At 32.9% G+C, this 144,179-nt stretch overlaps 8 protein-coding genes and 2 pseudogenes across 8 annotated transcripts; 6 read left to right on the top strand and 4 right to left on the bottom strand.

Annotated features, from left to right (window-relative positions):
- The first annotated feature begins 7,720 nt into the window (after window positions 1-7,720).
- On the top strand, window positions 7,721-9,690 carry LOC25482936 (uncharacterized). The gene is made up of 3 exons (XM_013611550.3): window positions 7,721-8,487; window positions 8,581-8,773; window positions 8,864-9,690. The coding sequence occupies exons 1-3, from the start codon at window positions 8,131-8,133 to the stop codon at window positions 9,385-9,387; spliced, it is 1,074 nt and encodes a 357-aa protein (XP_013467004.1). The 5' UTR covers window positions 7,721-8,130; the 3' UTR covers window positions 9,388-9,690.
- Window positions 9,691-40,647: 30,957 nt separating this feature from the next.
- On the top strand, window positions 40,648-46,535 carry LOC25482934 (armadillo repeat-containing protein LFR). The gene is made up of 8 exons (XM_013611548.3): window positions 40,648-40,873; window positions 42,211-42,380; window positions 43,074-43,216; window positions 43,326-43,582; window positions 44,886-44,991; window positions 45,076-45,214; window positions 45,682-45,809; window positions 45,966-46,535. Exons 1-8 carry the CDS (start codon window positions 40,690-40,692, stop codon window positions 46,219-46,221), a joined length of 1,383 nt encoding a protein of 460 aa, XP_013467002.1. The 5' UTR covers window positions 40,648-40,689; the 3' UTR covers window positions 46,222-46,535.
- Window positions 46,536-56,866: 10,331 nt separating this feature from the next.
- On the bottom strand, window positions 56,867-60,580 carry LOC25482932 (3-ketoacyl-CoA synthase 11). The gene is made up of 2 exons (XM_013611546.3): window positions 59,619-60,580; window positions 56,867-57,889 (listed from the first exon to the last, which is right to left on the bottom strand). The coding sequence occupies exons 1-2, from the start codon at window positions 60,396-60,398 to the stop codon at window positions 57,104-57,106; spliced, it is 1,566 nt and encodes a 521-aa protein (XP_013467000.1). The 5' UTR covers window positions 60,399-60,580; the 3' UTR covers window positions 56,867-57,103.
- Window positions 60,581-78,987: 18,407 nt separating this feature from the next.
- On the top strand, window positions 78,988-81,767 carry LOC25482929 (cullin-3A). Its single transcript, XM_039833094.1, has 2 exons — window positions 78,988-79,286; window positions 79,677-81,767. Exons 1-2 carry the CDS (start codon window positions 79,111-79,113, stop codon window positions 81,718-81,720), a joined length of 2,220 nt encoding a protein of 739 aa, XP_039689028.1. The 5' UTR covers window positions 78,988-79,110; the 3' UTR covers window positions 81,721-81,767.
- An 830-nt stretch (window positions 81,768-82,597) lies between these two features.
- Window positions 82,598-87,739, bottom strand: LOC25482928 (uncharacterized; annotated as a pseudogene).
- Window positions 87,740-87,915: 176 nt separating this feature from the next.
- Window positions 87,916-91,668, top strand: LOC120580095 (cullin-3A). Its single transcript, XM_039833069.1, has 3 exons — window positions 87,916-88,126; window positions 88,789-89,180; window positions 89,819-91,668. Exons 1-3 carry the CDS (start codon window positions 87,948-87,950, stop codon window positions 91,459-91,461), a joined length of 2,214 nt encoding a protein of 737 aa, XP_039689003.1. The 5' UTR covers window positions 87,916-87,947; the 3' UTR covers window positions 91,462-91,668.
- Window positions 91,669-93,509: 1,841 nt separating this feature from the next.
- On the bottom strand, window positions 93,510-104,482 carry LOC25482922 (uncharacterized; annotated as a pseudogene).
- On the top strand, window positions 98,730-101,634 carry LOC25482923 (cullin-3A). The gene is made up of 2 exons (XM_039834468.1): window positions 98,730-99,024; window positions 99,452-101,634. The coding sequence occupies exons 1-2, from the start codon at window positions 98,846-98,848 to the stop codon at window positions 101,493-101,495; spliced, it is 2,223 nt and encodes a 740-aa protein (XP_039690402.1). The 5' UTR covers window positions 98,730-98,845; the 3' UTR covers window positions 101,496-101,634.
- Window positions 104,483-105,446: 964 nt separating the features above from the next.
- On the bottom strand, window positions 105,447-107,405 carry LOC25482921 (uncharacterized). The gene is made up of 2 exons (XM_013611535.3): window positions 107,202-107,405; window positions 105,447-105,694 (listed from the first exon to the last, which is right to left on the bottom strand). Exons 1-2 carry the CDS (start codon window positions 107,331-107,333, stop codon window positions 105,593-105,595), a joined length of 234 nt encoding a protein of 77 aa, XP_013466989.1. The 5' UTR covers window positions 107,334-107,405; the 3' UTR covers window positions 105,447-105,592.
- A 15,767-nt stretch (window positions 107,406-123,172) lies between these two features.
- Window positions 123,173-127,747, top strand: LOC25482920 (CBL-interacting serine/threonine-protein kinase 7). The gene is made up of 2 exons (XM_039834465.1): window positions 123,173-124,471; window positions 127,658-127,747. Exons 1-2 carry the CDS (start codon window positions 123,223-123,225, stop codon window positions 127,708-127,710), a joined length of 1,302 nt encoding a protein of 433 aa, XP_039690399.1. The 5' UTR covers window positions 123,173-123,222; the 3' UTR covers window positions 127,711-127,747.
- Window positions 127,748-144,179: the final 16,432 nt, after the last annotated feature.

Genomic DNA, 144,179 nt, shown 5'->3' with positions numbered 1-144,179 from the left:
AAATACAAATTAGGTTTCCATGGAATTACATCAGATTCATCTAGATCTCAACCACAAAGAGGTTGATTACGCATATCTAAAGTACAAGATAACTAATGCAAATGTAAAGATTCATACGTGTATTGGATAACTTACTATGAGTTTTGATGGTCTCCCACCAGATCTGCAAAGCTTTAGCTCCATAATATGTCTTTTCTCTCTAAAATCGTGAACCCTAATTCAGAAAACGAGTTTGCCTTATATAGGCACTGTGTAAATAATCGGCCACCAAAATCTCAATAAATGAATATATCTGCTCCCCGCTCCTGCTAAATCGGCGCCCGAAAAATGTTGAACCAAAAATGGTTCTCAACAGCTCGAAATCGGCGCCCAAATGCTTGCAATCGACGCCCGATTGTTACTTCATGTAATTCATGAATACTGTCCTTTTTAGCTTCCAGCTCCCATGGTTTCAATGAATTTCACATAAAAATACATTAAAAAAAAAAAAAAGACTAATAAAATAGTAATGACATAGTGCCATCATTCCTCTAATTATCGAGTTGAACGACAATCGATGTGGATAAGATAACTTACTTCGTGAGTATGATTTGGTGCACTTACCGACTCAGAAACCATTAGTAGGTAAGAGGGAAAAAAAGTACATTAGTTAATAGTGTATCTCAAAGCACCATATAAAAATCTCACAATTGTGAGGACTAGATTAACCCACATTAGATGAATCACGATACTTTTTGGGTTTGGTATTGCTAACTATACTTTTACTTTCAGTATACACAAATCACACTATACATGCACTTGATTAAGTTTATTTAAGAATACTAATTATCATAAATGTGTTGATTTAAAAGTTTGCACTTGAGGAAGGTTTTTAATAAGTGCATGATAAATTTTTAAAAGGTAACAATTTAAACCCCCTTTCTTGCGACCGCTATTTTCACATATTTTAGCTTCCTTCTTGTTCGCAAAGGGTAAAGTGAGACTTCGAGTTTTAAGTTATCAGGACAATGTGCGACTCCGACTATTTTGTTGTTTGGACGATGTTGTGTTGCTTCGAGCCTTCATCACATTTGAACATTGGCCAAAGCATTCTCCATAAGGCGGAATTCCTTGGGTTCACGTTCCTCCTCTTGGGTAAATTCTTATGTATGGAGTTCGTCTGTTATTGTTGTTAAGGACATGTATTCAAGTTTCTCCATTGTTTCTAAATGCATCACAATCATGATGGCTAGAGATACTCATGGCATTCAATTATATAGTCTTTTTAGCATCATTTAAGAGTTATTTTCTAGTTTTTCTAGAAAGTTATAATTTTTTTAGTTGAGTTTATGTAAATAATTTAATGGATGAGTATGGGAAAATAATTTGTAGCCCAAGGCATTGAACTATGTCAAATCACCCAAAAAAATAAAATTATGCGATCGTGTTATGCTTTTTACAAGATTAATGAAGGGATTTTTTTTGGTATAGTCATCACAAATGTTTCACTTAGGAGTAATGGGATAAGAGATTGTTGTAGTATGACTCAAAATTTGATGGAAGAAGAATATTGTTGCTAAAAATATAAAAGATTTGTTTCAAATATATTTTGTGCTGAAAATATATTTATGGACAATAAATATATTTTTGTATCGTATGAAGAACGATTTGATGCAAATATATTTTGAAAGCGAATATTATATTTTTGATGCAAATATTCTTTCACTGAAGGAGAAAAAAAAAATGTATCTTCAGTGTGGTATTCGTTCCTAATTTATGAGTTATATGTTTACTATAAATATAGACCTTGTATCAGAGCAAACTTTGAGAGAGAGAGAGAGAGATAGAGAGGGCTGAAACAAGGGTTTAGAAAGGCAACAACAAAACTAGGGTTTGTATAGAGTTTGTCTCTTTGAAACAAACACTAGGTTTTGAGGGTTGATTCACCTTGGGAAACACTATTAGGATTGAGTCTCTTGGTTACGGGAAGAGGTTGGGACTTTGGGTAGAATTAGGTGGGAGATTTATTCTTGTAACCCATTGATTTCTCTTTTGTAACGTTACTCATCATATAGTGAATCGGAGGGCTGCTCTCTCCCCCAGACTAGGTCAATTTGGACCGAACTGGGTCAACAAATTCTTTTGTGTTCTTCTCTTCTTTGTGTTCTTCTCGCCGTTGTTTTCTACTTTTGGCTTGTATTTAATTGTTCCATACACTTTGTTTTGGTTGCTTGATTATCTCTTGCTCCACACATCAAGTTGTTATTGGTGTGATTTTCATCGAAATCGCAACAGAGATGAAGAATTAAAGAAAGATCATCTACTGCCTTGTGTGATATGCGTGCTAGGGGTTGTGCATTGCGCATCCATGAAGAATGATCCTATGCACATCTACTGGAAGATGTAAGATGCATGCAGTGAGCTATGTGTTGCGCAACTAGGTAAGAAAAGTAAGGTGTTCAATCACTGCCTCATGCGCAATGCGTACAAGAGTGTGGACGTTGTGCATAAACTATTCTTGAAAAATTGGAAAATACTCGCCTATAAAATAAGAGGCCCTTCCTCTTTTGAAAAACACGCTCTTGCGAGGTGAAGAAGGCGGAATTGCGATTTAGGAAGGCTATCAGCGATCATAGGTATCCCAAAGGTGAGGAATCGGCCAAGTTGATAATTTCTTAGGTTAGGTCATGTAGATGACCCTCTTTGTAACTACTTTAACCATGTAGTATGTTGAGCTGCCTTTGAATATAATTAAATTGTTTTGCTTTATTTGATTATGATTTATTCTTAATGCTTTTTATGTGTTTCTGAATATCCATAAACCGGTCTAGTTTCCTCGACTACTAGTAGTAACCTTAGCTTTAGGACTTGACCTAGTTATAATCATTCAATATGTAATTACTTTAGACATATTCTGTTATTGCATTTGTGACAATAGTCTGACGCTTGTTCAAACCTTCAAAGGTTACATACTCATATAATACATTATAGGATTGTAACCAGAGAAGAGTGTTAATCACCAAGACATTAACCTAACTCTTTTGTTCAAACGTTGTGAAATCAATAGGCAATTGTAGACACTAGACCCAGTTACCAAGAAGTAAAAGAGAGGAAAATCCAACCTAACCTATCGATGTTTTATCTCTTTTTTCTTGTTTAAGTAAATAATTGTCAAGTGCAACTCCCCAAGTTACATTAACCTAATCACTCTTATAGTAGTTTAGTCAAAATTTCACAATCTTTGTGAAGATGAACTTATAAATATAACTACTTGAACAAAAGATCAGTATTGCTAAATTTATCCATCATAAACTACCAGAAATTTTCCTATGGAATATGAATTTTGGTTCTTTCCATAATGTGGAATCTTGAGGCCTAGGTATAAGTTTTATTGAGGTTCCGCGATTGGCACCAATGTTCGTGTATCAACAAGTGAGAAGTACCTCTTGAGTAAGAGGTGTAACCGTGTGTTGCATATCGGTGATCTAATCATAAACTCTAATTACATGAGTGTGGCACCAATATTTATAGTGAAGTATGACTGTATGAGCCCAAAGGATAACAAGATCATGTCGTTTAGCTATGTACCACTATAAGTTCGAACTCAAAATTTCACATAAAATAATATCCTTGCCATCAAACTATTACGTACGTTGTAACAAAACTTTTTGAACCGACGTCGTTAACTTAATTTTAGTTTTCCTGAAACTTGATTTTTTTTATAATTGACAAAATAAATTTATATAATTAATTATTATTAATTTTATTATATTTGTCTCAAAATATAAATCTTATTTAATTAGTTTAAAAACAATGTCCAATTAACTTAATAACAATGTATCTTTTTTAACACGGTGCTTCCATGAAAATTTTGAATAATAATGACAAAAAAATAGTGAATTAATTAAAATATTTTTATTAAAAATTAATGTATACATTTAAAAGTTATTTTAAAAAAATATATATATTTAAATACACATTTTGTTATTATTTAAATTAACATAAAATTTAGAAACTAATAATAAAGAAAAACACTAGCAAAAGTTACTTTAACATTCTCTTTTCACCAAAACAATGTATGCATTAATTCTCTTTTCACCAAATAAAAAAGAAAATTTCTTTTTTGACATGGAATACTTCTTATTGACACAAGTAATTTACCAAAAAGCCTCCAGCGATAGTTAACTACCGTTGGGGAAACCGCCAGCAGTTAACTGCCGTTGCATTCTGTATGTTAAGAATGCAGAAAACTTCCAGTAAGTTAACACAAGTAAGTTACAAGTTCAAAAGAACACAAACCGAACTTCAACCCAACTTCACCCCACCTTCAATTGCAAGGATTTGAGCCAAATTTGTTCAAGTAATTAACAAGTAAGTTATTTTATTTTTATTTACATGCATTGTAGTTTGTTTAGGGTGTTATTTTCATAATTTTAGCAAAATGTTAGTATTTAGGTTAGGTTTAAAAATTGCAAATTATGTTAGAATTTGATGTTATAATGTTTGGTTTTTGCTGGCATTGTTGTTTAGAGTAGGTTTAAGTACAATGTAGTAGAATTTGATATTGAATTAACACTAATTGTGCTAGTATTTTAAAATGCACTTAAGGTGTTTGATGAAATGCCTAAGTGAGAAAATATTGCTTTTTTGTGTAATTTTTTTGCAAATATGTTCAATTTTATAATGTATGTATGTTATAATGATTATAAGTTTGCATTTTTGCCAAGTTTGATTAGTTTGGTCATAATGATGTAATAACCATATTTTGAGCATAATGATATAATGACGTCAGGTTTTCTACTTATGGTGATCACAGAGAAATACGCCCTTTTTAGTTTATTGTCACTTACTCGGGATGGCTGATGTGCGGGAAGGAGAGGGTGTACCGTCATTTACCTGAGCGGGTAAAGGGCAGCTTTTCTATGTACAGGATGTTCCCAGACATCCGTCATCTGTCGCTCAGGTGCCTACGCATTTGCTGACCACCGTGTTGCAGAACGCTCAGGTGTGGTTCTTCACTGCTTGGGGAGATGTGTGTGAGAGAGACCATGGCATCGTGCGCCTGGCTACATGACTTGGTATGCCAAAGTCTCTCACCCTCGTATTCTCCTACCTTATGAAGGATCTCCTCCCAGGCCGGCGAACATGGAGCAGATCATAGAGGAGGAGCATTCCAGGGAGATGTCTGACACACTGACGATCATCCGGGATGTGGTGCATATAGCTGATGATATTGTGGTCAGGCAAGCCGAGATGACTAAATAGGAGATTGTCCAGGAGGTGATACGGATAGCCGGTATTGGTCGTCCTGCCCTTACGTATCAGATTGCCAGGCGGCGCAGAGGGCCGAGGCATGCTAGGCAGTAAGGTTGATTATGATTAGGCTTTTTTTTATGTACTATTTTACTGTGATGATCGTGATGTATAATTATGACATGTTCCGTACATTTTTTTATTTCTATGACATTTTCGGACATACCTTTTATATTATTTCTTGCATTTTAAATATAATGTTCCTGTTAATTTTATCGTGTTCTTGTTAAATATTTGATGAGTGACTGGAAGCCAAACATGTTGATCAAGTGCTACCTTTTAGTTGGTTTGGAGGCACTGAAAGCTGAAAAATGAGCTACTGCCTGGAAAAATCTCCAAACATGTAGCGGTAGTTAACAACCGCTGGATTTAGCGGCAGTTAACCACCGTTGAACCTAGCGGCAGTTAACTGTCGGCGGTTTGCAGAACGGTAGTTAACTACCGTTGGGGGCGTTTAAGTAATTTACTTGTGTCACTTGGAACTTTTCAATGCCAAAAAAGAAATTTTCAATAAAAAAAAAGTGTTCTGAACCGGTCAGAGACCCAGACCCAATTGCTTAGGCCCAATAACAAACAAAACACTTCAATGTAGAATCTCTCTCACTTCTAAACCTTCATTTTTGACCTCTACTGACTTAAATGTCGAAGTGTCTGCAGATACACACTCCCCTGCCGTTCCAATAATCAACTGACACATTTCCACCACCTTCAACCACCGCATTAAAGAAGCACCAGCAGTCACCTTCTGACCAGGTACGATCAGAAAGTATGATAGTAAAAGAGTGTTGCTAACACTCTTCAATAATATATATTATTTCACTTTTTTATTGTTATTTTTTTTTATACATATAAAGAAAACTAATAAATGTACTCCCTCTGTCCTAGTTTAACTAACTAAGTCAGATGACTATTTCACACATATTAAGAAAAACCTACACTCTTTCCGGTCACTATTATAAGCAAGTGTCAACTTTTTAGATTCATTTAATAAATGATGTATTTGGTCAATAATATAGACTAAATACATCATTTAATGAATGAACCTACAAAGTTGATAAAGTTGATTTTTTCTTATAACAGTGACCGGATGGAGTAAATGATGAAAGTATTATTAAATATAATATATTGAATGGGAAGTGATGAAAGTATTATTAATTATAGTTATAATTGAAAAAAAAAAGTAATTAATATTGTATTGAAAAGTGAAATAGGTCAATATTCTTAGAACAATATTTTTTTATAAATGACTCAGTTATTATAGGACGGGAATAGTATTACATTTCTTAAAATTATGTCTCTTCCCAAATTTTTTTATAAAAAAGATATAGCATTTACCTATGATACCATTAATTTTATTCCCCCTTTTTCTTTTATAAAGAAAATTGCATTCCCCCTTTTTCTTTCTGCTTAATGTTATACTTCATCCATAGGAATATATACTACCTCCGTCCCTTATTATAGGATCCTTTTGAAAAAATAATGGGAATATATTTGTATTAAATATGTTTGTAATTACTATTGTTTTTACAATATTATCCTTTAAGAGAGAGGATTGGTTTATGTTTTCAACATGTTATTTATTGCTGATTGAAGAAAAAGATGTATAATAAATAGGGACATGTATGTAAAGAAATAATTAATGTAGTTGAAAATAGCAAATGAGTCTTATAAAAAGTGACAAAAAATTCTCAAAAGGGTCTTATAATTACGGAGATAGTATGTACATAGGAAAATAATACTCAATCCGGTCTTATTTACAAGAGAAAGTTGACTTTTTAGATACATTGAATAATGTATGTACCTAGTCAATAACCTAAACCAAATATATAAATTATTTAATGTATCTAAAAAAGAAATTGTCTCTTTTAAATAAGATCGGATGAAGTACATGTATTTGATTTACAATTTAGGCTAAATACATGTACCTGTTTCTTATATTTTCCTACAAATGGAATAGAAAAAATTGTAATATTTGTATTAAAAATTAACAATTAATACTAGTACTTTTTTTTTATACACAATTAATTCAACTTTAAAAATAACAAAAGAAATTAGAAAAAATGTCAATATTTAAAAAAGAAATTGAGGAAGTATATTGAAAAGCCATATTATCTATCATCCAATCAATAAAGCTCTCTGTCGTTACACAGTGTGAATGGTTTTGTATATTCCATAATCCACCCATAGTTTTCATTCAAACAACCACTACTATCCAAAAACAACAAGGGTCCCATTGTAATTTCAACCCTCAAATAAACAATCATTCACGACACGCGTCACAGTACAAAACTCACCCTCCATCACAGCATGGGTAACTTTATCAAAACCAAACAGTCCAAATAATGAACGCCACGTAATGATCGACGTGGCACAAAAATCCAAATCAGCAACCATTACAAGTTATAAAACCCAAACTCAACCACTCACCTAATCCAAAACTCTCTTGTACGAAAAAAAACACAAACACTAAACCAAAACATTAAAAAAAAACTTTTTTTTTTTGTAAGAAAAGAAAAAACCTTGCCGGAGATATGAATTTTCCGGCGATATTTACTTCACCGGAAATTAACAATGCTCGTCTCTCCGATCACCGTCGTCATGTCTTCCACGAAACTCCTTTTCTTCTAACCATAACTTTCTTAGCCTAGAAGAGAAAAAAAATTAACTCTAGTATATATATAAACATAGATATATAATTTTCTTTTTTCTTTTTCTCTTTTTTGCTTTTGTGAAGAACATGCATAACTTGTGACTATGAGTTATTGACTTTGTTGACTAGCTTGTAATTTTGACTCTTCAATTTAAAGCTAGCATTTTTCTTGTTTGAGAAGAAGATTAATGGCTCCGTTGAAGATCCAACCGATTGACATAGATTCAGAGAAAGCCACTACGGAACTGGTTCGAAATGAACCAGTTTCGAAGTGGAGGTTGAAGAGGTTTTTCGCTTTCGAGAAACCTTTTCCGAAGAACAATACCACTAAAGATGGTGCTGGTGGAGTTGCTGAGTTGGAACCAAGCTCTGTTTGCTTGGCGAAAATGGTTCAAAGTTTCATGGAAGAACAACCGCAACCGCAACTTCAACCACCGTCTCGTAACCGCTGTAACTGCTTCAACGCTAACAGCTCCGACGAAGATGATTTCGATTTCAACGGCTATACACATGAATCAGTCACCGATTCAACTGACTCACTCAAGGTAAAAAAACTTGAACCAAAATCGAAATTCAATTTTATAATTTCAATCTTGATTATAGTTTTTTATCTTGATTTTGGATTTTTGTTTTTGTAGAATTTGATTCCTTGTGTAAGTGTTGAAGAACGGAATTTACTATCCGATGCAACAAAAATTGTTGAGAAGAATAGCAAAATTTACAAAAGGAAAGAAGATTTGATTAAGATCGTTGCTGAAAAGCTTCAATCTCTTGGTTACGATTCATCCATTTGCAAATCAAAATGGGAGAAAACAAATTCATGTCCTGCTGGTAATTAATTCATCTCTCTCTAATTAGATTCAAAATTCAAAATTGAGTTAACTCAACTCGTTTTCTGAATCGTTTTTTGTTTTGTTTTAGGTGATTATCAATTCATTGATGCGATTGTGGAAGGTGAAACGTTGATTATTGATATCGATTTTCGATCGGAATTTGAAATCGCGAGATCTACAAGTCAGTATAAGACGATTCTTCAATCGCTTCCGTATATTTTCGTCGGCAAAAAGGACCGGTTGAAGCAGATCGTCACCGTCGTGTCGGAGGCGGCGAAGCAGAGTTTGAAGAAGAAAGGAATGCATGTTCCGCCGTGGAGGAAGCGTGATTACATGTTAGCGAAGTGGATCTCTCCGTCGGCAGCTAGGTCAAAGCAAGTCTCCGATGCGGCGGCGGTGGAAACAGTTTCATCGGTGGTGGATAATGAGTCTGGTGAATTGGAGCTGATTTTTGGTGAGATTGGTGAGAAAGAGTCGCCGGAGGAGGTAGTTACGGCGGAGACAGCGATGGCGAGTCCTGCGTGGCAGTTACCGGCGGTGAAACCGAAGAGTGGTGAAAGAGGAATGAAGGTTGTGACTGGATTAGCCTCTTTGCTGAAGGAGAAACCATAGAATAAAATTTTGTTTAATTTTTTTTTCTTTTTTCTTTTTTGATCGTGGATTAAAAAAATTATAAAAATTAAAGAGAAATTTCGGATAAGGCTTTTTATTTTTTTATTTTTGAAATATTTTTGGTTTTTATGTCCTTGTTTTTTTGTTTACAAGGAAAAATCTCTGTAAGAAGCAACTTTTTCTTTTCTTTTTTTTCCTTTTCTTTTGGCTTTTTGGACACAGTGTAAGAAAGTACTATATTCTCTGTAATAAAATAAATTAGTTTTAGTGTTATCATAATGATTAGTACCATCTATAGTTTAATTTGAACCAAACTAGTGTGATATGTGTGATTGGATTCCTTATGGATATGGTCAACAATGATCTGATTTCTGGGTTTAAACTTTAAACTTGTTTATTTGTAAGAGATGTTTGTGTGTTTATTTTTTAAATTGGATATCTTTTACGTGTAACTGTAAAATTAGTCGTTTAAATCAAATGAACTGTATCCGAAAGTTTCTTGTTATTCTTATATTTCCATATTTTAAATTTGAACTTAAGAACTCATCTGAATGCATTTGGATACCAAAGTTGTATGAATTATACCTAATTTTAAGAATTTGCTCTAATGATAAAAGGCCTGCCTTAAATTTGAAAGTTCTAAGTTCAAGACTCGCTAATAGTCCTGAAATTGTAAAGGTTTGAGTTCGAGTCTCACAAATAACTTTTGAATATGAAAGTTTTAAGTTTGAGCCTCGTTAATAGTCCTTGAATCTGAAAGATTTGAGTTCGAGTCTCGCAAATAGTCCTTGAATCGAAAAGTTTTGAGTTCAAGCCTTGTAAATAGTCCATGAATATGAAAGATCTGAGTTTGAGTCTCGCTAATATCCTAGAGTTAAATTTCTTGAATTACTTATGAAATGGAATAAAATAATGTGTGAAGTTTAGAAAACACGGAAAAACACCTGAGGTTGCATGCATGGGTTAAGAGATTCTCTTGCTTCGATTTCCCAAATGTCAGTAGTACTATCTGCTACTGCTATGATCACATTGATGAGGATTTTCCATTTTTTTTCTATAATAATTAATGATCTTGATTTGAACAACAATTACTCTTTTCTTAATTTATTCATGTTAGCAGTGGTAGTGGGTTTACAATTTTAGAGAAAAAGTGCAGAGAGAGTTATACTTCCCACCTTACAAATTTAATTAATCTTCGGCATTGAGGAGTTACTACAACTTACAATGCTTTGGTCGCTCCAAGGGAGACAATGGAGGATGAAACTTTCCTTTCTTAAATTTTTTTCTCATCTTTTAATGAACCTTGGATTAATTCTTTAAGTTAGTCACTTTTTAAATTTCTACTATATTATTCCAAATTTATTTATATTTTCAACATTTTTTTTAAGGATTTGTAGTGTATGTTACTTCCTCCTTCCGGTCCTATTTTTAAGAAGAAAAAAATTATATTCATTGAATAATTAATGTACTTGGTATAGAATATAGATCAAATACATCATTTATATAATGAATTAAAAAAGTCAAATGTTTCTTATAAATATAATCGGAGCGAGTAACTACTCCATCCGTTCTAATTTATAAGAAAAAACATTAATTCACACTTATTAAGAAAACTAACACTTAGTGATTTGAAGTATAATTTTTTGTGTTCTCCTTGAAATAAGTTTCATGGAAATATGTAAAAATAATTCTCATTGGTTAAAAATTATGGAGAAAAAAAAAAGAGAACAAATTGAATGCAATTTGCATTTAATTTTACATTGAAAAAGATGATTTGTTTGAAAAAACATAATAATGGCATAAAAATTGGTCTTTTTTGCTTATATTTTGAGACAAAGAATATGAGATTTTTTTGCTTATATTTTAAGACGGAGGGAGTAGTTTTTTATCTTATCTCAAAATCTAACTTAAAGAAAAATGGTACTCAAACATATTTACATGCTCAACAATTTGAAAATCTGAATAATATGAGACAAATACTTCTTTCGATCATATTTATAAGAGACACTTGATTTTTTAGATTGATTGAATAATTGATGTATTTGATCTTGAATATGGATCAGATACATCAATTATTCAATAAATCTAAAAATTCAACTGTTTTTTATTAACAAGACTGGAGGGATTAGAAATTTAAAAAGTGACTTACAAACAAAATTAAAATCATCTTCAAGAGTACTCACTCCGTTTTTAAATATAAACAAAATTGACTTTTTAGGTTCATTCATTTAATGATGTATGTGATCCATATTATAAACCACATACATAATTAAATAAGTTAATCTAAAAACTCAATTTTGCTTATATTTAAAGACGGATGGAGTAATCGTATCGATAAGTTTAGGATAAGATTATTTTTGTAAAATATTTTGGGAATTTATTTTGGTATGGTGAGGTCTAATCAAAATGTATTGTAAATGAAGATGTGGAGGAAAGAATAGGCTCGTGGTATCTCGACTTTCGTGAACATTGGGGAACTCGTGAAGAAACCAATTGAAAAAGAAAAAGATGAGATGGGGACAATAAATCATTATTGGTGTCATAATAAATACATTTCTTTTCATTTATTAAAAAAATAATACATTTCTTTATTCTTATTTTTGTCTTAAAACCTTTTTAACTGCTGCAAAAGTAAAAGGAAAAAAGTGAAAAAGCGAAAATCTCCTCTACCGTCCCCGCTTTTCTCACCAAACGAAGTCCAAAATAAGAACTCTGACAGCATATGCTTAATTTTATTTTAATATATTTATTTATTCATTTAAACTTTTTTGGATTATTATATTATTGAAACTTACTTAAAAAAATTAACGATGTTAAATTTCACCCGTCATTTAACAAAGATTAATCATCGAATAATTTACCTTGTTAACAAGATAAGACCTATTATGCGACTAATTTTATTCATAACAAAAATAAAAAATAAAATACATAACAACTTTTTCAAGGGGTTCAAATTTTTACCAATCTTAACTCTCTCTCTCCCTCTCCCTCTCCCTCTCCCCTATGTGTGTTTGAATTAATTTGTTGAATTCGGAACCTAGATCAGATTTGAAACCCCTTCAAACTGTGATCAGTAATACACCTAGAAAAGTTTGAAAAAAGCTAACACAATTCAACCCATTTATTGTGTTTTTCTCACCTTAATGCAATGTTTTAGTCTTAGAATTTCCTATATGCTTTGATATGTTGTGTTAATATATTATCTTTTTGACCAACAATATATTAGTTCAAGTGGTAAGAGACTTGGCGCTCTTAAACACGAGGTCAGAAGTTCGATTTCTGACTCATGCGTTTAGAAAGATTCAGTTTGAAGAGTAGAACCTACCGTGTGTACCCCACGTGTTTCCAGACGTAGATTAGTCTTCGCTAAACGACGATGAAAATTCGTATCAATATCATGGTAAAAAAAAACATATATCATCTTTTCAACCTCTTAAAAATACATTATTTTAATACTCTTTACATTTAAGAGTAGTAAACACTCAAGACCAATTCTTAAGATAATAAAGGGATTGATTACTTTTTTTTTTTTTTTTTTTACAATTCTTGTAATTTATCTTTCGAAGAATAATTTTGTAAAATGATGTTACTCCATCCTTAAATATAGGCAAAAGTTAGTCCAAAGAATCGGTGTATTTATTCCAAAATGTATTAATTTTGTTAACTAATTTTTACTTATATTTAAGACCATATCAAATTCATCAATCAAATCTAATGAAAGTTGATGAATCATAATTTATCTTTCCCGTGTAAAGTATAATTTATGTTTCGCCTACAAAGTTAATCAGAAATGTTTACATCCAAAACAATCAAATTAAAATTAAAAAATACAGAAAATTTGTTATTCAATTATGTTATAACTTATAAGTCATCCAAATAGAATTTTATGTTTTTAAGTAAGATGATTTATTTTATCTTATTTTTTCATCATAGTTGATCTAATCCACAACACACATACCTCTAAAATTATCTATATTTCTTGATTCGTTTTCTAACAATAATTAATAAAAATTTGAGTATATGTGAAAATCACTTATTCACTCATTTATGATTTATCTATCCATATTCATTTTACTTTTTATTTTATTGAAGACATAAAATGAGATATATTAACACTGGTGGTGTGTGCTCCTCAATATAAGGTGTACCGAAGAGACCACCTCAATAAACAATCTGTCATACAAAATATATACAAGAAAGACAGGTCAGTCGATATCCAAACAAGTCAAGGGGTCCGACCACCATCTCTGCAAACCATAATCAAACTTTACATTATTAGCCTTTAACCATCATAATGAGTGGAATTTTACTTTATCTAGAAGCTGTAATATAAGAGTTTCGACGTTTTTAAATATTCTGTTGTTACGTTCACTCCATAGTAGTCAAACACCAAGAATCCACAATAATTGAAGAAAAGAATGGCGAACCTTCCAGTCATTTTACTTTCTTTACTTTAACTTTGATAAATGATATTTGTACAACCACTTTTTAACAATCCAAATAGAATAAATCACTATATCAAGAAAACTTTTGGAAAATGGTTAGTGTGATTGGTTAGATAATTGACTAGAGGGGTCAGGTTCTAACCAGATTTTACTTAGGAAGGTAACGTGACAGACACAAAATCACGAATAGCTATTTCTGTTAATTTGGCTTTTCCTTTTTTTGACATATAATTTGGCTCTTCCTCTCTACCCAATTTTGTGCTTTGTAATTCTACATACATTGATTTGCATAGTGGGAATTTGATAAAATTGTATAAAAAAGGTGAAATGAAGAGTGTAAAGAAAGTTCCTTGAAATAGATAACATTAGTACATTACTTTGACTTGATTTAAAGTTCTGATTGTATATTTTTTTAAAGGGAAATGCTAACGGATATTCCGAGGTACTGGTTAAGGATATGAAAAAGAAAATTATATAGTAGTTAATATATTGAAATTGTGTAATTAATTTATAATAAAGTCAAAAAAATAATTTATGATAATAATTCCCTATTATTGTATGCTTAACAGTGCCCTGGAAACACCGGTTAGCAGAACCCTTTTTTAAATTGATTCTTTAAGTGTATAAAACATGAATACACTTGTCTTTTTTTCTCTTCATACATCTATGTCGTTACCTTTTTCATAGACAAAAGATTAATTTGACACTTTTTAATCATTAGTTTTAGAGAAATGAAGCTATAAATTAGAAATTAACCCTTCAAAAAATAGAAATTAAAAAGTAGTCTTAATTGGTCATCCGGTTCTTTAAATTAACTATTTCTTTTAAAAATATCTCTATAAAAAGTTTCAGTCTAATCCCTTATGCATTCTATTGTTATCTGTTTTGATCATTTCTTAGATGGTCAACTTTATATCTTATTAATTTTTTAATTTTAACACTTTAATTTTTTTTAAAGATTGTTGAATCGTACAAGTCAATTATATTTTATTATGAATCACCAACAACTATTTTTTTTTCCTTTCTTAATCTTCTTCTTTCGCCTCCTTCCTCTTCTTCACCATCTTCATACACATTTTTTCCCATTTTAAAAAACAGAGTTCAATAGAAAAACTTGTTATAATAACAAGTATTCTAAGGTACATGTTAATAAATTAAAGATATATATTCTTCTTGAAAGTTGTGTTTAAAACAACAATTATATCTTTACAATAATTAAATATACAGTTTAAAAAAATAAATTTTTATATTTAATTTTTTAACATGTATTTTTATGACATTCGTTAACAAGGAAAAAAAATTTAAGAGTAAATTTGTCAACAAAATACATTTCCAATCTCTCATAGTATAAAGCAAAAATTTTTCATGTAAAATGACTAAAGTTTAAAGTGATAAAATAAAAAATTATTTAATTTTAATAAATTCACAATTTGTTTTAGGGTCTTGTTAATAACCTGTAACATTTATGTTGATTTATTAATTAATAATTAATACCGTTCACTTTCTATTTCAAAGTAAATGATCATTTTGTAGGAATTGGATCCATTTTAACTAGTTTATACTTTTTCTATACATAAATTTGAAGTTTGTTATCATAATTTCGAATACTTTGTTTTTTCCTTGATTTTATTTTATTGACGAATATTAACTTGTGCCATCAAGGATACATGTTAAAAAATTTATTATAGAAATATATGCATTAAAAATCGTGCATTTAACTTTTTAAAAATTAAAATATTATATTTTCTATTACAGAATTACTCTTTTTTATATTTTAACATATACCTTAAATACACAAGTCAGCCTGATCAATTTTATTTCATGACTTGCTTTTTCTTGGTAGATTTATGACAACATTATGTGTAATTTGTAACAAACATAAACAATTCACAATCATTGCAGTGGGACCCACTGTAATCCATTATGTGGTGCAACGTACACTATACTACTATACTGGGAAATAAGCATTTTAAAACTATTTATTTTGTAACTCATTTATAAAGTATAATGTGTGTTGGGCCCGTCACAAAGCTCTTCTGTCAGAGTATGGACCCCTCATACTCTTAAATAAATTCAAAATTTATTGATTGAAAATAAAGTATTTTCTTTGTTAATAAAATTAAATCAAGGGTCATGTTAACTTGTTCTTTATGGCACATGTTAAACAATATAAAAAAAAAAACATTTTTTAAAATTTTGTGAATTCAACTATTGAAAAGTAAAAAAGTTAAAATCAAATACATTAATTATAATAAAATATTTTTATTTTGAATCATTAACTTATGCCTTGAAGGCACAAGTTAACATTTCCCTTAAAATAAGGGTTTATCGTATATGTAAATATTGTATATGTTAAAAAACTAAAAATAACAATAATAATTTATTTAACATAAACATGATGATTGTGGTTTCGAATAATTAATTTACTTTTTAATTTTTAATTTTTTTATAGAATTATTTATGTATTTATTTTATAAGTGTGGGTATAAAAAAACGGAAATGCTAACTATTATCCTGATGGCACTAGTTAAGAAGTTTAAAAAGGAAGTTTTATCTTAGAAATGATGCACTCAAGATATTGAAAGTTTAAAAAATAACATTTTTTACATAAAATTTATAAATTATTTCTATTTTTAACCATTATCTCGAAGACATTAGTTAGCAAGAAAAAAAAAAATTACTCACGGTCATTATGAAGTGTGCATCCCTTTTACTCCTTTTGGAGTGTGGCACAAATTTTGAGGAATGAACCTCAGAATGAGAGAGAAAGAGTTTCAGAAAAAAATGAAAACAAAGTGTGGAGGCTTTATCCAATAGTGATTGGACATGTCTCCTTTGTTACGACGAGTCAGTCAGAACTCTAACAAAGAGTGACTATTTATTCGTAGAAAATGCTAGCAAATGCTTTTGAAAAAAAGAGTAATTTTTGCGTAAAATTATTGCTTTGAAGCAAAATATAATAAAATAAGTGTAACAGAAATGAGAATATTGTGTTGCATGTACGATAAGATTAAGTGAGATAGAATTAAAAATGACAATATTAAAGAGAGAGTTAGAGGATCATCTATAATAAAAAAGATGGTGGAAAATATATTTAAGTTGTGGAGGCATGTAGAGAATAGAGGTATAAATTATGTCGTAAAGTAGATTATATGAATGATAGTTAAATCACTAAAGATAAGGAAGGTCTACTAAACTATTAGGAAAAATGTAGAGATTAATGAGATTGATTTAAGTATGATTCAAGTAGCCGATCTTGAGATAACTTAGTTTTTTTTTTTTTTTTTGAGCTTTGTGTTAGTGTTGTACAAACTAAAGGGAATTTGAAAATGAAAGCAAAATAATAATTTTATGAAATTATTCTTATAAAGTGTTGATTAGTTCATTATTATTATTACTATAAATGTAAAATAGAAGATGATAATTTAAGAATGATACTACACACAATATTGGTTAGAAGATACAATAAAAAAGATTTTATTAAGTAATAGTCCTTATAAATATCTAAAAAATTTGTTTTTAGTTTCTACAAAAAAAATTGCATTTTTAATCATGTAACGCTCTTCTCTAGCATTTTAAGAGACAAAAAACTTGACGCAAATTTTTACGTAAACTAAAAAATGTTATTTTTTGTAGGATTAAAATCAAATTTTGAGATATTTATAGGGACTATTTACTTAATTAACCTATTAAAAAGAGTAATTAATAACGAACATGGATTAGTCCAAGTTGTAAGGGATTTTGGCCCCTTAAACATGTGGTTAGGGGTTCGTTTCTTGACTTATGTGTATGAAAAAATCTAGTTAGGATAGAAGAACTCAACTTGTATGTCCATTAGTTCCTCGACAAAGATTAGTCATTTCTTAGAAGCGGTGGAAACTTCATACCAATATCATCGTAAGCCAAAAGAAAAGATTAACTAATATCTTTTTTACTAAGATAATTAATAGTTGGGAAATGTTAATTTCTGCCCTTAAGACACAAGTTAATGATTCAAATATAGAAATAATTTATTAGAATGTGTGCATTGCATTTAATATTTAACTTTTTAATAAATTGAATGCACAAAATTATAAAAAAATATTTCTTCTCTTGAGTTTCTTAACATGACAAGTTATCATTACCCTTAATATTTTGCTAAAAGCTGAATATAATCCTAATTAATTTTAGATCATTTATCAATAAAAAATTTACGTACTAAAAACCATTATAAATTATCATACAAATGCTTACATACTTATTATTTTTTTTTATTTTTTTTACAATCAAACGTGCTTCATTTAAATGTGAAAATAACGAGAGTACAATCAAATTGACTATGATTTATAACCATTCAATAGAACCGAATTTGCTATAGCACCTACACACTCCATAGTCCAATTACCCCATAAGATTGGACAATTTATATTACCCATTACTCCCTCCGTTTCAAAATATAAGCATTTTTAGGTTCATTCAATTAATGATGTATGTGGTTTATAATATAGATCACATACATCATTAAATGAATGAACCTAAAAAGTAAAATTTATTTATATTTTGAAACGGAGGGAGTACCAACTTCAAATCAACTTAATTGTTCGCCTTCTTAAAGTCAACTTTAAATTTGCGCGCCTCATCAATCACCTCACTTGCTATAAGGATCCCATCACATATCTCTCTCCATTTAATAAAAATAGATTGGGCGTAAGAAACTATACTCCCGATGACCTTCCTTAGTCTATTAGCTAACAACATTGACATCGCTATACAAACACTAAACAAGAGAAATGGCATACCAATATCATGGTAAATAAAAAAAATATGGATTGTTTGATATCTCTTACTATTTAAGGAAAAACATACCACGAGTCATTACTTAATTTTTTCTAAGAAGTCATTATTTAATTATTATTATTATTATTGAAAAACATCATTGAAATATGTCAATGTCATGGGTGAGAAAAAAAATACCACTAGTCATTACTTTTTTTTTTTTAAGGAACCACTAGTCATTACTTAATTATTATTATTGAAAAACATCATTGAAATATGTCAATGTCATGGTAAGTAAAATTTTTTTTACTGCGAATTTAACTCTATTGATAACAATATGGCATTATATATGTAGTGGTCAAAGTTCGAACGTCGAACAGTTCTCTTATTTATTTTAAGAGGTGAATTTTTAGTCACTAGACTACTTGATAATTTTATTTTATTTTTGCTAATAAGACAAAAAATTGATTTGTAAATAGACAACGAATTTTTAATAGCCCAACAGCTTGCTTTTAAATTTGGTTTACGGGTTAATGTGGCAATGAGTTTCGAACATGATATAATAATATAGAAGACTCTTTCTCTTATATTAGAAAAAAAAAAATAAAAAAAAAATAGAAGACTCTGTCAAGGTGGAATCTTTGGTTTATCTTTGGATTGCTTCAATAATGATTTCTCCAAAGTATAAAGCAAAAGAAAAGGAAAGAACTAACTTCAAATTCTAAGAGTAAACTGTTGGTTCTTGGAATTTGGTTTATATTTACCTCAATTCCATATATACATTTTTTTAGTTTTTCCAATTCCATAAAATTATAACTAGTAAAATATAAACATATGTCACTTATAAATACTTTTTAGGTCATTTTTTTTTTTCTTAAAAAAAAAGGTCATATTTTTTCGTCCTAGTGTCACATTTGTACATAAAAAACATTTCGAAAATGAGTGAAGCTTTCAATTTTTTAATATGGTCACCATGTTTATATTTTGAAAATGAGTGAAACTCACAAGGACAGAACCAATTGATAGAGGTTGGGTTGTCTGGCATAAGCAAGTCCCGTTAAAGGTTACTTTGTTTGCTTGGCGTCTTCTACGTTACCAACTTTCAACCAAGGACAATCTTGTGTGGCGTCAGATACTTCTAAATGTTGACAATGTGTGTGTAGGAGGATGTGGTTCATTGAAGGATGCAGGCCACCTATTCCTAGGTTGTGCATTCTTTACAGGCACGTGGACATTGGTCATTCAGTGACTGCGTCTTTCCTTCGTTGCTCAAGCTACAATCCACGATCATCTTCTTCAATTTAGTCACCTGGCAGGGTTCCCGAGATCATCACATTCTTTCTTCAAAATAATCTGGCTAGCTTGTGTCTAGGTTATTTGAAAGGAGAGGAACAACCGGGGTTTTAATCAGAAGGCACTGGACTTACACTCTATTTCATACAAAGTTAAGCTGCTTTCTTTCCTCTAGTTAAAGGCTAATTTGATTACTTTTGCTTTTGACTACCACGACTGGTGGAGACACCCCTTATCTTGTATGTGTGTCTGATTGTATTCTTCGGTTGTTATTATTTGTTTTTGTTTCATCGTGCACTTAATTGAGGCACAATTGACTTGACTCTAATAATGTTTTAGTGTTTCTCTTTGCACATTTTGTGCGAGATGAAACACTCGTTTGATTTCTAATATATATTCCATTTTGACTTGTTAAAAAATATGGTCAATTAGTAAAAGGGTTTTCTCTTTTCCCTTTCTCTCTTTTGTGAGCCGTCACCAAAACCATAGTTTATTCTCCTTCATCCACCAAGAGGTTTGACCCAAAATCACCCATCTCACTCGTTTTTCTCTTTCCCTTTTATTGAAATAAGTGATTTTCACATCTATTTTGTTTTTTATTTTGTGATTTCGTCGTTTTCGTGCGACGTTGGTTTGTTCGTCGTCTTTGTGCGATGTTGTTTTTTTTTTCTTCTTGTTTCTCTCAGGTATTTGATCGGTTCAGATTGTGAGATCAGCTTCGATCCAGTGCAGATCCAATCAATGACTTTGGCGTCATCCACGTTGCAGATCTGGAGACATGATTATTCCAGAGATTTAAATATAGTCATATGTGTAGGCATTTGTACCTTGCCGTTTTATGCTATTAACATGGATGTTGTGAGTCTGTTCACAGATTCATCCTTTTTGTTTTTAGCGAATTTGCATTATATCGATGTACTCTATCAATTTGAATGAATGAATATCTTTTATTTTGTCAAAAAAATAAATGGTCAATTACATTTTTTTTTAACTAATACTATATGCATTACTATCACGTTAATATTCTATTTTGTATTTATAATAAAGAGTTTGAGGTTATGAGTTCAAATCCAAACAAAAGAGTAAATATTAATCAAACAACTAAACGCTAACATTTGTCTTTAAAAAAATACTTTGTATTTATAATAATGGTGAATAAATCAAAACTTGAATTACATCCCTTAAAAAAATCAACACTTGATATATAAATATGTAAAATTAATTATTTTTTTTAGGGAAAATATGTAAAATTATTATTCACTCTTTCATTAATAATATTTTTTAAAAATTTATGTAATTGGGACCTTAGTAGTAACAGATTCAACGTACTTACTACTCTAAACAATCATTTCCATGAGAGAAATAATAGGAGCAATATCTTTCTAGCACTCTCTCTAAACAATCAACTTTTTTATTTGATGAAAGTCGTGTCGATCTCATCACTTTATATGAGATCTATTTACAATGTGTAATATTTACGTACGTACTACTCTAAAAGAATAAGTGTTAGGGACAGTGTTAAAAAAAGAGCGTCTATAACACTCTTCTTTCCATTATAAGTATATGTATATCAAGGGCACAAGATGTGTTGTTCAAGGTTCATCAACGAAAACCAAATTTTGGAGTTATCGTGCCACTTGCTAGTTGCCCAAACTAAACTACAAGACATGTTCCTATTATTAAGACTTGTAACAAGAGAATTCGTCTAATTCTTTTACATTAATTTAGCATATTATTTTAAAAATAAATTATTCTTCATTTATTGCGTCAAGCAAACACATTAGTATTATTTATAAACAAACCACGCAGTACGATCTAATCTTATAAAATAAAATTGAGTTGATTAATATGTCAATAGGTTGCTTTCATCAAGATAGCACAGCTTAATTGTTGGTCACGCAGTACTCATTTATGTATATATTGTTACGATCTTTTTAAGATCCAGGTTCCAAACTTGATGACCACTCATCTTGGTATTTTATACATATATTAATGTTAGTGACAAAATGTTGTTATCCTGTGAGGATTATTTTTGGGCTATAATATATAGTTCTTAGTACGAATTTATTATAAATTAATGATGGAAAATAGTTTAATTTTCATCACTCTTATATATGCAAATCAACACATTGTTGACTATTCCCATGATTTTGTTTTGGTACAAAGTTTTCCAAAGAATTAGGATAAACCACTAATTTATAATACGGAAATTCTACAATGTACCAAGCTTATAGGAGTGCTTAAACCACAAAGTAATAAGTTTTTTTTAATGGCAATATATATATATATATATAAAGATACGAAAAGATAGTACAAATACACAAGTAGAGCAGTCAAACGACGCTTCAACAAACCACCACCAAGGAGGACACCCTAAACCCCACACACGAGGCCAAAGGCGCACCCAAAAACCACCCTAAAGGAACAAAAAACAACAACATAAAAATAAAAAAAAGCACAAAAAAACCGAGAGCCAAAAGCGGTAGCAAATCCAACAAACAACTGCAGGCAACAAAAAGACAACGAGCATAGCCTGAAAGCCACACCAGGAAGGAAGGGGAAAGATATGACCCCACCCAACACCAGGAAAACCAACCACCACAAAACCCTACCGATTCCAACACAGGACAGACTGCACCTCCCACTCATAGAGAGAACATGAACTAGCAGGACACTTAGCTAGGAATCACTTACAAGCTAAAAGTTTCACTCTGTCCACCACTGGCTCCTCTCGGAGTAAGTCACTAGCAAAGATAAGGTCGTTTCGGGACGCCCAAATGGTCCATAACAACATGACAAACAAGAAGCAAACCTAACATAACTCTCTTCCCCCTAAACCCGTAAAGGATTGAAAAGGTTGGGCTAGCCCTAAGGGCATCACAAACTCCCAACCCAACCACCTAGACACCTGATACCACACTGGAAAGAAGGAAGGACAGGAAAGGAACAAGTGCACCGCAGACTCATATGACACATCGCAGAAAACAAACCCAGTCCACCCATAGGAAGCGGCACACCGCACCTAAGAAGGTTGCTCCGCGTAGGGATCCTATCAAGAAGAAGCTGCCTTGAAAAAGCAATAACTTTAGATTGTGCCCAAGACTTCCAAACCCTGGAAACCGCCTGCAAAATCTCGCCTTCGAGGGTACCCATAGCCGGCAGACCATTAATAAGGGTCGAGTAGGAAGACTTCGCTAAATACCGACCATCAGGACTGTTGGTCCAAGACCACACATCCTCCCTCACAACCCTCGAAAGCCTAGTTGCGACTATAAGAAGGTCAAAAAGCAAGTCCGATTCCAAACGAACAAAGCTCTCCTCCAGCTAAGGTCCCAAACCCAGCCCCCCCCCCCCCCCCCCCCCCCCCTCTAATGACCTAACTCCCCACTTTCCCGTCCGCCTAGAGAGAGAGAGGTGATAAAGCTGCATAAACCTAACTCTAAGGATAGTCATCCCACACCACAGATCATGCCTAAAGTGGGTAGAGAGACCATCCCCAATCACCCTCGCCACACCGTTTGAAAATCAGTCCTTGGTCACCTCCTTATCACCACCCAAAAGAGAAATATTGGACCGCCATGAGCACACACCACGAAGACCTGAAAGCCTGCCACCAAGATGGGGGGAGGATGACAAACCCCGTAATGGGCGGTAAGGATATCACACCATAATCCCCTAAAAGGTATCGCCACAACCACTTTACCAAATGCGCAAGATTCACCTAACAGAGGTCCCTCACACCAGCCCCCTCACGCTTAGGCTTGCAAACAACCGCCCAAGAGACCTGGGGATACTCCAACTCCACTTGACCCTTCCCAAACGGAACTCCTTCTGGAAGCGAATAATCTTCTTCCATACCTTAACATGCATCTTCATGACATACATGTAAAAAAATAGGGATAACATTAAGGACGAAGTTCAAGAGGATGAATCTACCACCAAGACTAACATACTTGTTCCCTCAAGAGCCCAGCCTACTGGCAAGCAGCTGAATGACTGGTTTCCAGGTCCTCTCAAGGCGGGGGTTAGCACCTATTGGTAACCCGAGGTATGTAAAAAGGACACTACCGACTCTACAGTAAAGGAAACACTCAACCAAACCAAGGAACTCGTCCCCCACATTCACCCCCATCACAGAACTCTTTGAAAAATTAACCTGAAGCCCCCGAAGCAAACTCGAAATACCGAAGAATGGTTTTAAGAGACCATAAGTTTGCCATAGAAGCTTTCCCCAAGAATAAGGTATCATCCGCATACTGAAGATGAGAGATCGAGAGACCCGAGTTCCTCACCCTAAAACCATGATACAAGCCACGAGCTTCGGCCGACCGGACCAAACCACTCATGCCCTCAACAACCAACGAAAAAAAGGAACGGAGCTAGCAGATCCCCTTACTTCAGACCTCTCTATATGTTGACCTTCTCCGTCGTACACAAATTAAGAAGCACATACATGTACCACAATAGACACAAGCAAGAATCCACCTACACCACCTACCACTAAAACATACTCTTTTCACCATATACTCAAGAAAGCTCCAACTGACGAACTCACAGGCCTTTTCAAAGTCCACTTTAAAGATGAGGTATTCCTTCCTCGCCTTCCTCACAGATTAATAATCTCGTTAAGCGCAACCACTCCATCCACAAGTTGACGACCCTTAATAAAATCAGATTGGTTCGAGGAGATAAGCTTATCCATAACAGGGGCAAGCCTACCCGCCAAAAGGGAGCACAAAAGGGAGATGGGACGAAAATCGCCTAAGCTAGAATGGGAATGCACTTTCGGGATAAGCGTAATGAAATAAGAGGAGAAGCAACGCGAAAGAGTCGATGAGTGATAAAATTTGTTGAACATCATGCTGACTTCCCCGTTCAAAAGGTGCCAAAATCTCTTATAGAAGGCGAAGTTAAAACCATCCGGGCCAGGGCATTGTGACCCGTCCGAGGCTAACACCACCCCTCTAATCTCCTCATCCCAAAACGAGGCAGTCAAACCAGCCGTTTCCACCTCCGAGATATTAGTCAACGACACACCATCTACGGTAGGGCGATTGTAACGCCCACTTTCGTTTAATCGTTTATTAAATCGAGTTTAGGCAATTATATTATAATTATATAGTATATGCATGATTTTGATATGTTTTGATGAATTTTGATGATTTGATCGATGACGTGTTAAGTTATGAGTTTTGGAGGATTTGATAAGATTAGAGAATTTATTTTATTGTTAAATAAAATAAAGATTTGAAAAGTATTTAGTTGAGGGCTGTTTTGATATTTTAGATAGTTTTGGGGGAGAAAGTGAGATAAGATAAGTTATTAAAAAGAGATATAAATAGGAGAGGACCTAATATTTTAGAAACTCATTGTACGTGAAAACTTTTGGAAAAGGGAGAAAAAGCCAAGTCTAGAGGAACCAAGGTAGAGTGCTGCGATTTTCTTCATAACCAGGTAAGGGTGAGACTAATAATTCAATAATGTTAATTACTGTAATTCTGATGATTAGTTGACCAAGTTAGGATTGATTTAGAGAAGTTTTGGAATTAGGTCAAAGCCCTAAAAATTGATGATCAAACGGTAAAACTTGTTTAGATTGATGTAAGAACCGTCCTTTAACCTTAGAATATGTTTAGGATGAATTCTGGAATCAAAATTAGGCTTTGAACCATGTTGTGTGATGGATTTTTGAGAAAAACCCTAGTCTGCCCGTGCTTCTGTTCATCGCTCGCCACGGCGAGTGATGATCCTCGCCTCGCGAGTGATGAACTTCATCGCTCGCCACGCGAGCCCCTTTCCTTCGCCTCGCGAGTTGTTTGGTTCAACTCGCCATGGCGAGCAACCTTCCTCGCCTCGCGAGCTTAGGCAGAGTGCATGTCATATTTCGTGTTTCGACCTTTTTAGTTGAATCTTGTATGCCTTTGAGTACCTGAACTTACCTAGTATTGATTAGGAATGAATGTAGGATCAGAGGGAACCCAGAACAAGCTTAGTTTGTGAGTTGAGTGGTGCTCGCCATGGCGAGTAAGTACTCTCGCCTCGCGAGTACAACCAGGATGAACTTGATTATGTGTTTGTGCGATCTGTGTCGCACTTTTTGGTCCAGAGTGAACCCCTAATTGGTAATGAAACCTTATGATAACGTTTAATGCAGTCTGTAAAACTATTGAGTTAAGTTGATATTATTTGAGCATGATTAAGGTATTATGCAAAATGTAAGATATAATTGAAATGATTATGATTCTAGTAAATTGTTGTTGATATATTGATATCTCCTTGCTGTTATGCGACTTGACTATGCTGCTGCTGTTATTTAACTGAGTATGCAATGTTTATATATGAATATAATGAAAATGATGACGTTTTGCATCAAGTTATTGAATGCACATGATTACGATGATTATGATGTTTTGTTCATATGTGTCCATGCATAGCATATCATTGAGCTTAGTCCTCACCACGAAAATTAGGAGCTTTGTCCTCCGCACGTTTTATAGGAGCTTTGTCCTCCGCACGATTAAAGTATATTAATACTTATGATGACGATTGGTACCACATGCATATAAGGAGTCTAGGAGCATTGTCACATTGTCATGATTAAGATGCCTTGTTGATAATGAATGGATATGTGATTATGTGATAAGTGTTATTTGATTATGTTATGTTGTTTATAATGATTGGATATATGATTACGTGATAACTGTTTAGCATTTATGCAAAGTTAATAATGGAATGATTGATGTTAATTATGATTCGCAATTACATTGATTAATGTTATTTTATTATGAAATCTCACCCCTTCTGCTTGAAAATGTTGCCCTTCGTATGGATAACTTGCAGGTGATCGTGCTTAGTGTGCAGTTGCTTCGTGAGTTGGCCTTGCCTTCACTGTGTCGTCTAGGTCGCTCTGATACGTAACGGGATGGGGTTTTATGCCATAACATGCTTCATTCTTTTACGTGAACTGCTTATGTTTTGATAAACTCTTTTGAGATACTTATTGGGCCTGCGTGCCGAAAACGTTTATGATTTATGTTTATAATTTTCCGCTGCTATGTTAAAGATATTTGTGAAGGTTAAATCATTATTTAACTGTTTTGGATTACGTTTCTATGTGATATCCTGTTTATGGTTTTTACTCTGATAATTGTTTAAGAAATTTGTATATTGGGAAAACGGGGTGTTACAGCGATCCACCTCAAATTCGGAAAAGTGACTCTCAAAGAAGTCCACCACCTTAGCATAGATCTCGTGGACACTATCAAGCCATCTGTCGCCCACTCTAAGAGCAAGGATAGAATTCCTCCGCCTCCTTATCTTGATACTAGCATGAAAGAAACCAAAATTAACATCCCCCTCACGGAGCCACCTCGTTCTAGATTGTTGGAAGATCTTGGACTCTCTAGCTCTCAAGAGATCCCACAAATCATGGAACTCTTTAAAGCCAGCTTCTGCCTCAGTAGGCAACAATGCTACAGTTTCCTTCTTAAAATCAATAAGCTTAAGAGCATCCACATGAGCCTCAATTCAATCTTCGAACCTACCAAAGACCTGAGCGTGCCACCCTTGAAGGTCGTATTTAAGGGTATTAAGCTTGGCTGAGAGCCTAACAACCATCCACTCTGCCGGTTTAGAACGACACCAACTGAGATTAACCACCTCCGCAATCTAACAGTGAGCTAACCAGAAATTATTGAACCTAAAAGGCTCATGACCCCAACTCTGATCCGAGTACCTCAACACCACATGGCAGTGATCAAACGTCTCTAGAGAGGGCCCACTGCGTCGCCTTACCCCAAAGATTACCCTAACCATTAGAGAGAAGAAAGTGATCCAGCCTGCTCATAGCTCCCCCATTAGGTTGGCATCAGGTAAAATGCCTACCGAGAAAAGGGAAACCAAACAATCTCATTCTATCAATGAAGGCAGAGAAAAGACGAATTTCACTACCCATCAAATTATCACTACCAAAGGGGGTGCCCCTTCTCTCCGACTCATGAAGGATCGAATTGAAATCCCCCGCCACACACCAAATCTCCCCCCGCATCGAGCTTTTAAGCTCAAGCAGCTTCTCCCACATCACCCTCTTCTCCGCAATGCAGCACTTGAAATAAACGTTCACAAGGAAACAACAATGCCTTAGAACCCCCCCACTAGATGCACACCCCAACAAAACCCGAACCCGAGAAGGAAAAAGCCACTTTCCCTTTGGCACAACACCAGATAGACAGAATCCCCCCACTATTACCAACTGCCGGAGTAAAGCTCCAGTTCAAAAAAGCATTACCCTAAAGGTAGTGACAAAGAGCTTCCGACACAGTACCCAATTTGGTCTTTTGGAGCAACACACAATCCAGATGATTAGAAGATATGAACTCTCTAACCTCTCTCTTCTTGATCCTACCCCCTAGTCCTCTAATATTAAAGGAACCAATAATCATAGAACACTCCTAACATCACCCACGGCGGCCTTAGCCGCACCATCTCTAACCTCAAGAGCCATTAACTTAGACTCCTCTAAAACATCATCAACCCTAAAGGAAACCCCCATAACCTTACCCGAACTAAGAAAATGTTTGACAATACAGTTGTTAGACGCCCCAAAAGGGGTCCAAGGTAGAACTACCTCTGCGGCTACCAAAAGAGGAACAAGCGGAGACGATATACCCACAAGCTGAGTGGTATGGCAAGTGCCCTGGGATTTCCCTACCCCCACCAGAACGGGCATTGGGTCCACAAATTAATAAGTGTATGTTTGTTTCAATAGAGTCATAAAGTGATTTAATTTGATAAATTGATTTTGTAAACTCATTTTAATTAAAAGTGAGTTAAATCTGAAGTGATTTATATTTAAATACATTCATGTAATAGTGAGTTGAACCATAAATTTCAATGGAAAAATCATGTTGAGCCAAAAGGTATAAATTCTAGCTTTCACGTTAAAATCAGTTGTATAGTCAAAATCAATTCTCTTTTAAAGATTTCCAAACATAACAATGCCCAATCTTGATCAAATAACATCTAAAGTACAGAAAATGGATTCTTCTCTTACAATCGAATTTTCTCCATATGAAAGAGTCGGAAATTGAACTTCTAAACACTTCCAAGTTTCTTATTGCTTGGAACAATCTATTGTTGATTAGTTCAAATTCTTTATTTGTATAATTTTTTATTTATTTCTATCTACATTTTGTTTAAGTGACTGTTTTGTTCTAAATTGTCTCTTTTTTGAAGGATATTCTAAATTGTCTTATAATTTTACTATATATTTATTTACGTTAATTACTTTTAGGTAAATTGTGTCGTATAGCCGCTCTTTGGTCGGGGAAGTATCAAATCTATACTTTTATTTTTGAGAGGAGTATCAATCTATACTTGGTCCCCAAGTTTTTATATTCTAAAAAATTGGCAAAAAACAAAAAAATTTATATTCTAAAAGGGAAAGTAGAAATACAAAGCTATCATCTAGTTCTTAAATCTTGTCAAATATTTAAAATAAGTTCAATAATCAACGTTTGGTGACCCTATCAATGTCTAATAAGTACTTCCCTGTAAAAAGTTTAATACTACTATATTACTACTATATATTATTCCAGGAATAATATTATTAGTCATTGATTATGATTAAGGAGTATTATAATTTTTCATCAAAAATAATAATATTATTAGACATTGGTTGTGGTGGTGAATAATTTATGATAGGTCCACTCTTGTGGTGTTAAGACCACAAGATGCAAATCCATTTTACTAATGAATGTTACTGGTTAGCCATAACTGGTTCATTGAGTCATATGTGACAAAATTGATGACAAATTGGAGAAAGAGACTTTTTCCTTGAATTGAATATTCAATATACAAAGGACGATCAAATTAATGTTATTCCACCCCACCTCAAACGTAAATCAATGGCAACATCTTATATTATTATTATTATTATTATTATTATTATTATTATTATTAATTTATTAATTAGTATGAGAAATATTATTTTAATTTCTCTATCTTTTGTATAGATTGTTCTTCCATCATATGTGAAGCCAAAATACCATTCGAAATGGCAAAATAAAATAAAAATAAAAACAGTTTTATGCGGAAAACCACCATTGACAAAAACACCAAACCAATGAGATGCAATTTTGGTAAAATGTTGCTTTCTAAAAATGAGATAAATTAAAAGAAAGTAAAATGTTGTTTTCATTTAAATAAATTATTTATAATTACTGATTAGACGAAATTGGACACTGAATTTTCACATATTACTTAGGTGACTTAATGTTACCCCTATCAAGAAATTCAATGCTATAAGTTTATCTTTTCTACTATTGGGTTATCAGCTATATATTGTTATGTGTAGTGTGGGGAAACAATACAATCAACATCAATAAAAAAAAAATAGGCATAAAATTCATTAATTTAATGAATATAGGACAGCTTGCATCACTTATTTAGGAAAATATTCAATATCACAGGAATCAGAAAAATGCAGAAATTTTTGGAAGAGAAATTAAATTAGCCTTAGGATTATGATCATGCATCCAAGAGGTTCTGCTTTTGCATATAATGCTTGCCTTCAATGTTCTGCTGCTACAGCTAATGGAATCCTAGAAACCAGTGGTATCATATGATCTTAATAATATACATATACATCTTGTAAATGTAAATATCGAATCCTATTTATAGATTTTTTTTATCTTTAGAATTTCAATTGTATTAGTTTTTTCCCTAGAAAAATGTATTAATTATTTCAATATTAACATTCCCTTAGTCATTTTATATTTTTTTTTTGCAGTAAATGATAAATAACACTCTCACTATCTCATAATAAATGTCACACATTTAAAAAAAAAAATCCAAAAAAGTGTCACTTTCAATTTTTAATTTAGTTTTTTTTTTTCTTTTTCGATTGTACCATCTAATTAATACCATGTCCCTATCTTAAATTATTATTTTCTACTCTGTGGTTACGTAAATGAAAATAGATCGGTTAATAAAATATAATTTAGCAAAATCAAAATTATGATTCATTAATTTATCGTATATTTTTAATCTTTGTAAAATCATCAAATATAATAGTTTTCTTTGAAATAAAATATAATAATTATTGTCCGACAAAAGAGAGGGGGTATAATGAGAACAAGAAAACTTCACTACCAAAAAAAAAGAATTACTTATCTATCTTTTTAACAGTAAACTCTTTTTTTGAGAGGTTTTAAGAGTAAATTTGTTGAGTAGACAAAAGAGTAAATTTGTAAAACAATATAAATTTTTAAATTATTTAATGTCACACGATTTTTCTTAATTATTTATCGTGATTTAATCTATTAAATGCATTTGGATCTCATCCGTTTATACATTCAACAATGTAGGAATCTGAGCAATGTGAGACTAGAAACAAACTACAAGTTACAATTTCAAAATCAACTTCAACACCTATCCTCAAGTCTAGCGTGGTGTGGGTCTAAGTCCAATTCTCACATTGTAATCCTTAACTTAACTCTGATACCATGTTAAAATGTTAAATGAACTTATATCTCATCCCAAACATATTTATGCATTCAATAGTCCAAGAACCTGAAAAATATAAGACTAAAACAACTTCAAAATCAGCTTAACATAATCAACAATGTTTTATATATTTTATAGACAAATGTAGTAATAAAAAGGTCTTAGAAAATAAAGGGTTTTCACTTTTTTAATAGATTCCTTTACATATATTTTGTACAAAAGCCTCTGTATGTGTGCTATAGTGCTAGTGCTTCCCTTGTAATTGTCTCACTGCTTTTAAACATGTTTGCCATAATGAAATAAGCATTATCTTGATGTTATCATTTTCATAGTTAGGGACCATTTTCCTTTTTTGAATTCCATTAAGAATCTATTTTCTGCTACTGAGAATATGCCAAAGAAGGAGTCATGTCAGATTGACACTGCAGACTAGAATTACTCTCCAGCTTCTATTATGTTATGTTGTTAATTGCCTTTTCAGGCACACTGGCAGTGCCCAGTGCTACTGGGATTTCATTGTTTACAAAGGTTAAGTGTAATTTTAATTAAACCATGTATTATTTTTAATATTAATAATCCTCTTTTGGTTAAGCTTCTAATTTGTCACAGTTAGACTTATAATGAATATATTATTTTATTTTTTCTATTAACATTATGCAACCCTTGAATGATAAAATGACAAAAGATGAATGAATAATCCGAGAAAAAGAATCTGAGTTCAATTCTTGAAATTGTCTATTTTAAAGGACCGTTCAATTCAGTATATAAAAAAAAACGATTATCTCGTTGTCGATTTGAGGAGCGAACCCAAATAACTTAAATTGATGATATCTTAGAACACATATAGGAGTTTAAATACCCTAACTAAAGTGGGTTAGAAAAAAAATAAGTGTATCACAATTTTATCTCCAAAATTGTGCTGCTTTGTTAGTCTAATCTCTAAAATTAACTCTTTTTAGTAAAATTAGTCTCTAGATTCTCAAATTAGCTAGCCTACAATTTTTTTTTGAAGGAATTAGTTAGCCAACATACAACCATTTTTAAATTTAGGCCTTCAAATAAAATTGAAGTTCACATTTCATTTTAAAATATCATTAAAGACAAAATTGACAATATTCTATCATTTTAAAGACTAATTTGGTAATTTTTCCTCTTAAAGACTAATTTGGTAATTTAGTCTATAAAAGTAACAATAAAGAAGAAAAAATGTATGTACCAAAAAAAGAAGAAAAAATGTCAAGTGGAAAATCTAGTCTCTCTAAACTCTAATAAGGAAAGCTTAGGATAGGAAAATTGACTATGGTGTATGACCTTAAAACCAATTAATTGACTAATAGTACATAAAATTATATCTTTTGAGATGAACTATGGTTGATGATCTGCTTCTTTTATATTCTTAAAAAGGTATTGGTTAAGTTATCTCTATCAGATAACGCTATGTCATTTGAGTTGGTTGAGCCAATTATTCAACATTAAACTGACACATTGATGTAAAGTTCTAGATAGGTTGAATTTCCTTAGAAAGACCACTAATTAATTGGTAGACAACAAATTTCAAACTTGACAATCAACATTATTATTTTATTTATTTATTTACTTGATTGAAAATGATATAACCAAATATGTGTGGGTAAATCTCCTCCACACTTTCATATAGTAAAATAAATTAATTATTTTGGGAGTATATGTGGAGCTTGTAATTTAAATTAATTATTTTATCCTTCCATATATGTGTGGGTAAATCTCCTCCACACTTTCATATAGTAAAATAAAAAAATTAAGCCAAACAATCGTTTTATTTCCTAGCACAATTTAATTTATTTTTTTTGCAGGGTAGCACTATTTAATTATTATAAAATATTAGAATAGTGGGTTGTAGAACAGAGAAACTTAATTATAATAACACTATTTACATAAGTGTTAGACAAAAGTTTAATTATAGTAGTATGATTTTTATATTAACATCTAATTATATTTTAGTTTAGCTTTTTAATAATTGTTTTAAAGGGTTTTAAGCCTAAAAACATTAATTTGGTTATAAATATATAACATAATAAATTATAGACATCTTCAGAGTTTAATTGGTTATTGAAAAGACCTCAAATACTTTTGAGGTTCAAATCTAGATCTCGACAAAATTGATTTTCTTTTTTGTTTTCTATAAGTATTTTGGTAAAAAAAATAAATAAAAGGTCTAATTAAATTTTTTGTTTTAGCCCTCTTAATTTGTTGAGTCGGTTCTATTTTAGCTTCAACTTTTTATTCTTTAAAAAAAAAACTTCAACTTTTTATCAAAAGAAGATTATCATTTTTGGAATACCCCTACCATTGCATTTAAAAATCTAAAAACAGATATAGATGACAACAAAGGACTTCACATCCCCCTTTATAATAGGTAAAGCTCATTATCATGAATTATTAGCAACACAAATATAGTGATATGTATGAAATAACATTGAAAATATGTAACAACTGATATGTCACAAGACAAGGAGGGTCAAGGAAAGTGCCTTTTGCAAAAACAGCAATCAACATTACATGCTTGGAAAAGCACAAGTTATACTAGTATAACTAGAGGGCCCATAATACAACCTAGTTGATAAGGGTGCATTATATTTCATGATTAACAACATAGCAAGATTGCATGAATGACAATGTATTTAGCAATATAAAGATTAAGAAATTAACAAATAATGACTGGCCCATTCATTGCAAAAAATATCATCCATTTTTTTCCATCATTATTTCCCCAAATTAGTAGCTGTCAGGACGGTTCTCCTAAGAAAGTGATGGAAAGCAACTAGAAATTTCCATTATGTACATCTTTAACACCTCCTAGACCATTAGATAGGTATTAATGTATACTCAAAATGATTGACCAATTTGAAAAAATCACAATGCTACTGTAATTTTGTTGAGATTTAAAAGTGTAACTTTTGTAAAAATTATAATTGTACATCTTGATTCTGCCTTTTCCACCACCAATACAAAGATGCAGTAGGTCTGATAGACAAGGGTAAGTGAAATATTGGTGTTGCGGTGAGAGATAATGAAGGTGTTGTTGTTGCTGTTAGTTGCTTGCAAGTCTTTTCATTATTAGGTTTAGAGATTGCAAAAGCCTTAGTTATGTGGTAGGGTTTTGAATTTGCGAAAGACATATCTTTTTTGAGTCTCATTGCAGAATTTGATGTTTCTAATGTGGTCTTTGCGTTAAACGCTCATCAACAAACTTCCACCTATGTTGGTTCTGAAGATTGTATTAGTTTTAATGTTTATTTCCGTAGTTTAATTTTTTTTGCATGTTTTGCTTAATCCAACCAAGTTGCTCGTTATTTAGCTAAATAAATTCTTCATAATTCAAATTACATATGGATTGAAAAGACTTTGCCTTATATTTTTACAATCTTGACATTTGATTTATTGTTAAATTTTCCTTAATGAAATTGTCTTTTAACGTATAGAAAAAAACCACCTATACAAAGATCCACTTAAAGTACATATGAATTCATGGCAGGTGGTGACTATGAGTTTGGCGAAATCATTGTGTATACTTACCATACTTTTGAAATATAATTTATAGGTTCAACAAATTCACACTTGTAATTTTGTTAAACTCACCGTAATTTAAAATATACACTTTTTTTTAGACGAATTTAAAACATACATATAGGATACTTATTTTCTTCCTCATGAAGTCTAGAATTCTAGTTACTTAGAAAATGCATTAACAAGGTTAAAAACCTTAGGACCCACCATTTGAAATTTGGAGAAATAACTATGATGATGATGAATTGCAACTTAATGACCATATAAGAAGAAACTTAATGTTTCCTTCAAAAAAAAAAAAAAGGAAGAAACTTAATGTGGTCCTTTGAACTCATAGAACTCTACCTTACACCCTTACCCTACATGCCTAGTTGGCTAGCTATTTTGTCACTTGTGAGTAACTATAGACAATGGTGTCCAAAACAATATATCAATGTCTCCTTTAACCTCAATCATTTACCAGAGAATATTTCAGAATGCATAGTCCAAAACAATTCAAATAAAATAATACTTATACATATCAAATTACCAACCCTTTAATCAGAGGTACTAGAATAAAATTAGTAAAGAAACCTCATTAAACAAAGTTTATCATATAAAAATACAAATGGTAGCAACTAGGTAGTAAAATAATTAAAGGAAATTGTGTTAAAGTTTATCCTATAAAACCGATCATACCTTAAAACATTACCAAATCCCTTTATATAAATAATTTATTGTACGTTTCAACTTCTAAGTAGGTCCTCTATGATCAAGTTCCTGAGCAAAAAACTTAAATTATCTAGTTGGGGATTCTTTGAATTTTTTGAACCACAAGTTTGTTGGTTTGGCTTTGTAACCATAAGTTAGTTGTAAATGCCAATTTTCCCCTTCTTCTAACTAACTTCAACAAAACCACTCACTAGAGCTAACACCATTGTATTTATTTTAAGGAAAATGCTAAAAATATATACTAAGGACATTGGTTAAAGGTATAAAAATAGAAATAATAAATTGAAAAGTGGTGAAAAATATTGAATTCAATTTTTATTTTTTTTAAATTTAAAAATTATAGTTTTTAATGCGAAACTATTACTTTTAGTTTATTTAATAAATGCCGACCCTAATTTTAATTACTCATTATAATCCATTAGTAAATTTTATTTTTTGAGGGGGGACCAGTTGTAGATTGTTTACTTGTATTATAATTTTAAACATGAAATTTAATTTTTGCATTCTTCTTGATTGGTGAAGTTTTTCATGACTTGGTTGTCCAAACTTTTGACAAATAATGAAAACATCCAAGACACACACATATTACAAAAAAGGATGTATTAAAATTAAATGACTTGGTTTACTTTCATCTTATTGATAACTTTTTTTTTTTTTAATATTTATATGACATATATGAATTCCTTTTTATTTTGATTGAACATACCAAATTAAATGATTTTGAAGGTGGGTAGTTCTCAAAAAAGCATACTCATAGACAAGCAGGTCCACATCCATATGATTCAACTTCAATTGGAAAAATTATGATATCTTTTCAATTATAATTAAACAGTTGAAGCAACATAAGGTCCCTCATGATCCCACTTCATTATTAGGCTGGTAGGATTATCCATAAAAAAAAAAAAACTAGTCTGGTGGGATTAATGTCCTTGGTTCAATCATCTAGACTTGAATTTTCTTAATTTAAAGAAGAGGATGAGAGATTGGGGGTTGAATATATTTTCTCAAGTTGAGCCCAAAATGTTTTTTTAGGCCAAAAGTGAATTTTTGAGACCATTTTGCAAAAATAATACTTAAATGTACGAACTATTTTTATATATACATGTTAAACTAAACCTTTAAGTTAATTTTCTTTAGAAAATGAAAACATAAGGGTAAGAACAAGTATGTTGCTTTGTCAAAAAAATAAAATAAAACAAGCATGTTGTTATGAATAGTATTAGTTGATTTTTTATTTAATCATTGGTCCATTAGTCATTCCAGTATTATCCATTGGAATCAAAGCTTTATAAATTGGAATCATTCATGTATCCTATATAGATACATAGTTCTTAAACAATTTCAGAAGAATTCAATAGTCATGTATCCTGGAGGATTTTACAAATAACTGATTTATAGCTACATTATATAGTTCTTGAATAAATTAAAAAAAATTATATATTTTTTCTTCTATGAATTTTGGAAGAATTCTCACCCATACTAAAAGGGTATCGCAAGGTTATATTACAAATATGTATTGTAGTGAAGAACTTTTAAAAAAAATAAAAAATCAAGATATCGCCCAATACCACAATGTTATTGGTTTTAGATTTGAATTTGATTTAATTTTTTTTTTTTTAAGAAGTTAAAATGAATTATATTACCACCTCAAAAGAGTCATTCCTAGCACAAGACGTACTATGAAAAGAACAAGAGTGTCCAAAACAATATTTACAACAGTCTCCTGTACAGAGCAAAAGATAAAACAGAAAAGAAACTCTTAGCCTATGCCCAGTATGGTAAACGGACTAAGCTACCACCCATGGTAATTGAGGGGAAGAGAAATATACTTCGCCTTCAACCACGTAAAAGCAAGCGATTTAATCTTGTCGACCACCTGATTAACCGAACATTATTTGACATTAAATAACCTATATGGTTTCTTTCCTTCCATATTTCCCATGCTACAACAAACCAAATAACCTAATTCAAAGTTTTATTTCATATGTAAAATCCATTAATAAGCTTAAATCATGTTTTCAAACAAATTTGGTTTTATCACAAGTGAATTCACAAGGATTAGTTCGCATGTTTGTTTGGTTGTTGTCGGTTTTTTCCTTGTCTTACAAAGTAACAAGACAAAACAAAAAAGAAAAGTAAAGAAAAAATTAAGTTTCAAGCTTATCTCTCAGGATGAGATCCTCCATGCCAAACATGAACAATTCCAATGAGCAGAGTACCTTGAATGCGATCCCTTTTTAGATATTAAATTTGCACACATATTTTTATTCTCTAAGAACATGCCTCATTGTAGTGTTACCATTTCAATGTAAATCATCTCTAAAATATGAATGATGTGAGTAGCATAAGGGTACAAAGTATGATCACAACCAACAACGAACAACTCAACTGCTTCCAAACAGTCACTATCACAAATAATATAATTATACCCTTTACTGTGACAAAAATCAAGACTCATATGTATAACACCCAACTCTACCAACAACAGATCACCTCAAACTTCATAGTAAGAAAATCATGAAATCCAATCTTTGTCGTGGTTACGAACAATACCACCAACACCTAAGAACCCAAAGCCTTGTAGAAAACTACCATCAACATTGAGTTTGAGAGTATCTTCCCAAGGGGAGCTCCAATGAGCCAAGAGATGCGATGAGTGTGTATACATTCTGAGATTTGGATAGTTAGAATTGCATTCATCATGTAAAAAGAAGGTATTCCGCACCAACTCATGAATATTCCAAAGTTGATCATAAAAAAATAAAACTATTTCTCCAACACCAAGCATACCATAATCCTATGACAAACAAAACAGAGGAGACACCGCATGTCCTCTCATAAAGTGAAAGCTTGACATCGATTTGTGAGAAAAATTCTGGTAATGCCCCATATTTAATCGGAGTCAAAACTCTTTAGAATGTGAGAAATAACGTAAACAATGAAGAACATCTTCCACGGGTGAAGAGCAATGAGCGCATCTAGAGAAGCTATCATGTTGCAATGATGTCGACATGCATTGATAGAAAAATCATTGTGAATACGAACTATAAGGCGCTAGAGCCAATTCATGTTAAAAAAATGTTAGAATTAACATTCCAATTTTAATTTAATTGAAGAAGCCAATAATACCATTTTCATTATCATTTGTGAGAGTTGTATGAGTTAGGTAACTAACACAACGTTCAATCTAGGACATGGTCTGATGGATGAGGAAGGTTGGGTGATGATGAAGAAGTCTAGTACAAACGACGTTTCTTGATATGTGATAAAGGTGAATCAGGCGGTAACCCCCTAAATAGGGCTGAAAATGAGTCGAGTCGAATCTGTCTGAGCTCAACTCGACTCGATAAGAATTGGTTCGGCTCGAAACTCGGTTCGAGTTCGAAACGAACCATTTTTCTAGCTCGAGTTCGGCTCGTTTAAAGTTCACGAACCACTCGGTTCGACTCGTTAGGTTCACCTCATTTGCTCAAATTGCATATTTCAAAACCTTTTTTTTGGAAAAAAGATTTTTTTGTCAAAAACTCATGTCTTTGACCTAAAAATACAAAACCTTTTAAGGAACAAAAAATATAATGCAAAATCTTTAGAAAGGTAGCAATACTTTATATACACTACCTGTAGCATATATATACTACCAGTATTGGTTTTATATGTTGTATTTGTAATGCACCGCTTGTATATATATACTTCTCCTCTCTAATCTTTTGCAAAACTCCCCGATGTGGGACAATTTTTATGCACAACTTTGTTTTAAAGCCTTGTGAAAGCGTTAACTTTTTTTCCCTCTTTCTAGTATTACAATTATCGTTGATTTTTATTAAATTAGCAATTAGTAATATTTTATATGAAAAAAGTGCATAATTATTAGAAGAAGTTTGTACGAAATCCTATATTATATAAAAAATTGTGTATGTATATATGTCGAGCTGGTTGATGAACCAAACGAGTCGAATCATACTAAGTTCAAATTCAACTCATTTATTTAACGAGCTTAATTTTCAACTCAAGTTCGACTCATTTGGTTCATGAACCAAGTCCAATGAACCAATTATCGAATCGAGTATCAAACTATTTTTGAGTTGGTTCGGTTCATTGTCAGCCCTACCCCTAAACAATAGCGAGTGGGGGTTACGACTCGATGGGTTCCGGGGTCAAGAATCGAACATGTTATTTTGGGTTTTTGATGGGTATGCGAGCAATCAAAAGAATCTAAAGAGCAATTTCATTTCAAAAGCACTTTTTTTTTGGTAGCACAAAACCGTTCAAAAAATATCTTGGGCCTAATCCATATCGAACATTTCTCTTTAGCCCCCCCTCACATCCCTTTAGGCCCCCTAAAATTATGAAATTGCCCTTAATAACGCGTTATGTAGATAACTATCAGATGTTCATTTTAAAATTTCCATTTTATACCTCCGGTAGATAACCACCGGATGTTCATTTTAAAAAATTTCATTTTATACCTCCGGTAGATAACTACTTGATGTTCATTTTAAGAACCAGAGCGAAGCGGTGGTTCGGTTTAATCAGGGTGAAATGGTGAAGGAAGTGAGCCGGTGGAGAGATGCGAGAAGATGAGAGAGAAAGTTTGGATGATATCCGTTTGTTATGTAAAACAAAAGGTTAAATGGGTACTAATTTGGTAGTTATTCACCAGAGGTAGAAAATGAAATTTTTTAAAATGAACTTCCGTTAGTTATCGTACAAAATGGAACTTTTTTAAAATGAACATCCGATATTTATCTACTGGTGGTGCAAAATAGATTTTTTTATTTTAAAAATGAACCTCCAGTAGTTATTTACCAGATGTAAAAAATGGATTTTTTTTTAAAAATAAATATCCGGTAGTTATCTACAGAACGTGTTATTGAGGGCAATTTCCTAATTCTAGGGGGCTTAAAGAGATATGAAGGGGGGCCTAAAAAACATATCAAGGTGTAATGGGCCACTAATCCAAAACTAAAGACCCAAACAAATCTCAATCAAAATCCCAAACTGAAAAATCAAATTCAAATCCCTAATCCCTAAATTCCTAAAACGAAAAATGCAGAAGAGAGATCAAGGCAAGGCCGGTGGCGCCACCGGCGGAGGGTCAGCAACTCCGGCAAAGAGAGGTCGGCCTTTTGGCAGCGGAAACAACAGTGCAGCTGCCGCAGCAGCTGCGGCGGATACAGCTGCTCCGTCGACTCTTCTCGGTCCTTCTCTTCACGTTCATAGTGCCTTTGCCGGTTAGTTTACAGCTTCTTCTCCTTCCATTGTTTTAGGTTTTCGAAATTGTTTAGTGTTTGTTTTTGTTCTTAGTTTTTCTGTTGAACAATAGTTTCTTTTTGAAATTAGTTAAATAACACACATTACCACAAAAAAGAAACTAATTTTTCGTTGCTGAAACTTACTTAAACATAAAGGAATAATGTCATCGAAAATTTTAATAGCTGTTGGTTGTAATCGAATCATACCGTGTCTTTGTGACTAGCTATGAAGTATATACACGACACTGAAATGAACACATGGACACTGGTGAAAATTGAGTAAATGAGCATAAATGAATTAATTGAATGCAATCACATGCGTCAATATCGTTCGTATCGGTGCCAGAGACCAAAACACGCCTTCCATCGGAAGTATCAGTGCTACAGAGGTGAGTACTAACAGGCTTGAGAGTTAATCTTGGAGGCTATGAAATGAATATGGAAAGATAAAAAAGAGGGATTGATTGTGGCAAGATAGTAATCAGTTGATTTCTTGAGGGTTGAAAATGTTTTTTTCTATTTTGTTAAAAAACTTTCATCTTTTGCTTTTAGCGACTAAAAGCATGTAATTTTGTAATCTGTAGAATGTAGACTGAAAAGTGGATACAAGGAAACTAGGAACAAAATTCAAGATGATTACAGGTTTAAAACATATTTAACCCATTGCTTGATAGAACTTAATTTTAAGTTGCAAAAGGCTCGAGGCAATGTTGTTAAATAGGGGCTATAGCACTATTGCATAGCGGAGTTTGTACAAATCAATTATGTTCCGTGATATGCTATTTAGTGCATAATATTGTGAAACAGTGGCTATAGCGGCACTATAGCAATGTTGCATAGCAGAATTTAAACAAACCACTATTTTCTGCGATCCATAATTGACAAAGCTGGCTTGAGGTGTATTAGTATTATGGATGTAACATCATAGAACAAAGCATATGGGGTGTCTTTTGACTAGTGTGTGCTATTTGTGTATTTTTTTTTTTATATGGATAAAATTGATTTACAATTAGTCTCATGCGGCTTATTGTTTTACAAGAACTCATTAATGCTTTGTTTGGATTGTCTTCTAGATTGTAGCAGTTCCCTACCTGAAAAGTATTTAGTTTCTAACTCAAAAAAATCTTTATAAGCTTAGAGTTAGTACTCATAGAGACACTAAAGAGAGAGCTTAAAAATTTGGGACGCTTAAGTTGATTTTAACTCATGAGATGAGATTAATTAGAATACTTATGGTTGTTGCAAATATAACTAATTTTAAAGTTTTCATTCTTTCTTTCTAGAAGTGTTCTGAATTGACTTTTTTTTTTTTGTAGATCAAAACAATAAAAGAATTGTTTTGGCACTTCAAAGTGGTCTGAAGAGTGAGCTGACATGGGCGTTGAATACTCTTACACTACTATCCTTTAAAGAAAAGGATGAGATGCGCAAGGATGCAACTCCCCTAGCAAAAATCCCTGGTTTGCTTGATGCACTTCTTCAAGTTGTATGTGCTACCAATCTTGTTTTACTCTACTGCTTCGATTTCTCTTTGTTGAGATATTTGAATTTAAAATATTGTGTGATGGATATTATGCATATAGATATTTTTGTTGTAATAAAATAGGATAAAGTTAGGTTAGATTAAAGATTAGTTTTAGCTATCTTTGGTTGTGCATTTTAGTATAAATAAACATAAAATATATTTATAGTCAATCTCAAGCAATTCAAATAAATTCTTTCTGTACTTTCAAGTTGGTATCAGAGCTCACATCATGTGGGCCTGATATAAACGAAACCCAAGCCTTAAAGTCCCAAATTACAAACCCTATCCATGAGCCGTCTTGTTGATCAACCACATTCAAGGTGTGGCGTTTGGTACTAGGTTCATAGACCGCCAATCTGCTATAGGTCAGAGTCTTGCCACCATTGAAGCACCTATTTGGCATGTTTTGCATGCGAGTAGTCTTGGAGCCAATCCGGTTTGTGTAGTTTTTCCTTATTCATACTGGTGGTCAATCGAAGCACCCATGGCTGTTTAGGAATTCACGATGTTTTGCTGGTTTTGTTTTCTTATTATATGACACTTTCTTATTCTAACAATGTGTAAAAATTTCAAAGATTTGTTGAAGTACTTTCTGCATTTATTGTGAAAATTGTTACCATCTTTAATACCCTGTCATGTTATTAACTGACACAGATAGATGACTGGCGTGACATAGCACTCCCAAAGGAACTAGTCAGGACAACGAGGGTCAGATCATTAGGTGTAAATTCTGTTGCAACTGGATTTGGAAATGAGTATCAGGCATTGGGTTCTACTGGTACACTCCAGCGTCCTAGGTGAACATGCTCTCAAATGTTGTCTTTTATTTTTGAGTTTCCAAATTTCGAAAATGGGAAAGCCGGTAGAGGGAATGATTCACATTTTAAGATATTGCTTTTAATGCAGCCTAGGATCTGGCACTGCTAGTACAGAATCAGCACAGCAGAATGGCACCGCAAAACCTCGATTTTCAGAGTTGCGGTTTGATGAAGACGGTCTCTTTAATTTAGACGACGAAGGGAGGGCAGAAAAACAGCAATGTGCTGTTGCTGCTTCAAATATCATTAGGAACTTCTCTTTCATGCCAGATAATGAAGTTATAATGGCCCAAAATCGTCATTGTATGGAAACAGCCTTCCAATGCATTGAAGATCATATAGTAGGTGAGAACTTTTGTTGGTCAAATCTAACATTTTTCGTAGTATTGCACAAATGATTGATGGTTATATATTATTATGGTAACAATACCTACATGGTATACATTATAATCTGTTATGCTTTGCAGTCTCCAACGAACTCAATTTGGTTTTGGTCCCCTACCATTGAGTATTGTTTTCTGTTTTAGTACTTACTTTTTTTACTTAATTGAGTTTTTGTCCATGTCATTGAGTTAGTACTTTTATTCTTTTCTTATTTAGGAATCTCCATAGTTTTTATTCATCAGAAGTAAATAGTCTCTATATTCCATGGAGGATTGGTCCCTAGTGTTTAACATGTTAATGTTAATACCTTAATAGTATGAAACTGCATATTCCAAACAAACTTAGAGGGGCCAAAACCTAAATGAGGGACAGTTATTGGAGCAAATTTTCTCTTGAACCATCCTTTCTTTTATATCCAAAATTATTTTGAAAATTCTTAAACCTTAATCTGGACATGGTCGAATGAATTTGGGTTTGATTTTGATGGCAAAGTTAACAAATTCAATATGTTATGGTTTTATATCTGTCATGCTACTGCATGTTTGCATGGAATTTGCTATATATTGCCTGAGGTAATTATGATATTGTTTAATTGCGTAGTTTTTTTGTTTTGTTATGAAGAGCAACTAAACTGAATATTTATTATGGGAGACATAACGCTTCGCTTCAGTCTGTACTACTAAAAACAATGGACGTTTAGTATGAGTCCTCTAGTTCTTTTATGAACTTCAGAAGTATTTGTTTGATTAAATTCTTGAAGTTTAATTCCTTTATAAATTAAATTACAAATGATATTATTTGGAATAGATAATAAATAATTATTAGTTGGAGGTGGCTTGTATATGGTTAACAATCATGTATGCATCCCATTTTATATAACTGGTTATGGCTTTAAATTTGGAAAATAACTAGAATAATTATAACTATAGTTGTAGTTATCATTTATATTTGGTGCATTTATTGGTTGGAGAAAATCGTAAGTACCAATATCTTGCCTGTGGATTTGGCTCCTTTAAAGTGAGTTTTTAGTACAGTGAGAAAATCAACGTTGATATTTTAATCACCCACGATTTGTTATGCATGTCCATATAATATCAACTATTGACCAAAATGTCTAATTTCTGGAAGTTGTCTTAAACTATCAATATATCTTATTGAAGTGTGATGTATTTTCTCTCTCCACATTATCATCCAATTATGTGTGCAACATTACTGAAAGTTTCTATTGTGTCTGATTATAAACTGTCTGTCATAATATTGATAGAGGATGAAGAACTTGTCACAAATGCTATAGAGACAATTGTTAACCTGGCTCCATTACTGGATCTTCGAATATTTAGCTCGTCCAAGCCTTCATTTATTAAAATAACGTAAGTGAGTAATCTACCTTCATTGTTCTTCTTGCATCCTATTATAATTCTCTGACTGATTGATAAATGTTGTATTACTTGCAGAGAGAAACGTGCAGTTCAGGCCATCATTGGGATATTGAATTCACCTGTCAAAGCCTGGCATTGTGCTGCTGCTGAATTACTTGGGCGTTTGATCATTAATCCTGACAATGAACCTTTCCTGCTGCCATTTTTTCCAAAGGTAAACTTTTTATGCATGTTTTACCCTGTTAATTGGTTGTTTAAGCATCTTCTGTCTTTGCAAATATGCCTCCTTTTGTTTGTAGTTGCTATATTTTGTCTGTTTTTAGTCCGTGAATCATGTAATTTTGCTTTTGGTTCTTGTTCTTTTATTTCCTATAATATTTATTTATGTTTAAATTTGTCCTTGTAATATTTGGACCATTTTGATTTCACTGAAATATCAACACATATGGACAAAATATGGTTCACATAATACAAGGACTAATTACAATTTTGAACAGTTATTAAAGTGACTAAAACTTAACAAGGGCCGAAAAGGAGAAATTGTACATTTTGAAGGGGACAAATAACATTTTTTATAGGGAGTAAAGGCAAAAAGTGGTATATTCATATGAACGAAAAAAATGTTCCAAGTCTAATTTATTTTATGCTGTAAAAATAATCATCCTCAATTGATTACTGCAGATATACAAACATTTAATCGACCTTATCAGCTTACCAGCAACCGATGCACAGGCAGCTGCTATAGGTGCACTCTATAACCTTGCTGAAGTTAATATGGACTGCAGGTTGGGTATTGCCAGCGAGCGATGGTAATCTACTTATTTTGTTTGTTTATTTTTCTTCAAAATATTTTTTATTTTGAGATATTTTATGGCTTTGTGAAAAGATAAATCATGATAGGATAATTTTCTTTAAATTTCGCAAAGAAATAGTAATTCTAACTGATTAGAATTTCTCAAATTCAGGGCAATAGATCGGTTGCTCAAGGTGATAAAGGCGCCCCATCCTGTTCCTGAAGTTTGTCGGAAAGCTGCCATGATATTGGAGAGTCTTGTTTCTGAGCCGCAAAACAGAACTTTGTTGCTAGTCTACGAGAATGCTTTTGCAGAGATACTTTTCACAGATAGCAAATATTCTGATACGTTTGCGAGGATATTGTATGAACTATCATCTCGACCAGGTCACAAAGTGGCAACAGCTCGAGGCATCTGGGGTATGTAACTCCTAACCATGTAATTGTTGATCTTTGAGGCAGCTTCAATTAGTGATCAGTGATATATATAGCTCTAGCTTTTGTAACTTGGATAGCTCTTGGATTACTGGTTCATTTGATGTATCAAAATGTATGTATACTTAGTATTCAAGACTCGTGCAATGCACAGAGAGAAACTTGTCGGAAGAATCTACTTTAGTTACGGTTTATAATTTGTTGGCTTAAGTTATTGAGCAGCAACGACGTACCATAAAATTAGTGTAATCAAGTTGTATGCAGACAAACTTTTTAAGATGATGAGAAGATTAGTAGCTTAACATTACATGTGCGGATAGAAAGTTAAGGTGTCGTTGCATCTTCTGAAGGGGGAATACCCAATGTGTTGAATGAGGGTTGTTCATTTTTTCTTTGACTGTTTCTTTTTCCACTCTAGATTTTTCATGCGTCCTATTTTTTTCTGTCAAAATTTCCCTTTGTTCGAATTATGTAATCTAAACCAAGTTTAAGGAACTTTTGAATTATATAATCTGAAATTTTTTATTACCCAGATTTTTAGAACGTGTATTAAGATTGCATAATTGAAAATGACAAAAGAATAAAATAAATGTAAATATATAGAAAAGTAAAGATACAAACATGATACAAATTCTCATTTTATTTTATTAATATTGAAGCTTATTACACAATTGTTAAACACCTGATGCTACTTTATTAAACCCCTAGTGCTAAACATGTGGTGGAAGAAGATGGACGGAGAGCGGGAAGGAGAAGAAGATGGAGGGGGAAGGAGGATGGGGATAAAGTTTGTTGACAAATGAGACTTTGATTGTCAACCTAGACAAATCAACCTTACACCCAAGCATATTGAGCAAATTTGTAGAGTGGCACCACCACCTTTGACCGTTCATACAATCTCTGAAATATTAGAGTAACCTTTTTGTATGAAAGACTAACAGTGGAAGCACATTGTAGAAGAAAAGAGAAGAAAAGAATGTGAGATGATGAAATGAGAAATTGTGAAGATTTGATGGGTATTTGTGAAAAACGTGGTAAATAGGGGGAATTTGTGTCACATGAATGCATAGAGTGTAACATACCACTAAATAGGGTAAAACAATGTGGTAAATTGGTATGACTAATAAAACAATGTGTAAAAAAACATGTTTAATGAGTTATTTTTGTTGAACAAGAAACCGTCTAAACTTTGAAATATTTTTGATTATAAATCCCTTCATCTTCTTACCTTCTTCACCTGACTATTGCAGTTTTTTTTTTTTTTTGGAATTTGATTTTTCCAGATTTTAAAGCTACTTAATCATCAAAATGTGATTCTAAACGTGAATCATGACAGAACTTAAGCTCAAATGAAAAACATTAAGAATTTTTAAAAGAAGGATAATTAGATCTCTCCCATTGTGATGGTGAAACAACCTCGCCTGACTGTGATGATGAATGTTCAAATTGGTCTCTCTTGTATCAATAACCCTTTTAATGCTCTAATTTAATCGATGAGTTTTTTTCCTATCTATTTCAATTGTTCCTTTTTCTTAGACCCCAAATCAATTGTAAAAGAAGGGTAGTTGGTTGGAATCTTTCTTCCCTGGATTATCTCTAGAATTATTTGCGTTAAGTGTTTATGTATAAAAAAAACTCTACTGCGAGTCATGAACTGGACGAAAGGGAATAATGGAGAACTAGAAAAGAGAAGGAGCTAATGATACAGAAATGAGAGACCAAATAAGCACAAACTTCATCTCAACCATTAATATTAATCCAAGGGTTATGATTTAACCCTCTCATCTCTCACTGTAAAAGCCCTCTCACTTGATATGTCCTATACATACATACATACATACATATATATATATATATATATATATATATATATAAAGTTTCAAGACTATGTTAAAGTTCATACATTAGAGGGCGAAGGAAAATTCAGAATTTAAAATCCGAACCTATTAAGTACAAGATTTTTTCATGATCCACATTGCACCAACAATTTTTGTGGTCACAACACACAAAAAACTTATATAAATTAGTGTGCTTGTTTTCATATAATGTAAACCACACCAAATCACCATGGCCACTTCAATTATTGATCTGAACACAAAACTGGTTGCAATTTACTGCAACGGAGGAAAACCCCATCTATTCAGGGTTCGAAATGATGTCACTTTCTCCGGGTTGAAGAATTAGCTAGATCAAATCAACCGTCAATTCAACCACAGAGATACAAGGAGGGTGGATGATGTTGAGTATCGACATCCATCAATCAGCTCAATCAGAGTAGTGCAGTTTAGTCAGATGAAGCTCATGAACGACAATGACGTGAGAACCATGTTTTCGATATTTGGCCAATGCAGTACTAAATGTCCGATTGAGTTGAACACTTCATTTGTAAGAACTTTCAATGATATTCATAAAAGTTTGATCTGAACCAAGAACTACAAATAAAGGCCCAAGAACTACAAAGAAATCATGGCATTAATGGAGGAACTAGACGAAGAAGTTAGGTTGGCTGATCTGTGATCTGTTATGTTTTGTTTTATCATGTATTTTTCGTTGCTGAATTAAGTCTTTTAATGTATTTGAGATGATTATATTTATTGTAAGTCGTTGAAATTAAATTTCATGTGTTAAAACTCGTACATTGCATGGTGAAAGCCCAGTTCGTAGTATATAATATGAACCTGTCAAGTACATGATTTTTCTTGCAGTGCACATTGTATCGACAATTTATGTGGTCCACGATGCATAACAACTTCTATAAGTAGACATTTTTTTTTTTGAAGGAGCTTATATAAGTAGACATGTTTGGTTCATTTGCTGTAAAATACAGCAAAAAACTATGAAAAATTATCCGAAAAATATGAACACCAAGAGATTGTTATGAGTTAGATCTTGTTGTCTTGACAATAGAAATATGTCAGTTGGCAAGACAACATTATCTAACTAAAAAAAACCTTTTGAAACACCTTCCCTTTCATCATTATTATGCGGATTTGAATACGAAGAGGCTGTTATGAACTTGATCTAGTTGCCTTCCCGATAGAAATATGTCGGTTGGAAGGTCAGCTGGATCAAGTTCAAAAACACATCTTGGAACAACTTTCCTTTCATCATCACTTATCTTATAATGTTGTTTTATGCAATCGAATTGTGTTGATTACTTTTTTCCTGTGTTGAATACCGTGAAAACCTTCAAAAACACAATTTGGGACAATATAATATAATCCGAAATGGTACTGAGAATTTTGACATATATAATCTGAACCATCTCAGACTGTGGATGTTGGCGTTACACCAAAGGTTTGGACGATTTTTGGTGTGTTTAATGTTGTTTTTGGTCGGTTTAGACATGGCAAACGTGTCCTTTGATTGTAGTTACAATCTATTATAGGTTTATGGATATAAATAGCCTTCAATGCTTAAACATATTCATTCCTTCTTCACTTTTTATTCATTCTTACATTTTATTTCTCATTTATTAGTTAGAGGTATTATATGATATCATGGTCACTGTTAATCGCTCATATGATCCATGAAATTGCTTAGCAGTTATTTGTGGGGATCATAAGATAGTCACGAGACATTTGATATCAATCACAATACATTTTCTTTACAAAAATTTGGATTTCAAAATCCGAAAAAACTTACAATTTGGCTCGGATTTCATAATCCGAATAAAGGGTATTTTCATAAAAAAAATAGGGTGCGCGAGAATCTCATGGAGTGGGAAAAATAATAGTCTTTTTCTTTTAGAAGTAATGAAATTTCATTTGGCTTTTTGTGCTTCACATCGTTGCTTTCTGTTTCTGACATCATTGAGCTTGTTTGAATTATCTAACACTTGTGAGTCTGTTTTATGAGAACAACTTATAACATGTCCATAAGCTGTTTAAGTTTTTTTCTCAAGCTCTTTAAGATAGCTTGTGAAAAGGTGATCTCAATCTCCATTGATGAATAGAAAAGCTTGAAAATATGCATAAAAGCTTAGAGAAGAAGCATGATAAGAAGAGAAATTTTATTTCACCAATCTAACGATTATAATATGATATGCTAGCTATATATAGAGTTTGTCCTGCTACTCTACAATGTACTAGATACAGTTACACATATAACTAACTATTTAACAAATTAATTATTAGTTAGTTATATCACTATTACATTGCTTGTTAAACCAATTATAAGAAAAGGCATGTATCTTGAAGCATGTCTAGAATGTATTTCCATTGACATAGGGATATACCAATTTTATTTCTTTCCACTGCAAAACCTTAGAAATATTTGAGTTTTCCCAAATCTTTTATGCTGAACTTGTTATTTAATAGGGTCTTAATGTATTGTATTTCACTAGTTTCTGTCTCCCCTAAGACCATATTATTCACATAAACTAGAACAACAGTCAAGCCATTGCTATTTTTCTTAGTAAACAGAGAGTAATCATATTTGGATTGAGTGTATCCTGAAGCAAGCAATGTTTCATTGACCTTTGCAGCTTGCATACTAAGTTAGGATGAGGTAACTCAAGACCAGAATGAGGCTTCATATATACTTCTTCATTAAGGTCACGATAAAGGAAAGCTGTGTTGACATCAAGTTGAAATAATAGCCAGTTTTTGGAAGCTAATATGGCCATGAGCATTCTAATAGTAGTCATTTTAACTACTGGATTGAATATATCCATGTAATATATACTTTCATATTGTGTGAATCTCTTTGCTACTAATCTTTTTTCTTAGCCATAGTGGAAAATTTTAAAATATAGGGTTTGAGTGTAGAAGAGAGTTGATGGTAAGATAAACAAGAAGAAAGAGGATACTTTCTTGTCTCAGAAGATAATTCTAGTGCAGTGTGAGAAGAACTATGATTACTAGTGATAGTATTGCAGATATTACGGAGCTCCACAAATTCTAGATAGAAAACTTCTTTTAAGTTCAAATCAAACAAAATATGATCTTTAACACCAGTTTTGAATCCTAGAAAAATACATTTTCTAGACCTAGAATCTAATTTCTTCCTATTATTTTGAAGAGTGGAAACAAAGCAAAGAGAACCAAAGACCTTTAGAGATTGAATATCAGGTGAGCAATTGTTTAAAATTTGAAAAGTATATTTTTGTTTTAGAAAAGGTGTTGGTAGTTTATTAATGATTTGAAATGCATGAGTTGAATTCAAACAATAGAATTCACCTTAAAGTAGTTGAATTCCCTCAAAACATTCCCCCATCCAAACACACTCTTAGGATCTACCGAATTGCTGAGCCAAGACAGGATCATGGTGTTGCAACGATCTCAAGCTACAGAGTCATGATCGTCATAAGAAGGTCGTGGTAAGCACCATTGATAAAATGAAGTTTGTGCTTGGAACATAATGACACTGTCATGGATCTTGACCAAGAATGATAATTGAAACCATTCAACAAGGGAGTAACAAGAATAACACCGGGATTTTCACTGTCTCTCAAAACACTATGTATATTTAAGGGTGGAAAGATTAAGTGCAAGTATACACGGTCCAAGTTATAGCATAAAAAGATATCGATCCCACATAGACTGATGAGCTATAACTTCTTATAGCTTTCCAGCAGAAAACTTGTTTGCAAGAAAATAAAATAAATCATTTGTCATAACAATATAATAAAGATAAAAGCTTGGGTAAAAATTTGGAAAGACTTAAAAATTCTTAAAGGTAAAATCATGGTTTAAACAAAGAATCAACTGTGACAGAGCTTTGCTACGATCTACATAGCTATAGCTTTTTATGGCTTCCTGGCAACCTGGTGGCCACTAGGAGGTGTTTCACCCATCCTTCATGTTAAGCACATGAAGATGTCTTCTCAGAGTACAATCACATAATCTTAACACACACATTGCTAGGTTAGGTCAGCAACATTTTCCACCGAAGTAGTACATGTTGAGCCTTTTTCCTATGACAAGAGTCCTAGTTAGATCTCAACACTTCCAGATTCTTCCAAGATCTAGTACTTGTACAAAACAGTCTCTCTTGTTCCCGTCACCTTTCAGTACACAGGGACGTAACTCATATCAAACAAACATTTTCCATTCCCATACTCTTTCGGTTTAAAGGAACTATAAAATGAAAAGTAAAAGAGATCAAGTTTCACTTTCAATGATTTTTAGTTAAAACAGTTTGTTTGAAAGGAGCACGAAGCTATAGCTTTATAAACCTTAAGCAAAGAATATCATAACCTCATCATGTCTAAACCTCAAGAAGGGGTTTAACTCAAGATGAACTCAACCACAAAGATGTATGTGAAATGCAACATAAATGAAAACATGAAAAACTAAATTGATAGATAAAATATAGTTAATAGAAGATTACAATCCACAAAGGAAGGAGGTGAGCTTAAATCATCACCTAAATAATCCTAGCTCTAAATAATTGAGAACTAGCTCTCATGCTCATCTATAGAGAAGATGAGATGGAGTGAGAACTCTAGTGCTGCTAACCATAGCTGAACTTGGCCACTCAATTCAAGTGTACAATTTTTGACCCTTGGTACTAACATGTGGTTGTCCTTTTATAGTTCAAGGCCAACCATTAAGCAAAGATAAACGGGACCGTATGATCAGTTCGTAAATAGTACGACCCGGATGACGATCTAGTATGCTACATCTTCCTATATCTTGAGATATACAACTTCAATTCCAATTTGTTGCGCCCGAGATCTCCAGTGCCATTCTTCACCCTGTTCCATCAATCATCCAAAACAAGCATTACTAGTTCAAAATGATCAAATAACACTAAAAATTAATTAAAACCATAAATTCCTAAATAGTCACTGATTAGATGTTTTAGGTCATGCATTCACTCAATTTCTTGTTCATTATGGGGGATAAGTGTAACATGATAACCTACAAATTTGTTGGTTATTAATTTTCATATGGGGTGCATGAAATAGGCACTCAAAATAACTGTCCGGTAACCTTTGTTCTTAGGAGAAGGTGGAAATTGTTGACCGCCATTAACGCTTTCTGAATAACTTGCTTCGGACATAATGAAGAACAAATGAGAGAAAAATGGACAGAAAGAAATAAAGAATGCAAAGAATTAAGGAGAAAGAAAGGAGAGACAGAAAGATAATCAAAGTGCTTTTAGAGAGAAAGCAGCAAAAAAAAAAAAGGAGAATAAAGCAAAATTGAGAAAGAACGAGGAAGAGAGAAGAAACTGAAATTTGTTGAGAGTGGTGAGAAATCAAAGAACGCAAGCAAAACGATGGAGCCCAATGGCAGAAATCAAGATCAATATGCCACTGATACCATGTAAAAAGGTGATCTCAATCTTTATTAATGAATAGAAAAGCTTGCAAATATGCATAAGAGCTAAGAGAAGAAGCATGATAAGAAGAGAAATTTTATTTCACTAATCTAACTATTACAATGTGATATGCGAGCTATATATATAGAGTTTGTTCTGCTACTCTATAATGAACTAAATACGGTGACACATATAACACTACTAGAAAAAGAAAAATCAGCGAGAGAAATTAGTGACGGAAAAAATGAAATTCCTCACAAATTCCTTGATCGCAAAATTTAGTGACGGAATTAGATAGGGATTTCACGTTTTCCCTCACTAAATTTCCCTCACTAATTTTTGATTTTTTAGTAGTGTAACTAACTATCTAACAAACTAACTGTTAGTTAGTTATATCACTATTACATTACTTGTTAAACAAGCAAGCTATTATGCATTCTTATTTTCACTATTAACATATCTTAAAAAAAAAAAAAGCTTATAATCATAGCTTCTTTAAAAATTACTTGACTTTATTTTTGCTATAAAATATATTTTAAGGTATTAATTAAGGAGTAATAAAATATATTTGCGTTAATAGTATTTTTGCTGCTAAGAAAGAAGGAAATGATAATAGAGAGAGATGATTAAATCTTTTGCTAAGTTTGAAAGAAAAAGATGAGGGGAAGAATGAGAACAAAACCCTAAACTATTTTTTTACGATAATCCTATGGTTTATAGGAAAAAAGGATCACGGTAATCCGGAGTTCGGTTGTGAGGTAAGAATAGTCTGACCTAGAATTGTTCCATCTGAAAATCAAACTCGATGAATCCCGAATTGTGAAGCTCATTAACCACTTGAACTCAATTATTTGGTTAAACCTAAACTATTTTTGATTTATTATCTTTTTGTAAAATGCAAATTCAGAACATAAAATGTGCCACATCATTATAAAATGTTGATTATGATTGCCGCATCATATTTCAATGGATAAATGCCTCCATGGAGTGGAGGAATATGAAATTGTAAGAAGAGATTTTTTTTTTGCAGGATTAAAATCATGTTAGACACATTACAAGAATCAAATACACTATAACCTACATAATAACGAAAAAAATTTGATTCAAATATTAGGTATTATTTTCAGTAAATTCATTAAAAAACAAACAAACTGTATTCCATTAAGTGAGTCAGATATGAATCAAACGACCCCATAGTATTATATAAAAAACCATGTTTTTCTCTGCTTCATTATCTCTTGATCCTTTTTGATAGTTCCTCTAATAGTTTTTTTTAGGTCTCTCCCTGCATCAAGTGATTTGATTTCCTTACTACAACATCCATATGTCATCTCTCAGTTATATATCCAAACCACCTTAGTCTAGTTTATACCATCTTTTCTACTTTATTTACTACAACTTTCTCTGTCATTTTTATTCTATCCCATCTAATCTTACCACACATCCACCATAACATCCTTATCTCTGCTACTCTTAAACTTATTTTCGTATTGGTTCTATAATTTTTAATCGGTGTTATGATATTCATTTGCCAAACCGTTTTTGTCTAATTCGGTCCATTCTTTTCCTACCGATCTTGATCTTATTTTGTCGTTTTATACTTGATGGATTACTTTTTTTTTGTTCTTTACTTGTCCGTGGCAACAAACTGTTACAGATCAACCTTCCATTTATTGCCATTACAAAGTGGTTTGTGGTTGGGAGAAAATGGTGCTGAAGGAATGGGGTAGGGCACTAGAGAGGGTGGGGGCAAACTGCAAAGGGTTGGACATTTAGAGAGGGTGAGGTGGAAATAGGGGAGGTGCGCACCAGTAGATAATTACTGTAGTGGTGGATGTTACATTATCACCTACCTACAAGAATTATGGCATCAGTTAACCTTTCTAAATTATTTATATATGGCTAGGGTTGATCATTTGAATATACTGCCCCTTCTAGTACATTCTATTTAAGCTTATAATTTTAAAATTCTGTTTTATTTAACATTAAAAGTCCTTGCAAACCCCTACCCCATCAAGTCTACTCTTACCCTAAAAAATTACCACCATTCATTATGGTAGTGAAGTTACACCTCCAATTGAGATGGTCCAATCTAATCATAGCTAGTAACAGAATTCATTAATGAAAATGAAAATTTAGGGCCCGCTTATTACATACTCCCTTCAGTCACATTTATAAGTTTTTTTTTTTTTTTTAGATTCATTCAATACTTAATGTGTTTGGTTAATATATAGACCAAATACGTATTCAATGAACCTAAAAAATACTTTTTTGCTTATAAATGTGACTGGAGGGAGTATGTTTTTATTTATTTTCATTTCCATTTCAAATAATAAATATAATAGAGTGTAGATCCAATATTCTCCTCATAATATTCTTTTACAATTTTTGAGAACAAATCTAGCATTTCCCTAAAAAAAAAAAAAACAAAAATCTAGCATTTTCAGAAATTAAGATATTGTCAAAACACTATATTCATTGCTTATTAAAATGCACTCTCCCTAGTTTGTATTTCATCACCTATATCACAATATACTCCTTCCTTACAATCCTTTTGTTCCAAATTATAAATCGCTTTGACCATTTTTTACGTACTAAAAAATGTAATTAATTTTGTATAAAAAAGAAAAATTATGAGTTGTTTGACAAAATTATCCTTAATAAATTAAATGATATGAGAAATATATACATTAAAGAATTAAAAGAAGATAGAGTATTAAATATTTAAAAGGTATAATAGAAAAAATAAAATTAATATTTCATTAATACTGTAAAGTGATTTATAATTTGGAACAATATTTTTTTTTAAATTGACTTATTATTTAGGACAAAAGGAGTAGTTTACTACATAAGTTTTCAATCTCCTTTTTAGTAATCTAAAATGAACATACTTTTTAGTAAATAAATACTGAAAATGTTTTGAGAAAGTAAGCACGATCTTGTCTATATTATTGTTCCATTTCTCTTCATTCAACCCAAAGTTGGCAAATGGTGGTTTGGATTTTCCAAACATAAATGAAATTGGGTTTTGCTTTTTTCTTTTTGACGTAAACCAACCTAATTGATATCATTAATTAATAAATATTTAATACAAGCGGGGTAAATCTAAAAAATATGGTGACTACACCAAGAAGCAATCCTAGAAAGGTATGAACAACCATGTTCGTTTGTCGTTAAATAAACTTCACTTCAAAACTAGAATGTAAAGGCAACTAAGAAATAATAAATGAAACTATGACATTAAATTGAGAGATTTGCTTCCAATATACGTGTTTTTAAATTTTTGAAAAAAGCTTACACACAAACATAATTATGACAAATAGTTATTTTATAATCTCAAACAAACTGTCCATAAACTTGACAAGCAACTTTGAAAATTAATTGCCATACATAATGAACTAGTCAATTGATACAAACAAAAACAAATGACCAACATGGACAATAATTGTGTGCACACTTATACCAAAAACAAATTACAAATTGGCATAGTTATTTTCTTCTATTCTTACAACATCTCCTAAGAAATATCAACAATACCATAAACAACTTTCATCCATTAAAACACCCTCCTTAATATACATAAAAAAAACATGAAAATATTGATATTTAAGAACCAATAACTTTTGACACTTTAGGCACATGAACAGGAAACTCATGAATCTCATCAATCCAAGGATTCTTCTCCTTTGCAGGATTAATAGTCTTCAATGCTTTCCAAACAGCACTATTACACTTAAAACCAGAACCAAATGCAATTTGCCAAGTTCTATCACCTTTTTTAATCCTCCCTTTAGCTTCAGTATAAGCCAATTCATACCACAATGAACTACTAGAAGTGTTACCAAATCTATTCAGTGTCATCCTTGATGGTTCCATATGCCAATCACTTAAATCAAGATTTTTCTCCAACTCATCCAAAACAGCTCTTCCACCAGCATGAATACAAAAATGCTCAAAAGCTAATTTAAAATCAGGAATGTATGGTTTTATTTTCATCTTGAAGATTTTTCGCGCAACCAATGTCCCGAAAAATAAGAGCTGTTCCGACATAGGTAGGACTAATGGTCCTAATGTTGTGATGTTTGTTTTGAGTGCTTCTCCGGCAACAGCCATTAGGTCTTTTGAGAGTGATACACCGACTTGCTTTGTGTCGTCTTCTTCTTGAAAGACGCAGCCGTAGGATTTGTTGTCTGCACCTTTGTGCGTTCGGACGGTGTGGACTAGTTGGTATTTTGATCGGAGGCGGTCGCGTGGCTTGTTGGAGAGGAGAACTGCTGCTCCTCCCATTCTAAAGAGACAATTTGGCACTAGCATTGATCTGTCGTTGCCGAAATACCAGTTTAGTGTTATGTTCTCCATGCTCACTACTAAGGCATATGAGTTTGGATGTACCTATATTACATTGTTTATCATGGTTAGAGATTGAACTTTGATGTATGTGTGTGTGTTTATATATATATATATATAAGAATCAGTTGTCATGTAAATATACAATAGTATAAACTGAAAAACCTATGATCCAATTGTTATTGTGGAATATGATTATGGAGAAGTATATGATTATATTATATATAAAATAAAATGGATATGTTGACAAGATTTAAGGTTGTATATATTTTGTTTTTAAAGAATTTAAGGTTGCATAGTTATTACTTATAATTGGGTGATTATTGAATTTTTTAATTTAAACTAACTTGTTTCCCAAGCTAGTTGGATAACCTTAACTCATAATATTTTATAAACAAAAGAAAAAAGAAAAAGAAAAAAAAAGCTAGTTGGATAACCTGTGCAAATCAATGTTTTAAAATCTAAACTTATCATGGTTTAACTACTTTAAAAATATCTGCTCGAACCGATATAAAACTGTTGTCAAACGGTTCAAATAATCAAACAGTAGATGATGACACTTCACGGTTCAACCAGTTGAATCATCCAATTTAGTTTTGAAAACATTGATAACGATTGATTGCCTACGGTCATGAATTTATGCAGTTGAAAGTCTCCATCATTTAATAAAGATTATATGACTTGCATATCATCGAAGTTTAAATTTGTGCCGTCTGATTTTCATCAAACGGCTGTAATTGGTTGACTACGTGAATGCGTGATTTATGTGACTACATGTCAACATAAAAAAGGGTCCATAACAAACCAAGTTGCTTGGGCTCCAATGGCAAGGAGCTCCTTCCAAGGACGTACCTAGGGAATATCGGGTTCGATTCCCAGGGGGAGCAACGCTTGGCCAATGAGCATGCCTCTACGCACGAATCATATTAGTCGCTCACCTTTGGTGGGTTGGAAACCGGTTCGAAAGCAAAAAAAAATAAAAAAGGGTCCATAACTACGGGAAACTTGGATGCATGGAACTTTGTAGGGTATTAATTAGGTTGGCTGAGCCACCAAAAACTTCCAACAACCTTTACAACCTGTACGTTTGAATTGGATCAGATGTCACAATCTCTTATAACTTTTAAGCAGTATGCAATAAAAGACCCTATAAAAATGGGGCTCCATTCTCCTTAGGCGGCGTGGCATAAATAAATTATATCCACGAATGGAAGATACCTAAATAATATTTTTTTTGAGGAAAAGATACCTAAATATTAACATGCACGTAGTACCTTTGAACACATGTACTAAAGTAATTGCATATAATAAGCATGTGAAATATGGTTTCTATATGTCTGCATGATAGAGTTAGGGATTCTTATTATTTGTAGAGTGGAGACTTGAAAACAATTAGTCTTGGAACATATTATAAACCAAGAAGAAATGAACTTGAATTCTTGTAGTATGTGATAGGTTTAGTCCAATCGCAATCGTAGTCGTTGATTGGGATTGGATAAAACCTAGTTATGGTTATTTAGAGGATTCAAGTCAAAGAATCTTTTGCGGTTTGAATTAGGTTTAGTCCAATCACAACAGTTCGTTGAGATTGGATTAAACTAAGTATATGTAATATAGAAGATTCATATAAAAGAATCTACTGCGGTTTGAAACATGTTTAGTCCAATCACACACGGTCAGTGCGATTGGATTGAACTGGGTTAAACTATGCATGTAAAAGATGAAATGATATATAATTTTGGATTATGGAAATTAGAGAGATATAATATACTACCTGTAGGAGCTGTTTGGCAAGGTCAATAGAGATAAGACCAGCACTACAACCCATACCACCAAGATTATAACTCAAGATATTTCCTCTCAACTTATAATGATTCACAATCATGGCAGAAAGAGATGGTGTTGGATTAAACAAACTACAATTCACAACCAAAATCCCAATATCCTTAGCCTTCACACCAGTTTTTTGAAGAACCTCATCAATAGCACCAAACATAACCTCTTCAGCTTCTTTCCTTGCTTCAGCCATACATGGATTAGGTGGGACCCTCATTATTGCTGGTGGCAAATATGTCTTTTGCCCTAAACCTGACCTCTCAAGTATCTTCTTTTGAAAAGAAAGAGTTTCTTCTGTAAATGCTTTTGTTAAAATTGATCTTTCTACAAAAATCTCTCTTGTGACTTGCAAATCTTTTTGTGGTTTGTAGCATGCAAAATCAACCAAGTATATGCCTCTTGGACGAGACATGAAATAAAGGGTTGCAAGAAATACTACTAGACTTGTACATATAAGCATTGACACAAAGTTGAATTTGAGATTTTCATATATTTGGATTAAATCTTTGATTGAAAAAGTTGATAAGTGAACTGAAGCTACTCCAAGGAGAGGTATTAAAACAAGGTACATAGCATTAGAAATCAAATAATGGTAACCAAGTTTCACATATTTTAGTTTCACGGATATTAAAAAATTGGGGAGTTTACTTCTTTCAAAAGAAATGCTTCTTCTAGAATAATGATTTTGTTGATTATTTTGTTCTTCCATGAAGGGCATGCACAAAGTGAGTACTAATTATAGGCTTATTATAAAATGTAAATATAAAAGGTACAAAATATTTAAAGAGTGTGTGTGTGTGGATTATATTTTGTTTATGAAAGGGAAAAGTTTAAGGTAAAGAAGTGGAGTTTGGAAAAGAGGAAAGAAAGTAAAGAGAGAAGAGAAGATCATTGAGTTGTGAATTTTTTTGTGAAGATGAGAAAAGGATTTTAAAGAGGTGAAAGTTGGAGGAGAGAGGTTAGTCGATACAACCACCCTAACGAACATTTATTTCATAACATGTATAGACATTAATTGAATAGTTTGCCAGCAGGGAAAATTGAGCCTCACTTCTTTTTTTTAGGTTTATTTACCTTTTGTCCTCTAGCATTAACATGGGTAGTTGTATGTTTTTCCACTTTTATGTTGTGTTTAATAATATATTTATTTTATCATATTTGATTATAAATTTTTGAGGGAATATATCATGATAAAAATATTAATTTATATTGTATTTGAATTGTTTGTATTATAAAAAAGATAAAATTATAGGTATAATAGTTTAAAGGAAGATTATAATTGAGAGAATGAAAAATAAAATTCAAAATTCATTATCATCATAATATATTGTTATAGATTGAACAATTTATTTAATTTACTGGATTCTATGTAAAACAAGTAGCTTGATGCGAAAAAATACATGTTAAATTAATTATGACGAGCAATTAGACTTCTTTCTCGATTTATTTCGAAAGATTTTTTTTAATAGGAGTTCATTAACCACTTAAATTAATTATTTGATTTAATGAGTTTGATTTCTAATAATAAAAAAAAGGAGTTAATTTATTTTAACATGTTAAATTGACATTCTTTTTAATTGTTATTGTTGGTGTATCATTTCTCATCTCTAGTAAGAAAATAAGCAAATGCATGATTGATATCTAGTTAGATTGGTAAGACCAACGTTTTTTTAGGTCAAACCATATGTTTCATTATTGACTGAGTCAAACAAAAGTTGGTGCTTGGTGAACTAAAAGCTGCTTTATGTGCTCATCATGCATGTAGGATTTGTTTCTGACAGAATTTTGCCCAAGAGGCTGTATTTTTAATTAGAGATTAAACAATGAATACAAGGAATGAGGATAATGTATTGGAAAAATCTTAACTAGTTCCATTTTTTAGGTGTTAGTGATGATGTTCTTCCCTTAAAATATTTACAAATATTCATGATTTCTTTAAATTAAATATATAGGCTCCGTTTGGATTAGCTTATTTTAGAACTAATATAAAATAGCTTATGTAAATAAATAAGTTTTTATGTATTATTTATAAGTTTTTAAGACAGTTTATGAAAAAACGGTTTATGAAGAAACCATTTTCGTTAGTAAGAGCTTATAAATTAAAATAAAAACTTATTTATTTACATAAGCTATTTTTCATAAGCTCAAAATAAGCTCAAACCAAACGAGGCCATAATTGGTTTTAAATTTGTTGTAACTATTTTAAGTGAAGAACAACACAATATAAAAGAAAGAGGTAAATATGTTTTTAGTCCTTATAAATATATCAACTTTTTGCTTTAGTTCCTCTAAAAAATTTCTTAGACATTTAGTCCTCAAAAGTTTTCCATCTTCACTTTTGGTCCTCCTATTAAGTAAACTTGTATGTAGAATTCATAATTTTTTAATACAATTTATAATACAACGATCTTCTTCTAGACTTGTGGGGAGCACCTGTGGTACAATATTTTGGTTGCTGCTGCGAGACCTAATGTCTTGGGCTGCCCTCCATTCTTCTAGTAAGTGAGTTGCACGTTGAAACACATGCACATTAGTTTCATTCTGTTGCTGCCATAGTTTCATGTTCCGGCTCTTCCAAAGACTCCACATAATCGTGGCCACAAGTTCACAATGCCCTAAAGAAAAATTCTGCAAAAAAGGGAATACGAGAGCATGAATATTATAGTCTTGCCGAAGCACCCTATCAATTGTGTCCCATAAATTCGCGTCCCGCCATACTTGAACAACTTTAAGACACTCAATAAGAATATGGATGCTATCCTCATAATTGTTACTACATTGAACACAATCAAGTGGACAAGAAACACCTTTACTAATTAGATGAGCACGTGTCCGAAAACAACCACAGCAGACACGCCAAAGAAAATTCTTAATTTTAGGAGGCACTTTTAATTTCCAAATAAGATTCCACCGGCCACGTACATGCATATGAGAGTTATCAACAATTTCTGACACACAGATTTTATACGCACTTTTAATAGTAGGGTTAATAGTGCTTTTCACCCCTGTAATATAGGTCATTTCCGGTTTTCGCCCCTATAAAATTTTCGGTTTGAATTGCATCCTTGTAAATTTTTGGCTTATTAGATCGTTTGGTCCCTTATTTAATTTCATGTTTTCATTTTGGTCCCACAATTAATAAAAATGGCGTTTTAGTCCCTCACATTTTCCTCCGTTTGCCAAATAAATCCCGACTGTTACTTTAACTTCAAATGTCTATAATAGACCAATCTTCAGAGTGGTCCATCGTAGACCCTATTACTTTTGTTAATTTTAACCATTCGATCTATTTATCATAAAAGGGACCATTATATCTTCATAAAATAATGCTAAAGATGTGAAATACCTAAAATACCCCTAATACTAAATTAAAAATCCTAATTTCTTTTCTCCTCTTCTTTCCCAGCGAGCATCTTCTTCCCTTTCCTGTTATGTGCCTTCATCAACACAACATCACAACCCACAACAACAACAATTTTTAACAATTTATCTCTTCTCCTTCACCAAATAACAAAAATCCAGAAATTAAGAAACTTAACAAAAAAACCATTCAATTCATTTAACTCACAGATTCAATCCAATCCAAATGTCTCTTTGGCAGTTCTCATCTTCCCAATTTCAATCCACCCTTCTCAAACCTACATCACCGCCTGCGAACCACCTTCAACGTCCCCACCACCGCCTGCGAACCACCTTCCTATTGCGTTTAGATGGATGAGTTCGTCCGAATTGTTAAAGGAAGCGTGTGTAATCAGAAATCGTCGGTTTTGTGAAGTTGGAGTGGTGAATTCACCAGATCTGTCACTGTCGCAGTAGCTGAAAGAGGAAGAGGAATTGATCACAAAACGCGTTTAGATACTCATCAATACACGTTTTCAATGTCCAGATCTAGACTGATAAACTATGTGTGATTGTTTCTGCAATATATTTAAACTGAAAATAAAAGGAACGGGCATGATTTTTTTTTAACTATGGACGAATCTGTAAAAGAAATTGTGAAGCTTTGTCTTTACTTATGTTTTTAGGGAATCGGACTTTGTGAATTTGGTTAGGTTTGTTAGATTTTGTTGTTGTTGAATGATGATTATGAATTTTGTTTAAAAAAAATTACTTTTTTTTTTGGGTTTGTGTTGATGAAGCTATGAAGATGGTGATGAAGATGATGAAGAGAATAAGGGAAGAAGATGAAGAAAGTTTTAATTTTTTTGGTGGTGGTGGTGTACAAATAGATGTAGTAGACATGCATAATCCAATGGTTCTCTTTTAAAAAAAATATCAAACGGTTGATATTAAAATAATTAATAGGATCTATGATGGACCACTTTTAAAGTTGGTCCACTATATACATCATTTGGGTTAAACTTAACGGTCATGATTTATTTGGCAAACAGAGGAAAATGTGAGGGACTAAAACGCCATTTTTATTAATTATGGGACCAAAATGAAAACATGAAATTAAATAAGGGACCAAATGATCTAATAAGCCTAAATTTTTTTTTCTTCAAGAAAACACCCCTCCCCCATCCAACTCAGCAAATTCGCTTACGCGGCGCTGTTTTGGCATTTTTTTTTTTAATTGGCCACGTGTCAAAAATATATCCACATCAGATTTTATTTTTAAAAAATAAAAAAATCCAAAAAATCATAAAAATCGAAAATTAATTTTTTAAAAATATTAAGATTTTTTCCGAAATATAAAAAAACAAAAAAATAGTCATATTTGTTTCCAAAAAATTTAAAAATCGAAAAAAAAATTAGATTTTTTTTTTCAAAAATTAGAAAAAATCAGAAAATATAATCAGATTTTTTTAAAAATTCTGGAATTTAATTTTCAAAATTACAAAAGAGGTCATATTTTTTTATAAAAAAATCTGTATATAAATATAGAAAAAATTCAGATTTTTTAGTCGAAAAGTTTATTCCACAATTTTAATAAAATATTGGGAAAAAAATCATTTCATTCCACAAATATAAGATTTATGATTACTACCTCCTCTAAGGAAAAGCTTAATTCTAGGAAAAATGGAATTTCCACGACTTTTTTAAAACCCTCTAAATTTGTATCCAAATTTTTAAAAATTAAATTTTTCTAAAAAATATGACCTTTTTTTTTTTATTTTGAAAATTAAATTCCATAATTTTTTAAAATCTTTTTAATCGAAAAAAATCTTAATAGTTTTTTTTTTTCTAATTTTTAAAATTTTTGAAAAAAAAAATGAATTATTTTGTTCTATTTTTCTGATTTTTATATTTTGGAAAAATCTTAATATTTTTTCTGAATTTTTTAAAAATTATATTTCGATTTATTAAATTTATGGAAAAAAAACTGAATATTTTTATGATTTTTTTTATTTTTTAAAATTTATTTTCAAATATTTTTAAAGTAAAATCTGATGTGGATTTTTTTTTTACACCTGGCCAATTAAAAATAATAAAAAAATGTCAAATCAGCGCCACGTAAACGAATTTGCTGAGTTGGATGGAGGAGGGGTGTTTTATGGAAAAAAAAGTTTTACAAGGATGCAAATCAAACCGAAAATTTTACAGGGGCGAAAACCGAAAATGACCTATATTACAGGGTGAAAAACACTATTAACCCTTAATAGTATATTTACCACTTTTTTCCCTTTCCAAATCATTTTATCTTCCGTAACAAGTGTCTGAATTGGTGTGTCAAGAATAACTTGTGCAGTGTGCGCATCAAACAAGTTACAAATAAGGGGCGCTTTCCACATCTTCAATTCTTGGTCAATAAACTCACTTAATTTCACCTGCATCAAAGGCTCAAAAATTGGATTAGTTGTGGATAAAGACAAACCATCATTAATCCAAGGAGCGCCTAAAAAGGTATATTAACACCAAAACCTATTCTCCATCGCGTACCTTGTTTCACCACAATTTTAGCACTAAAAATACTTCTCCAAACATAGCTTGGATTATGCCTAATATTAGACGAATCAGTTTGAAATCTCCAACACTGTTTGCCTATTATAGCCACATTAAAAGATGTTAAATCCTTAAACCCCATACCTCTAAAATTCTTATGATCCGATAACCTTTCCCACGACATCCAATGTAACCCTCTGCGCAAATTACCACCATTACGCCACCAAAAAGCATTTATCATTTTTTCAATTGCATCAACTAATTTATTTGGCAGTAAAAATACACTCATATGTAAGATGGGATAAACTGTAATACCGGTTTGATCATAACCTCTCTGCTGACTTTAAATAAACACTTGCTGCTCCAACTATTGATTTTGTGCCAAATACGATCTTTGATAAATCCGAAGGTTGCCTCTTTACTTCTACCCATCATGGATGGAAGACCAAGATACTTGCATGTTCCCATCACTGCTCAAGCACCTAATATGTTTGTAATAGCTTCCTTCAAGGGCGTTGGAACAACAATGCTAAAGAAGGCTTCAAATTTTGGAAGGCTAATAACATGTCCCGAAGCTAGCTTGTAAGTATGAAGAATATTCTTCATAACCTACGCTTCTTTCTCATTTGCCCTGAAAAATAAAAAACAGTCATCTGCAAACAAAAGGTGACAAATAGTAGGTGCATGAGTACAAATAGATATGCCACGGAGATCGCCACAACGTTCATCTTTATCGATAAGAGTGGATAAACCCTCTGCACACAAGATAAATAAATAGGGTGACAACGGATCTCCTTGTCTCAGCCCCCTGCCTGGTATGATCAGACCCACCATCTCATTGATAACAATGACAGTTTCAACACACATCATAATCCATCATACCAATTGCCTATCAAATCCCATTTGAATCATCACTTCCTTAAGGTAAAGCTAGTCAATTCTATCACAGACCTTGCTAATGTCTAATTTAAGTGCAACATTTTTATCCCTTACTTTCTTGCTTACTTTCATGTGATGTATCGCTTCAATAGAAATCATGGCATTATCAAGAATAGAACGCTCTGAAGCAAATGCTGACTGATATTCAGAGATACATTTATGCAGAATTTTTTTAAGTCTATTAGCAAGAACCTTTGCCACTAATTTATATAAAACATTCCATAAAGCAATCAGCCTCCAGTCATTCATGGATTTATGTTCATTACCTTGGGGTTCAAAGCAATATTTGTAGAGTTAAGTGACGGCATAAATTGATTATTGTTGAGCCACACACAACACTCCTGAAAATATCAGCATTACAAACAGACCAAAAATGTTGAAAAAACCCTGATTGAAACCATCTAGGCCAGGATACTTATCTGGTTGCATGGAAAACATAGCGCCCTTGAACTCATGGGCCTGAAAAGGGGCGGTTAGTAAAACATTATCATCAACAGAAAGAACTTTTTCTATAATGTCTACAACCGATGTACGAGTGCTGTTACTCTCCAAAAATAATGTTTCAAAATACCCTTTAGCAACCTAGCGCATACCTTGTTCATCTGAAACTCGGACTCCCACATCATTTTCCAAAAAATTAATACGGTTTACCTTTTTTCAAGATGTGGCTGAAGCATCAATTTTTTTAGTATTAAGGTCACCATACGGTACCAATGAGTCTTAGCACGCTGCCGCCAATACTTATCCTCTTGAATAATCAAGTGCGTCATACGCTTTCGTAAATTGGTCAATTTGTTTGGATCAGCCGCTGCCCCTTGGTTACGACAACGATTCAATTCATGTCGGAAATCTTCAAGTTTGTGCTTAATACCATTTAAGTTTGCCTTATTCCATGAGCTGAGATCATTTGCGCAAGCTATAAGTTTGTCAGTAACCTGCATACCTGCACTAGAAGACCAACTATCAGAAACAATATCATAAATTCCTTGTTCCACACACCAAGCATTTTCAAATTTGAACGACTGCCTAGGAACCCAAATACGTTAAGACTCCTTTTTTAAGAGAAGTGGATAATGGTCTGAAAAGCTGGTGCCACTAAATTCTCAACCATGACATTAGGAAACATGTGAAACCAATATGCATTTGCAAGTGCTCTATCTTGCTTGACCTCAACAGCTTTAGGCGTGCCTAAACTCTTAAACCAACTATATAGATAACCTTTCATATAAACTTCAGTTAACCCCGCATCAAATATCGCGTGCCTAAACCCATTAATAAGCCATCTAGGACGAATAGCACCTCCCTTATTTTCACGGGCATCAAGAATATCATTAAAGTCACCTAAAATACACCAAGGAAGAGAGCTATTATTCGCAAGATTTCTTAGGAAAACCCATGAAGCACGCCTTCTTCTACCCTCAAGAAAACCATAATAACCAGTGAATTTCCCCGATCATTAACCTCAACATTGATGTGATTAGCAGAATAATTAAGTACTGTACAACCAAAAGAGTTCTGCCAAAATAGTGCTAAGCCACCACTTCGACCATTGCTACTAACAGAAAAACAATTATCAAAACCAAGCAAATAACGAAAAACATCTGTTTTATTTGAGTGGACTAATGTCTCGCTGAGGAATAAGGCGTCCGTCCGACTTATAATAGCGAACTAGGTATTTTAATTTTGGAACTACGCTCAGGTTCCCTAAACCTCGGAAGTTCCATCCTATGATACTCATGGCACATCAATTTCATCAAACAGGAGGTAATTCATAGTTGTTACCACTAATTGTAATAAAACCACCCCTAATTGTATTTAAAAAAAGAAACAGTAAGAATAACAGCACCTTTATCCCTAAAATTATGTGCAATGAAAAAGCAATACCATGTATTCAAATATAAGGGACGACAATTGGAAGAAAATAAGTGACGAAGAACAAGAAAGGGATCAGAAAAGGTGAAAAGAACTAGCAAAATTTTATCACTGTGGAATGGAAAGTCACAAAAGAAATTAGCACAAGGCTACGACAAAAACGGGGGAGTGGACTACTCACCAAACGACGGCAAAATCCCTCACAAGGGGAGCGACTACGCTAACCTTAGGAGCGGCGCCTTAAAAAAAAACTCATATTTTTTTCTATATTTTTTAGCAAGTATTGTAGGGGAAGATATTCAATACACATAATTCATTTGTCTTCCACTTATTTACCCGTCATTCGCTTGTCTATCCATTTGAATTTTCATAACTTTCACATCCATCTTGCAAATATATCCCTCCAAAAGACTATTGTTCCACTTGTCTTACAATATGACAAGTAATTTAAGTACCTCAATTTTAAATATGTTGTAGGGAAAACTAACATCATTAAAAACTATACGCAATGACATTTTTGCAATAAAGATGAACTTGTAAACTTGGGCTCTATGTTTTAAGACGCTTATTTAGAAAACCAATGTGTGCAACAAGAATTTTGGAATTATGATAAGGGTCTTGCTAACCGGTGCCTCCGGGGCACTGGTTAAGCATACCATAAAAGGGAATTATTACCATAAAAGGAAACTGTTTTTGACTTTATTATCAATTAATTACACAATTTCAATGCATTAATTACTATATAATTTCCTTTTTCATATCCTTAACCAGTGCCCCCGGGGTACCGGTTAGCATTTCCCTTAATTATAATATACAACACAAATTACATAAAACTGTCAAAAACTTACCCACTGCTATATAACAGAGAAATTAATTATGTCAAAAATTTGATTACATATATCACGAAATGTTATTTTTGCATAAATTTATGCCAAAGTTATTGAAAGAAATAAATAAATTAGCTAGATATATAATTCACCATACTTCATTCAAAAAAAATAAATACAATACATCATACTTAAGTTGATGGACATTTATATAAACTTCTACTTGAAAATCTTATTAATTTCTTCTCTATTACTTTCCAATATGCACTATTATTCCCAACATATATATGCATCATTTTCCTAAGCTTGTGCATCATCGTTTTTTGGAAAATATTATCGAGTGTTCCTTTGAAACACTTTAAGACCTTAAATGGTAATTATTTTAAAAAAATGTGAATCAATGCATTGGAAATGAACTTTATCTCTTAATTTGCACTCTTGAATGATTTGAGATGTAAAGTGACCAAAATTAGTGTAAGTAAATGAAATTAATGCTCCACTTTGCAGATGAGTCCCTAATAAGTTTTGAAATTAATGCTCCACTTTACATAAAATCAGTTATCATTCCTTAACCAAGCAAGAAATTGGTTACCAACATGGATTGGATTTGGATCCTCGATCAACTGCATAGATGCCTACTGCAATCTATATTGCTAGTGGATCCACCATCGTATTGCTTTGTAATAATGTTATAAAGTTCGGCATCATTCTTCTTTCTATGCTTCTTTCTCATTGCCAAGTCTCAAATTAAGTTCGACGTGGTTGAAAAGTTTATCTTTCAACCAAGTGACCTCTCAAAAAATTGGCGGCTCCATTATTCTTTCAATAGAGCTAGTAACTTTGTTCATATTATGTATTCAATATTTTTGTAATTATTTATTTTGATGTTGGTATTCAATATTTTTTATGCAAATTTTTTTATTCAATAATTTTAAGGTTAATTCTTAAGCACCTTGAAGTTTGGTAACCAGTATTGATATTTTATGGACAAATTGAATTTATATTAAAATAAACAAATATAAAATATGACATGACACTAAATGAATGGACGGTGGATACATACTCAATCAAACTCTAGAATACCAGAGTGTTCACCTAATTTTACACTATGAAAATTATACATAAAAATATTAAGTTGAACACTCTAGGATCCTGAAGATTGGTTGGATGTCTACCTATTATTCAACCATTTCACAATCGTCTTGTTTCTTTTGAATTTAATTATTGTGAACACTCCGGAACCTTTCAAATTTGGTTGAGTATGTATCAATCATCCAATCATTCAATGTCATGTCATATTTTTATATGAATTTATTTTTAAATTAATTCAAATTTTGAATAAATTTCTAATGTGTTTAAGAATTTATCAACAATTTTTTCAATTTTGTTTGGCTTTATAAATATAATAACTTTTTTTTAGTTTTAGTTTTAAAAAAATAGCTTTCATCTCACACATATTTTTTTGGTTAGCTGAAGGATGATTTGATGCTTAGAAATTCAACAATTAATCATTCAAAGTACGAGCAATCGGAAAATAGTTAATTGAATCTTTCTTAGCTCACTCTTCATTCGGCTCTAAGCAAGTCTCAACTAACTATTTATAGTATTTTTAAATGTAAACCACTTAATTAGTAATTTAACCATTTAATCTTTAATTTGGATCATGAATAAACTAACAAAGATTGAAGTGAAAAGAATTATACAATCCAAAACAAATTAAACATAAAAATCAAACCTCAAGATCCTTATACAAAGTTCGCTAAACATAAAAATGCAAAAGAATAAAAGGTCAAGATGCACTAAAATCTGAAAATTAACTAAGAATCTCACTAACCCAATTAAGATAATAGACAACTATAAAAATCTCAAACAAATAAAAGTGTGAATAATATACATATAAGAAGATGAAAACATAAACAGAAGTGTTAAAACTTATAGAAAAATACAACGACATAGAGTGCAAGTAGGGGTGAGGGCGAGAGTGTGATAAGGAGAGAAGTATAAGGCACAACGAGAGAGAAGAAATGGTGTTTTTCTTTCAAGAGAGTAGTAGGTTATTGCAGCCTCGAGAGATTTTCAAAATAGATGTAGCAACTTTAAATTTGGTTATCAAGTTCGTCTAGCCCTTTAAAGTCGGTTGTATTAAGCTCTGCGTTAAAAAGTAGATGTTTTATGCTAGTATTCCACACCAACTTCAAAGGTTGACATTTTTATTTAAGGGAAATGCTAATCATTTAGTTTCATATAATAATTGCATTTTCATTTTTAAAAAATGTTTAATTAAATCGGTTATTAAACAACTGATTTTAAAGAGTGTGGATCTTACATTTTAAACCCATCTTTACCAAAGGTCGACTTAAAAGAGAGTTGAAGCAAAGCTCCATTTTAACAAGACATTTTCAATCAGTTTCGAAACGGTTGGCTTTAAGCTAATTTTAAAAGACGGCTGCATAACCGACCTAAATGGACTACATATACTACAAAGGCACTAATAGGTTACATATACCTAAATGGACTTCAAAACATGCTTAAATTCCTGGATAGTGATACATAGACCACCTTAGGTGGCATGTACAACTTATACACCCACATGCAATTGTGACATATGTCCACATGGTCCCCACACACACACAAAAAACTCACATTTTATATCTCTCACACACTCTCACATAGAGGTGGTATACGATGTGCGTACGGAGAAAAGGGTGTTCATGAAACATTATCCTAAATTCTTTTATGCCATAGTTTGAACATGATTATGACATGTATAATGACGGATTCAGAAATTTTGATTTACAGAGGCAAGATTTTATATAATAAATATTTAAACAAATTTTTTAGCAACACAAAAGAGATAAAATAATAACGGCTATTTCATTTTCCACCGCACTCTCTTCTCACGTGCTTTATTCAGATTATAAAACTAAAAAAATTGATGTTTTACGAGGGTGTTTAAACGTGTTTTCGAGGGTTTGGAAAAACGTTTATGCTTATCGGATTATAAAATTTAAAATAGCACGCGAGAAGAGAGTAGGGTAAGGAAAGAAATAGTCAATAGTAAAATCATTATCATTGAACAAAATACTTGAGCTTATCAACACTATACTATTTTTTTTTTGAGTATATTAGAAAAATCAAAGACTCTTTAATATCTATAAATTAAAATTGTATTTACTTGTCTTTATATTTTAAAAGTATGGTAGATTTTTTTTCCATTTTTAAAACTATCAAAAAATCTCTCTATATGTGAAAAAAAAAATCGTAATTTCATCTCATTTGCACGTTTAATTTTTTAAAATTCATTTAGTAGGGGTAATATATTATTTTAAGAGGGAACAATAATTAAAATATCAAATATTTAAAAAATATAACGAAATGGTGGTAGGGTAAATACTTAAAATGAACACTATGAAATATTAAATTATAAGGTTTTATTTTTTTTTACACCAAATTATGCTCCTCTTCTTAAGTTGTCTTTTATGTTACATTTGATAACAATTTGAACCATAATTTTGTTACATTCAGTCATTCCTGTCATTGTTTATGAATCTTCTATGGAAAATTTCTACATCCAACAAACTAATAGTCATAGCTACATTCAGTCATTCATATCTTAAATGCTTAAACTTGTCACCAAACACCTACATTTGTCCTATTGTGTCGACCTCTCATTACAGCAGCGTGTGAACCTCTCCTTGCATATTACTTTTTTTTTTTTTTATAGGTCCTTTCATATGACTAATTTTATGGCCCAAAAAAGATTTTAAAATATTGCTTGAGAAAATTTTGGTCATAAGATTATTCACACGAAAAATATGCATCACACGAAACCATCAACCATGTATCACTTTCTCCTCTTTATAGTATTTCACAAATATATTATAAATATCATATACTAAGCATTTAATTTGATAAACTTTCAAGAGTTCTTAAGTTCTAATGTGCAATTATTTCTGGGTCGATAAACAGTTTCCAGCCAAATCATAATTTATGTGTTTTCATTGGAACCGAGTGAGAAGTCCTTTTCCACTTTGGTTTTTAATTTGTGAAAAGGTCATTTTCCTTGGTAAAGTAAGAAGAGTAAATTTTTTCCATACTTAGATGATCCACTCTAAATTAAAAATTATTATTTTTATTTAATTAGATCGTTTAAGATGGTTTTTGGTAAAAGAAAAATCAATCAAACATGAAACGTAAATAGATATTGAACTCCATTCAATAGCTTTATTAATATTTTAAACTGCATGCATTAAAAAAAACGGATGGTCATGATTTAACTGTAGAAACATTTCATGGGAGAGAATCTTCTTAGGGCATGTAAAATCAAGGTGTTATTTCATGTCTTTGATCTGGTTTGCAAGTTCTTGGGTAATTTGGAAGGAAAGAAATGATAGGATTTTCAGAGGCAAGGAAAAATCCCCTTATCATCTTTTGGAGTGTATCAAACTACTTTCCTTTTGATGGTTTGAGACTAAGTTTACTGTTTTTCTTTATAAGTTTCATGATTTGTGCCAACACCCTTATTTATGCTTGGGTGTTGGCTAATTGTTGTTTTTGTTGTTGAACATGTGATGTAATTTTTCGGCTATTTTCTCTGAGACACCTTGTGTTGGAGAGATAGTTTGCTGGGTTTAATATATTTTATTTTGTTTTTTTTTTCTTAAAAAAAGTATGATTGCGGAAGTCCGAAAATTATAAGATAGACTCAAGTGTGCGTTGGAAAGTTTTGAAAATATACCTAAAATGATGATTTCAAATTTTGAAGGTGAAATAGTTGAATAAGGTAATGGTCAACTAACTTTAAGTAAATGACTTAGATTGTAAAAAGGACAATCGAATTTTAAAAGACTTAAAGCTAAAGTGACATGAATTGGGGTACTTGAATTGAAATCACATTGAATAAAATGCGTAAAGTAAAAAGACAGAAGTAAAATTGCGAGTAGAAAAACAAATCAAAGAAAGAGTAAAGTAAATAACAAGAAAAAAATGACTATTACTTTAAAAAATTTCAAGATGAGAGGTAGAGAGAGAGGCGGTGGTCCTAGGCAATGCTTAAGACAATCACACCGGTCTGTTTCGTTAGAAATGGGGAATATCAGGGTGAGGAGGGGTCCAAGCAGGGTGCCACAAATAAGGGGGGATATGGGAGATTGGGTGGACGTGAGACCAAGACGTCGGAAAGCGCCAAGACAAGATGATTGAGGTCAAGAGGGAGAAGATAAATATCCAATGGTTACTAATAAAGTGACTATTGTGTTACTTTCACTTTAGTCTCTGTGCCACATCGTTTACCTTTTCAGCCCAAATCATTTTCCACCTCATCAGCTAACAGAAGTTTTTAACGTTGGGGACTAAATTGATAACGGAAGCACACAACTAAGAGATATTTTGTATTTAATTCTGATTCAGAGATTTATGCGAGACAATGTGCAGAGCCAGAAGCCAAAATGACTATTTACTCTTTTCTATTTTTCTTAGGGACAATAGGTTGAAACACTTAAGACCCCGATAGTAATGACAACATATTTTATTAAAAGTTAGGGTGACATTGGAATACATGAAATCATTTATCAAGTCTTGAGGAAACATATGCATCCCAATATATAGTAGAAATACAACATCTAGGTTTACCTAATTCATAATCCATGGATAACTTATCCACCTATATTGTCTAAAATTGCAACATATATGTCATGACCTAATTTATCTCTACCTCCTCCAATGGGGTTGACAAAGCGAGGGTAGCCATAACTTACGGTAGTGAACAGCCATGATTGTTAATCCACTTCACCAATATAATACTCTGATGGTTGAAGAAGCTCACTGAAGACACGGTGGTGAGACGAACCAAGAGCTTCCATGGACCCCCCTCAACGCGGATACAACTGAAACCCATGGATATGCCAATGTATAGGAAGTCATATCCCAAGTAGGTCAACAAGTTGGTGCCTCTACCCAAAGGTTATAACTATAAGACTCCTGGATTTGCTACCTTTTTTGGGAAATATGGTGTTTAAATGATAAAACAAGACTAATAACGAAAAGTACTCTTGAATATGTATAAATATCCTCTCAAGTGAAAAGTTATCTAGATCATTATATAAATCAATCATGTAGTCCAAAGTACTCTTGAATTGGTATAAAATTTCATTGTATTATCCTATAATAGAGAGTTATCATCCTAATCAAGACTTTGTATTAATCATATACAAACTCAACTTCCCTTTTGTACAACACCCAGTAGTGGCAACAACCTTTACTGTTAAAGAGGTCTGGAGAGACATTAAATATTTAGGAAGTCGTCTAGTTTATGGAAAGGAAATCCATAGTATAGCCAGGTAAACATATATGCTTTGGTTGAAGTCCTCTAGTCTTAGGCAAAAAAATCCGGAGTATATCCAGGTAGGTAGATATACTTTGGTTAAAGTCATCTAGCTTTAGGCAATGGATTCCTTATTGTAAACGGGGGGGAGTATATGAATAATCTTAGTGGATTAAGTCCCTCTAGGGTTAGAAGTCAAAATCAACGTGGATTGGACTGGCAAGTCATTTTGACGGTTATAAAAATATATAGTCTCTCTCTCTATATATATATATATGTGTGTGTGTCTTACTTGCATTATGTTTTAGATCAAGTTCTTTCACCTTGTCTTAAAATGAAGTCAAATATTTTGATAAAGAATTATTGAAATAAAACCTTGCGTTAACTAGCTTTCAAAATAACTAGCTTTCATGTATTGTCTCATTATTCAGGGTAGCATTTGGGTGACATAGAGTTGGGTGACATTGGTGATATTGGCCAATCACAATCTCACAATGCTTGTGAAAGAGAGAGAAACACAAGCATTGTGAGATCGTGATTGACCAATGTCACCCAACTCCATGTCACCCAAGTGCTATCCCATTATTCGTGTTAAGATTGTTTGAATGGGCTAGCGTCCTCCCTCTAATGCATGAGTACTAATAATAATATTACACGTACATGAATTTTTCTTTTAAAGATACAAATATATTATTTATTTATTTATTTTTTGACAAAAGAGATATTACTTTATTTTTGAGGGAAAAAGTGGTATTACATATTGTTATGAAAAAAATAAAGTGGTTGGGCTCCGGTAGGGTTTCTTCCCAGCACCGTTCTCCATTTCATGTTTGTCTCACTTGATTGAAGCTAGTTATCAATCAGGTGGGTCGAATTCATTCACGTGCGCTAGTTGCTATTGAATCCACTTTTGTCCACTTGTTGTGAATTTCATCTATTGGTTGTTCGGTGGGTTTGTGTCTAATTCTTTCCAATTGAGCATAATTTCATAGTATTCTTATGTGAAAGCTGTCAATTCAATTAGTTCTTTGCTCACCTTTTGTTCTCTTAACGTTTCTGATTTTCTGCTTCCGATCTCAGCCACCATGTTTGATTGGCAGGCTAAGATGTCTTCTCTTGCAATCGCTCCCAAAGTTGCAAGGGTTATTCCACCGCCTGCACCAACTGTCTTGCTGTCTGTCTCTTTTGCACAAGCTCTCACGGCCTCAACTAAGATGGCCCCCAATGCCAATTTGCCAAAGCCAATAATTATTGGAGAAACACTCAGTAACAAAATCACACAGGACCTATATGAACGTGGAATGAATTTTTGTAAGACTAACCTACGGGGACGTCTGGTTTTAAACAAAGGAGAGAAGCCATACTCTACAAAGGAAATTGAATCGAAATTACAGAAGCAATGGAAGACTGCATGAGCATGACGCATGATGTCCCTAGGAAGAGGTTATTACAAATTCTTGTTTGCTTCAGAGATGGATAAGTATAATGTCTGGGCAGCGGGCACAGTTACCCTAAAGCCGGGTGTCCTTCGGCTTTTCGAGTGGTCCAAGGATTTCAATATGCACACGCAGAGAAAACTCACACTTAGGTTTGGATTCGACTGCTAGAACTACCCATGAGTACTGGATGGAACAGACTCTCCGGGAGATTGCAAGTGCGGTGGGCACCCCTCTTGTGATCGACAATTCGTCGTCAAAGCGACTATTTGGACATTATGCAAGAATTCTAGTCGATATGGACTTCTCCCGTAAGATTTTTCATGAAATTGTTGTCGAGAGGGAAGGATATGCTTTCCCGATTTTTGTGGCCTACAAATGGATGCCCGATTTCTGTTCTCACTGTAAGAATATCGGGCATGATGTCATTGCCTAACAACCCTTCAGGTATAGGCTCCTCCCTGGCTTTTGGCGCAACACAAACCATTACTCTAGAACCAGTTCTTGTGGAAGAGGAAAGGGAAACAAATGATGAACTTTAGCATGATATACATGTTTCCGGCCATCAAGAAATAGAAACAGCAATAGCTTCATTGCAAATTGAAGCATTTCAGAACTAAGGGGAAGCAATTCCGGTCCAAGATGAAATACAGGATGCGCGAGAGGAAGTAGTTCCTGTCAGATCATAGGCAGTGCTTGCAGTTTTACCAACTCCTATGGTCGCACCTTTGGAGGAGGAAACAGAAATTGTCCCACATCCGCAACACCAATCCATGAATTCAGATATTCCAGTTCGAAAAACACTTGAGGCCGCATCTTTGGAGGCTACATTGGAGCTTGGTGCAGCGTCCCTATCCCATGGGGACGAAATTATTAACCACACAGATGACATCCCGGTAGAAATACAGACAACTATTGTAACTCCTATTTCTCATAGTCCTGCTATTAATGATAATACTTTTAGCATACAACTTGAGAATGTATCTGATGACATAGTTAGAAATGATTTGAAGGAGAACGAAGAACATATTTTATCTCCCATCAAAGAAAAAAACATTAGATATTAGTAGTATTGTGGCTCCGGTAGATCCGGTGCAGCAGAAGGACTTGGATTTTATGCAAACTTGGCTAGCAAAGGCTGTTGTGAATGAGGTGCCATTAAAGTAGTTTCAAAGTCCCAGAAAAAAAAAGAATTTGCAAAAGACTTCACACAAAACCCATTCTCAGGGTCCTCTTCCACCGTTTAAATGAATATTATTTTTTAGAACCTTTAGGGCATGCGATACCAGATAATATGTGTGGTTCACTGCGTTGCCTTCTTCTTTGTTGGCGGATTTTCCAAGGGACAGGAATGAGATGCCTAATTATAGATTTCCTTAGCCATTTCAGGTCCTTCTTTTCTGTATATATTTATTTTTTATTGTAAATATTTTTCCTTTTTATTTTATTTTAATAATATTATATATTGGAAAGGCGGTAGAGGATGCGGACTTCTGTTGGGTGCCAACCTAGTTGTGATAATTATACAAAAAATAATTTTATTGTTGATATTGTCAAATGTTTAAAGATATTAAATGAAAATTATCAACATTAATATAATGTTTGTAATGAATATATTTTTCTTATATATAGAAAAATATGTTAAATATTTGAATCTTGTATGTTGTGAAAATAATATTAGGAATCATGTATGTTAAATATTTGAAACTTGTATGTTGTTAAATATTTTATTTACTTATGTACGCGTATTTGCATCGTACTCATTGAGGATTTTATATGCTTATTTATACAGATTTTTTTTTTATTTTCATGGATAATTGTATAGTATTTATTTTTAGGTTATATTTTAGTAATAAATAAATAAATTTATGATAGATTACATATCAAACCAAACCCTAGACCTTAAGTTTTAACTGGGTCATACTTAAGTTTAGCAAACCATAGTTCGGCCCAACTATTCACAACCCTAAAAACAAATACGTTTGCTTTGTGTCAAAGAATAACATGTTTTGAAAGTAGGTCATACCTTGCAGAGACTAGCATTGACTGTTCCAACCTTATTGTTTTCAAAGTAGATCATACCTTGCAAAAACGATAAAAAGAAACGCAAAGCAACGTTCAAGAGAGACTTGTATTTAGAAGTAGAAGATGAGTAACAAGAAGAAGAAGAATAACATGAAGAAGAAGAAGGATGTTCCGATAGAGGCTTTCAAGGACATGAGTGCTGAATATGGTGACAAGGCTTGGAACATTCTGGAACATGCAATTCGTCGGATATACAATCACAACGCTAGGAATATTCTCAGTTTTGAAGAGCTTTACAGGTTCTTTCTCATCATTCTTATTTGTGTTCACTGTGCCTGTCTTTTAAAATATTATCATTGGATTTAGGGTTTTTTAAATTATCAAGTTGGTAATGATGATGATATGTCTATTGTTGTTAGCTTATTTTCATAATTAAATATTTTCATAATGTTACTATTTGTGGTTGGACTTTGATCAGACGGCCTACTTCCTCTCCCTTATTTATTTGTTGGTAAAATCTGAAATAATGAATCCTTTTCGCGGATAATTATATGATCTTTCTATATAAATTTTGCTACCAATATGTTTACGTAAATGAACTTTGTATTTTTTTTCACCTTTCCATAATTCCATACGAGCCACATATTTCATGTTTCTAATATTTTATTGTCTATATTTTGTGGATTCAGAAATGCTTGCAATATGATTTTTCACGGTTTTGGGGAGAAGCTATACTCTGGACTGGTTGCCACCATGACTTCTCATCTCAAAGAGATGGCTACATCTGTTGCAGCCACTCAAAGAAGTTCCTTTCTGAAAGAATTAAACAGAAAATGGAATGATCACAGCAAGGCATTACGAAAGATTAGAGACATTTTAATGTACATGGATACGACTTATATCCCAAAGACCAACAAGACACCTGTTTATGAACTTGGTCTGAGCCTGTGGAGAGAAAATGTTATTTATTCAAACCAGATAAGGATTCGATTGTCGAATATGCTTTTGGTATTAGTATGCAAGGACTATGCTGGAGAAGTTATTGATAGAAAACTGATTAGATATATAACAAATATGCTAATGGATTTAGGTCCTTCCGTTTATATGCAAGAATTTGAGAATCCTTTGCTGCAAGTTTCAGATGAGTTCTACCGGGCTGAATCACAGAAATTGATTGAGTGCTGTAATTGTGGGGAGTATCTCAAGAAGGCTGAGATGCGCCTGAATGAGGTAATTGATAAAGTGAGCCACTTCTTGGACCCTAGCACTCAAAAGAAGATTACTATTGTGGTGGAGAAGGAGATGATCGAAAATCACATGCTTAGATTAATCCATATGGAGAACTCTGGGTTAGTAAACATGATTTGTGATGATAAGTATGAAGATTTGAGTAGAATGTATAACTTGTTCCGTCGTGTCAACGGTGGTATCTCACAAATACGGGAAGTGATGAATTCATACATTAGAGACTACGGTAAGCAGCTTGTTACTGATCCAGAAAGGTTGAAGAATCCGGTTAAATTTGTGCAGAGGCTCTTAGATGAGAAAGATAAATTCAACAGGATTATAAATTTGGCATTTAGTAATGACAAGTTGTTCCAAAAAGATCTGAATTCCTCATTTGAATTTTTCATTAACTTGAATCCTCGTTCTCCAGAGTACATATCACTATTTGTAGACGATAAGCTTCAAAATGGTCTAAAGGGAATTAGTGAGGATGTTGTAGAGATTACTCTTAACAAGGTTATGGTTTTATTCCGTTATTTGCAGGAAAAAGATGTGTTTGAGAAGTATTACAAACAGCACCTTGCAAAGCGGCTTTTGTGTGGAAAAACAGTTTCTGATGATGCCGAGCGGAGTCTCATAGCTAAGATGAAGACAGAATGTGGATACCAATTTACTTCCAAATTAGAGGGCATGTTTACCGACATGAAAACATCTCTAGACCCGATAAAGAGCTTTTATGCCTGCCACCCTGAGTTAGGTGATGCCGATGGTGCTACACTTACTGTGCAGGTCCTGACAACAGGGTCTTGGCCAACTCAATCTAGTGTAACATGTAACATTCCGACTGAAATGGTAGAACTTTGCGAGAAATTTCTGTTATATTACCTCAGCAACCATACCGACAGGAAATTGTCGTGGCAAACTAATATGGGCACAGCAGACTTAAGAGCAACTTTTGAGAATGGTCAGAAACATGAGTTAAATGTTTCTACCTATCAAATGTGTGTACTCATGCTATTTAATAATGCTGATAGATTAAGCTACAAGGAAATTGAGCAAGCAACTGAGATTCCAGCTTCAGATTTGAAGATGTGCCTGCAATCTTTGGCTTTGGTTAAGGGTAAAGATGTCCTACGGAAGGAGCCTATGAATAATTATGTTAGTGAGATTGATGCATTCTTTGTTAATGACAAGTTCAGTAGCAAATTGTATAAGGTAAAAATAGGAAGTGTAGTTGCTGAAACGGAACCTGAACCGGAGAAACTGAAAACTCAAGAAAGAGTTGAGGAGGAGCGGAGGCCGCAGATTCAGGCTTCAATAGTGAGGATTATGAAATCAAGGAAGAAACTGGAACACAATAATCTTGTAGCTGAAGTAACAAAGCAGTTGCAGTCTCGATTCCTTGCAAATCCAACGGAGGTAAAGAAACGGATTGAGTCTCTAATTGAGAGGGAGTTTTTGGAGAGAGATAACAGTGACAGAAAATTGTATCGTTATCTTGCTTAGAATTGGTATGATTGTTTTTATTCAGTAGGGTTATTACAATTGCTAGTGAAACTGTTTTGATGCATCGATACTTAAATTATTTAATAGCACGAACTTTACCCAACAATTGTTCAAATATTACTAAATTTAATTAGTAAAATTTTTCTTGATTTAGTTGCAATTTTCAAGTGTTACTAAATGCCGTTATTGTAGTAGTGATCCATACTTAAATGCTTGACCTTTGTGTAAATGTTACTACTTAGCTTTCCACTTGGCTATTGAGTGTCTTACTTATGACGGACTTTCTTGCTTGTTATTGTTAACACTCGAACTTGGCTAAGCTTCATACTGTATTATATATAGTAGATTATATGAAAAGTCTCGCATGACTTATCTATTAGAATTAAATTTTGGCTTAATGATAAGCAATACTTAGATTACCTTACAAAGACAGATAGTATAAGATGGATAAATTAGTTATAACTGTCTCAATTATCAGCAAATATGGACAATTTTTATACTCTATGTACCATAATAACTATCACATTTGATAATTTTACATAGATCACAAAAGAAATTGGTGATACTAAATTATCCTTATTAAACATGATATATTTTCATTATAACAAATAAAAAATGAAAAATAATAAGTTGAGAGTGATGCATCTAGTATTCATCTATAAATATGTTTTTGGATCCTGTAAATATTTTTACTTTTTTGTTTTAGTCCCTCTAAAAAATTTCTTCCGACTTTTAGAACCCCAAAAGTAGTCCCTCTACTTTTTTGTTTCAACATCTAGGATATAGAAACCAAGTGAAATAATTGGCAAATACTAATAGATTAAAAAGTAGTGTAAGTGTAGAAGATTTTGAAACAAGTTATGCTCTAACTTATTACTCATAGGCTTAGATTCTGACAACCAATAACTTCTGAAACAACTGTGAGCTTTGGAGTGCTCATGGAAAGATCACCGATGAATGCTACTGCTCTTGCTTTTGCTGTCACTTAACCAGTATTGAGAAAACATTGTAAGAAAGAATAAATTCCCCGTTTAGCCAAATCGCGCTGTGACTTGATATTTATGGGATCTGTGAACCTGAAGAGTACACTGCAAGCATTTTCTTGTGCTTCCATAGTACCATTTTTCAAAATGTTTATGATTGTTTCAAGGCCATCCAAAGTCTATTATTGCATAGTGAGTTTTCGTTCGGATTTCGGAAAGGTTAGCTAGTACAAGCAGCAGCCACTTGTACAACATTATTTTCGTCATTCCCAAGAACCCGACTAAAGCTTTAAGTCTTCTAAGCCATAAGAGGTATTCAACAAATCTTTCTGGTTCGTACTGCGAGAAAAGAAAGAGAAGAATTATGGCAGTTTCCTTGATTTCTGAGTCAGAGTCTTCAAGAAGGGGAAGAATTAGCGATACAACATTGGCTGCCAGTACTGCCTTCTTAACTAAACCTGTCTCAAACTTGCAAATGGAAAGATGAGCGCACAATGCAGGCTTACGGAAGTAGTGGGCTGAGTTAGGAAGCTTCTGCGGAGCTATTAAATTGGCAATAATGTTACCTAACTCGAGCTGTTCCCCTTCTTCATCAATACAGAAATCAATTCCATCATTAGAAGAAAGATTATCAAGGATTTCAAAGCATTTAATGGTAATGAACGCCTGTGACCTGCGAGAGAACATTAAATCTAGAACAAGAAATATTCTCAAGGATTTCATAGCATTTAATGATAATGAAAACCCGTGTCCTGAAAGAGAACATTAAATCTAGAACAAGCGGGACACTGCCATATGCAGCAATAATTCCCTTATTGGCATGAACGTCGGCTAGTTTGACAAAGGCTGATAATGACAATTAGCATTTATAGCAGAGGAGGTACAATTCCTTGCTAACCAAGGAATTTCGAGTTTGGTTCTTCCACATCCAAATTAATTATGGCTTAAGCCATTGACATTATTTGGTGCATAGTAGTACACCAATAAGAGAAATCTAATTTACTGTGAAAAGAAGAATTTATGTAAAACACACTTAGCAGCCAAAGATTGAACTAAAATAGAATGTCTTGCTACCTTGAAATCAACAAGTTCTTTATACCCGCCAAACTTCGCAGCACAAAAAGAATTTTCCTCATTTATTTCAAAAAACTCCCTCAAAATATTTCATGTAATTCCAGTTGAAAAGCTTACAGGTCCCTTTAGAATGGTAGCAAGGAAAATAACTGCGCTGGGATGTTCAGAAAGCCTTTTGCAGTAACTACTTTCATCCAGATCGATCTTGAAGCAATTCATATAGCTAATCAATTGCTTCCTGTAAAACTCTAGAGTCATTATGTAAGCAGGAAATAATGCCACCCCATCCTTGAGATTCAACCACTTTTTCCTATAAATTATTATGCAAATGTTGAGTTTAAATTGTATTCATGATTGCAGGTATATAAATAAAAAAATTTAGACTCATGAATAGATTTCTCCTCAACCCTTATGAACAAAATGAGAGCAGCCTCAACATAAAAATTGGTACCATGGAGGCAATGAACTAATATGAACAACTGATAACTTCAAAAATATTATGCTAAAGAATTTTTGTGCCCAAGTGCTATTCATTCCTCAATTTTCCATTCATTCCCTCAATTTTGCACATGGCTAAATTTCAAGATGGCTAAAATATGGTTTTGGTCCTTGCAAATATGCCTCGTTTTGGTTTCAATCCCTGCAATTTTTTTTTTTGTTGTTTTTGGTCCTTGCAAATATGTCTCGTTTTGGTTTTGGTCCCTGGCCCCACTTTTGTTATGATTTGCACATGCACATGATGACTAAACTCATTTATTAGAAAAATAGTCCCTACAAAATCTTTTGATTTTTAAAAAGGTCCCTGCAAAATATTTTACTTTTGAAAATAGTCCAAAAGTAAAATATTTTGCAGGGACCAAAAACAACAACAAAAATTTACAGAGACTAAAACCAAAACGAGACATATTTACAGGGACCAAAACCATATTTTAGCCTTTCAAGATTTGTTTTCACTTTTTAACCCAAAAGGAAATCAAAATATCCAACTTGATTGAACTAAGGGTTGAAGGAGTTTATGCAGTTTAAGGATCACGGTTTGAACCCTGGTAAAGGAGAAAATATTAATATAACAACTAATTTATTATCAACATTTGCCTATCCCTAAAAAAAAGATAAAAAAATCCTCAAAATTGATGGACCAAAAGCATGGTTGAAAAACTGCAGCGGCAAAAACTGCAAAATATGTGGGAACTAATAAAGAAAGAATATGAGGTAATTGTCTGATTTTCTCATTCACTGTCAAAGGAATATGTACAAATTTTCCAAGCTACATGCCTAAAGATTAGGAGATATTGATGAGGAAATTATGTATGAGATATACTATTAAAATACAAGAGATATTCCAGAAGCTACCTATGCTATGAGATAATTACATTGTCAACTATAGTTGTTAATTGTTACTAATTACATGCTAAAATGCAGCTGCTAGTTACTAACACAATAACTAAATTCATGAAAAAATAAAATAGGGGGATCAAAACAGTATTTAAGCAAACAAAAGAAAAAATAGCAGAAGGCTGCCTACACATAGGTACAGCATGTGAAAACTTTTATGCTCAGCTTACATGAAAAATAAAGCTTGCTTTACTATGTTTTTGCATGCCCATGTACAACATCATATTTCAGAGTTCCAAGGAAAGAGATAATAATATAAGTAAGTTCCAATCCTTGTTAATTGAATTCTCTCTTATGAGAGCCTGAATCTTGTTCAAGGACTCTTTCAATCGGATGATAAGTTTTCCCTGATTAGCATTATTTTAAAGCAGTAATTAAGTTCTCTACACTCTGGATTCTCTTTACTGAATGTTCGACCTAAGGGCCAGTCATGTTGCCATCGTCAAACCAGACTTTGACGACAGATCTCTCAGCAAAGACTGACAGGATCTAGCAAACAGCTCCAGTTATGGAACAGAGGAAGGGTGTATTGCTCCATAAATTTCTTCATAATCCATTGCAGCATCAGCTTGAGAGAGTAGCAAAATGATCTGCTCCAAAAAATCTACCTTCTAATCTTTCTTTCCTGTTTGCAGCTTCTTCTTTTTCCCACCTAATGCTGGCAAGATCTTTGCTGATCGCTGATGCCTCCACTAGCACCCCCTTGCTATCTCCTCAAGCATATCGTTCGCAAAAGCATAATCTAATTTTCGCTTCTTAATTCCATGGTTCTAGTTATCAACAATGTTGAGCTGAGATTGTGAAGCCTCACACTCGACCCTTTGCATGTCACTATGCAGTCTGTTGACTTGGTTAGAAATTCTTGATAGGAGTTCAGTATTTCCAAGAAACACAACAGCCAGAGACCTTCCAATATCCCAAATGACTTGTTCAACTTTCTTGGCTACGTATCGACACTTCACAAGTAAAAACGGCTACGGTTTATCGACCAAATTACTTGCCTTTTCCACATCTGATTCAAGAGACTCCAGAGCGACCCTTGCGCTAGTGACTCATTCAACTCTTGAAGCTGGAATTCATTTAGGACCAGTGCAATATCAAGGTGTTTTGAAAGGACAATAAAACTTTCGTTGTCAATAAGAATATCAATTGCTGCATTAGTAATTCTTTGAATATTTTTACTCTAACCAAATTTCTATTGCGTAGAGGATGGAAGTTGAAGCCACAACACCAGAAATTTGCTTTCCTTTTTCCAATCCAATTCATTTGTATCAATCCTTGTATAGAGCATCAAAAAGTTTTCTTCATCAGCTCATTAATTCTAGAACATGTCATTGACGGAGTAGTCGTTTGTTGCATCTTAAGCCTTCCTGCCTGCTCAGTTGTCGGCGGGTGCAGGTCCTTCACAATTTATAATTTTTCTGTGTAAAGCCATATTTTAACGTTCTTAACTCGCCTCTAAGAAATCATGATAAAATTCAATCTCTTGGTTTCTTTTTTGGACTTCGCGTATATTACAAGGTTATAAATAATAAAAATCTCGAATTACATGTTCAGAATACATGTTATTTAATTACAGGGTCAATTTTTCAGACTTCACGTATATTACATGGTCAATTTCAATTAATAACCCTATTTTAAATTGTACTTTTGTTGACAAAATGATGAACCTCTTTTATTTCGATTTATGACTTTATATATTATGTCACATGTGAATTTGCGTTAAAATTTTTGCTCGGGCTCCATAAATTTCTTGGCTCCGCCACTGGGTGATTCTATGTTAAAAAATGACTTAAAACCACCCCTCTACGATGAGTGAAAGAGAAAACGAACTTAAAGAAAAGTTGAAGATTGTCTGCATTTTGTGAGTTCTGTCTAATCTTAACAAAAAAATAAAAAAAAATCAACTTGTTGTTTATTTTCATACATATTATTATTTTTTTCATAACTAAAAATAAATAAACCCTAAAAAATTTCTGATAGATCTTTATATATAAAAGTTAACCCGTAAGCCAATTTTTAACCTAATGTTAACCTAGATTTTATGATGACTTTTATGTTATTACCCGTGTTCAATTAAACCTGTTTAATTAAGAGATAAACTTTAAAAATCGTTCCTCCTATTCCGATAACAATTTCCTCCTATTTTGTTTCCAACACAACAATAAACAGATAAACACAAAAAAAAAAAAAAAAAAAAAACAATTTTCTCCTATTTTGTTTCCAACACAACAATAAACATAAACATCAAAAAAAAAAAAAATACAATTTCTTCCTATTTTGTTTCCAACACAACAATAAACAGATAAACATAAAAAAAAAAAAAAAAAAATCACTCTTATTAACAAATTCTTCCTATTATTTCCATTTAAACGATTTCATGTCATCTCCTACTTTATTTTTTAACTTGCGTAAGTAAAATGTATAATACTCTTCATCTTTTATTTATTTTAGGATTTTTTTTACCATTACTTATTCTTATATGTTAGTCGAAATGACCTGTGCGACGCACGGGTCTAAAGTCTAGTTACATATGAAACCTAAACCTTAAATTTTAACCAGGCCATACTTAAGTTTAGCAAACCCTAATTCGGCCCAACTATTCACAACCCTAAAAACAAATACGTTGCTTTTGTGTCAAGGAATAACATGATTTAACCAGGTCATACCTTGCAGAGACTAATCTAACCTAGCATAGACTGTTCCAACCTTGCAAAAGGGATAAAAAGAAACGCAAAGCAACGTTCAAGAGAGACTTGTATTTAGAAGTAGAAGATGAGTAACAAGAAGAAGAAGAAGAATAACATGAAGAAGAAGAAGGATGTTCCTATAGAGGCTTTCAAGGACATGAGTGCTGAATATGGTGACAAGGCTTGGAACATTCTGGAACATGCAATTCGTCGGATATACAATCACAACGCTAGGAATATTCTCAGTTTTAAAGAGCTTTACAGGTTCTTTCTCATCATTCTCATTTGTGTTCTACTTCCAGATTGGTAGTGTCTGCAATATTTTTTTAGGTATTAAGAAAGACTGCAATTTTAAAAGAACATTTCTTCTTCATGGATTTCTTCTTAAAAGAACATATATCTATTCATTCTAGGATTTCTTCTTTCATTCAATTAACACATTCATTTTAACAAAGTAGTTGTTAATATAGAAAATTAACATTTCACTTATGTATTATATGAAAGGTTTTTGTCAATTAGAGTGTATTTTAAGCTTACGAGAAGTGACAAATGACATTCGAAAGTGGCATTCGAAAAAGGAAATTTTGCAAGAAATTTGAAAGAGTTATTTGAAAAAAGACATTTAAAAAAGTCATTCCGTATATTGATAAAAGTATGTTGAACAAACAAGCAAGTTCCAGAATATTCAGGCTTGGAACTTTGAGGCCTACTTTCCTTGTTGCCCTCTCCCTTATTTATTTTGGTAAAATCTGAAATAATGAATGTTTTTGCGGATAATTATATGATTTTCTATATAAATTTCGCTAGGGATATGTTTATGTAAATGAACGTTGTATTTTTTTTCAACTTTCCATAATTCCATGTGAGCTACAAATTTATGTTTCTAATATTTTATTGTCTTTATTGTCTATATTTTGTGGATACAGAAATGCTCGCAATTTTCACGGTTTTGGGGAGAAGCTATACTCTGGACTGGTTGCCACCATAACTTCTCAGCTCAAAGAGATGGCTACATCTGTTGCAGACACTCAAAAAAGTTCCTTTCTAAAAGAATTAAACAGAAAATGGAATGATCACAGAAAGGCATTACGAATGATTAGAGACATTATAATGCACGCGGATAGGACTTATAACTCAATGACCAAGACACCTGTTTATGAACTTGGTCTGAACCTGTGGAGAGAAAATGTTATTTATTCAAACCAGATAAGGACTCGATTTTTGAATATGCTTTTGGGATTAATATGCAAGGACTATGCTGAGGAAGTCGTTAATAAAAAACTGATTAGAAAAATAACGAATATGCTAATGGATTTAGGTCCTTCCGTTTATATGCAAGAATTTGAGAATCCTTTGCTGCAAGTTTCAGCTGAGTTCTACCGGGCTGAATCACAGAAATTGATTGAGCGCTATGATTGTGGGGATTATCTAAAGAAGGCTGAGATGCGCCTGAATGAGGTAATTGATAAAGTGAGCCACTTCTTGGACCCTAGCACTCAAAAGAAGATTACTATTGTGGTGGAGAAGGAGATGATCGAAAATCAAATGCTTAGGAGAACTCTGGGTTAGTAAACATGATTGGTGATGATAAGTATGAAGATTTGAGTAGAATGTATAACTTGTTCCGTCGTGTCACCGGTGGTCTCTCGCAAATACGAGAAGTGATGACTTCATACATTAGAGACTATGGTAAGCAGCTTGTTACTGATCCAGAAAGGTTGAAGAATCCGGTTGAATTTGTGCAGAGGCTCTTAGATGAGAAAGATAAATTCAGCAGGATTATAAATTTGGCATTTAGTAATGGTCTGAACCTGTGGAGCGAAAATGTTATTTATTCAAACCAGATAAGGACTCGATTGTCGAATACGCTTTGGGAATTAGTATGCAAGTACTATGCTGGAGAAGTTGTTAACATAAAAGTGATTAGAAATATAACAAATATGCTAATGGATTTAGGACCTTCCGTTTATGTGCAAGAATTTGAGAATCCTTTTCTGCAGCTTCCAGCCGAGTTCTACCGGGCTGAATCACAGAAATTTATTGAGTGCTGTGATTGTGGGGATTATCTCAAGAAGGCTGAGATGCGCCTGAATGAGGTAATTGATAGAGTGAGCCACTTCTGGGACCCTAGCACTCAAAAGAAGATTACTATTGTGGTGGAGAAGGAGATGATCGAAAATCACATGATTAGATTAATCCTTATGGAGAACTCTGGGTTAGTAAACATGATTGGTGATGATAAGTATGAAGATTTGAGTAGAATGTATAACTTGTTCCGTCGTGTCACCGGTGGTCTCTCGCAAATACGAGAAGTGATTACTTCATACATTAGAGACTACAGTAAGCAGCTTGTTACTGATCCAGAAAGGTTGAAGAATCCGGTTGAATTTGTGCAGAGGCTTTTAGATGAGAAAGATAAATTCAGCAGGATTATAAATTTGGCATTTAGTAATGACAAGTTGTTCCAGAAAGATCTGTATTCCTCCTTCGAATTTATCATTAACTTGAATCCTCGTTCTCCAGAGTACATTTCACTATTTTTAAACGATAAGCTTCAAAATGGTCTAAAGGGAATTAGTGAGGATGTTGTAGAGATTACTCTTAACAAGGTTATGTTTTTATTCCGTTATTTGCAGGAAAAAGATGTGTTTGAGAAGTATTACAAAAAGCACCTTGCAAAGCGGCTTTTGTCTGGAAAAACAGTTTCTGATGATGCCGAGCGGAGTCTCATAGCTAAGCTCAAGACAGAATGTGGATACGAATTTACTGCAAAATTAGAGGGCATGTTAACAGACATGAAAACATCTCTACACCCGATGAAGAGCTTTTATGCCAGCCACCCTGAGTTAGGTGATGCCGATGGTGCTACACTTACTGTGCAGGTCCTGACAACAGGGTCTTGGCCAACTCAATCTAGTGTAACATGTAACATTCCGACTGAAATGGTAGTACTTTGCGAGAAATTTCTGTTATATTACCTCAGCAACCATACCGACAGGAAATTGTCGTGGCAAACTAATATGGGCACAGCAGACTTAAAAGCAACTTTCGAGAATGGTCAGAAACATGAGTTAAATGTTTCTACCTATCAAATGTGTGTACTCATGCTATTTAATAATGCTGATAGATTAAGCTACAAGGAAATTGAGCAAGCAACTGAGATTCCAGCTTCAGATTTGAAGATGTGCCTGCAATCTTTGGCTTTGGTTAAGGGTAAAGATGTCCTACGGAAGGAGCCTATGAATAATTATGTTAGTGAGATTGATGCATTCTTTGTTAATGACAAGTTCAGTAGCAAATTGTATAAGGTAAAAATAGGAAGTGTAGTTGCTGAAACGGAACCTGAACCGGAGAAACTGAAAACTCAAGAAAGAGTTGAGGAGGAGCGGAGGCCGCAGATTCAGGCTTCAATAGTGAGGATTATGAAATCAAGGAAGAAACTGGAACACAATAATCTTGTAGCTGAAGTAACAAAGCAGTTGCAGTCTCGATTCCTTGCAAATCCAACGGAGGTAAAGAAACAGATTGAGTCTCTAATTGAGAGGGTGTTTTTGGAGAGAGATAACAGTGACAGGAAATTGTATCGTTATCTTGCTTAGAATTGGTATGATTGTTTTTATTCAGTAGGGTTATTACAGTGGCTAGTGAAACTGTTTTGATGCATCGATACTTAAATTCTTTAGTAGAATGGATTTTACCTAACAATTGTTCAAGTGTTACTAAATTTAGTTAGCAACATTTTTCTTGATTTAGTTAGTTACAATTTTCAAATATTATTAAATGTCATTATTGTAGTAGTATTCCATACTTAAATGCTTGACCTTTGTCTAAATGTTACTGCTTAGCTTTCCAATTGGCTAAAGAGAGTGCCTTACTTATACGGGACTTGGTTGCTTGTTATTGCTGACTTGATCTACCATCTTGTCTCACCAAGTTAACATTGAACTTGGCTAAGCTCCATACTGCTTAGCTTCATACTGTATTTATATATAGTAGATTATATGAAAAGTCTCGCATGACTTATCTATTAGAATTAAATTTTGCCTTAATGATATGCAATACTTTCCGACCACAACCCACCCTCTAACCAGTTGTTAGATTACTACTCTAGTCTCTAATTAACTTTGGTTGTATACTCCGTGAAGATCGGGACTTAAGTTCCAAAATTCAAGATTTTTCGACTTTACTTAGCTTAAACGACTCAAATCTATAACAGAATTCCAGAACATGCAAAATCCTAACATAATCGTACAGAATCGTGAAATCCATTCAGAATGTAATTTTTTTATGTAGTTATTAATATCTGTATCAAACTCTATTAAAGGGTTTGAGGTACTTTTTATCTGGATTGGGAGAATATCTTAAAAAAATGTAATTAATTACTCTATTTTTCAATACTACATTCGTAAGTTTGAATTACATTCTCTTCCGCAACTGTGAATCGAAAAATAGAGAAAAAAAAAACTTTTACAATCAATGTTCCATTTGTAATTACTCTCATGGAAAAAAAAATAGACGACATACTTTACAACATAGGCCCCGTTTGGATAAACAGCTTATATAAATATTTATAGCATTAGAGCTTACATCATAAGCTCTTATACTTGATAAGCTATTTATGTTTGGATATGTACACTAAAAAGTACTTACATAAATTGAAGTGTTTGGATGTGTTATTACATAAGCAATTATCAAAATTTTAAATATTTTTAATTCAACAAAAAAATCAGAAAATCGAACACAATTATCAAGATTTTTTTTAATAAAATTAATCAAGACGTAAAAAATAATATTATAATATATTAATTATAATTATATATATAGTATAACCAATATTTGTCCTTAAAAAAAATATCAAGTTAAGTTTGTTTTTTCTATTTAGTTTCATTTTGTTACATAACAAAAAATAATAAAAATCTTCCTTCAAAAAAATAATAATAAAAATCTTAGTTACCTGTGTTACTTTAGTAAGATAAGTATATAGCAATTTTGTTATTTAAGCACCACCAAAGATAATTATAATTAAAACATATGTTTTGAAAAAGTGGATCCAGAGAGAATCGAAGAAGGTCACATAAATTCATAAGCTCCTTGTTAAGCCGGAGGGTTGGCTGAAAATTTAGGCTTATTGAAATATGGCATAAACAGCTTATGAAACTATGATAAGCTATTTTTATTTATTTACCCGAACACCTTTAAAAAGGCTTATGGGAGTAGATAAACCCACAAAAGCTTAAAATAAGTCAATTCAAACGGGGCCATAGTCAAATTTCATATTGAAATATTCAATGTCTGAGAGGAGCATGTGCCACATTTAATGACTTAATAGAATAAGAAGCTTGGATATCTAATTACAAATGCAAAATAATTTTTTGTCTCTCTTTAGATAAGTAAAGGAAATACACTCTAAGTAGTGTTGAAACAATGTGAAACACTGTTTTCTTGTATACATGTATATTACTTGTACTACATATAGTAGTGATAAACAAAGAGAAGCATATACAGAGAACGTATATGAACTTCAAGAGGGACTTGATATTTAAAAATTGCATAAGCGAGACAACAAGATTAACTTGCAAATAGTATTAAATTAGAAAGTATTATAAGTGTAGAAGATTTTGAAACAAGTTATGTTCTAACTTATTACTCATAGGCTTAGATTCTGAAAACCAATAACTTCTGAAACAACTGTGAGCTTTGGAGTGCTCATGGAAAGATCACCAGAGTGCTGCGGCTCTTGCTTTTGCTGTCACTGAACCAGTATTGAGAAAACGTTCTCACAAAGGATAAATTCCCCGTTTAACCAAATCGCGCTGTGACTCGATATCTGTGGGATCTGTGAACCTGAAGAGTGCACTGTGAGCATTTTCTTTTGATTCCATAGTACCATTTTTCAAAATGTTTATGATTGCATCAAGGACATATCAAAGTCTATTATTGCATAGTGAGTTTTCGTTCAGATTTCGGAAGGTTAGCTAGTAAAAGCAGCAGCCACTTGTACAACATTATATTCGTCATTCCCAAGAACCTGACTAAAGCTTTAAGTCTTCTAGGCCAGAAGAGGTATTCAACAAATCTTTCTGGTTCGTACTGCGAGAAAAGAAAGAGAAGACTTATGGCAGTTTCCCTGATTTCTGAATCAGAGTCATTAAGAAGGGGAAGAATTAGCGATACAACATTGGCTGTCAGTACTGCCTTCTTAACTAAACTTGTCTCAATCTTGCAAATGCCAAGATGAGCGCACAATGCTGGCATACGGAAGTAGTGAGATGCGTTAGGATGCTGCTGCCGAGCTATCAAATCGGTGATAATGTTACCTAACTCAAGTTGTTCCCCTTCTCCATCAATACATAAATCAATTCCATCATCAGAAGAAAGATTTTCAAGGATTTCAAAGCATTTAATGGTAATGAAATGTCCGTGTCTTGAGAGAATGTTAAATCTAGAACAAGAAGAATATCAAAGAATTCATAGCATTTAATGGTAATGAACACCCGTGTCCTGCGAGAGAACATTAAATCCCTCAAAACATCGTAACTTTCTCAATTGATCTTTCCTAGGGACGGGTTGAGAGGGGGAAAGAATGGGCTAGCGTCCTCCCTCTCATGCATGCGTACTAATAATAATATTACACGTACATGAATTTTTCTTTTAAAGATACAGAGATATTATTTATTTTATTTATTTTTTGATAAAAGAGATATTACTTTATTTTTGAGGGAAAAAGTGGTATTACATATTGTTATGAAAAAAATAAAGTGGTTGGGCTCCGGTAGGGTTTCTTCCCAGCACCGTTCTCCATTTCATGTTTGTCTCACTTGATTGAAGCTAGTGTTGAATTCATTCACGTGTGCTAGTTGCTATTGAATCCACTTTTGTCCACTTGTGAATTTCATCTATTGGTTGTTCGGTGGGTTTTTGTCTAATTCTTTCCAATTGAGCATAATTCCATAGTATTCTTATGTGAAAGCTGTCAATTCAATTAATTCTTTGCTCCCCTTTTGTTCTCTTAACGTTTCTGATTTTCTGCTTCCGATCTCAGCCACCATGTTTGATTGGCACGCTGAGATGTCTTCTCTTGCAATCGCTCCCAAAGTTGCAAGGGTTATTCCACCGCCTGCACCAACTGTCTTGCCGTCTGTCTCTTTTGCACAGGCTCTCACGGCCTCGACTAAGATGGCCCCCAATGCCAATTTGCCAAAGCCAGTAATTCTTGGAGAAACACTCAGTAAAAAATCACACAAGACCTATATGAACGTGGAATGAATTTTTGTAAGACATACCTACGGGGACTTCTGGTTTTAAACAAAGGAGAGAAACCATACTCTACAAAGGAAATTGAATCGAAATTACAGAAGCAATGGAAGGCTGCATGAGCATGGTGCATGATGTCCCTAGGAAGAGGTTATTACAAATTCTTGTTTGCTTCAGAGATGGATAAGTGTAATGTCTGGGCAGCGGGCACAGTTACTCTAAAGTCGGGTGTCCTTCGGCTTTTCGAGTGGTCCAAGGATTTCAATATGCTCACGCAGAGAAACCCTTACACTCAGGTTTGGATTCGACTGCTAGAACTACCGCATGAGTACTGGATGGAACAGACACTTCGGGAGATTGCAAGTGCGGTGGGCACCCCTCTTGTGATCGACAATGCGACGTCAAAGCGACTGTTTAGACATTATGCAAGAATTCTAGTCGATATGGACTTCTCCCGTAAGATTTTTCACGAAATTGTTGTCGAGAGGGAAGGATATGCTTTCCCAATTTTTGTGGCCTACAAATGGATGCCCGATTTCTGTTCTCACTGTAAGATCATATCGGGCATGATGTCATTGTCTGCAGAAGATTGTACCCTAGAAAGGAAACAACAGCTGCCAAGGAACAAATAGCGCTTGGGAAGAAGTAGATACAAACAACGAAAGCTACATGGGTTCCAACTGACAACCCTTCAGGTATAGGCTCCTCCCTGGCTTTTGGCGCAACACAAACCATTACTCTAGAACCAGTTCTTGTGGATGAGGAAGGAGAAACAAATGATGAACTTTAGCATGATATACATGTTTCCGGCCATCAAGAAATAGAAACAGCAACAGCTTCATTGAAAATTGAAGCATTTCAAAACCAAGGGGAAGCAATTCCGGTCCAAGATGAAATACAGGATGCGCAAGAGGAAGTAGTTCCTGTCAGATCAGAGGTAGTAGCTGCAGTTTTACCGACTCCTATGGCCGCACCTTTGGAGGAGGAAACGGAAACTGTCCCACATCCGCAACACCAATCCATGAATTCAGATATTCTAGTTCGAGAAACACTTGAGGCCGCATCTTTGGAGGCTACATTGGAGCTTGGTGTAGTGTTCCTATCCCATGGGTACAAAACTATTAACTACACAGATGACATCCCGCCGGTAGAAATACAGACAACTATTGTAACTCCTATGTCTCATAGTCCTGCTATTAATGATAATACTTTTAGCATACAACTTGAGAATGTATTTGATGACATAGTTAGAAATGATTTGGAGGAGAACCAAGAACATATTTTATCTCCCATCAAAGAAAAAACATTAGATATCATTAGTATTGTGGCTCCGGTAGATCAGGTGCTGCAGAAGAACTTGGATTTTATTCAAACTTGGCTAGCAAAGGCTGCTGTGAATGAGGTGACATTTAAAGAGGTAATTTCAAAGTCCTAGAAGAAAAAAAAATTTGCAAAAGACATACAAAACCCGCTCTCAGGGTCCTCTTCCACCGTTTAAATGTATATTATTTTTTGGAAGCTTTAGGGCTTGCGATGCCAGATAATACGTGTGGTTCACTACGTTGCCTTCTTCTTTGTTGGCGGATTTTGCAAGGGACATGAATGAGATGCCTAATTATAGATTTCCTTAGCCATTTCGGGTCCTTCTTTTCTATATATATTTATTTTTTCTTTTGAGGTTTTGGCCTAGTCCCCCTTATTGTAAATATTTTTCCTTTTTATTTTATTTTAATAATATTATGTATTGGAAAGGAGGTAGAGGATGGGGGCTTCTATTGGGTGCCAACCTAGTTGGGATGCTTCAAATTCTCCCGGATGCCTAACCTTTCTATTGGCTTTATCAAAAAAACATATTGTTATGAACCAGTAATAGACCCATGCGGTCATATAGCATTGTGATAATTATACAAAAAATTATTTTATTGTTGATATTGTCAAATGTTTAAAGATATTAAATGAAAATAATATTAGGAATCATGCATGTTAAATATTTGAAATTTGTATGTTGTTAAATATTTTATTTACTTATGTACGCGAAAGTAAAATTTTATATACATATATGAGAAATTTAATAAAACAATTTTTTTAAAGCTCTTGATTATTTTTCAAAATATTAAAATGAATGTAATGTTTTCTATTAAATAACTATTTATTTTATATGAAAAACACCGTTCAATGTTTGCGTTGCACCCTTTGCGGAGTTTTTGCATTTTATCTGCATAAACATATTTTATGTAGATATATGTGAAAGTTGATATGATAAAATTGTATAAACTCATTAATATTGTCAAAATATATACATTAATATAGTGTTTCTATTAAATAACTTTTTATTTTATATGCAAAACACCGTTCAATATTTGCACCACGCCCGTTGCATATATTTTATGCATTTTATTTACATAAACAAACAAATTTTATGTAAATATATCATAATATTGTGGAAACTCATTAATATTGTCAAAATATAAATATTAATATAGTGTTTCTATTGAATAACTTTTTATTTTATATGCAAAACATCGTTCAAATATGCACTGCACGCGTTGCAGATTTTATGTCTTTTTTTCTTTTACAAAAGATTTTATTTCTTTATATATGCATAAATAAATTTTTATGTACATATATGAGAAAAATATGATAAAATTATAGAAACTCATGACTATTTTTAAAATATCAACATCAATGTAGTCTTTAAAAAAAAACATCAATATAGTATTTCTATTAAATAATTTTTTATTTTATATTTAAAACACCGTTAAATATTTGCAATATTTGCATCGTACTCATTGCGAATTTTATATGCTTATTTATGCAAATTTCTTTTCATATCCGTGGATAATTGCATAGTATTTGTTTTTAGGTTATATTTTAGTAATCTTCTTATATATTAAAGTTAACACAGAAGCAGATTTTAGCCCTAATTTTAACCTAAACCTATTGTATAAATTTACTATTTGAACCCTGATGCTGAATTCCTTTGTTTAACCTTATTAGAAACTCAAGAAATGAACTGATAGAAGTAGTCAAAGATTGTGTGTAGTACTGCTGCTAAATTTGAGAGTTTGTATGGCTAAAATATGTAGTTTATACCTTGAGAATAAGAAACTGAAAAATTATACTTGATATAAATAAATTTAGTGAGGCTCGATCGTTTTTCTTTATCTTATGATCAATAATAGTCTTTTTTCTTAAATATCTTAGCAAGTATTTTGTTTGGTTGTAACTAAAGTATTTGTTTTGATTCAAATTATTATTATCATGTCATTGAACATGAGTTTTTATTATGTTGTTTATTGTTTATTCTTTACGTAATTTTCGCCTATAAATAATATTCTTTGGTTTTTCGACTTCTTTTATCATTTCATCATCTTATTCTATTCACGGAGATCTATAATAATGAGAGACAATATTATATAATGTAATGTTCATTTTTTTTAAATTGTTAACGAATGTTGCTAGTAAATAAATAAATTTATGACCTTAAGTTTTAACTGGGTCATACTTAAGCTTAGCAAACCATAATTCGGCCCAACTATTCACAACCCTAAAAACAAATACGTTTGCTTTGTGTCAAAGAATAACATGTTTTGAAAGTAGGTCATACCTTGCAGAGACTAGCATTGACTGTTCCAACCTTATTGTTTTCAAAGTAGATCATACTTTGCAAAAACGATAAAAAGAAACGCAAAGCAACGTTCAAGAGAGACTTGTATTTAGAAGTAGAAGATGAGTAACAAGAAGAAGAAGAAGAATAACATGAAGAAGAAGAAGGATGTTCCTATAGAGGCTTTCAAGGACATGAGTGCTGAATATGGTGACAAGGCTTGGAACATTCTGGAACATGCAATTCGTCGGATATACAATCACAACGCTAGGAATATTCTCAGTTTTGAAGAGCTTTACAGGTTCTTTCTCATCATTCTTATTTGTGTTCACTGTGCCTGTCTTTTAAAATATTATCATTGGATTTAGGGTTTTTTAAATTATCAAGTTGGTAATGATGATGATATGTCTATTGTTGTTAGCTTATTTTCATAATTAAGTAGTTGGATTTAAGGTTGTATTCCTATGATAATGATGTTACTATTTGTGGTTGGACTTGGATCAGACTTTGAGGCCTACTTTCCTTATTGTCCTCTCCCATATTTATTTGTTGGTAAAATCTGAAATACTGAATCTTTTCGCGGATAATTATATGATCTTTCTATATAAATTTTGCTACGGATATGTTTACGTAAATGAACTTTGTATTTTTTTCACCTTTCCATAATTCCATACGAGCCACAAATTTCATGTTTCTAATATTTTATCGTCTATATTTTGTGGATTCAGAAATGCTTGCAATATGATTTTTCACGGTTTTGGGGAGAAGCTATACTCTGGACTGGTTGCCATCATGACTTCTCAGCTCAAAGAGATGGCTACATCTGTTGCAGCCACTCGAACAAGTTCCTTTCTGAAAGAATTAAACAGAAAATGGAATGATCACAGCAAGGCATTACGAAAGATTAGAGACATTTTAATGTACATGGATACGACTTATATCCCAAAGACCAACAAGACACCTGTTTATGAACTTGGTCTGAGCCTGTGGAGAGAAAATGTTATTTATTCAAACCAGATAAGGACTCGATTGTCGAATATGCTTTTGGTATTAGTATGCAAGGACTATGCTGGAGAAGTTGTTGATAGAAAACTGATTAGATATATAACAAATATGCTAATGGATTTAGGTCCTTCCGTTTATATGCAAGAATTTGAGAATCCTTTGCTGCAAGTTTCAGCTGAGTTCTACCGGGCTGAATCACAGAAATTGATTGAGCGCTATGATTGTGGGGATTATCTAAAGAAGGCTGAGATGCGCCTGAATGAGGTAATTGATAAAGTGAGCCACTTCTTGGACCCTAACACTCAAAAGAAGATTACTATTGTGGTGGAGAAGGAGATGATCGAAAATCACATGCTTAGATTAATCCATATGGAGAACTCTGGGTTAGTAAACATGATTGGTGATGATAAGTATAAAGATTTGATTAGAATGTATAACTTGTTCCGTCGTGTCACCGGTGGTCTCTCGCAAATACGAGAAGTGATGACTTCATACATTAGAGACTATGGTAAGCAGCTTGTTACTGGTCCAGAAAGGTTGAAGAATCCGGTTGAATTTGTGCAGAGGCTTTTAGATGAGAAAGATAAATTCAGCAGGATTATAAATATGGCATTTAGTAATGACAAGTTGTTCCAGAAAGATTTGTATTTCTCCTTCGAATTTATCATTAACTTGAATCCTCGTTCTCCAGAGTACATTTCACTATTTTTAGACGATAAGCTTCAAAATGGTCTAAAGGGAATTAGTGAGGATGTTGTAGAGATTACTCTTAACAAGGTTATGGTTTTATTCCGTTATTTGCAGGAAAAAGATGTGTTTGAGAAGTATTACAAAAAGCACCTTGCAAAGCGGCTTTTGTCTGGAAAAACAGTTTCTGATGATGCCGAGAGGAGTCTCATAGCTAAGCTGAAGACAGAATGTGGATACCAATTTACTGCAAAATTAGAGGGCATGTTAACAGACATGAAAACATCTCTAGACCCGATGAAGAGCTTTTATGCCAGCCACCCTGAGTTAGGTGATGCCGATGGTGCTACACTTACTGTGCAGGTTCTGAAAACAGGGTCTTGGCCAACTCAATCTAGTGTAACATGTAACATTCCGACTGAAATGTTATTACTTTGCGAAAAATTTCTGTTATATTACCTCAGCAACCATACCGACAGGAAATTGTCGTGGCAAACTAATATGGGCACAGCAGACTTAAAAGCAACTTTCGAGAATGGTCAGAAACATGAGTTAAATGTTTCTACCTATCAAATGTGTGTACTCATGCTATTTAATAATGCTGATAGATTAAGCTACAAGGAAATTGAGCAAGCAACTGAGATTCCAGCTTCAGATTTGAAGATGTGCCTGCAATCTTTGGCTTTGGTTAAGGGTAAAAATGTCCTAAGGAAGGAGCCTATGAATAATTATGTTAGTGAGATTGATGCATTCTTTGTTAATGACAAGTTCAGTAGAAAATTGTATAAGGTAAAAATAGGAAGTGTAGTTGCTGAAACGGAACCTGAACCGGAGAAACTGAAAACTCAAAAAAAAGTTGAGGAGGAGCGGAGGCCGCAGATTCAGGCTTCAATAGTGAGGATTATGAAATCTAGGAAGAAACTGGAACACAATAATCTTGTAGCTGAAGTAACAAAGCAGTTGCAGTCTCGATTCCTTGCAAATCCAACGGAGGTAAAGAAACAGATTGAGTCTCTAATTGAGAGGGTGTTTTTGGAGAGAGATAACAGTGACAGAAAATTGTATCGTTATCTTGCTTAGAATTGGTATGATTGTTTTTATTCAGTAGGGTTATTACAGTGGCTAGTGAAACTGTTTTGATGCATCGATACTTAAATTCTTTAGTAGCACGGGTTTTACCTAACGTGTTAATAAATTTAATTAGTAACATTTTTCTTGATTTCGTTGCTATTTTCAAGTGTTACTAAATGTCGTTATAGTAGTTATCTATACTTAAAATGCTTGACCTTTGTGTAAATGTTACTACTTAGCTTTCCACTTGGCTATGGAGAGTGCCTTACTTGTAAGGGACTTGGTTGCTTGATATTGCTGACTTTATCTACCATCTTATCTTACCAGGTTAACAATGAACTTGGCTAAGCTTCATACTGTATTATAGTAGACCAGAGTATATCAAAAGTCTTCCATGACTTATCTATTAGAATTAGATTTTGGCTTAATGATAAACAATACTTTCCAACCACAACCCACCCTCTAACCGGTTGTTAGATTACTACTCTGGTCTTTAAATTCAACATAACTGTTTTTTTCAAGATATGTGTATTACCTTATAAAGACATATAGTATAAGATGGATAAATTAGTTATCATTGTCTCAATTATCAGAAATCTTGACAAAGGATATATTTCGCGTTTAATCAAATCGCTGTGTCTCGATATCTGTGGGATTTGTGAGCCTGTAGAGTGCAATGAGAGTATTTTCTGTTACATCTATTGTACCAGTTATCCTAATTCTTATGATTGCATTGAGGCCACCAAAATCAATTAATTGTATAGTGAGTTTTTTTTTTGGATTTCGGAAGGTTAGCAAGTAAACTAGCAGCAGCTGCTTGTACATCATTATTTTCATCATTCTCAAGATACCCGACGAAGGCTTCAAGTCTTCTAGGCCTGAAGAGGTATTCAAAAACTCCTTCTGGTTCGTGTTGCGGGAAAAGAAAGAGAAGATTTATGGCAGTTTCCCTGATTTGAGTCAGAGTCATCAAGAAGGGGAAGAATTAGCGATGCACCATTGGCTACCAGTACTGCCTTCTGAACTAAACCTGTCTCAAACTTGCAAATGCCAAGATGAGCGCACAATGCAGGCTTGCAGAAGTAGTGGGATGAGTTAGGAAGCTGCTGCCGAGCTATCAAATTGGTGATAATATTACCTAACTCGAGTTGTTCCCCTTCTCCATCAATACAGAAATCAATTCCATCATCAGAAGAAAGATTCTCAAGGATTTCAAAGCATTTAATGGTAATGAAATGCCGGTGTCCTGCGAGAGAATGTTAAATCTAGAACAAGAAGAAAATGTTAAATCTAGAACAAGAAGAATATCAAAGATTTCATAGCATTTAATGGTAATGAACGCCCGTCTCCTGCGAGAGAACATTAAATCTAGAACAAGAAGAAATATTCTCAAGGATTTCATAGCATTTATTGGTAATGAACACCAGTGTCCTGCAGGAGAACGTTAAATCTAGAACAAAATGGACACCGCCATATGCAGCAATAATTCCCTTATTAGCATATGAACACCAACTAGTTTGACCAAGGCTAATAATGATGATTAGCATTTCTAGCAGACATTGACCAAGGAGTTTCGAGTTTGATTCTTACAAATCCAAATTAATTATGGCTTAAGCCATTGACATTCTTTATATGAACATTGCCATGAATCAACACACTTAGCAGCTAAAGGTTGAACTAAAATAGAATGTCTTGCTACCTTGAATCGTGCAATCAACAAGTGCTTTATACCGGCCAAACGTAGCATCACAAAAAACATTTTCCTCATTTATTTCGAAAAGCTCCCTCAGAATATTTTCTGTAATCCCAGTTGAAACACTTACAGGTCCCTTTAGAATGGTAACAAGGAAAATAACTCCGGGATGCTCAGAAAGCCTTTTGCAGTAACTTCTGTTCCATCCAGATCAATCTTAAAGAAACACATATAGCTAATCAATTGCTTCCTTTAAAATTCTATACTCATTATGTAACAGCTCCATTTATGGAGCAAACAAAGGAAAGAATTAATTGATGGAATATATATTTTCCTTCGAACCATATCACTCTATTACCTGAAACCCTTTTAAAGTATTGCTTCTTAACTTCATAATCCCTTGCAGCATCAGCTCGAGAGAGTAGCAAAATGATCTGCTCCAAAAATATAACTTCTGCTCTTTCTTTCCTGTTGGTAGCTTCTTATTTTTGCCACCTAATGCTGGCTATCTCTTTGCGGATCTCTGAACGCTCCGCTGGCACCCCAACTGCCCTTGCTATCTCTCAAGCATATCGTTCGCAAAAGCCTAGTCGAATATTTTATTCCATGGCTCAATTTATCAACCATGTCAAGCTGAGATTGTGAAGCCTCAAAATTGACCCTTTGCATCTTGCTCAGTAGTCTGTTGACTTGATCAGAAATTATCGACAGTACTTCGGTATTTGTGAGAGACAGTGCAACCAGAGACCTTCCAATATCCCTAATGACTTGTTCAACCTCCTTAACTATGTATCCACATTTCATAAGTAAAAACGGCCAGTACTTCTCGATCAAATTACTTGCCTTTTTTACATCTGATTCAAGACTCCAGAGCGAGCCTTGCAGCTAGTGACTCATTCAGTTCTTGAAGCTGCAATTCCTTTAGGACCGGTGCAATATCAAGACGGTGTTTTCAAGGGACATTGAAACTTTCTTTACGAACATCAATTGCTGCATTCGCTGTTCTCACAACCTGGCTAGTTAGAACAGCCAAAATTGTACCTATTGGTATGAGTTCCAGTCCAACTATGTTAAAGGGTCCGTAGTCACTTGAACATTTTAACTCAGAAACGAATTTCTATTGCGCAAAGGATGGAAGTTGAAGCCACAACACCAGAAAATTGCTTCTATTTTTCCAATCAATCCTTGTATAGATCATCAAAAGTTTTTCTTCATTCGCTCATTAATCCCAGAACACAACATTGAAATGAAAGAAGGAAATGATAGCGACTAAACAAGAATCAGTCAGACTTACGGATATCATGCCAGATATACCAGTAACGTGGGTGATTCTTTTTCGTTTTTCCACCTTTCGAAGGAATTAACTTAAAAATTTGAAAATCCACTAAAGTCCGAATAATCAATTCAAACTTTAACTGTGAAGTAAATTTAAAATTCTTATTCAGGCATACAATAACAATGCTATAGCACCGCTATTTGACAACATTTTGTACTGAATAGTGTATCGTAGAACAATAGCAATTTCTTTAAATTCCGCTAGGCTATATAGCTTCTTCTAAGAGTTTGGTTGATATAGCTTCTTGAAAATTAATATGAAAGCAAGGCTTCATGCAAAAAAGAAAATGTTGTTGCTAAATTTTTACCCACCAAAGTGATATTTTTCTCATATCCTTAATTTTTCCCAATAGACAACATCCATCATTCAACAAGAAAACATGGCTGAAATATATCAGGATAGCCAAAAGTTTAGATATGTCAAGTCTAAAGCATCGAGTTTGAGTTAAAAAAGTATATGATGTCTTGATGTATGCAATGTTTTAAAAACCAAAGCAGACATCAAACCGGCAAGACCTCTCCTCGGACATGGTTCAACCAACTAATTGATCAAACCAAGATAAGATTGTGAGAAAACCGGGATAAAACCACAACAAAACCGCTCAAATAACAAAAACGTAGACAATGTTCATTCCTGGTTGAACAATCCAATTTAGTTTAATTTTTAAAACATTCCATGTACTTAACCCAGTTTCAATTCACTCCTTATATTGAAAATCTAATTGAATTTAGTTTTTAATTGTACAATTGCCTTGAATGTCATCATTTGCCAAAACTTATACCGGCAAGAACTTATTGTGAGATATGAAGAAAAAAAAAATTAAAATTATTATTACATGTGTATTGGTCTTAAAAATATGATTAACTTTTTTTTTGAGGGAAAGTATATGATTAACTATAAAGTAACTATAAATATGTTTACAACTTGAGAATTTCGCAAACAGTGAAGAACAAATAAACCTTTTATTTAGAGTGGTTTAGAATTCATTCATCATTATACAAAACAACAGCATATTTAACTGCATAATGAGCGATACTAGTACATAACCACTAAAGCACAACCAACTCACAAGGAGCATTAATGATTGTTCCTTTTGCGAGCTAGCTCCCTTGCCATTTCCCTAAGTTCCTCTGGTGGAGGTGGCGTATTTGTATCCTTGGGATATTCAATGTATGACTTCTGCAACATGATAACAAGAAAATACAGTTCAGAAAATGATAAAACAAAATTTTAAGATAAGTGTATTATTTTATGCTCGGACTGAAAGGAATTCAAAATCATGAGGCAAAGATAATTAATTTGGCAAGAGAATTATTAGCTTCTGTTCCAAGTATGGCAAAATAGGGAAATCTATCTTCCAGCTCAAAGAAAAAGCATCCTCCAAGGACAGCAGTGTTGTCAATCACAGATCAAAGAAACTAGTGATTTGTTCAAGTTCCGCTATGTTATTGTGCTACAGTGCTGTTATAGTCGCTATTTAACTACATTTCATACTAAAAAACGTATCGCAGAACAATAACAATTTGTTCAAATTTGCTATATTATAGCGCTGCTATTTGACAACAATAAATAACAGGTGGCAACATTTCATATATATGTTTCCCGTCATTTTATTTTATATGCATGTGCAATCTTACACAATATCTTTACTAGTTTGAGAGAAAAAATAAACTAATGTGATGACTATTATTGTGAATCTGAAATGTGTCTGATACAATGCAAAACCCTATGATAAATTATATAAATAGTTAACTTCCAACAGATATGTAACTGTTGTTAATTGACTCAATTGAATCAATTTGTGTTAGTTTATACAGCTGAAGATTCTAGACAAACAAACTAATTAAAGCAAAATATTCCGGTAAACCAAAAAGTCTCTGCACCTATTGCTTGGAAATCAAGGCGAAAGCTATTTCTAAATACTCACTATCCTCAACCCATAGATGCACCTTTTAACTAAGGTCAAAACCATGAAGGTTGACATAAGATCCAAAGTGGACAATACCTCAAAAAATGTAGTGCAACAAACTTGAGGTCATAACATTGGCACTAGAAGGAAAGTCTGCACGACGCATGAGGGCTAACGTGCCATTTGGCCCCTTAACCCTCGACTGAAGCTATTGTTCTGGCATACCAAAAAGGCTCATGCTGTTGGGGAAGCAAGCGTGAGGGTACTTTATATGAGCCAAAGCTGATTATGCTGACAATATCCATTCAGTTCAACACTTTTCCGAAGTAGTGTCTGCTTCTAGTCTTATGTAAGTCCTCACAATTTTATTCTTAATATGCATTTAAGTGGATTAAAGACAGTATAGGTCTGTTTGGCCAGACATTTTTTTGAGTTTATAACTTATGTCTTATAAGCTCTTCGTATGATTAAAAAAAAAACCTGTTTGGTAATCATCACTTTCTCATGAGCTAATAGCTTATTTTTATAAGCTTATAGCATTTCTTGACGAGCTAATTCAAGTAGCTTATAGCTAATGATGGAATAAATACTATTATAAATTATATGAACACGACAGAGCTATACAAAATCATTACAATTATATATACTTGAGAAAGTGATTGTTGGGAAGTTAATTCAAAGCGATGTGATAGTATTAGTAACATAAACCAAAGTTTTGTAATGATGAATTAAAGAATAAATCTAAGAAAAAAGGTAGAGAAAGAGAGAAGTTATTACTTTTCCGATGAATTTGTGGAGGGAGTTATCGGTATTGCTAGCATAAACGTACATAAGAACGATTGGTACAGTTACGTATACACCAAACTTTGCAATTTCAAGAATCCCTTTCGATGTTCCCAGTGACGACATCTTTCCTTTCCTTGAAGAAACAAGATGAACTCAGCCAACAACTCAGATCAAATCACTAGCACCGACTGACTATAACGAGAGTGAAAATCTCTCACTTAAATGGGCTGGGCCAACCATTTGGGTGTTTCTTACCAGATGAAAATTTCTATTTGACATCTAATAATTGCTCACAAGAATCCAAAAAGTAAAATCTGTAATGTTTTTTCCTGGTCTGGGCTATGTATCATTTTGTTGATACATATCCATATTTTGTAGTTTAATATGTATTTTGAATTTATATATGTTTGTAATGTTTTTCCCTGGTCTGGGCTATGGATCAGTTTGTTGATATATATCCATATTTTATCGACCCCAACTATATCGTGGTCACACAATGCGCAACCTAGTTCATTCCTGGGAAGGCCCGAATATCACAAGATAATTACAAGACCTTTTTTTATCGCCTAGAGGTGTATAACATGCCCTTAAGCCCCTATGACGACCATCATCAGACACGTTCATTCGACGATATATGTTGGTACTCTAAATAAATAATGTGCGGCTGCAAGTTGATTTAACGCCACTTTACAGAGTGTGATGAGGCAATTGTATCGGGTTACATTTTTTTGGTTCTATATGGTATCTTATCTCAAATTAGTGGCTATTGTAGAGGGAGAATCACCTACGCCAACAAACATGGAGGTTGTGAAATAGGAGAAGAATGCTAGTAAAACTCTAAATACTTTGCACCTATGCATGTGGGTTAGACTCATGGAAATTGATAGGATGGAAACCAGTACCAGTGACGACAATCTATATACTACTCTACACCAAATTGTCTAGGAAATGGAGTCGGTCATCCAATATCAAGCGACGTGTAAGAGGATGACATATTTAGGTTATGTAGATCGAGCCACTCAATAATTGGTTTTTTTTAATGTATTTTGATGTTTCCACCCGATTATGACGACTCTGCTGTATAATGGTATATTAATACCGCAACATTGATGTCACTATACTTTTCCTTTCAAAAAAAAAAAAATTTGATGTCACTATACATGTTGGTATTTTGAACACGTTTTGTGTCAATTTTATGTCATAAATTTGGGTGAAAGATGAATGAGATCGAAATTAAATGTGTGTGAATTATGTGTTTGAATTTGATTGAATGTCACAACCCTGATGAATGAACTTTGAGTGTTGAATTTGGAACTTTAAGTATTTGAATATGTTTGAGTGTGTTATGGCAATGTGTATGCCTATGTCTTGCTTTTATTCTTTGTTTTGCTTCTGCCTATGTGTTTAGGACGGTTTGGGTCCTAACTCCCAGTCCCGGATCAGTACTTAACTAAGTTAACTTCCAAACACCAGTGATTAAGAGTTAAAACACAAGAGGAACTTTTTTGAAAATTTAAGGGCATGTGAGCAATTGAAGGGACCTATTTAGAAAATTTGGTCACATAATTTAGAAACAATGATGTTATTTGTGAAATTTGTTTCCTACCCTATGCCTCTTTTCCCCACCCCCTTGAAATCTGAAAGCAAAAAAAAAAAAACTTCTTTTATTTTTGGATTTTAGAATCTAAATCCCCTTTAAAAGACGCGCACTTCCATCTATCGAGGGAAATTTCTAGCAAAGGTTTAATTGTGATTAACAACTTTCTTTTTACATCTAAATTTTAGAATCCAAAATTGAATTGTAGATGCATATTTAGTGTATCACGCATGAGCTTGTATTGCAAATTTCTTTGAAAAATTATTCCATCCTCTGCAGACAATTCTAAAGTTGAATTCACATTTCCTATACAACAATTAATAGAAAAACATGAGGATTCTTTTTGGGTCAGTTGGGACTCGATTTGTTTGGGAAAATTTATTGGGTCAGTTGGGACTCGATTTCTAGTGTTAGATTTGGGGTGAGGGGGAATGGCTTGGAAATGGCGACAGAGGTTGTTTATATGGGAGGAGGATATATTAAGCGAGTGTTGTGTTTTACTTCTTGATGTTGTTTTGCAGCATGATGTGGTGGATACGTGGAAATAACATTTAGATCCTTCTAAAGGTTATACTATTTGTGGTGTCTATCATTTGTTGACTATAGCAAACCAACTTGTTCAGTCAACATTATCAGATTTAATGTGACATAAACAAGTTCCTTTGAAAGTTATGTTGTCTTCTTCGCAATCGGATTTCAACCAAAGACAATTTTTTTTATGCGTGGCATACATCAACAAAATTCTCAATTATGTACAACAAGGTGTGGAGTGGTGGAGTCTCTGGATCACCTCATTTTGGATTGTCCTTTCTTTGGTTCGAGTTGATAGCTAATTAGGCAATGGCATGGTATTTGGTGAACTGGTCCACTAGATGTCGGATCTTTTTACTCAAAATCTCTTCGATCTACTTTATATTTAATTTGATTTGCTTGTGTTTGAGTTGATAGATAATAAGGAGGAATCATTACAACATATTTTATATAGACTAAATTTATTCTCTTTTTGGTGGTTGAAGGCAAATAACGTCATTTATGTCTTTAATTTTCATAAATGATGAATTAATTCTTTAGTTTGTTTAGGTTTTTCTTGTCAAAAAAAAAAAGTTTGTTTAGGTTTTAATCTGTAATAAATAAAAATTGGTCATTCATTCATGTGACTTTAACAAATAAAAATTTCTTCATTTCCTTTTTTTTTCTTCTAATAACAACAATATGAGAGTTGATTTTTTGCAATAGCTTGCTACAACTTCTATGTACTACACAAAAATTGGAAACATAAGAGAATAAAACACCGGTAGTTCTTATCCCATCTTAACTATTGTATGGCTCAATCTCAATCAAAAGGTTACATGACCCTTCCATTTTGTTGTTTTTGATATTTTTTTGACAAATGATATTTTAGTTTTTAGGTGTGCCTTGTTTGCATAAAATTACTCTACTAATTCTCGTCTTCTTGTCCATAATTAAGCTAGGCGATTAAAGTAATGACATTGACAATGGATAAAATCTAATACTCAATTCTTGATGGTTGAATGCATCTAATAATATCTTTTTATTGGCTTAACTTTTTTAAGACTTATAATTGAATCATTCCAAGCAACATGACAGGTTACACTTCACCTCGCAATAATGAAATCTCATTTGCCTTTATTTTATTCTTTCTTAATCTAAACTTAGTGCAAATTCCACTTTCTTTATTGCAGATATTTTTACCTTTGATGTTGAAATGTAGCCTAAAACAACTAACATCTTCCAATGACAATTGACAAACGATATTATTAAACCTTTATTTTTTATTGATGAAGACATTAAACCTTGTTGAAACAACATTAATTAATTAGCAATACTAAATATTGATTCATATTTTACTTGACCTGGCTAATTTGTCACTAGTAGGTAGGGAATCAAAAATTATCAACCGTTTTATATTGGACTGAGAATTGTATTATTATTATTATTACTTTGCTAAAACTAACAAAATGTAATCACGTGCATGTGTAGTTTTTTCGTGGTCGAGGAAAGGACACGTGTATTTTAGTAACAAAAAATGATGAGAGTATGTAGATATGTAATTTTTTTAGGGGAAGATAGGAGACTTATTCCCTCTAAGAAAATATATGGAACTTATTTTACCAAGAAAAATAAAAAATAAAAATAGAGGACATCACATCAATGAAGGATGGTACGTGAACTATATTTTATTTAAACGTAAAAATAAAATTTTATTTTATTTTATATTATTTTAAAGGCACATCATGTAATAGTTTTCGTGTATTTAAAAAGAGGGGTATTTATTGTACAAAAAAAAAAAAAAAAGAGGGGTGTTTTAAACACTCGCTTTTTATTGGATAAAATCAATGTGGATCCTACACATTGAAAATAGACCTCACACTAGTTTTATTTGGTAAAAAAAAAATCAGATATGGTTGATAAGCTAGTTTATTATTGATCGGTTTAGCAAATGTATCGAAATTGTCGTCAAGTAAGAATATTAAGGCTTAAATATGACATTGGTCAATGCACTTCAATCATATTTTAGCATTGGTCCCTGCACCTTTTTTTTTTTTTTTACATTGGTCCATGCACTTTGTAAAAGTTGTGTTATTGGTAATTCTAAAAGTTTTGTTATTGGTCATTCAATTGAGTCAAAGTTAAAAAAAGGCCAAATACCTTCCCGCAGTCATTTAAGTTATATGTTTATAACAAATTAGTCCTTTAAGTTTTTTGTTACCAATTGATCCTTTAAATTATTTTTTGTTACAAATTGATCCTTTAAGTCATAGAATATTTACACTATCATCCATCTTTTTAGCCAACTTCGTTAAAAAGTGCTTATAGACCATTTAACATTAAGATGGTAGGTCCAAAAGTGCTTATGACATCAAACATGATTACTTGCGCACATTTTCTTCTTGTTGTTTTTGAATTTCAAACCTAATTTTACATATAAATATTTGATCAACGATATTATAAATCATGTAATCGGTCAATTTTGTTTTGAATCAAGACCGAATAACACACCTATAAGTTCTAGTTTTGAGAGCAATGAATTTAGATAAACCAACTTAACATTAAAAATCTACATAAACACTTTTTGATTAAGTTTGATGAAATTAAGATAATGATGTAAATATTTTATGACTTAAAAGGACCAATTTGTAACAAAAAAACTTAAAGGACTAACTTGTTATAATCATGTAACTTAAAGGACCGAAAATGGTATTTGACCTTAAAAAAAATACAAAAACTAACGGATTTTGAGTGAGGATTGCCCCCACTTATAAACACATGTTCAGACTATCTTTTGCCCGATGTGAGACTTGAATTTTTCCCAATAAGAAGACATGATACAAAATAAATAAAATGTACTATAAGAACAGAGGTTGAGGAGAGAGACTCATCTTGATGCTCTTAGCATTTGCATTCCTCTTGAACCGCCAAGTTCTAGATGAACATTTGTGAAAGATGAGAGTTGTGATTATAGATATATTTCCAAGTGAATTTGGGTTGAAAAATTGCGCTTTTTTCTCAAACTCGCAAAGAAAATACAACATAAAGCTGTATTTTCTCGGAACAACATGCACGTCGGGCGTCGGGCTAGGTGTGAGGCATGTGCCAGCACACTGAAAGCAAAAAGCTCTTTGTCCTACACATCTGGGGCGCGTGGCCTCAACCTCCTGTGATGTTTCTGCATTTTTGTTCGTCTTTTCGAGTCCGTTCCTTCTCCAATTTGGTCTTGTGATATAATTTTTCTAACTTGTAATGTCTTTATATGCTTCTCGAACTTCATTCAATGTCTTCCAAAACTTCCATGAGGTGTCTTGTTTTGCCGAATTACATGATTTTTCAGTAAAAGACACAAAAACACCTACGAAATTGTTTGGTTTAAGAAATAAACATAATTAAACGACTCATTTAAAAACATTACAAAACGTTCCTTAAATCATAAACAACTTCTCTAAAACTCCTATTTATTGACTCAAATGATTGATAAAATGAGTGAAAAATATGTTGAAAATAACGTATGATGAAATGTCATCATCTATATTAAACATTCTCTTGTATTAATTGTCTGATTCAGCCCTCTCTTATGTTGTTTTCTATACCTTTAAAAAAAAAGAAATGATATTTGTACAACTATTTTCTAACAACTTTTTGACAATATTTTCTTTCATACTCACATTATGTATTTATTCTCGCTCTTCCTTTTTCTCTCTCTATTGTTTTTGACCAATCATAGGAGAGAAAAATAAAGTTGTCATGAAAGTTGAAAGAAAGAGATGTACAAATATCACTACTCTTAAAAAAACATTATTTATAAGTACTTTTACATTCTATATAAAGTGAATATATTGAATCAATAATATAATGAATTGTTTATAATTATAAAAAAAGGAAATTTTTGTTGAAAAAATTGTTAACGTCTCGTAATATTTTTATCATATACTTAAATAAAAATAAATTGATTTTTTTATTAAAGAAAAAATAAATTGATTATTAAAATTTGATAGTTAAGCATAAATTTGTGGATACCTCAACAAAAAAAAAACCTTAAATTTGTTGTAATTAATTGAACTAATTAATCAAAGTTGGCAGAACACTTAGTTTAGGCCTTTCTTTAGGTCGGCATTGAGCTGAATTATCATATGTTTAGAGGAGCTATCATCGTTTTTGCTATCAAGCAACTGTCATTTTAGTCCCGTTGAAGAGAAAAAAAATATGTCATGATTCCTACTTATTTAATTATTGATTTTTGGTTAAATAATTAAGTACTATGTTTTGAAAAACAACGATCTTAAACGTTTCCTACCCCAGGTTTTCTGTTCTGCTTACGAAGCATATATTTCGCAAATAGTATAAATTAGTAAAATATCTTCCTTAATAAACAATTCTTTTTTGGAGTAAAGTTAATAGATCAATTTACCCTTGGTAGAAACCACACATATATAAAATTGAATAACTTCAAAAATAAATGAAAATATTACGTTTAACTTATAAAAATTTTATGCAATTTCCATTGTAACTTTTTTTTAAACAAATTTTTTTTTTTTTTTTGATAAACTTTTAAACAATTTTCATTTAGTATATTATTAACTTCTTTAAGAAGTCAAAATGAATTAAATTAACTGTAAAGAGAGCCACACCCACACAAAAAGTTAGGTTAGGACGATCAAAGTAGTTTTTTTTTAGGAAACTATCAAAGTAGTTTAGAAGCAATATTGCGAAAAAAGAGAACCGATAGCTAAGAATGGAGCATTACATAAATTACACGGGTAAAACAATGAAGTGGATTTATCTACCACCGAGAAAATCATTGAATAGACATTTCTTTTTGTCAAAAAATGGGACAATTTCGTTCCTTCCATAATAAAACATAAGCCAACCAAATCAAATGAAGTGAAGAACAGCTCTTTCTAGAATCACCTTCTAAACTTTTGAAATGTTTAAAGTAATAAGTATGTGCAATTTTTTTTGCTAAACAAATGGAACCATTAACGAAGAAGAGATTATAGTACCTCAAGACACCACAACCCACAAAAAGATGGTATGCACTTTCCTTCTGCCCACATCCACTCGCGCACAAACCTAAATTAACCTGAATAGATCCATGACAAATCAAATTGTCTTTTGTTAATAATCAATTTTGAAACAACCTCCATGCAAACAAGGGGACCTCATATGTGTGTGTACATACACATACATACATTTATTATAATTTTTTTTGGTAAATTACTTATATATCATTGTAAATCTTCTCCATCATATATATGAAATAAGATTGAGTAAACTTTATAATACATTATTACATGTTCATGTGTAATTAATCTTTAATATATTAATCAATAAAAACCTAACGTGATCGATTATCACATATATATTAATATTAGGGTTTCAGTCTAATTCTTTTAAAACTTTGTGGTACGCATTTGTTTATGTTTTTCTCTAAATTTTAAAAAACTTCTAATGAAATATAATTTATATAATATGGTTTACAATATGTTAATTTCTCTCATATAAATAACACTATTCTTTAAAATTGATTAAAACACAAGTTATGTTTTTTGTCACTATTCTTTAAAAATGAAGTGGATTTATCTACCATCGAGAAAATCAAAAGCTAAATATTGTTCTTTGTTTTAAACCACCAGAAAGAGAAAATTTTACTTTATAAAATAATTACTGAATATATACATTTTTTTTAACGAAAAATACGACAATTATGTTTCTTCCATAATAAAACACAAGTTAACCAAATCAAATGAAGTGAAGAACAACTCTTTTTAGAATCACCTCATAACTTTTAAAATGTTTAAAGTAATAAGTATGTGCAGTTTCTCTGTTAAACAAATGGTCATCCATTAACGAAGAAGAGATCATAGTACTTCAAGAATCCACAACCCACAAAAAGATGGTATGCACTTTCCTCCTGCCCACATCCACTCGCGCACAAACCTAAATCAACCTGAATACATCCACGACGAATCAAATTGTCTTTATAATACATTATCACATGTTCATGTGTAATTAATCCTTGATATATTAATCAATAAAAAACTAACATGATTATCACATATATAATTTATATAATATGGTTTACAATATGTTAATTTCTTTCATAATAAATAACACTATTCTTTAAACTTGACAGATCGTATCAATTCATATGATATGTGGACGCTCACGGCAAGGAAAGAACCGGCAAGTCTTAATCGTAAATGACTTTTGGCTCATTGGTGGAGTTAGTTTATCAATCAATGATATGATATCAAAGCTTACTTTATACACATTGACTACAAGAAGAATAAATATGTTGTAGTGAGATTCCATTAAATAAAAATGATGTAGTGAGAAGTTCGTTGCCTTATTGGCTGCTAGTTAGTGGACTTATTTGGTCCCACTTTTTGTATTGCAGCTACTAAACCACTAAGTAGTGAGCAAGGAAAATAAAATATTTATAATCATGATTATAGTAACCAAATCAATGGATCTTGATCAGGATATCCTGTAATCGGGAAAATGGTGCAGAGTGAATTATAGATCCTTTGATTGAAATCAGATAGTACAAATTTGACACTAGCAAATATATTAATAACAGTTGATAATTTTCTATTTTATACTCCCTTCGTCCCTATACGTAACCATCCATTTTATTTTATTTTTGTTCATAAATGTAAAACCTTTTTAAATTATTAGATGCATTTATTATTATATTTTTTAAACATATCCCTAATTAATCCTACTAACTTGTCTTGAAATACGAAAAGTCAAATTTAATACACATACAAACAAAGGACAATTTTGTAATATTTACGCATAAAATAGACACATTAATTACACTGACAATTTTTCTTAAGAAATGTGAAAAAAGCAAATGGGGTTTACATATAGGGACGATGGGAGTAATTCTTTATGGAAAGGAAATGACAGAAAGTATTTTGTTTAATTTTACTAACGATTGTATAGTCATAAAGAGACTATATTCCGCTGAGCTTGGTAACGCATGTTTGTGACCTAAATAGAGGTATTAAGATGTTGAAAGAGATCTTTATGTGAAGAAAAAAAATACTACTTCCCTAAAACAATATGTTATGTTTCACATATTTCAGCCTTCCATTGAAGACCCATTCTAGTTATGAACGCTTCTGCTCACCATAGTGGTCACTGGTCACCTTTCTTTATTTTTTTTCTATAAAGATAGAAAGACATATCACTTCCTTTAATTTTAATCATTTTAGTGGACAAAATCTTTTCTTGCTAAATGGCAAACAAACTTTATTTGCTCATTACTTTTTTAAGAAACGATAAATGCATATGATACACTACAAATAAAAATATCTTAATCTCTTAGTTTATTTATTAGATATAAATATCTTCATCTCCAACGCCACGATAAACGCACCACCTGCAAAAAAATATCATCCATCCCCTAGGCCATATTTTTGAAGATTATGTGATTTCTCGCTTTTCAAATAACCCAATGAATAAAAATATTTGTATATGTCAAATTTGTCAAAGACCCTTTGAGATTCTTTTTGTCCCATCCAACCCAATGAATGAACATATTTGGCGGATTGATAAAATTGCGCCTGAGCCAATCCATCAACTTAAACCAAACATTGAACACCACTTCAAAATGTAAAAACAAATGCGAAGTTGTGTTCATCCCTTCTTTGACACAACAACATACACAAACTTAGGGCATCCGGAGAAAGAACATTCCTCCTTGCACACACAAACTTTGTAGTTGATTAAAATTTATTTGTTAATATAAATCAAACGAACACTGTATCAAGACAAAAATTATTCTATTTTCAAACTCAAAACATTTTAAAACTTCTATTTTAAAAATTGTTTAACAAACAAGTTTCCAATTTTTCATTTTTTAAAAACTAAAAATAAGGTTTAAAAAATGTTTCAAACAAACTCTTAGTCTTTCAGGTTTTTCTGAATTTTTTTTTTTTTTTTTTATCAAGGATACAAAATTATTCTTCAACTTACACACCTTTTTTGTTATTGCTTTAATCTTTTATTTTATATATACAAATTTGATAACTGTTATAAAATAATCAAAGTATCAATATTATTTTCAGAATTATTAAAGCACAAAATGACTTCTCGTTATCTAATTAGGACATGTAGCATATGCTATGCATAATGTTTAAATTACATAAACTTAGTAACAACTAATTTTTGTGCTGGTCCAATAAAAAACTAAGCCACCACAAAATGAAAGAAATTTTCATTACCTATAAAAATAAATAAGCAAAGAGAATAAATATTAAACATAAAGTCACGTCTGTATGCATGCGTGATATATATGATATGATGTGGAGGGTTTGAATTTGATACTGACATTTTTTTTGTTTGTTTCATTTAATTCATTTGTCGACCATATGATTCATAGTGAGTTCTAGAAAACAGGTCAACTATATTTTCTCCATCTGGCATTTTTAGGGCCGCAAGAAATTAAAAAAATTACAAAATAGTATATGGTTCATTTTGTTATGTTCTAACTGTGTTAGTTGGTACGTACACACAAATACTCAATATAGTTAGAAAACAACACAAATAATACAAACACATACCCTCTTGAGATTCTTGATGTATACGTAGGGTGGGTCTCTGGCCATTACCTACCAATCGTCGAAACCCAAAAGCATCCACCATTCATACGATTCCACTGTTTTTTTATGCCCTTGATTTTAAGCACGTTAATTAACGTTAGTATCATATATTAATTGGTCCTATACTTACGAGGAAACATATACCAACTTATAATTAGGTTGGTTGGTACAACCCTTTTAAAAAAAATAAGAATAATTGAGTTGTACAAAGTGGCAAGATATATGTTTTCTCTGCTTTCTGAATAGAGAGGATCTCAACTCATACTAATGAGTTAAGATAATTACCGTAATTTCCTCTCATGAAAAGAAGTATCAACATAATTCTTCGATATGATTAAGTCATATATACATTAGTTTACCAAGAAAAATGTGATGACAGATTTTCAATGTGAATTTCCCTTATATTTTTCATGAAAGATTAATCATATTAAATAGTCGTGAATATTTGGAATCAATAACATATGGGTCTTGCTAACCATTACCCTGAGGACAATGGTTAAGGTAACTAAAATTAATAGTTATATATTGAAAACAACGATTTATAAATTTTTTACAAGTTAACTTAACCATTTTTTATCATTGTTCAACACAAAATTTTTATTTTTGTTTCTTTATCCAATGCCTCAAGGGCAATGATTAACATTTTCTGGAACATATTAATTTTTGTTGTTGTAAAGCTACACGATAGCCCTTGGCCGTGGGCACTCCCGAATGGACCTTATAAAGTTGCAATATTCGTGAGTTTGACTAGCCAATTATAATAATATTCAATGTTGAAGTATTAAAACAAGAAACCTCAAAATGCATTATCAATTTGTCCACTCAAGCACAACCATGCATTAATTCACAGTGAATCTGTGAATGTTCCACGAAATTAATACTAAAAGTGAAACTTGTTGCAGCCACTTCTACAATAGTCAACTTATAGAGCAATATTCAAAAGGGTTGGTTTCATTTTTTGCTGATGTATGTAATTATGTATCTAGTCTAGTTGTAATCAAAAGAGGGTACGTGAAATATATAAATCCAGCTAACCATATGGTTTGCATATTCTAATTCCAGATTGTAACACGTTTTTTGGAAACTCATCGAGCAAATATTACAACTCAACATTCGTAGAGGACACGGCTTTGATTATTAAGTGAGAGAGCTAATGAAATTGCTTTACGTTCTTAATTATTAAGATATTTATTTGTGTTTTTCTTAAAAAAAGACACCTCATATATATAAGCAATGACTTTTTTGAAAGAAAATGAGAACATATTTTATGTCCATTATATTTATTTTGGAGTTTATATTGGTTCCTTATTTAAAAAAGGTGTAGATAAGTCTTTTTAATTTATTTACTTGGTATAAAAATAATAATAATAATAAAGTAACATAAAAGAAGAAGAAAGCAATACGTGGTGTATTATTAATTCAAGTAACATAAAAAAAAACCTCTCTCCAAGTGCACAAATCACTGGAAGACTGGACCAAGCCTAAAATATCTTGTCATAAAAGCTTCCAAGCATGAATATTATCTATGCGATCTTTCTCTTTCTTAAAAAATATTTTCCTTTTTTTAGTGGTCAATTTTTTTTCCTTCTATTTAAACATATTTTGTTTATTTCAAAACATATCAAAGAATGTGTCTTTTTTTTTTTTTAAGAAATCAAAATAGAATTATATTAAACACCAAGAGTTATTCATCTCGTACAAGATGTGCAAATAGAATCACTCTACAAAAATACAATGTTAAATGTCTGATGCCAATAGAAAAAACACAACGAAAGAAAAAAAAATATAAAAAGAAAGCTAGTCTCTAACACCCATGCATAGAAGAGGGTGCCGCCATCAGTCAGTGTAACTGAAGGCGGATGTAAGCATATTAGCTTTCAACCATAAAAAAAGACATTAACTTAACACTGTCCAGCAAAATAATCAAGTCATGGGCTTTGCGGTTAAAAATCATGTTGTTTCTTTCCTTCCAAATGAGTCAAACACAAGCATACTAGATCACCTTAAGAAAAGAAAGAGTAAAACGCGGTAATCCCGCCAAATTACCAAACTAATGAAAATTGTCGTGAACCTACTCGGGAGATATGAAAGTAATGTCGAGCCACTGATAAACACGGTGCCACAAGCCACCAAAGATGTCACAGCGGAAAAGGAGATGCTTCGATGTCTCTTGGCAGCCACACCCTCCAACACAAAGAATGTCATCATGGTGGAGGACTCTCATGCGAAGAAGATTATCTTTCGTCGGGAGCCTGTTGCGGAGAAGTCGCCAAACGAACACATAAACCATGAAAGGAACATGCTTCAGGCAAGCTGCATCAAAAAGGCCGGTCTCCACAAGCCTAGTAGGAAGCGTAAAATACTGATAAGTCTCCTTAACGGAGTAACCGCTAATAGGATCAAGAACCCACCGCCACCTGTTAAGAGTAGAATCCTGCAAAACAATATCACACAACAAGGACGAACAATCCGTAACAGACTTCTCTTCCCAAGCTAAAAGGAGCCTCCTCCACTTCCAGGCACCACCTCCAACTTCCCACCCTCTCTCCGCCGTATTCCTCACCGTCATCCCTTTGTTTGCATCCAACGTAAAGAGGCGAGGAAATTGCACACGCAAGGGTGCTCTCCCCAACCAATTATCTAACAAAAAATAAGTGTTACTCCCTCCTCCGACCACCCTACGGACATTATCCTCAATCCAACTCCCCACCCTTAGCCCGACACCACTACGAATGCCTCAAAGCATCCTCCACCAAACTAAACTGTCACCCCATTCCTTCAACCGCCCTCCCTCCTCTCCATATCTCGCCTTTAGGACTCGGTACCATAGTCTGTTCTTGTCAACAAGCATACACCAACACCACTTCCCTAACAGAGCAACATTAAACTCCCTCAACCTCGTGACACCTAACCCATCCTCATCCTTCGATAAACAAATAGTATCCCAGTCTACCCATGGAATTTTCCTAACATCCTCACCACCCCCCACCCCCAAAAAAAAATTTAAATAAAGATTCGATAGAAGAAATTATACCTGTGGGGGCCTTGAAGAAGGAAAGAAAGTAAACCGGTAGACATGACATGACAAATTTCAGAAGATTCAGACGACCACCAAACGAGAGAAATTTGCTTTTCCAGTTCGACAATCTAGATGTAATATTGTTCAGAAGTGGTCTCCAAAATTCCAGCTTACGCGGATCCCCTCCTATAGGCAGCCCCAATTACACAAATGGTAAGGTTCCAACTCGACAATTCAAAACCATAGCAGACTCATACAACCAAGAATCCGAAACATTAACTCCCGTAATCTAACTTTTGTGGAAATTTACCTTCAGACCAGACACTTGCTCAAAAATCAATAAAACAGCCTGCATCGAGCGCACGTTAAGCCAACTCTTTTCACCAATAATCAGAGTATCGTCAGCGAACTGAAGGTGAGACATGCACAAAGCATCATCACGCCCCACTCTATAGCCATTAAATAAACCAGCCTGTAAAAGCGACACCAGGAGAACATGAAACCCTTCTGCAGCCAATAAAAAAAGGAACGGAGACAATGGATCACCCTGACATAGTTCACACTCCATAGGAAATTCCTTTGTTGGACACCCATTTACCAACACCAAGGCGGTTGCGTTCCGACACATTCTGACCACTTCCTCTAAAGCGTCGGAAAATTCATTTTCTGCAGAACGATGTCCAAATAATTTAAATCCATCGAATGCTTATAAGTTTTCTTACTAAATTAATACATTTTCTAAATTATTCTATTAAAAAATATTTGAACTAATTCAATTAATTAATATTTATATCAAAATTTAAAGGTGATGTAATGTGTAATTAAATAGTTAAATCAAATTTTCATTCAATGAATAAGACATAATAATATTTTCTATATATAAGGTCAAGTCCCAAATTATCTTTCCAAAAAAAAAAAGGTCAAGTCCTAAATTTGTAAAAAAAAATGGTCAAATTCCAAACAAAGTAAAATAATTATATAATAAATAGGCTTAATTACACTTTTGGTCCTCGTGTTTTGGCCTACTCACAAAACTGGTCCTGCCTTTTAAAACAGAACAAAATGGTCCTTCAATTATCATTTTTGTTGCATTTTTCGTCCTACCTCCTATTTTCAAACTCTATAAACGCAGAGAAATGACAGTTTTAGGCGGTTTTAGACCTACCCCTATGCTCAACCATGAAATCAACAAGAAATAAAACATGTGGGCACAAAGAATCTATTCTATTAAGCACACTAACCAAAAAAACCTAATTTGAAACATATCTTAGAAATTATGATTTTTTTGTTAGTGTGTTGAATAAAGTGGATTCTTTGTACCCACATGCTTTATTCCTTGTTTATTTCTTGGTTGAGCATAGGGGGTAGGTCTAAAACTGTCATTTCTCTGCGTTTTTGGAGAATAAAATGGGGGGTAGGACGAAAAATGCAACAAAAATGATAATTGAAGAACCGTTTTGTTCAATTTTAAAAGGGCAGGACTAGTTTCGTGAGTAGGCCAAAACACGAGGACCAAAAGTGTAATTAAACCTGATAAATACATTCACAATTATAAATTGTCTCTCCATTTTTGAGTGTTGACGAAAAAAAAGTCATCTTACACTTTAAGTAAAATAGTTAGTGTGTATTGATATTATAGCAGTTTGATATTCTAAATAATTTTATTTGTATTTTGAGAATCATATGCTTAAATAGAATCAAAGTCACCCCTAAAAAAAATCAAAGTCAATTAAATTTTTTCTTATAAAATTCTGCAATCATATCAAATTTTCTTACTTATATTCATCACATGAGGAAATTCTATTATTTTGGGCACACCACAATACTACTTCCTTAGTCAAAAAAACAATACCACTATTTAGGTTAGTGGTATAATAAAAAATAGCATATGTTATTGTTTATTTTAAAGGAAATATATATTTTTGAATGAAAAAGAAAGAAATATATTTTATTGTTATTAAAATAAGACAGAGAAATAATGTAGCAACAATAATACTCTAAAAATATTAAATATATGTGAAATCCGACCACTAGGCTACTTGACAAAAAAAGAAAAAAACTCTAAAAACATAAAACAAACATTGAAAAAAAAAAAAAAAAAAACAGGCATGCAAGGCAAGAACCACCACTAGTACAAAAAGGACAAAATAGGAATTATAAAATAACAAAACAATGTTCTAAACGATAAGCAGTGCCGTGTCTATATAAATAAACACACTCTCACAACAAACACACACTCTCATTCTTTCTCTATCTCTCTCACCAAACAAAATGGAACGGCGGCCACAATCACCACCGTCGCCGCCACCATCACCGCCGTCACGAATCATCCTCGGCAAATACCAACTCACAAAATTCCTCGGCCGAGGAAACTTCGCTAAAGTATACCAAGCACGTTCCCTCATCGACGGTTCAACCGTCGCCGTAAAAGTCATCGACAAATCCAAAACCGTCGATGCATCAATGGAGCCACGAATCGTTCGCGAAATTGACGCGATGCGTCGGCTTCAAAATCATCCAAACATTCTCAAAATCCATGAAGTTTTAGCCACTAAAACTAAGATCTACCTCATCGTTGATTTCGCCGGCGGCGGTGAACTTTTCCTCAAACTCGCCCGACGTCGTAAGTTCCCGGAGGCACTAGCACGGAGGTACTTTCAACAGCTTGTTTCCGCTCTTTGTTTCTGCCACCGTAACGGTATCGCTCACCGCGATCTCAAACCGCAGAATCTCCTCCTCGATGCTGAAGGTAATCTCAAGGTTTCCGATTTCGGTCTCTCGGCGTTGCCGGAGCAGCTCAAAAACGGTCTTCTGCATACAGCTTGTGGTACGCCGGCGTACACCGCGCCGGAGATTCTCGGCCGGATTGGATACGACGGATCTAAAGCTGATGCCTGGTCTTGTGGTGTTATCCTCTACGTTCTTCTCGCCGGTCATCTTCCGTTCGATGATTCGAATATTCCGGCGATGTGTAAGAGAATAACTCGCCGGGATTATCAGTTTCCGGAATGGATTTCGAAACCGGCGCGGTACCTAATCTATCAATTACTTGATCCGAATCCGAAAACCCGTATCCGGTTAGAGAATGTTTTTGGAAACAATTGGTTTAAGAAATCGTTAAGAGAAGAACCTGAAGAGAAACTTTTCGATGACAAATACAGTTTTGATGGTTACAAGAAACTGGAATTAGGGATGAATGCGTTTGATATAATATCGTTGTCGTCGGGTTTGAATTTGAGTGGTTTGTTTGAAACGACGACGTTAAGGAGTGAGAAGAGGTTTACTTCAAGTGAAGAAGTTGGTGTGGTTGAGGAGAAGGTGAAGGAGATTGGAGTGAGATTAGGGTTTCGGGTTGAGATTGGGAAGAATGGTGCAATTGGATTGGGGAAAGGGAAGGTTACTATGGTTGTTGAGGTGTTTAAGATTGTTGATGATTTGTTGTTGGTTGCTCTTAAATTGGAGAATGGTGGATTGGAGTTTGAGGATGTTCATTGGAATGATTGGAAAATTGGGCTTCAAGATGTTGTTCTTTCTTGGCATAATAATCATGAATCCAACAACTTGCCCATGAAATTTTGTTGACTCCGAAAGCAAGAAACATATGTTCGATTCCTGACTCATGTGTATGGAAAACATACGTTGAGAAACGTTAATCGGTTGGAGGAATTAGTCTCTGCAATTACGCGGGAGATGTCTTGGTTTAGAAAGAAAAAAGTAGTTATCTTTGTTTGTTATTCACTCACACACAAGATGCTAAAAAGTGCTGGGTTCTCATGCATGTAGTCTCTAATATACACTTTTTTGTTAGATTTCTAGGTGTTAAAATGAGTGAATTTTGTTATTTTGTTTGTAGTTTCTTGTAAGGGACAGACACAATTGTTCACTTTTGTAAATGGAAAGAATAGTGGCTAGTGTTTCTGTTGTTCCATCGTCTTGAATCAATTACTACATTTTATGACTTATTGTTATTTGACTCTGTCTTGTTTGTACTTTTGCTTATGTGATCTTTGATCCCACTGCCTTGGTATTTCATTCTTGCTTTGAGTAATTAACATGAAGCTTTGTGGTGTGATATTGTTCTAGTTAATTAATAAATATATATTCTTAGGTGCTATTTAATCTGGGAAAGGATACTTCTTTTCTACCATGGGAAAGTCTTTTTTTATCCATTAGATTGAGTAGTACCACCATTGTTATTATAGTCTATCCACACTCTATTTTTTTCGCATCATCTCTAACCTTAACAACTTAGTTTATTATCGTCACCCTATGAAAATTTAATCTCAATTTATTTTTTCCTTCAAAAATATTCTTGAATCAAAATAAAGAGAAAGGAATCTAATTGTGAAACCCAACTATTCATCTTCGTTCATTTATGTGTTCTTCAAACAAATCATTCATCTTCACCAATCTTTTCTTCCTAAAAGTTGAGATCTGGAACATCACAACAACAAAACAAATTCGGATCTGAAAAACCACCACAACAAGCTTCACTTTATTTGAAGAAAAAAAACGTTGAAAAGCAAGGAAATTTTGAATTTTTTTATTTGGGTATTTATTTTGGGGGTTTATAATTCTAGGTTTGTTTTTGTTTTCCCTAATTTTATATTATTGGTTGTGGGGCTTTTTTGAATGTTGTTGATGATCTACATTTATGTATTTGAAAAATCTCAATATTTTTTCTTCTTTTGTTATTATGTCGTGTAGGTTGCTTGGCTATATTTTTCTGTGATTAACATGTTGAACTATTTGTACCGAGGAGCAATAACTAGCAATAATGTTAATGGACATCGTGGCACTTGAACAGATTATAAACCCAGATTGTAAATTCATAATGATAACTAACAAAATTGATAAAGATGGTGGGTGAGAGAGACATGTGAGATAGAGTGGTTGGAAAAGATAGTAATATAAAAATCCAGTGTTAAGAGACTATAGTAATAGTGTGTTCTTCATATGATTCAATGATTAAAAAACACTTTTCCATAGTGGGAAAGAAGTATCATTTCCCAGGTTAAATGGCATCATATTCTTATTATGATATTTTCTAGCTTAAAAGATTCGGATCTCAAGTTCAGATCTCACTTTGAGAATGCAACAACGTTAGGAAAAAGTTTACTATCCATTATGGTCTTACGTGCAATGAATGATTAGTTTCCGCAATTTTTCGAGAAGAAAATACTTGTTTTTTAAAATAAAACTAATAAACAAATTGAATATAATATACTTGTCAAATTTATTTATATTTTTTACAAAATTTGTCTTTCTTGTATGTGGTAGGTGTTTAATCAGTGAATTTTGTTATGTTGTTTGTAGTTTATTGTAAGGGACAAACACAAGTGTTCACTTTTGTAAATGGAAAGAATAGTGGCCAGTGTTTCTCTTGTTCCATTTTCTTGAATCAATTACTGCATTTTATGACTTACTGTTATTTTACTTATGTTACTTGTATGTATTATTGTTAATATTTGCTTATGGGATCTTTCATCCCATTGCCTTGGTGTTTCATTGTTGCTTTGAGTAGTTAACAATTAACATAAAGCTTTGTGGTGTGTTATTGTTCTAGTTAATTCAAATATGATATAAGTATAACAAAATTGCTCAAAATGTTTGGATTTGATTAAGTTGATTTGGATTTTTTCTAGTTTAATAAGAAATTATATTCTCTAATCTTGATTTGAATCTGAGAATGCAACGTCTTTTAAATTTTTTTTGGAAAAACTTTACGGTCTATTATGATCTTATACTTGGTACATGATTAGTCTCCATAATTTCAGAAAGAGAGTATTTATTTATTTTATTTTAATAAAAATAATAAACAAATTGAAGATAATAATTGTCAATCTTGTTTGTAGTAGGGATTTAACGTTTTTTACTTCTCAAATTATTTAGTGAGTTTTGGCGAGTGTTTGATAAAAGTCATTTTGAGTAAATTTGACTTTATGAAATTCATTTTCTTATGATTGACTCTAAAGTGGAATATGGTTTATTTTTATTTTAAATAAACTTAAATTTAATATAAAACTTTATTTGGTAATTATTATTTGAAGACATTTTGTTAAGATTGACTCTAAATATTTGACCCAAAGACTGATTCTGAATAATTCTGTTTGGTAATCAATATTTGAAGATTTTTGTTAGTTTTATCTAAAATATCTATCAAAATAGTTTATTTTACTTATATCTATCAAAATAGTTTGGTTTATGAAAAATAATTTATTAATTTATTGACAATGAAAATTTGAATTATATTTAAAAAAGACAAGTATTTGAACGTTTTATTGAAATTTAAAGGGTTAATTAAGTTTTTTGTCCCTATAAATATCAGCAGTTTTGTTTTTAGTCCCTATAAAAATAAACCACACTTTTTAGTCCATACAAAATTTTCCGTTAGTATTTTTAGTCCCTGTTAAATTAAAATTTGTTTAATTATGCTTAAACTTTTAAATTTTTGAAAGATTTTTTACTGAGATCTTCATAACATCGTAAGATACTCTTTTATAAAATCTTTTGGTTTTTTAACATGTCAATTAAATATGAATTTTTCTAAAAGCCAAATTTTCAAGATTATATTTATGAAACTTTAAACCTAATAATATTATTTGGACCTAATAATAAAATTTTGAGCTAACTTTGGACCTAATAATAAAATTTTGAGCCATCTTTTAGTCCCTTCATTGGAATGATTGGAAAATTGGGCTTCAAGATGTTGTTCTTTCTTGGCATAATAATCATGAATCCAACAACTTGCCCATGTAATTTTGTTGACTCGGAAAGTAAGAAACATATGTTCGATCTCTGACTCATGTATATGGAAAACATATGACGAGAGACGTTACCCAGTTGGAAGAATTAGTCTCTACAGTTACGAAATTATGCGGGAGATGTCTTGGTTTAGAAAGAAAAAAGTAGTTATCTTTGTTTGTTATTCACTCACACACAAGATGCTAAAAAGTGCAGGGTTCTCATGCATGTAGTCTCTAATATACACTTTTTGTTAGATTTCTAGGTGTTAAAATGAGTGAATTTTGTTATTTTGTTTGTAGTTTCTTGTAAGGGACAGACACAATTGTTCACTTTTGTAAATGGAAAGAATAGTGGCTAGTGTTTCTGTTGTTCCATCGTCTTGAATCAATTACTACATTTTATGACTTATTGTTATTTGACTCTGTTGCTTATGTGATCTTTGATCCCACTGCCTTGGTATTTCATTCTTGCTTTGAGTAATTAACATGAAGCTTTGTGGTGTGATATTGTTCCAGTTATTAATAAATTATATTATGATATTTTGATATTTTCTAGCTTAAAAGATTTGGATCTCAAGTTCACATCTCATTTTGAGAATGCAACAATGTTAGGAAAAAGTTTACCATCTATTATTGTCTCACGTGGCATGAATTAGTTTATGCAATTTCAAGAAGAAAATACTGTTTTTTTTTTTTTTTTTTTAAATTAAACTAATAAACATATACTCCCTCCGTCCCAAATTGTATGTCGCTTTGGAAAAAAAAATTTGTCCCAAATTATATTTCGCTTTACAATACCAATGAAATATTAATGTTACTTTTTCTATTATATCCTTAACTATTAATTACTCTATCTTCTTTCAATTATTTCATTTATCTTTTTTTCATACCATTTATTAAGGATAATTTTGTAAAACAACTCATAATTTCTCTTCCCCCACACAATATTAATTATATTTCTTAATACGTTAAAATGGCCAAAACATCATACAATTTGGGACGGAGGGAGTACTTCTCAAATTTATTTATTTATTTATAAAATTTGTCTTTCTTGTATGTGGTAGGTGTTTAATGAGTGAATTTTGTTATGTTGTTTATTGTAAGGGACAAACACAGGTGTTCACTTTTGTAAATGGAAAGATAGTGTTTCTCTTGGTAGTTTATTTGATACCGCTGAGTTTGAGTTCCTCAACTTGATTATCTGATATTCCACGTCTGTTAAGATTTGCAGGTTTCAAGACTTTAGGGTAGCCTCCTCTTCGGTATTGTCCTGTTATCCATTTCAATCTTTATGATTGTTATCAGACTGTATGTTTGAAAGAGCGTTTACACCTGCTGTTTGTTAAGGGGATTGCTAATACGTGGATCGTAATACCGTGTTGGCGGTCGATCCATTCACCTTTTATGAACCCTTTTTTATCTTATGGACATTCCCTCATCATCTTTTTTGTAACTTGGTTTCGTGTTTGTACGCAAATGCGCTGGGTTACGCCTTTGATGAGTGTTTGTTTTGTTAGGATTGATTAGGGTTGATTTACTGTGTTTGTATTATCTTGTTTTATTCCCATTTGGGTTGTACCTAGGTCAGGTTCAATGTCCCCCCAGTCTCTGCATCTCGTTTTTATTTTATATATATTTTTCTTTTTGCTTAAAAAAAAATCAATTACTACATTTTTATGACTTATTGTTATTGTTTTTGTTTTTAAAAAAGATGACTTATTGTTATTGTTATTTTACTGTATGTTACTTGTATGCCTTATTGTTAATATTTGTTAATGGGATCTTCGATCCCATTGCCTTGGTATTTCATTGTTGCTTTGAGTAGTTCACATGAAGCTTTGTGTTGTGTTATTGTTTTAGTTAATTCAAATATGATATAATTATAACAAAATTGCTCAAAACGTTTGAACTTGGTTGAGTTAATTCGGATTTCTTCTAGTTTAAGCAGAGATTTTAATCTTGAATCTAGATTTGACTCTCAGAATGCAACAACTTTATAATTTTTGAGGAAATACTTTACAGTCTATTATGATCTCATATGACATAAATGATTAGTCTTCACAATTTCTGAAAAAGAGTATTTATTTATTTATTTAATAAAAATAATAAACAAATTCAATGAAATAATTGTCAATCTTGTATGTAGTAGGGATTAACGTTTTACATCTCAAATTATTTAGTGAGTTCTGGCGAGTGTTTGGTAAAAGTCATTTTGAATAAATTTGACTTTATGAAATTCCTTTTCTTAAGATCGACTCTAACTCTAACTCTAAAGTGGAAAGTGGGTTATTTTTATTCTAAATAAACTTAAATTTGATATAAAAATTTAATTATTATTTTTGTTAAGATTGACGGTAAATATTGACCCAAAGATTGACTCTATATAGTTTTGTTTGGTAATTAATATTTGAAGATTTTCGTTAGTTTTACCTAAAATATCTATCAAAAAAGTTTGGTTTGTGAAAAATAATCTATTGATTTATTGACAATGAAAATTTGAATTACACTTTAAAAATATAAGTATTTGAACCTTTTATTGAAATTTAAATTAAAGAGAGCTTCTACGGTGCAGTTAGGAAACTGATTTTTTTGAAAAAGTTAATTTTGATCTTAATGTTCGATTCATTTTTAAATTGTTGATTGCTGATTAATGATCAATAGTAATTCATCTAATAATGCTTGCAACATCTTGTACTTACATGTACTATTTTATCGTTGACATCTTTAACATGCAAACATAGTTGATGATATTATGCGATAGCCTTAAGTGTTACACTTTCTGAGGTGTTACACTTAAAACAAGGTAGGATAAAATTAGATTAACTGCAGTCTTGTTAATCTGATGAATTGATGATACTATGGGGACTGAACTTTTGATGCCACCGTACAACGTACAAACAGTGGGGTGCTACTCACTACACTTTTGATGCTATAGTGTTGACTTCACCAGAAAAAGCATTCTCATCACTTCACGATAGAATTTTCCTTTAAAAGGTTTAAATAAGTTTTTTTTTTTTGACACAAAAGGCTTAAATAAGTTAGAGTACCTTTCGTTAGCAACCCATACTAATTTGTTTCTACAAAATCAAAATTGCATGTGCTGTTTGTTTCCATCTGAAAAAAGTATATGATCAATCAGGAGTGTTATTGGGTATATTCTTGGAATGGCAGGATCATCAATCATACAAAGGACAATTGTCTTCCAACTTTCATGGGCTCCAAATCATGCATAATTTAATTTCATTAATCAAATAACTTAGCAAAATCATAATTTTGGACAGGATCACACCATTATCAACTAATACTATATCTTGGATTCAATTATAGGCTAAGATTCGTTCCTCCAGCATTTTCTAGTACAATTTCTGAGCAAATTTGCTGTAGACTTGTCGTTATAGAGATGGAAAATATTGAATGATGAATCTTGTGTAAGGGTGGTTAATTACATAGAGACCAATCAGATTGTTAAATGGTTAACTTGCTCTAGTTAACAAAAAGTGAAAATCACATGCATAAAACTATTGAACAAAAATCCAAAAAAACTACTGAACAAAAGACAGGCATAAACACTTTTTTAATAAGAAAGATGGTACGCAAAAAAGGAACTTAATGCAAACGGGCTTTACTGCAAAGGCACACACTTTGAAGTTGCTCCCACCCTTGGGTCATCCTGCCTACATTCAATTATCGCATGATCAACGTCTAACGTTGATCATAAGATGGTTAGTGAATATTGTCGAGAATCTCTCAACGACCTCAAAGATGCATGCATTAAAAGAAAAATACACATTCTATTTTATTAAGCGTCTCACACATCTCACTCAAAGACGGATTCACCAACTCTGCTATTTGATCTTGGTACTTAAATCAATTACTTACTATTCAAGAGTACTTATGTGATTGTTCCAATCTTTTCTTCGACTTAATGAGAAATTTTATCATGCGTATTATTGAAGAAGCTAAATTAATCCATTCAAATTGGCACCAGAAAGAATCGAATATGAGACCTCGAGGAGGAACAGACATGATACTAAATTCTTAATAGATTTAATTGGTATGCAATGTTGGTGTAATTTTTAAATTTTTTTATAAATGCAACCAATTATATCACATGACATATGTGTAAAAAAATTGTATTGCTTAATAGATTTAATTGGTATGCAATGTTGGTGTAATTTTTAAATTTTTTTATAAATGCAACCAATTATATCACATGATGTATGTGTAAAAAAAATTGTATTGAGAGTGCATATCAATTTTTTTTAGGAAAAATAAAATAAAATAAAACTCATAATAAATACCAAAAGGAAGTACTTCTTTGTTGCCAGCCACGTTGCACTTGAGAATTTAATGCACATTCACATCACGTAATCAAATCCTTGTACTCGGATATAATTTTTGTGTTGCTTGTGATCATAACCAACCCTTTGATGCCACATATTAAGCTTCACATTGGATTCACATGGCCCTTTTGCAATGACAATGACATGTGTTTTCACATTTACAATCTACTTGTAAATCTAATAAATTCTTCAATTGGTACAAATAATCAAAATACTATATATCCTATCAGGTCCTTGTTATGATGTCACAATCTACCAAAAATGATGCTTCCAATGAAAAACTGAAAACAAAATAAAAACATTGCTTCCATATAATGTAGATGGAGGACCAAAAGTAGGCCATGTGATGTGTTTATAACCCCACACTTGACACTAAACTGATGAAAGGATCAATTCAAAGTATTGATTGCAACATTCTAACTTAGAAAATGATTAGTTGAAGACTGATATTAGCCTTGCAAAGATTTTAGGATTCTTGTGATTGAATTGCATTCTGAATTATTCACTCTAGAGAAGTTTAATGACAAGTGTTAGGCTATTTATATAACCATTTTTTGGCATTATAAATTAATGGGCAAAAATGATAAGTTTCATTGGTTGTGAGTTGAACCTCGGATCTGTAGATTAAACTATAGGTAGGTAACTCAACAAATTTGAACTAAGGTTAAATGAATTTAAGCGTTTAAAATAAGGATTGAAACCCCCAAAAAAAAAAAAAAAAACAATACACCAACATAACAACTATTATAATAACATGCCGATATCCCCTTGAGTTTAACTCAGTTGGTAGGAATATTGCATGTTATATACAGGGGTTGCAGTTCGAACCTCGGACACCCCACTTCTCCACATTTAAAATATCTGAACTATAGCCACTAGACTACTTGAACAAAACATGCCGATAAAAAAACTAAACAAATTTTAATCGAAATAAATTCCTAATAAGAAAACATGAGGTGTCGTCATTAGGTTGAAACTGGTTGAAGGAATATGCTGTGATAAGATGATCAATCGTAAAGACTTAGAAGATTTATAAGGTGATTCAAAGAAAATGCTAGGTTAAAGAGAATAATTGTATGGTATGAACAATTATTGAGCTATACATTAGGTCACATGTTCTATTTAGAGACAGATGTCAAATTTTAAGAGAGGGGGATATTTGATAAATGTATACATGTGACAAATTTAGGATACAAGGGGATTGGTCAATAATGGGAACTTATGTGACCCTTAAAAAAAAAAAAGGAGTTTGTGTGATGTAACGGGGGTTGGAATTCTAAGCTATTGACGTTGAAGTTTGCAAACTCTCCCAAATTTTGTTTATTTTTTCAGTTTGTTTCTTTTCTTTCATGAGTAAGACTCTCTAATAATTAGTTGTTATGTTAGTATTTTTTTTTTAATGCTATAAGAGATTTGAATTTAGGTACTTTAACTCTTTCAACTTCGTTAACTCTAAGCTCAAATCAGTTGAGTTGCACGAATCTTCAAAATTGTAAAACTAATAACTTGCAATCTTTTTGAAGATTTGGTTCGATTCCTACATTTAACATTAAAATCAAAATGGTATGAATAAAATTTCCGAATACTCAATGTGACTTTTTTTTTGTTTTAGTATCAAATACTCAATGTGACTTAGATTAAGCAAATTAAAGTTGATAAATGTCAATTGAAAATTTGTTGAAAGCATAGAATGTCATCATCAGAACACCTAAGGAAATAGAGAGGATATCAATTATTTAATTTTAGAATCAAAACTGAAACTGAAATATACAGGATTCCGTATTTTGATTTTGAGTAATAAAGTCCTTCATATATCGCATGACATAGTGATGAAGGAGAAGATGAAGGAGATATAGTGTCCGTTGAAGGGGATGACGATAACTAGCACAAACGACCGCGTATTATTATTTCAGTTTAACCACCATTGTGATCAACAAAATATTTTAAAAGAAACAAGAGATGGAAAAGAATGTTGATGTAGGTGAGAGAGTAAGCATGGATGTTGAAGAAGAAGTAGTGGTAGACGATAAAAAGAGGAAGTATAATGAAGATGGAAATATGAAGAAAGATGGAACGAATAAGCATGGCATAAAGAATGACACTACAAGCACCCCACTACAACATACATTGCTTGGTCCCGAAACGCAACATAGCAAGGGGAAGGATGGAGGAAACGGTAACGATACTCATTTTTTTTATCGAAGGGTCCTAATATCAGGCCTTCTGGGAAAAATGACTATCATAAGCTGGAGCTTCCCGGGTTTGGGTAACTCGAGTGCAGTTCCAACTATCCGGGACCTATTTCGTAAGTATATGCTGAATATTTTATTTTTATGTGAATGCATGCCAATAAGGCTTTTATGAAGTTGTTCAAGATAGTAATCTCTGTGATATACAATTGACGGGGTACTCATACACATGGTGTTGAGGGTGCAATGTACAAGGTAGAACAGAAGAGCAGTTGGACCAGGCCATGGCTACTCAATATTAGTTAGATTTATTTCCAAATGTTACGCTCACTAACCTCATTGTGGATAGATCTAACTACCCTCCAATCTTATTAAATTCTATCTAAAGGGAAAGAAACAATGTCAGGCGATCTTTCAAGTTCGAAAATTCCTTGTCAGAAGAGGAAGATCTAGAGATATTGGTGACAGATGGGTGGAACGAAGCGGAAGTGGGGAACGACTATACAACAACATTTCAAAAAATTATTGATGAATGTAGGAAGGAGATGGAGTTATTATGAGAAAGGGAAGATGAGGTGGTGGTGCAACACTTTTATGAAGCTAGAGAACGAACGACTTACCTACTTGTACAAGAGGACGTGTGTTGGAGGCAGAGGGCGAAAGTGAATTTGTTGAAGGATGGCGATACAAATTCAAAATTCTTTCATGCCTTGACGAGGAAGTTGTGGAATCTTAGGACGAGTTCTGTGGAGTAGCGAAGGAATACTTTGACGATCTTTTCACGGGAAATATAGGCAATGTGCAACATATTCTTGAAATGGTTGGTCAACACATAACTCAACAAGAAAATGATATGTTATTGGCATTATTTACTATGGAAGAATATCGGAAAGCACTATTTAGATGCACTCAGACAAGGCACCATATGACCAAATGGTCTGAGTCCAGCTTTATATAAGCACTTTTGGCATCTTTGTGGCGCAGAGATTTTTCATACTAGAGTTTTGTGGCTGAATACAGGCGAGTTCCCGGAAAAACTAGTGGAAACAAATATCGTCTTAATTCCAAAGAAGGATAATCCAGAAACAACGTGGGATTTACACCCTATTTCACTTGGAAAATTCCTTTACAAAATCATATCAAAAGTGTTAGGTAATAGACTCGAGAGATTATTGCCAAAATGCATTTCACAAGAACACTTAACTTTTGTGGAAAATATATCTATTTTGGATAATGTTTTGGTGGCGTCTAAAATTTTACATCACATGAAGTGCAAGTCCAAAGGGAAGAAGGGGGAAGCAGCGTCGAAGATAGATACTAGCAAGCATATGACAGAGTAAATTTGAATTTTCTCCAAGGTATGAGGAGGAAGATGAGGTTCGATGAGAAATGGGTGACATGAATGGGAATTTGTATGGATAATGTAAAATATCAAGTGTTTGTAAATGGTGATGGTATTGGTTTATAAGATCCTGGAAGAGGCTTACGACAAGGAAGCCCGTTGTCCCCATACCATTTTATTACTTGTGTTGAAGGCCTTTTAGTCCTGCTCAAAAAAATTAGAAGCCCGATGGGACATCCATGGTATCAAAGTATGCCGGGGAGCCCCACTCCAGACACACTTATTATTTGCAGATGACTGTTTTTTATTTTGTAGGGCAAGCAAAAAAGAGGCAAAAAATATGTTAGAGGCACTTAAAAAATATGAAGAGGCCTCGGGGAAGGTAATAAATTTAGTAAGAACAATGATCATACGACAAGGGAGATGGTGAAGAGCATTTTAGAGGTCTTGTAGAGTATAGGCTCTGAAAAGTATTTGGGATTACAATCAATGGTGGGGAGAAAGAAGAGGATTGCGTTGAATCATATATGAGACCTCATTTGAAGGAGAATACAACATTGGTCAGGAAAACATTTATCTAAAGTTGGAAGAGAGGTACTTATTAAGTTCGTTGCTCAATTGATTCCAACATATATTGTATGAGTTCCTTTATACTCCCGACAACTTTAGGAGAAAAGATTCAAAAAATGTTGAATTGGTATCGGTGGGGATCGAATAGACAAAAAATGAAAGGCATAAACTAGTTAAGATGGGAGAAACTAGCGATGAGAAAAGAATATGCATGCACAAACTTTCGAGTTCTGTATGATTTTAATTTGGCAATGCTAGGGAAGCAAGGTTGAGATTAGAAACCAACCATGATACTATAGTTGCAAGAGTTTTCAAAGCTAGATATTTTTCAAAATGGAATTTTGTGGATGCAAAATTGGGTCACAATCCAAGCAATATATGGCATAATATCCATGCTTCACAGGTAATAGTTGATGTAGTATTTTTCTATCAATCGAAAGTAAGTATTGTATATCGTCTCCACAGGGACTAGCGCGATATTCAAGCCATTCAACAATCAATATTGTTCTAAGTGTATGAATTTAAAATATTTGTTTGGGTAAACCTATAAACTATTTGACATAAAATAAAATAGAGAAGAGGTATGGCTATTTCGCTTGGGGTTAGAGATATCAACTAAGCGTAACAGCTGCAATCGCTCGATCAAATAACGGATTCTAGCTTTTTAAACGATATTATCACAATACTCGACAATATCATTCATGTCCAAATGATATCGTTATTTCTAAGGGATCATTTAAATGTCAATTTCCCAAACATTTAAACAATCACAAAGTCGATTGAACCGTTTAATCGACTATTTCCCAACCGATTAAATGACCCAAAAGCATTAAGTTCTATATTAAAAGTGATTATCAAATATTAACATCTATGTCTAGAGTGATAACTTAAGATAGATTATTATTCTAATCCTGGATCCAAAAGTATTTGTTAATATCCTTTTCAATCTCAAATAAAGCATTAAATGCAAGAATAACAACAATATTGAATAAATAGCTAGAACCATATATTAAAGGCTTAATTGCACTTTTGGACCCCTATCTTTCCAAAAGTTGCGGTTATGGACCCCTAACTAATTTAAATACAAAGCAGCCCCCTATGTTTTGATTCTTTGGCAGTTTTGAACCCCCAGTCCAGTGTTGACTCGGTCAACGCTGACGTGACACCTTAAGTGAGGTGCCACGTGTCAAAATTTTTATTTTTATTTTGCCTTGGAGGTCTAAAACTGCCAAAGAATCAAAACATAGAGGGCTGTTTTGTATTTAAATTAGTTAGGGGTCCATAACCGCAACTTTTGGAAAGATATGGGTCCAAAAGTGCAATTAAGCCTATATTAAAAAATCAAGAGTTTACATAATGACTTGTTTGAATACCTTAAAACCCATAAGAGTAGATGTAACTACATATGTCTATGATAGCTTTGCAGAGGATGAAGAAAATATGAAGATTCCAAGCTAAGATTCATGATGTCTCAACAAATCTTGGGAAGAATCTACTCCTAATATCTTGCTTTGTGTTTCTCTCTAGAAATGCCATCTCCAAAAAGTGTGCTGTTGTACAAAACTTTGGTGTTGCTTTCTGCCAAAAACCTCTTCCTAGTTGTGCGCAGCTTTTCACCAACGTGAATCCCTAGTTCTATTCCATGATGGCTTGTTTTATATCTTCCCTCTTTTGAAAACCTAACTTACCTTTCATTCTTCTCACAACAGCCCACGTTACTTTTTTTCTTTTGCCACTAGTATTACTTTCTATTCACACCTCCTTTAATTAAAAGATCAACTTGGTGCAAACCAACTTCTTTCATTTTATCCGATGAGTCACCACACAAGGACATGTTTCTTCTTATTCTCTTTAGCCTCAAAGCATGCAATTTCTTCCTTTCTCTTATTACGTCATGTGGCCATTAAACAAAAGTAACAATTGGTAAAAATAAACTACTTGACTCAATAAATAAAAAACTACAATTTATTTTAAATTAAGTACTAAACTAATATAATTAGGCCAAAAACTTAATTAAAATGATACTAAAAATATGATATGACGGACAGTCATCAATAATCAGAGGAGACCTCAGATGGAGATTAGGAGACAACTCGCATATTAGAGCATGGTATGATCCCTAGATTAATGATGAAGGGAGAGCCAATGTGACAATTAACGTTCCGACGGGAGGGAAGGCATGATGGTTAGAGAGATAATTGAGGATGACACCAATGAGGGGAAAATGGATGTTATTAAAGAGGAGTTTAATGAGAGAGACACCGAAAATATCATAGACATGCAATTATGGATGACATTGGAGAAGACAAACGGTGATAGAAATTCAAAAAACACAGTGATTACATGTTTAAGTGATGAGGCCGTTGGGACGTTACTAACCTATTTTGGTCTATCTCTCCGATGGCTAACTTCACCTGTTGATCACACGATGATCCTTACGTGCGGGATCTTGTTAATTCAAAGGTAATTGAAATATAAAATTAAATTGACTTTCGAGTGTTTCTCAAGGCAATGAAGGCTAAGGTTCCCTTAGGTCTGCCTATATATGAATGTTAGGACACTCATAGCATATTATCTCTACGCTTGCTTAGTAGTTCTACAAACGGACAACCTTAATCTACGTCTATCTTACTAAGGGTTTCAAGAGAATGGTTATATTAGGTTACAACTTATTTCCTTCAACTAGGTACTTGTTTCCCTAATTACTAACCAGTTAATTCCTAGGTTTGGTGGGGCACCACCCAGTCTTAATAGTTTTTAGCCACTAAGCACCTACGTTTAGGGTGAACAATTCTTATGGTATCTTTGACTAATTAATAATCACTTACTTCCTAGATAGATAGTTATCACTAAAAGGATATAAATATCAAGATATAAGCATCCAGTTAGTGATAGCAATATTAGGCTCTGTCACAACCTAAGTACCTAATCTAGGGTTACACCTCTCACATAAATAAATTATTTTCTAATAAAATTTAATAGCGAATAAAAGAATAAATAAAATATAAAAGACATTAAATTAAATAATTATCCAACAAAAATATACAGAGGTTCATCTTAGAAATCTAACCTAAAAATATTTAGTTACACATGGTAACTAAAAACAAATTACCAAAGATAAAAACATACCCTAGAAAATCAAGGAGAAGATATAAACTCTCCGCAAGCTCCAAAGTTGCCTTCCTCTTAAACTGCCACAGTTCTGAACGAGAAATTCTGAATAAGGAAGACTGATATTTATTGTGAGAGTTTCTACCTGAGTTTGGGTTAAAAGTGCAGGATTTACCAAAATTAAAAGCAGGAAAAGATGCTTGTACCCGCATTTTCAGATGCACGAGGCACATTGCTAGTGTGTGCCTAGCACATGATAGAGAGGGCAAAACCATGCCCTAGGCGCATGGATGCCTCTCCATGTGATAGGCACATTGCTCATGTGTTACGCGCATGACATCTCTTCCTGGGTCCAAATTCTCCGATTTTCTGTCGTTTTTGGTCTTCGTCTTCAAATAACTTGTCTCACAACATGGGAACAAAATTCCTCCCATTTGTAAGTCTTTTGAGGCTTCTTGAATCTTCATTCTTTGTTTCCTTAAATCTTCACAATTCTTTGGATGTTTTTTATTTGCCAATTTGCATGATTTCTTCGTGAATTACTTTAAAAACCCCCTAAAATTGCTATGTTTTGGGAAAACTTGAATTACAAATTCAAATATAAAAAACATTACAAAAGTCCCGAAATTATAGGCAATTTTTTCTAATACTCCTCCTTTTTGCTGCTAAATCCTACTTAAAATAACTGAAAAACATGCTAAGAATAACGTAATTTGACCTGTCATCACCTCCTCCATCTGCCCAACGAATTTATTATTTTGGAATGTCAGAGGTATTGGCAATTCGGATACAAGAATTGTGTTAAAAAATTTATTTTTGTCACATAAGTTGTTGTTAGTTTTTATTAGTTTGTCTAATTGCAGATTCCCTTAGTTTGTTGTTGTTTGCTCTTGCATTTTTACGTTTGTTTTTTTCTTGGCTTAAACGCTCAATTGATCCCTTAACTTTATTTAAAGCATTAATTTGGTCCTTTCTGTTAATTTAAGTCAAAAAAATGTTAAGTTTTGATCCCTTAACTTATTTAATTAGTATTAGTTTGGTCCCTAAACTTAACATTTTTTGAATTAAATTAATAGAACGGACCAAACCGATACTTGAAATAAATTTAAGGGACCTAAACGAACCTTTTATTACTTATGGGACCAAACCGATACTTGAAATCAAGTAAAGGGACTGGACCGTCATAATATTCCTATGGACCTAAAAGACCTCCAAAAGGGCTTCTTAGATCCTCAAAAAGGGCTTAGCGCCCTTGAAGAGAGCCCAAAAGCCCAAGGCGCAGAAGTCGCCTTTCTAAACCTCTAGAACCTTCTAGAAACCGCCGAAAAGGCCTAAATTCCCCTATTACTTGGAGACTAAGCAACCAAAACCCAAGCCCATAGAAGGCTATAAATACCACCCTTGAGAACACTCTCAAGTATCCAATATACAGTCTAAACCCTAATAGACGATTCTTAACCCTAGAATCCTTATTGTACTTTTTCTGCAAGTACAGTTGGCGCCGTCTGTGGGAAGAGGTAAAACTAACCTCGACCACGTTTCTGAATCAAAATCGTGATTTGGAAACCCTTGACCTAAAACCCTAAATTGCATCTCTCATCGTGATTTAGGAACCCAACCTCACCATATCTCCGATGAGTTATTGTTCCTCCACCGCCATAGGTTTCATCACGTATCCTTTCAAGTTGACCATCATGAGACCGATCTGCTTCATAACCTTCCTGTTCAGTCGACGCCGCCGAGGTAGATAGGAAAGGCAGCCCTTGTCACCGGTCGCCTAAAGATCAGTGATATATGACAGGTTGTATCTTTCTATTGTTTTTTGATTAATCCTTCTATCGAAATTCTTAAAAGAATAAAAATTAAAATTGACGATTTATTTTTTATTTTATTCTCTGGTTATGTTTGTTGGTCGGGCGATATGCATATAGTGTTGTTGCTTTTGGAGTAGTTTTTTATTGGAGGCAGAATGCTTCAGCCGAAACCTACCATATTATGTTGTTATGTTTTCTTACTTTGTTAACAACAGAAAGATCTAAAGTTAATACAGCGGCAAGAGATAGTTATTACTTTCATCGGTTACTCCATTTGTCTGATGTTTGTGTCTTGTTATGGAATTTAGGTAGAGATTATTACCTCAAACTCTCTCATTCTTCAGGTTGTCTAATTTTGTTGTAATTTAGACCTTGTTAATCAAGATACCAACTAATCTGTATAAATTTTAATTGTGACTTGTCTTTATATGACAGATAATGTGTTTTAAATTTAGATTTGTAAATGGTAATTTTTATTTTGCGTAGTTTGAATCATAAATTAGAGGTTAGAGTTTCAATTTCAGAAACAATATATTGGTCATATTCGTAATTTTTGTTAATTGTAATAGGAAAAATAGATATATTTTTTCATGTAATAAAAACATAAAAGAGTTTGGTGTGAATAGAATATTTGTAGAAACGAATTCAAGTTGTAGAGTGAGAACTAGTAAGAGGAAAATTGAATCTGAGACTGTCCAAAGAAGGCTGGTTTGTTTCCATTATTATTTTCCACTACTGCACAATGGGGACTTAATAGAATGTAATTATATTGTGTGCTGTTATTTTCTAAGAATGTGTGTATTCTGTTATATAAATAAAGAAAAGTCAGACTTAATAGTTATCTTAGAATTATTGTGTGGTTCATTAGGAAAGGAGAGACACAAGGCTCTTGAAACCTTGTGAGTGTGTACTGTGAATATTTCTGTGTGATTTCAGGCGGTACGATAACACAACATGGCGATTTCTACAAAGTCAGCTCCCTTGAAGCCATCTCGTATCAGTGGGAATGGATCTACAAAATTAGGAACTGTTGTCGCTGCCGCTAACTCAACAGCCTCGGAATGTTCTAAAGGAGTTGAAGCTGCAATGTAGATTTCTTTGCCAAATGCTCTTGGAATGATGCCAAATAGGACTACTGATGTTCCTATGGATGATTTAACAATCATGAAGGTACACCCTGGTTTTGGTTTATTCTATCTTTCTGTTTCAATACATAATTCAGCTTTCATGATGGTGACGCAGGGTCGTAGTTCCTTATACTTTTCCCTTCAATATTTGATGATGTACCTTGATATGTTGGTTTCCTTTTGTTGCTTCTTGATATGTTGAACCTAAATGGTTGCCAATTGCCATCCCTGTAGCCTTTACTTTCATCATCTCTTATTATGTTAGGAGAAACGTTTATTGAATTAGTTCAATCACTCTTTGTATTCTGGACACACAACTCAATCTTCACCATTGATTGGAGGTTTAAGAGAGGGGACAAGGATATATTAATTAATTGATAATAATAAATAAACTTTAATAAAGTAAAGAGGCCTGCAAATGCAGTCTCAGCTGTACATGGCAGCAGCTAGGATCTTCACACTTAACATCAAATTCAACTTAACTTTAATAATAATAGTCAGAGCCTTCAGGAAAAACACAATAAATGGGATCATGGTAAAATTTGGGATACTTTTTCTCTCTTTTAATTAGCAAAAACTAAAAAAGAAAAAAGGAAATTTAGTGCTTTTCTGAGATGTTGAAATGCATAGCTTCTAAAGAACATTATATATTATAGAAGTTAGTTTTTAGAGCTTATCCAAGCATAGCTATGATTGGATAACTTTTTGCTAGAAATATGATAAAGAAATACTTCTGCTAAAAGGAGTGTAAAAGCTAAAGGAAGAGAATTTTAGTTGAAGTATATTGTATATTTCAAATCATTTATTTGATTTGATTTCATGACATTAGTTTAAATTCATGACATCTAACACATACCGAATGCAAGGGATATTTTTAATAAAAGAGTGAAAAGCTGCATTAGATATTTAATCTCATTTTTGAAGAATTAAGAGGTAAAGGATGAGAAATACAAAGTATAGGCGAGCTAAATAAAAGAAGACAAAGAATAGTTAGTTTCCATTAAATATGATTGCATATGATTAAAGGACTCGTTTATTCATGATACTGATTACTTTGGAAGTTTGGAAGAATTGTTATATTTCAGATAAATCAAGGTTGGGATACTAACAAGCCCGCCAAGGGCTAGATGAATAAAAGGAGAGAACTCGCCATAATTAAACGAGCATGGAAGCAATAGTCCCGCCATGGAAAACATAAAGATGAAACGCGGAGTTATATCCTAAAAATAACTTTTTCGACCTTTCTAAGGCTCTGACTCGGCGGCCCGATAAGAAGAAAAATCGACAGTCCACCCAAACTGGGTCAACCTTTCTAAGGCTCTGACTCGGCGGCCCGATAAGAAGAAAAATCGACAGACCGCCCAAACTGGGTCAACCTTTCTAAGGCCCTGACTCGGCGGCCCGATAAAGGAGAAGTATCGACAGACCGCCCAAACTGGGTCAACCTTTCTAAGGCTCTGACTCGGCGGCCTGATAAAGGAGAAGTATCGACAGACCGCCCAAACTGGGTCAACCTTTCTAAGGCTCTGACTCGGCGGCCCGATAAAAAAGAAGAAGATTCATAGGTAATCAAAGAGGTTAATGATTCTTTTTTCATGTGAAAAATTTGTTCACATAGAATATAAACGGCGAGAACCGTCTTTGCAATTTAAATATCTGGTTTGTCGGTTACATTAATCGATTGCGATCAAAAGCACCACAAAGGGTAGAAAGCGAACCCTCAAGATGTTATAAGCAATATTTATATTATGAACAAGTTGCTCATGAAACTCAAACTTCATCAACTGTTATAAGTTAAGGACGCCCAAAGAGGACACCCAATCTGGGAATAAACGATAGTCTTCTCATAAACAGAACCATCCCGCCCAAACGTATTAAAGCGTCCAGACCGCATAAAGAATTAAAAGCACCACGCCTTGTACCAAGACTTGTGCTTAGGGGCTGTGGACCGTCATTATATTCCTAAGAGTTTAGGGACCCACGGGA

This window comes from Medicago truncatula, chromosome 1 (genome assembly GCF_003473485.1).
Source record: "Medicago truncatula cultivar Jemalong A17 chromosome 1, MtrunA17r5.0-ANR, whole genome shotgun sequence".
NCBI lineage: Eukaryota > Viridiplantae > Streptophyta > Magnoliopsida > Fabales > Fabaceae > Medicago > Medicago truncatula.
The sequence above is the reverse complement of the archived record's forward strand: the minus strand, read 5'-3'. Positions and strand labels throughout refer to the sequence as shown.

Excerpts from the sequence above, each read along its gene's own strand:
- LOC25482936 (XM_013611550.3), top strand. The coding sequence starts at position 8,131 with ATGGCTCCGTTGAAGATCCAACCGATTGACATAGATTCAGAGAAAGCC. Across the intron at positions 8,488-8,580 it reads ATTCAACTGACTCACTCAAG|AATTTGATTCCTTGTGTAAG; the intron begins GTAAAAAAACTT and ends TTGTTTTTGTAG. Across the intron at positions 8,774-8,863 it reads AACAAATTCATGTCCTGCTG|GTGATTATCAATTCATTGAT; the intron begins GTAATTAATTCA and ends GTTTTGTTTTAG.
- LOC25482934 (XM_013611548.3), top strand. The coding sequence starts at position 40,690 with ATGCAGAAGAGAGATCAAGGCAAGGCCGGTGGCGCCACCGGCGGAGGG. Across the intron at positions 40,874-42,210 it reads CGTTCATAGTGCCTTTGCCG|ATCAAAACAATAAAAGAATT; the intron begins GTTAGTTTACAG and ends TTTTTTTTGTAG. Across the intron at positions 45,215-45,681 it reads TGCTGCCATTTTTTCCAAAG|ATATACAAACATTTAATCGA; the intron begins GTAAACTTTTTA and ends TGATTACTGCAG.
- LOC25482932 (XM_013611546.3), bottom strand. The coding sequence starts at position 60,398 with ATGCCCTTCATGGAAGAACAAAATAATCAACAAAATCATTATTCTAGA. Across the intron at positions 57,890-59,618 it reads TTGCCAAACAGCTCCTACAG|GTACATCCAAACTCATATGC; the intron begins GTAGTATATTAT and ends AATGTAATATAG.
- LOC25482929 (XM_039833094.1), top strand. The coding sequence starts at position 79,111 with ATGAGTAACAAGAAGAAGAAGAATAACATGAAGAAGAAGAAGGATGTT. Across the intron at positions 79,287-79,676 it reads AGTTTTGAAGAGCTTTACAG|AAATGCTTGCAATATGATTT; the intron begins GTTCTTTCTCAT and ends TTGTGGATTCAG.
- LOC120580095 (XM_039833069.1), top strand. The coding sequence starts at position 87,948 with ATGAGTAACAAGAAGAAGAAGAAGAATAACATGAAGAAGAAGAAGGAT. Across the intron at positions 88,127-88,788 it reads AGTTTTAAAGAGCTTTACAG|AAATGCTCGCAATTTTCACG; the intron begins GTTCTTTCTCAT and ends TTGTGGATACAG. Across the intron at positions 89,181-89,818 it reads GAATATGCTAATGGATTTAG|GACCTTCCGTTTATGTGCAA; the intron begins GTCCTTCCGTTT and ends TAATGGATTTAG.
- LOC25482923 (XM_039834468.1), top strand. The coding sequence starts at position 98,846 with ATGAGTAACAAGAAGAAGAAGAAGAATAACATGAAGAAGAAGAAGGAT. Across the intron at positions 99,025-99,451 it reads AGTTTTGAAGAGCTTTACAG|AAATGCTTGCAATATGATTT; the intron begins GTTCTTTCTCAT and ends TTGTGGATTCAG.
- LOC25482921 (XM_013611535.3), bottom strand. The coding sequence starts at position 107,333 with ATGTCGTCACTGGGAACATCGAAAGGGATTCTTGAAATTGCAAAGTTT. Across the intron at positions 105,695-107,201 it reads TCCACAAATTCATCGGAAAA|AAGTCATACATTGAATATCC; the intron begins GTAATAACTTCT and ends ATCATGTTGCAG.
- LOC25482920 (XM_039834465.1), top strand. The coding sequence starts at position 123,223 with ATGGAACGGCGGCCACAATCACCACCGTCGCCGCCACCATCACCGCCG. Across the intron at positions 124,472-127,657 it reads TTGGAAAATTGGGCTTCAAG|ATGTTGTTCTTTCTTGGCAT; the intron begins ATGTTGTTCTTT and ends TTGGGCTTCAAG.